Here is a 144,179-nt window from a genome sequence, read left to right on the forward strand (position 1 = left end):
GTGGGCAAAGGCTAAGGCAACTAGGAAGAATGATGATAGAACCACAGTCGCATTCTTGTATGAGAATGTATTCTCACAAGATATGGACTTCCAATAGAAATTTTTAGTGATAGGGGAAATCATTTCCTCAATGAGGTAATTGAGTATCTACTGATTGAATTTATGGTCATCCATAACAAATCTGCTCCATATCATCCACAAGAAAATGGAAAAGCTAAGCACACGAATAAAATTCTTAGCTTAGTATTGACTAAAATGGTTAGTTCAGAACGACTGGATTGGGAAATGAATCTACATGCTGCTCTATGGGCTTATAGAGTTTCATTCAAGACAGCTTTAAATGCTACACCCTTTAACTTTGTTTATGGTCTTGATACCATACTACCGATGGAATTTCTATTGCCAGCACTAAGGGTAGCTAAAGATCTTGAGTGGACAAGACATGAATTTTTAGAAAGGCTTGAAGCTTTAGAAAAGCTTGATGAACAAAGGCTAACAGCCATAGCTCACATCTATGCACAAAAACGAAAGCAAAAATAGTTTTTTGATTCACATTTAGTCACCAAAATCTTCAAAAAAGGGGGCCTAGTTTTAGTTTATTACCTTAAGCAACACATTCCCGAATTCAAGAAAAATGGAAATGGATTGTTTGTCATTGAAGATGTATCTCCAAGTGGAGCAGTTAAATTGTCCACTTTATATGGTGAACCAATGGCTAATTGGATTAGTGGATGTCGCTTAAAGAAGTACCATGTTCCTGTCATAAAATGTAATATCTAACCAATCCAAATGATTTTCTCATATTAAACTGATCATTTAATGTGGGAGAATAAATGCAAACAAGGGTTAGAATATAGACATGTGCTTAAGGATCTGTTTTAACAAGGGGCCAAGGTTAAGGGGTCCAAATGAGAGATGGTATGTTAAAGAGCAATGTTACCTAATGGAGCTTAAAGACCTTAGGGTTAGCTTCATTAAAAACTTTATAAAGTTTATTCACTTCACTATTCAATTTCTAAAGATAACCAAGTTGGTTGTTCATAATCTATATCGATTAGATAGATTACTCCGTAATATTGAAAATATTAGTGGCCCATCTTTACCAATCATTTTTGGAGGGCCATCTGTAAACGATTAGGGAGAAACATTTCAATATCAATGCTACTACTCATCCAAACATAAATAGATAGCTTGTAAATATTAATTTAGTGCTAGAGAATATGCTAAGAGAGTATATCAACAAGAAGCAATCTAATTGGAAAGATTACCTATAATTTCAAATTTTGATTACTATAATGCAAAGCATGTTGCCACTACATGTCCCCCCAAAAGGGGAAAAAATGGAGTCATATAGACAGAGTATGGCCTTGCCTCATATGGGGGCCGAAGGCCGAAGATACAGACGTGAGATAGTCTTGAATCTCCCAATTCGTCCTCTTACGGTAGCAGGAGCTACAAATGTGGGCTAGGGAGTGTTTACCGTTGGGCTAGTAGTTCTGAACGCCCAAGGGGTGGGAAATTGGAGACCTTTTGGGCCGGCCGGGCAGAAAGGTCCGGAAGGGTCGAGAGAAGTCCAAAAGGTGCTGCGATTCGGCTTTAAAATGCGAACCAGCCCCGTCATAAACCCCAGTCAATCTGTGAACACGTCCTTTTCGCTGCTGCTATCTTCCATCGCCGACCTCGACCGCAAGCTACACCTCACACTGCAATGGCGATCTCCCTCTTCGGTGGCCGCAGGAGCGATGATCCCTTCGAGTCTTTGCTTTTCGACACCTTCTCCTTCCCTTTCTCCTCCTCGCTCATGCGCTTCCCTGAGCACCCTTCCTTCGCCCGTGATGTTACCGCCGTTGCCAACACGAAGGTAGACTGGAAGGAGACTTCCGACTCCCACATTTTCAAGGCCAATTTGCCAGGTACGACTTCCTTTTGCCCTTGCCCACCTGCATCTTCTTCGTGGCAGAAACTGCATGCATTTAAGGCTGAGAGTTTGCACGAGCTCAGGGTGTTAGTTGTGCATTTCTTGCGCTGCGGGGTTCCTATGGCCCTTGTCCTCAAGGCAGTATTCAGGCATTGGCGTGCTTTGTGAATCTTGCTGAGGAGAAATCACATCCCAACCATGCGCGCGGTTTAATTCCCCCTGAACGATTCGTGGCGCTAAGCTATGTCAAATCTGTGTAATGTTGTGCAGGGTTGGCCAAGGAGGATGTGAAGGTGCAGGTGGAAGATGGTCGAGTACCACAGATCAGCGGTGAGCGCAAGAAGGAAGAGAGTTCGTCCGACGACGGCTGGCACCGCGTGGAGCGGGCACAAGGCAGCTTTCTGCGGCGCTTCCGCCTGCCTGACAATGCCAAAGTGGAGCAGGTGAAAGCTGCCATGGAGAATGGCGTGCTTACCGTGACGGTGCCCAAGATGGCCCTGCCTGAGCCCAAGTCTGCTGTCAAGTCCGTCGACATATCTGGCTGAATGAATGATGAGGGCACACTCCAGCTGCTGCAGATTTTGTATCCCATCTACTAGAACAACAAAAGAATACAACCTAAAGAGTGACCAAATGTAATCGGCTGCTCATGAATTTCCAAAATGCCCTTCATTTTCCAAGAATACCCCTGCTTGTGAGATTGATGAAAAAAATGTAGCTTTTCATAAGAAACCTGATTGTGTATCAATACAAAATGTTAAAATTAGAATTTGAGTTGTAGGCTTCGAAGATGAATTGCTTCATTATCTTTAGATATGTTTGCCTTTTTTGGGAGGTAATAAACATTGAGAAATCTTGAACAATCCAACCAAAATAAATACAAGGGTATTCTGGTAATTTTTGAAATTTGAGGAGTATTTTGCTAATGTCCACAATTTAGGAGTGTTTTTTTGGTAATTTTTCCTTGTAACAAACATATAATAAAAGGCCCTTTAAGAGATTCAAAGAGGAGGGTTTTTTGGGTAATTTTTCCTTGTAAAAACATATAAAATTCCCTTTAAGAAATTCAAAGAGTAAAGCTTGCAAAAGCATCGACACTTTTTGCAATTTAACTCTATTTTATTAAAATTTTTCCAAACCGGTTGATTCGGTTTTTCAACTGGATCAAGGCTAAGTTGAGGCACACTTTTCTCGAACATTCCAACGGGGCATGCGAAGAAACAAAGGGGCATGCGGAGACACAAAGACAACTCGAGACATACCCTGTAGAGAAACTCCCAGCTGAACTCAAAATCAAACTCCTATGCATTCACATCGATTAAAGTACATTGATCTAAACCACTCCTTCACATAGGCTTCCTTCAGCGCTACGAGACCTCTCCCATATTTTTAAATAAGAATACATCTCCGGTCATCGAGCCCCTCTCCCTTTTCCTCCAATGATGCTTGCTATCACTTATTGTAAGTGCCAGCAATTCGACTCAATGCTTGACACTCACCCCGTGCTCCATCAGTCGCTGACATGTCTTGCCATTGTGCGGCCCTCACTTGACCTTGCATGCTTCTTCATCTTTTAATTTCCTTTTTACTTTTCCCATAGGCATCTTAACTAATTCTTGTTAATACTAATGAAAAAACATTGGGACCACCTACGATTGAATGACATAAATAAATGACCCCCCATTATAACCTATCCTTTGTCCCAAATCCAATTTTTGGCATGGTATAACATCTTTTCCAATAAATTTATAATCGATGTGTTGGCATGCTATACCACCTTTGAAACATGTTTTCTTTAAAGCGCCCTTGTAAAGTGGAGGGAACAATCTTGCACCGTCCATTCTCTCAACATGTGACTATAGTCAACCAGTGCTAGCTCAGTTGGTAGAGTCATAGCCTATGTGCCTAACATCTTCGGTTCAATCTCCCCTTGGCAACCTCTAGACATGGTCTAAGTCCTTAGGGACTTTTCCCATTTGCGGATGTGTGTGTGTTATGGGATGCCTCTTTCCCTACCTGTGAGGCCGTTGTACATAGGGTGTGTGTGTGTGTTTCAAAGTTCTTGTACTCTCTAAAAAATCAAATAAAATAACATGTGACCATATGACCATTTTGATTGCTGATGTGATAAAGTGTACGCTAATGCAAATTGCAAGTGCACGACCAACAACTCGAGTTCTCGATATGTTTGTGCAAACATATCATTTGACAATTACATTGGGCTCAGTACCATGATGTTCTCAATGCAAATGTATCACATATCCAAGGAATTGCTTACCGTGATATTGTAAAATATATAGTACATGCAGTATTGGCATGCTTAGCACCTCGACCTCTAACTGTGAAGTCTCTTATAACTTCCACCTACATTGCACTCTATCTACCCCTCGAGTATACACATAACATTCCCCCTTGAAATGTTCTTATTCAAAGATCGATCATCTAACTAAAACACTCAAATCCATTTTTTCTTTACTTTTGTTTAAAAATGCTCAAGGGAGAGCCATTCATGCCACATCTTGAAAGAAATGCCTTGTTTAGAGCTATGCAATATGATAGTATTTGCAAGCACACAATGGTTGGAGCATTGCAGGAAGTTGCTAAGTGGTCCACCAGCCTCGAAAATTATATTGAAAATGACCATGTTGCCACGGTGGGGGAAGTTCTTAAGTTGAACATGTTGGGACGACAATCTCTAATGTGGTCAAAAATTAATCACTCTACGCATATAAAGGCCATTGTCAGTGGGACTCCTTACCACTTTCCCAACTCCCTATCTTGCATCGTAGCGAATGAGAATTGAGTTCCTTTGGAATCTAGTGTGGCATCATGAAGTAGTCGTGGAATGAATCCAATGTTTCAAACCTCTTCTTGATGTTGTACATCCACCTTAAACTTACAGCTAGCCTTTTCTTTAAGAAAAAATTTGATATTGGTGTGGGAAGAAGTGAAGGAGTGGATGAGCTTGCTTCTCTATCAAGTTGTAATGTAAGGGTTTGGAAATAGCCACGTGCTCTTCTCCATCCAACCGTACTATATATGGGTCCTTCAGCCTAGCTATATAGAGACCTCTATACCACCTGTTTGTCATGGCTCTACACTTGACCTAACATTACTCCTCCCTTGGAGAAGCGTTTTTTACCTCGAAAACAAAAGTAGTCATATCTTCTTAATAACACTAGTGTTTTTCATTTCTCATGGTTCTAACTGTCTATTTGACCAATACACAATTCAATAGGAGGTTAAATGAAATTAAAAAAAACAATTTGATTTTCTATATTTTGTCCCTTATGCTAAACATTTCTGTAACCAGCTTATATCCAAAATAGTGTGTACACTCTATTATTAACTCACTTAAGTACTTTGAATGAGTTCCCAAATTAGCTATATGAATGACTAGTTTTCTGACTTTTTGAAGGTGTTGGAACATGTAAGAATACTTCTCTTCAGCTTTTTATGGAAGTGACTAATATATTTCAGCATCACAAATGAAATCCTTGACTTTGTATCATTTCTCATCACAATAGTCAATCCCAACACAAATGCTGATCGAGATGAAAAACCTGACATAATCATGAAGGAACTAAACCTAGACACAAGCTCTAATATTGCAAAACATGTCCTTAGTGCATAGTGGATGATTAACCGGATTTTATCACTACAGATCCATCAAGCACATTCCTCTCTAACATATGAGCAAAATTCACATTGTTGCTACACGATCTACTCAATTTAAAGGATTTTTGGAACAACTGTGAAATGTGGCTGAGGACAGGCTCCCCCGCTCCCTCTATAAGGGTTTGTAAGAGTGTGTCCTATGCCCTTCTTTTCGTATGATTTTAACTGTTATGACCATCTTTCATCATAATACTTGTCATGAGAAAACTATGCTTTGGAGACAAATATTGCGCTACATAAAAAGCAACCTTTGCTTTGGTGCTTTTCCATGTTTCTTGAGAGCGACAGATAAAGAGATTTCATTATCGTTCTTGAAGGTCAAATATGACTTACTCGCTCTACTTTATTTTTATTAGCTTGAATCTAAACAGATTCCCTCCCCATCATCCCTCTTATCAAAAATAGTCAGTCTGGCAGCCCCCATTCCCGCTCAAATTGCCTTCGACCCCTCAGCTACTGCATTGCCTTAGCTTGCAAGTTTCCTCGCATACACACTACAATGCTTCCCTTGGCATCGGCACTGCAATGCTTGCCCTCAGCGATGAGAGGAGTTTGGCTTGGGAAAGAACGGAAGCAAGTTTCGTTGCTTCCTCTCTGCGGTGATGAGAGAAGATTTAGCTTTGCAGCTTGAGACTACAGCTCTCTTTGTGTAACCTTCCTTTCTTCCACCACTGATGTGCAAGAAAGTCATGAGCTTAACTAGTAGAAGCCTTGGCACGACGGCAATTAATATTTTTGCTTAATACCAAGCTTGATCAATCATCACACACAATTAATTAATCACCCATGTAACTTGCTACAGAATTGCCACCATGCTAGAGCAACCTGATATGTAGCTCGTGTCATGCTCCCTACAATGCTTCCCACCATGTAACAGACAAAGAGAGAGTAAGAGAGAGGAACTTCCTTGCTTGCTCTAGCGGTCTCCCCTGCGCTACCCAAAGCACATAAATAGGCAAACACCCTCCACATGCTCTGACAAAAACTAGAGAGATTTTTTGCCTCGAAAAAGAGTCACCTATGACGAGTCACCATTTCTTGACATTCTAAAATCATAGCCACATGCTATTTAGTTTTTAATTGATTTGTTGTCCAAACCAAACTTGCAGTGCAAGCAAAACTTTCCTTGCAAACTCAAAAGGCTACCTTTAATTTGATATCAAAGTAAAAACTTTCCTTCTAAACTCAAAACTCTACCTTCTCCTTTTCCTTTTGTGGTGCCCCAAGGATCTTCTCAAATTCCCTCTGAACCCAAGATCGTTGCTACCTACAAGATGAAAAACATATCATGTGGGATGTGTGAAGGTGATAAGTGAATACCGATGCTCAAGAATTGTGGAAATGGGAGTCACACTTGAGAGCCCACAGCATGGAATGGAGAGGGATGTGTGTAGGGAGATCTCTAGACTGGACACATTATTAGGAAAGCAATATTTAATGTGATCAAAAGTTAAGCACTCAGGAAGGGCATGATATCTTGCCTCAAAAATTACGAGCATAAAGTGCAGTCGATGAGAATCTTTGTCGCTCCCCAACGTCCTATCTTCCATAAAAGAGATTGAGAGCTGAGACAAATTAAGGTGACAATGTGGATCCCACTCAAGGGAATGGGTTCGAGCATTGAAGGGTAGGTATGTTGTCGTGTTGTGACATGTACATAGTGGAATGCTACAAGATCTATCTTGTATCTTTTTGTATATATAAATATATTTTCTATAATTTACATATACATATCTAAGTATAATAATAAGCTTTCTATCTCATCATATTATTTATCTCAAGGGTAGCATATTCTTACTTTACCGTTAGAAAGTACTATGGAAAAAAGTGTCAATAACTTCGCCTCTTTAACCTGGAGCAAAAAGCATTGTTTCTTTCTTTCTACTATCTCATTATCATCTTACACCCTAGCTATCCTATATCTACGATAACTTTCAATATATATATATATATATATATATAATATATTTTTCATTTATTTCTTTTTAGTAGCTACTAGGAAGGAATCAAATCCTAGTGGGACGCTACCTTGCATGATTTTCGAAGATGCACTCATTTTTATGTATTATTAAAAGGATGCTTACAAACCTTTGTCAAGGAGCAATGTCATGCTTTCATATTGCATGAGGTGTCCATTGGAATTAAGTGGAAGTTTAAGCTGAGGGGACCACAAAAAGACTTTGCTACCAAAAAGATACCCTATTTTAGTGAATTTTTTACACAAGGTTCTAATCCAAATTGGAAATATTACATAAAATGAGAGTCGTACCTCATGAGTTGATTTTTTTGCCCCTATTTTTTTTTCTTTATTTGGACCCACGGTTGAGGAGATGTGATCAAAATGGTGGACCTCAGTCCGCCCACATCATGCAGGGACAACTCATTTCAAACTTTGTCAGTTCCTGTTCACACTGGCTCTTCTCTTTCTTGTGTAACCATTGCGGGTTCCTTTCACCTATAAAAGAGGACCTCTTCTTCCTTGAAAACCATTCAAGAGGGAGTGATAGAATTCATGCCAAATTAGTCTTTAGCCCTACACTTGCCTTTGAGGAAGGCTAGCTAAACTTAAAAGCATTCTTGCAAACATCAACTCTATTCAATCAAGGCGGAAGTCTTCTGTCTCTTGTCATCTTCATCAAATTGGCCTCCTATCTCTATCTCTCTTGTGTCCTAATTGTTTCTCTTGAAGGCATTCAAACAACAACACTCTATCAACATTCTTCTTGTGAGGAAATAGCACAAGGTACATCTCTCCCCGCTACAAGTACATCTCTCCCCGAAGTGTCCTTATTACCTACGCGTAAGAATAGGGCTTGGGAGGGAAACTTCTCTTCTCTTCACTTCTCTCATATCTACATTTTGCATATACTAGAGTTATCCTACATGAATAATCCACATGATGTGAATTTCTATCACTTCCACTCTATGGGATCTATTGCAATTAATGTATGGATTAACCGTAAAATACACTTTCAACAATGTATAGTGTTTCTCTTTGGCTCAGAAAGGCAGTCATTGTATGGCTGACAAACCCTACTACAAATGCTCCCGTTGTAGATGCTAAGTTAGGCCTCAATACTAGTAGGTCATAAATGAGATTCCGAAACACTGATGAAATCTATGTAAACTTGGTTGTACTAGCATCAGTTTTATCTACATACACCACATCATCAAGCTACTCATCACATATGGATGTATCTTTACAAACACTGGGATGGCTATGTTATTCTCATTGATAGGAAAAACTATGTGTCATGCAATCAACTCATCAGCCTCTAGCATGAGTATATCAAAAGAGCTCCATGTCGTCCATATGTGTATGTATCTCTAGCAAGGAGACATGCTCTACCTCTATCGGATGACACATGTCATCTCTCACTAGATCACTAACTCTCTATCTCTTTCTCAGCAAAGCTACTAACATGTCCTACATAGCTAAAAGCTCTATCTCATGAGCATGGTGGAGCTCACTAGCAAAGGGAACACGTCTCATCTCTCACTCATCACATGCAAGCAAAAAAACCAAGACTATTACATCTCGTACCTCAGATACATGCATAAGATATACCAAGCCACTCCAGGCTCCCCTAGCAATCACTAGTGATCTGCAATGCATCTGAAAAGATTTCTCTCTATATAGTATCTCACGTCCACAATCTACTAGTTGTCTCATTGAGGTTAAACTCTATCTCAGCTAAAGAACATAGTGACATATCTCAAAGTGCATATGATGCACCATTAGTAGGAAACGACAAGAATACATGCTCCTGCAATGTCAAACGCCAAACGACCGGCCAAGTGCACACCACCAAAGCTCCCACTACAAAAAGTGCTAAATAACTCTCGATGTGGTGTGATGTGGAAAACTGCATCCTCATCTAGCAACCAATGGGAAGTAGTGCCCCCTCTCAAAGACATCTAAGTAACAAGAATGCTAGAGGTAAACATGACATCATTGTCATTGGCATATTGAGCCACCTCTCTAGTATCTGTCAAAACCATCTTTGCATCTTGTATACATCGTTGCCGCTGCCTCATACGTCAAAAGCAACAATGTCTAGTATACCTTGCTTGACCACATTGCCAACAATGCAAGTATCGGCAAGAACGAGATCTCCGTCTCTCATGAGTCATGTCTGCAGACTAAAACATCGCACATATTTGCCAAATGGATGTCAAGAAATCAAAACTATGGCGAAAAATCTTGAGAGAAATATGAGCAAAGTCGCAACCATAAACCATGCCAAAATGGCGACCACTATCTCAATCCAATGCTCACAAATGCAAAAATGTAGCTCTTCCAAAGCAATGTACACTAGCAGTGCCAAAGACTTGACGCATATTTGTGGGATAAACAACTTTGAAAAGAGCTTAAAACGCATAATCATATGCATGAATAGAGAGCAAACACGATGCTCAATACTCATTCCATAGAACTACATACACAATCTGACAACTCCAAGGAACTTGTACCTGTAACCTGTAGAACTTGTGACTATCTATAACAACGAGCATACTCAAATATCCCTACTACAAGAGTGGGTACAAAAACACCAATCTCTATCCGAAACTGACAAAACCTATCAAAGTGAGAGTCAAAACTTGATCATTGTCAAAGTGGAATTAAATATCGACTGCTAAAGCATCGGAGAGTAAGTTGTAGATACGTAAAAAGCATGGCAAGAATCTGGGGAAAAACGACACAGTTTCTCTTGAAAATTTAAAAAAATCACACTAAAATTGTATAGAGTATAAAGAGACACTCAGTGTCTTAGTAGCAAATCCACATATGGAATACCTAAACTGCTAGAATCATGTCAATGTAACTCACTCTTGAACGAACGGTTCTATGGATAATTGTACCTGTCAAAAATCCATGTAAACCTATGAATCTATCACTTGTGAGTTGTATCTAGTTCACTCTATATCCACATATGCATACATAGCAAAAATTGAAAAAAACCATGCTAGAAATACTATTTGAACTAAGATCACAAGCCGGAGCCACTCTGGAAAAATTATGAAAGCCATATGTGTCGTGGATGTGTTATGTCAAAGGAGGAAATCTAGTCGATGTTGAGGGGGTCACTGAGCAGATTATGTCGGAGCCAAGCCGCTCCAAATCTGTGATAGAGGAGAGACAATGCCACTCCCTCTCGATCCAAGTTCGTGGTAAGCCGAGATGCAAGGCGATGCCATTGATGGCAAGGCTATGCGTCCTGAGGAAAGCCGAACTGCTCTCTTTTGCATTCATTATGTAGAAGCTGAGAAGAAGATATCAATGGCCGTTTTTCACCGCCAGACAGAAGCTTGCCAAGAATCCAAACATCCAAACATCCAACGTTACGAAACTTGAGGGATATCCTATCAACACCAATAGGCCACTCTCCCTAAGGTCCGTGACCAAAAAAACCTACCCAATACCCTCCGTGCAGAAAACGCGTAGGATGTCTGGCCAGTTTTTGTAGGTCGACGTTTCCGAAAACTAAAGTGCCTAATGTGTAGCTCTACTCGCTCTGATCGCGTGGATATGTTGAAATGAAAAAACGGACAACAGTTACTCACCGAATTTCTAAAAGTAGCTCACGTGTGAATCTGCCAAAACACAAACGAACGCGCGTGATGTAAGCATCAACGCGTAGCTCTCCTCGTAGGCAACACACTGCTGCTCTCCGTTTGAGATTCCGACCACCGTAGCTCCTGTAGCACACACACACACACACTCTCTCACTCTCTCGCAGTCTCCCAACGACACAGAAGATTAGATTATTAGAAGTCTCCTTACAAAGATTTAGGTATTGGCTTAAATGCTAAGCCTTAGAAAACCTAATGTTCGATCAAAATGACCTGATTTGTCCCTAGGCTTCTATAGAGCTTAATTACAACACTCTGAGCTGGATTTGCTCATCCAACAAGCATCTGTGGCCAAAATACAATTGCCGACTTAAAATATGAAGTTCCCGTAAACATTACAAAAGTGGCCGTAATGGCTCAAGATAATAATAACGGGATATTCGATGATGTCCATGGGCTTGTATCTTCACATTACAACATCCATCTTCGTCTTCATCACTTCATCAGCATCTTTATTTGGAATCTTTAGAGAATCTTTGAGGAATGTTCATGGAATCTTTGTGGAAGCGTTGTTGAAAGGTTGACATGTCAACACTCTCCCTCTAAGCTTAACCACTAGTGGGGCGCCACCAGTTTGGCCACACCCCTCCATTATCCCCAGAAGACAGACTCTCTCTTTCCTACTGCTCGGCTCCACCAATATTCTCTCTCTCTGCTACTCTGCCAGTGCATCACCCGGCCCGGTGGGCGCATAAGACATTGGTGCCTTTGTCACACCCTCCGACGGGCCGCCACAGTTATTGTATATTCTCCCTCTCTCTCTTTCAAATATTCTTTATGTCTCTCCCTCTGCTCGTCCACACCCTCCCTTGGGAGCGGTCCCACAAGCCTTAGGGGGATCCACTCTCTCTCTCCTTCCATCCACACTCTCTCTCTCTCTCTCTCTCTCTCTCTCTCCATTTCTCTCTCCCACCCCTATCCTCTCACCCCCCCTCACCACCTCACACTTCCCCTCTCACTCTCCTTACCCCATGGTGGGAACCTGCCTTAGGGGGAGTCTCTCTTTTTTTGTTTTATATAATCCCTCTCCCCCCCTCTCTCGTTGACTAAGCTCACCCCCCCCGGTTCTCGGCTTCTGTTGGCCCGCCGCTCACGCTCGCCCTCGCGCAGTCTGGACCCAGGCCATGGTGAGCGCCGATTGAAGCCCCATCACCGACCCCCTATCCTCCCCCTCCCCCCCCCCCCCCCCCCCCCCCCCCCCCCCCCCCTCCCCCCTTTCCCACACCCTCTCCCTCTCACCCACGCTGTGCGCACTCTGCAGGTAGCCCCACTCGCGTTCTCTCTCTCTCTCTCTCTCTCTCTCTCTCTCTCTCTCTCTCTCTCTCTCTCTCTCTCTCTCTCTCTCTCTCTCTCCGCAGCCAGCACACCTGCTTACACGCACACACGCAGGCGTCGCTTATCCGCTTTCACAACACTCACACAAACACACACGCGCACACACTCTCACTCACACACACACACACACACACACCCTCTCTCCCCTCCGCCTCTGCGTTGAAATAGTTTCGAAAAAAACAAAAAATATATATATACATAGTGGAATGCTACAAGATCTATCTTGTATCTTTTTGTATATATAAATATATTTTCTATAATTTACATATACATATCTAAGTATAATAATAAGCTTTCTATCTCATCATATTATTTATCTCAAGGGTAGCATATTCTTACTTTACCGTTAGAAAGTACTATGGAAAAAAGTGTCAATAACTTCGCCTCTTTAACCTGGAGCAAAAAGCATTGTTTCTTTCTTTCTACTATCTCATTATCATCTTACACCCTAGCTATCCTATATCTACGATAACTTTCAATATATATATATATATATATATATAATATTTTTCATTTATTTCTTTTTAGTAGCTACTAGGAAGGAATCAAATCCTAGTGGGACGCTACCTTGCATGATTTTCGAAGATGCACTCATTTTTATGTATTATTAAAAGGATGCTTACAAACCTTTGTCAAGGAGCAATGTCATGCTTTCATATTGCATGAGGTGTCCATTGGAATTAAGTGGAAGTTTAAGCTGAGGGGACCACAAAAAGACTTTGCTACCAAAAAGATACCTTATTTTAGTGAATTTTTTACACAAGGTTCTAATCCAAATTGGAAATATTACATAAAATGAGAGTCGTACCTCATGAGTTGATTTTTTTGCCCCTATTTTTTTTTCTTTATTTGGACCCACGGTTGAGGAGATGTGATCAAAATGGTGGACCTCAGTCCGCCCACATCATGCAGGGACAACTCATTTCAAACTTTGTCAGTTCCTGTTCACACTGGCTCTTCTCTTTCTTGTGTAACCTTTGCGGGTTCCTTTCACCTATAAAAGAGGACCTCTTCTTCCTTGAAAACCATTCAAGAGGGAGTGATAGAATTCATGCCAAATTAGTCTTTAGCCCTACACTTGCCTTTGAGGAAGGCTAGCTAAACTTAAAAGCATTCTTGCAAACATCAACTCTATTCAATCAAGGCGGAAGTCTTCTGTCTCTTGTCATCTTCATCAAATTGGCCTCCTATCTCTATCTCTCTTGTGTCCTAATTGTTTCTCTTGAAGGCATTCAAACAACAACGCTCTATCAACATTCTTCTTGTGAAGAAATAGCACAAGGTACATCTCTCCCCGCTACAAGTACATCTCTCCCCGAAGTGTCCTTATTACCTACGCGTAAGAATAGGGCTTGGGAGGGAAACTTCTCTTCTCTTCACTTCTCTCATATCTACATTTTGCATATACTAGAGTTATCCTACATGAATAATCCACATGATGTGAATTTCTATCACTTCCACTCTATGGGATCTATTGCAATTAATGTATGGATTAACTGTAAAATACACTTTCAACAATGTATAGTGTTTCTCTTTGGCTCAGAAAGGCAGTCATTGTATGGCTGACAAACCCTACTACAAATGCTCCCGTTGTAGATGCTAAGTTAGGCCTCAATACTAGTAGGTCATAGATGAGATTCCGAAACACTGATGAAATCTATGTAAACTTGGTTGTACTAGCATCAGTTTTATCTACATACACCACATCATCAAGCTACTCATCACATATGGATGTATCTTTACAAACACTGGGATGGCTATGTTATTCTCATTGATAGGAAAAACTACGTGTCATGCAATCAACTCATCAACCTCTAGCATGAGTATATCAAAAGAGCTCCATGTCGTCCATCTGTGTATGTATCTCTAGCAAGGAGACATGCTCTACCTCTATCTGATGACACATGTCATCTCTCACTAGATCACTAACTCTCTATCTCTTTCTCAGCAAAGATACTAACATGTCCTACATAGCTAAAAGCTCTATCTCATGAGCATGGTGGAGCTCACTAGCAAAGGGAACACATCTCATCTCTCACTCATCACATGCAAGCAAAAAAACCAAGACTATTACATCTCGTACCTCAGATACATGCATAAGATATACCAAGCCACTCCAGGCTCCCCTAGCAATCACTAGTGATCTGCAATGCATCTGAAAAGATTTCTCTCTATATAGTATCTCACGTCCACAATCTACTAGTTGTCTCATTGAGGTTAAACTCTATCTCAGCTAAAGAACATAGTGACATATCTCAAAGTGCATATGATGCACCATTAGTAGGAAACGACAAGAATACATGCTCCTGCAATGTCAAACGCCAAACCACCGGCCAAGTGCACACCACCAAAGCTCCCACTACAAAAAGTGCTAAATAACTCACGATGTGGTGTGATGTGGAAAACTGCATCCTCATCTAGCAACCAATGGGAAGTAGTGCCCCCTCTCAAAGACATCTAAGTAACAAGAATGCTAGAGGTAAACATGACATCATTGTCATTGGCATATTGAGCCACCTCTCTAGTATCTGTCAAAACCATCTTTGCATCTTGTATACATCGTTGCCGCTGCCTCATACGTCAAAAGCAACAATGTCTAGTATACCTTGCATGACCACATTGCCAACAATGCAAGTATCGGCAAGAACGAGATCTCCGTCTCTCATGAGTCATGTCTGCAGACTAAAACATCGCACATATTTGCTAAATGGATGTCAAGAAATCAAAACTATGGCGAAAAATCTTGAGAGAAATATGAGCAAAGTCGCAACCATAAACCATGCCAAAATGGCGACCACTATCTCAATCCAATGCTCACAAATGCAAAAATGTAGCTCTTCCAAAGCAATGTACACTAGCAGTGCCAAAGACTTGACGCATATTTGTGGGATAAACAACTTTGAAAAGAGCTTAAAACGCATAACCATATGCATGAATAGAGAGCAAACACGATGCTCAATACTCATTCCATAGAACTACATACACAATCTGACAACTCCAAGGAACTTGTACCTGTAACCTGTAGAACTTGTGACTATCTATAACAACGAGCATACTCAAATATCCCTACTACAAGAGTGGGTACAAAAACACCAATCTCTATCCGAAACTGACAAAACCTATCAAAGTGAGAGTCAAAACTTGATCATTGTCAAAGTGGAATTAAATATCGACTGTTAAAGCATCGGAGAGTAAGTTGTAGATACGTAAAAAGCATGGCAAGAATCTGGGGAAAAACGACACAGTTTCTCTTGAAAATTTAAAAAAATCTCACTAAAATTGTATAGAGTATAAAGAGACACTCAGTGTCTTAGTAGCAAATCCACATATGGAATACCTAAACTGCTAGAATCATGTCAATGTAACTCACTCTTGAACGAACGGTTCTATGGATAATTGTACCTGTCAAAAATCCATGTAAACCTATGAATCTATCACTTGTGAGTTGTATCTAGTTCACTCTATATCCACATATGCATACATAGCAAAAATTGAAAAAAACCATGCTAGAAATACTATTTGAACTAACCACACTGTCATACATGAACACATAACATATGCATCATAATCCGCACTAGAAAAAAATGCATCCTATGAGCAGAAAACCTTAGCCAGAATGTCCATCATCGATTGAAAAAGCGCACACACTAAGATCACAAGCCGGAGCCACTCTGGAAAAATCATCAAAGCCATATGTGTCATGGATGTGTTATGTCAAAGGAGGAAATCTAGTCGATGTTGAGGGGGTCACTGAGCAGATTATGTCGGAGCCAAGCCGCTCCGAATCTGTGATAGAGGAGAGACAATGCCACTCCCTCTTGATCCAAGTTCGTGGTAAGCCGAGATGCAAGGCGATGCCATTGATGGCAAGGCTATGCGTCCTGAGGAAAGCCGAACTGCTCTCTTTTGCATTCATTATGTAGAAGCTGAGAAGAAGATATCAATGGCCGTTTTTCACCGCCAGACAGAAGCTTGCCAAGAATCCAAACATCCAATGCCGATGTCAAAGGTATCTAGGGAGGTTGAGGCCGAGATGGTGCCAAAAAAATGAGGCTATGCCAAAGGAGATCCAAGTTGCTCGCTCTCGCTCTTACTATGTCAAAAACATTTCAACTGCAAAAATTCAGCTTGAGGTCGATGTCGCTGCCAAGGTCCATGTTGTCGTTGAGGTCTATGTCAAAATCAAAGAAGCCGATGTCGAAGCTCAAAACTTGGTCGTGTGTGTGTGTGTGTGTGTGTGTGTGTGTGTGTGTGTGTGTGTGTGTGTGTGTGTGTGTGTGTGTGTGTGTGTGTGTGTGTGTGTGTGTGTTTGTGTGTGTGTGTGCATGCTACAAACTATACACTCATCTTGCCACACCTCCTTGCAAATTCTAAACCCAACACACAAGAAATTGTGTGTGTGTGTGTGTGTGTGTGCGCGCGCATGCGCGTGCATGTGTGTGTGTTATACACACACTTGTAAGAAAAAGGTGCTTCTAGCATGTGCTCATGAAACTGATAATAAATGATCACAGCATACCTTAATTCTGTTGGAAATGAGGCTACCCAAGCTATAAAGGCATACACTTGTGCTGGTCCTGATGAAAATTGAAAGAACTTTGGTAAATTTTGGAATACGTACCACAAAAATTGTTCAAACCAAATGATAGAAGAGGAACATTTGGAATTTGCATCAACCCTTTTGCATTGACATTTGAGGAAGGGTCTATAAGAATTCCAATAGTTTCTCAGAAATCATTTTTGATCCTTTGCCCTGTCCATAAGAGAAAGTCCCTTGGTGTGACCAATGATTGAGGAATTTGAACATTTTTTACCATCCACATCGGATAATTTGACCTGCTTCAGCTCAAAGAGAACATCTTGTGATAAAAGATGTTTGGAATGTAATGCAAGGGTTTTACATTATTCTACAATGTTAGTGGGTATGCTACAAAGCAATCCTAGAGAGGAAATTGTAAAAGGTGCTCGATGGTTCAATATTTCATAATCCCAGAGCTTGTGTTCAAGTCAAATAGCATCCAACTCCACTTGCCTGGGTGGTAGTAATGGGACTACTTCTGAAAAGAGTTTAGAAACTGCTCTTTCTGGGGATAAATTGTTTGCATCTGCGAAAAAGTTGAGAGCTTCTTTCTCTTCTTCTTCAAGAAGGTCTAGATTTAAAAGGGGATTGATGACCTTTTCTAAGTGCTTAATTTCTATAGGGACCGCAGGGAGGTTATTGATAAAATACAACTTGTTCACCATAGTGGGTAGAGAAGTGAAATAAAAATCAATATTTGAGCTATCTTGTGCATCAATACTGGGTAATTTAGCTAGGAAGGTACTGAAAGCTTCCAAAAGCTTATCCTTCTCTTTTCTGGAGAGAATAAGTGAGGAGAGGCAATCATTGATAGAAGTTGTATTTAAAACAGATATAGAGTGGGTGATAAGAGCTTGTTTCTTAAAATCAAGCAACTTTTTGTGGAATTCCACTCCTTTGAAACAAGAAATTATACATTGGGTACCAATTGGTGGAACCAAAATGTCTTCTTTTATACCATATCCCAAACAAGTGAGAGATCACGGAATCCAAAAAGCCTGAATCAATCACCATATAGGTATTAAACCAACCATTTAAATTATAATCATACCAGTATTAAGTTTTCTCAGTATATGATGGATACCCGACGAAAGGTATCCCGAGAAATTTTGTGTGTTTGAAATTAAAATCCCATCATTCAGAATCATGTATTGAGAGACTTAAATACTGTTTGCAAAAGCATATTGTGTAAAGAACAAAACAAAGAAGAATTTCTTGATATAAAATTCATTATAAAATACTCTAATACATGACAAAGTAGGAGCTTAAGCCGGAACTTCTACCAGATGAGAAGGATCTTCAACCACAAGGACAATTTAGTTAGAACTAATTTGTACTAAATGGGTGATAGGTATCCAAGCAATCCCCACTGCTTGTTATTGCTGTCACATCCCAGACCCCAACCATACTCCTAAGTATATATTATGTTTTCTTTAGCCTGCCTATGCAAATATGGTCTATTACGGTCTTTGAAAAATTTAATGGGTTTACATGGTTTGGAGATATGGTCTCTAACTGCTATTGGCTTGGTTTTCTTTGGCCTACTATGTGCAACCATGAGCTTGTCTCGATTTTGTTGTCGCTTAAATGTGTCCTGAGTGATGCACATCCTAACCGTTTGCCTGTAACCCTGCTTATCAGCAAATAATTATACATATGTGGTTAGTATCTTTTTGTAGTAGACCTAATTGTTGCTTCATTTATTGATTCATCTATTGGAATCCCTCTATTACATGACATATACAGCTACTTTTTAACATACAAAGTTACCCAATTTTTTTAATTTGTAAAAATTTCTACGACATCTTGTTTGTACTATCAATCTTTTTTCAAAAAAAAACCAAAAGTAAACATTGCCTTTTCCCTCACATGAGGTTGTCATAACACATGCTTGCATAATCTATATTCATGCTTGCTCTCAACCAAAATATGGAGGTTTTTCTTAAAAAAACAACTCGTAATGTAATTGCCTTGATAAAGTACATAAAAATAAAAGAAACTAAGTGAAAGTAGAACTTCATGTACTATATTACCTGTTTATTATTTGTCGTCATCATCTGTGTTACTCTTCTTGTATGTGTCTATTTGTCCAATGTTCTACAATCTTGTCATTGCTACACCCTTCAATCGATATTTTTAGATACTAATTATTATATTTTATCTCCATGTTTCACTTTTAATGCCACACCATGTGTATCTATCGATGTATGTGTACATGTGAATAAAAATCTGTGTGTAGTTTGTATATATGCTTGTGCGCATGTATATGTGTGTGTAGTCCAAAAAAGTAAAACGTTTTTTTATTAAAGCACGCCTGTATATGTGGGTTTTATAACTAATCCCTTCTTATGTATGTAGCTTTTCATGTATTTCCAACCATGTGTCTAAAAAACCTTTTCTCATGCATCTCTATCTGTGTGTGTGGTACTTTAGAGACAACAATCAATTACTTTTATGTGTATACGTATTGGAAAAAACTCACTGCACTTGTACCAAGGTATGAAAAAACATATTTAACTGTGTATGGGGTATAAAAAACCGTTTACCTTTCCGTTTGTATGAGAAAAACCTGAGGAGCTTGTGGTAGAAACCAATAAAGAGAAATCCAAAGTGGTGGTAGAACCCCACCTTGAAACTAAAGAGCTAGAACTCATAGTGCCTGACAGTGAAAATGCTTTAGATGGAATTCCGATCGTGAAAGAAAACTGGCCAGGACATTTATGGGAAAAAGTGAGAGAGATTAATGATGGGCGGGAGCATAACTTTGAAATCAACTCCTATAGAGGAAGCTTGGTTAGACAATTCACCTCCTAATATGGACATGGATATACGATCCTTATATGGGGATTGCCGTTCTGAAGCATAAGGAATGTCTAAGCCATTGATTGTAAAAACACTACCCTCATACTTAGGAGACAACAAAGATGAGTCCATAGTGTGCAAAACCACTCAGGTAAAAAGAGCGGAACAAACCCTAGAGGTAGAGAACATCCATTCAATAATATCAACACCCATTCAATGTACTCTTACCTTGGGATAACTATTAAAAATTAAACCATATTTATGGAATGATTTATATAAAACTCTAGAGAAAGTGGGGATAACGGGGCTAATTGCAAAAAAATTGGGTAAATTGAAACATGAATTGAATAACAAGGAGATTAGAGCCGTCCCTATGAACAAAGTCAGAGAATACTAAGAGGGTGAAGAAGGAAACACAACCCTTTTGGTGAGATATCATGATGTAGAAACCATGGCAATACTGGACAGCGGGGAAGGCATAGCCATAGCCATAAAAGCAGTATGGGAATCATGGGGAAAACCAGCCATTAGACACACTCGAATGAAATTACAATTGGCAGATGGACACATAGAAAAACCCCTGGGTCTGCTTGAAAAAGTGATAGTTAGTTCCTGTGGAATTGATTATCAACATACTTTTGTGATAGTGGACTTTGAAAAGAAACTTAATTATGAAATCATCTTGGGAAGGCCATTCATGCGGCAAGTACATCTCATTCAAGATTGGAGAAACAATTACCTGTACTTGAAGCAAGTGGGATCAATCACAAGGGTTAATTTGAAAGATCACACTTATAGAGATGTAATAAAAACACCCATTCAAGAATTTGACTTAGTCTCTTCAGTTGAATCAAAGCTTCCATCTTGGTTAAACAAAGACACACCTATTTGGATGTGTGGAGCTTCAAAAATGGGAGTTCAAAACGAGAAGAATGTATCTTAGAAAGGGATTGCACGGATGATACATATATACGTGAACCCTTTCCGGAGCATTTTGTTTGATCCATTTGAATGGAATCAAATTTTGGCAACATTGGATGTGTGTATGAATACATTTATGCCTACTCAATTTTGCAATGAGGATGGCTACAACATAATTTCCATACAAATGGTCTCAACCATTCAAATTGAAGATGAAGTTGAAGAACCCAGGGACTTATTGAAAGCTCAACACCATAGATTTCACGACCTATTAGAACTAACAAGGGAATCGGGGGAAAAGTAGTTTGGAAAGTCCGAGTATAGATATCTTAGGTAGCCCAAAATCACCTCATTTCTACTAGTCACTCTTGGAGAAGAGAGCTCTCCACCTACTTCATTTCTACTAGTCACTCTTGGAGAAGAGAGCTCTCCGCCTACTTCATGCACGATTTCTAAAGTCTAGAGTCACCCATTTTTTGTGTCATTTCACATGAGACATGAGGGGTAAGTTCTAAACTCATCAAAGAACATTTCTATGCAGTCAAGTAGCAGGTATAGGTCCCAGGAAAAACCCTAGAATCCTAGTTGTGTACAGACTCCTAGGACACAAAAACTATCATAGCGACCTGTCAGCTCAACCGAATTGGACAAGATTTGAATTGTAGCATGCCCCTAAATAGTAAAACACTTCCATACCATCATATCACCATTTGGCAGGGGTCAAAGGGGTCCCCATGTAAATAATCTAGGTTTTTTCCACATGCCAAAATTGAATTCTGACTTCACGGGCAGCATATAGACAAGGTCTATAAACAATGTACCTAGATGGTTTCAAGAAAACGGCAAAGGAAAGCACCTCGGGGGGTGCACTATGTAATCGTGTTAGTGTATAACGTGAGTTCAAAAGGAGGGGTTTTAAAATGCAAAAAAATTACGCAATTTAACAGAATCCCGCCCACCTATACCACCAGCACTTCCACTTCCTCGCCAAGAAGCCACCAAGGTACATGACCCCAAATCATGTTGTTACAACCACATTCATGCAAGTATTGAAGTCATCTGGTAGAGAGACCATAGATCATGCTCAGTATGTGCTTACAACACTCAAGAGCACAAAGAAGGAAGGAAAAATCACATACTTAGGAGCTCCAAAAGTCTTAACCCAAATTGCATACACGCCATTGGGATGGTCAAGAACTTGTCACCAATCCCAGATTAGAACACATGGATAATCGCTGAGAAATCTCAACCCTCTCCACGAGCCACAAGATCAAAAAAGAAAGGGATTTATAAGTTGGATGAAGGGTCAACTAAAAGATCACCTGAAGCCCATAGCAGTGAAGAAAGTTTTGATAATGAAGAGAAAAGGGCAAGAATGGAAGAGATGATGAGAAAGGCAGTGGCTGCTCATCAAGAAGAACCTCCACAGAAGAAGGTGAGGTTTGAAAGGAAAAATGAATCTTATGAACGAAGTCGAGACAAGCTGCATGATAGACTTCAGATCTGTGGAATCCAAGGGAAGTCAAGGGTCCTAGGACCAAAAACCCTGAGAAGAAGCTCCAAGAAGATCCAATAGAAATGCTGGAAAGGATGTATGCGGAAGCTGAAGCCCTGAAAATACAAGAGGCATTGGCAGAAGCTCAAAGAAAAGCCAGAGAAGAATCACTGCTCAACAACACAGCAACAGAAGCTAAGACACCAACTGAAACACAGCAAGAAAAGGAGGTGATGTCTCCAGCTCTTAGCCGCAGTGCTAAAGCTTGAGAACTTGAACAGGTAATTGATGCGCTCCAAGGCGAGCTTGAAGACAGAATGAATATCACTGAAAATCTTCAAAGCCAAATCAAAAAGCTCTTCGAGCACTTAAAGACCACCTCACTAGTCGTCAACCCAAAGACTACTTCAATCCATGAAACTATGTCAAGGGACGACACAGTCGAGGAGGGGGGGAATGTTAGCAGCAAGCTAACTCTTGTAACATTTTTCGAGAGCTTCATTGTAAAAACACTTATTCTTTTGATAAATCGGGAATATTGTAACTCCTATTTGACGAGTGGATATTGTAATCAATGAGCCGGAGCTATAAGCTTCTAGATTGTATCAGCTAATCCTTGGTTATAGCTCCCAGATGGTTAGTTTTTTACCTAAGAAACCTTGGCTAGCCAACTTTGTAAGTTTTATTACATTTTGGATAATGAAATACAGAGTGTGAGCTTACGACGCTCTCCTCTATCCTTCTCCTGCTTCTATCTCCCTTGTTGGTTGTCACATTGTAGTGTCGTCTGTTGCAGTGCAACCACAGAGGTAAGAGCTCTACGCATTGACGTAAACATATCATGATAAATCGTAGCATTTGACATTGCCATCCCATAGCATAAATTTCATCATAAGTAGGAATTTAAGCTAGGAAATCACAAAGTAAGTATATGCAGGGTATTGGACATCATTGCTAAGCATTTAGATGCATTCGGGGTCAAAAACGACTAGGTCAAAATCTCACTACTGTTAATAATTGTATTTTTTTTCACTCATTGAAAGTGAAAGTTGAGACTATAAGCATGTGTGCTAAGGTCTTATATACTTTTCCTAGAAGTTTTATAGCATTTGGATGCCGTTTGATGCTGTAACGATCATGGTTTGCTTGTCAATTAATGACTAGCTTTTGATGACTTGGGTCATTTGAGTGTAGCTTGAGTTAGATGCGAGTCGTCTCCTGTTTTCCAAGAGATTGACACCCTCTAGTGGCCTCCATGCACTAGTCGAGCCAACTTTGTCCCATGCATTGACAATTATGTTTGTTGTTCTCACTATGTCTACAAAAAGATAAGAGTGAGGTTAGGAAGCCCACCCACAATTTTTTGAAGCCATTAGGAATACCTTTTAATACAATTGGAAAAGTTAATGTGGAAGTGGCTTGTTTGGGCATGTGTTTCTTGCTATCCTTTCGTCTCTGTAAAGATCTCTATTTTCTTCTTTTGTTATGTGTGTATACACATTTGTTGATTATTAGTTAAGCAAGTAGTAGGCCACTCCCACCATTCAATACAAGCACTTCTGAGTGTCTGGCCATCCAATATTGGCACTTCTAATTTGCTAAAGCGAATTTCAAAAAAATGACAGCATGGTTCCAGTTTTGTCCTGGCTTTGGTTCTAGTTCATTGTAATGCCACCGTGATCCACATTTACGTAATGATGACCTAGTTTGAGCATGATTCGAGTTTATGTGTGCGCACCATGTTTCAGGTTTACCCAGCGATATCTTTTTTTAGGGTTCCAATTTTACTAGTGAGTGCTCATCATGGTCCAGGTTTACCTAGCAATGTCCCTGTTTGGGCATGGTTCAAGTTTACATGTACACGCCATGGTCCAAGTTTAGGGTACGTTGTCCTAGTTTGGGTTGCAATCCATGTGTGTCACCATTATTTGGGTTTAGCTAAAGGAGCATCTAATCATCTGATACAGGCACTTCTAATGTGTCATAGAGAGTTTAAAAGAACGGGCTATCTTTGTGACAACATGGTTCTAGCTCATTGTAGTGCCACCATGGTCACTGTTTGTGTCATAGAGAGTTTAAAAGAACGAGCTATCTTTGTGACAACATGGTTCTAGTTCATTGTAGTGCCACCATGGTCATTGTTTACCTCGCGTTGTCATAGTGATGGCATGGTTCCAATTTATGAGTGTGCACCATGGTCCAAGTTTAGCCAACGATGTCCTAGTTTAGGGTTCTAGTTTTATCGGCGCTCGCACACTCACCATGGTCCAAGTTTACCTAGCGATGTCCTTGTTTGGGCATGATTCAAGTTTATGTGTATGTGCCATGGTCTAGGTTTAGCCAACGATGTCCTGATTTAGGGTTCTAGTTTTACTAGCACTCGAGCGCTCACCATGGTCCAAGTTTACCTAGTGATGTCCTTGTTTGGGCATGGTTCAAGTTTATGTGTATGCGCCATGATCCAAGTTTAGGGTACGTTGTCCTAGTTTGGTTTGCAATCCATGTGTGTCACCATTGTCTGGGTTTATCTGAAGGAGCATTTGATCATCCGATATGGGAACATCTAGTGTGTCACAACGAGTTTTAAAAAATCGGCCATCTTTGTGACAGCATGGTTCTAGTTCATTGTAGTGCCACCATGGTCCGGGTTTACCTAGCGATGTCCCAGTGGATGACATGGTTCGAGTTTGCATGTGCGCACCACATGGTCCAGGTTTACCCAGCAATGTCCAGCTTAGGGTTCTAATTTTACTAGCAAGCACTTACCATGGTCCATGTTTACCTAGTGATGTCCTTGTTTGGGTATGGTTTGAGATTACGTGTACACACCATGGTCCAAGGTACATCGTCCTTGTTTGGGCATAGTTTGAGTTTACGTGTACACACCATGGTCCAAGGTACATTATCCTAGTTTGGGTTGCAGTCTATGTGTGTCAACATTGTTTGGGTTTACCTGAAGGAGTGTATGATCATTCAACACGGGCACTTCTAATGTGTCACAATGAGTTTAAAAAAATGGGCCACCTTTGTGACAACATGCTTCTAGTTCATTGTAGTGCCACCATGGTCCAAATTTACCTTGCATTGTCCTAATGAGGATATGGTTTTAGTTTACATGTGCACCCGGTCCAAGTTTACCCAACGATGTCATGGTTTAGGTTCTAGTTTTATTGGTGCTTGAGTGCTCCCCATGGTCCAGGTTTACCTAGCAATGTCTTTGTTTGGCCATGGTTTGAGTTTACGTGTATACACCATGGTCCAGGTTTAGGGTATGTTGTCCTGATTTGGGTTGTAGTCCATGTGTGTCACCATTGTCTAGGTTTACCTGAAGGAGCATATGATCATCTGATACGGACATGTCTAATGTGTCACAGTGAGTTTAAAAAAATGGACCATCTTTGTGACAGCATGGTTCTAGCTCATTGTAGCGCCACCATGGTCCTAGTTTACCTAGCGATGTCCCAGTGACAACATGGTTTGAGTTTGTGTGTGTGCACCATATGATCCAGGTTTACCCAGTGATGTCCTAGTTTATGGTTCCAATTTTACTAGCAAGTGCTCACCAAGGCCCAGCTAGGTTTACGTAGCGATGGCTATGGTTGGGCATGGTTTGAGTTTCTGTGTACCCACCATGGTCGAGGTTTAGGGTACATTGTCCTAGTTAGGTTGCAATCCATGTGTACCACCATTGTCTCGGTTTACTTGAAGTAACATCTGATCATCCGATATGGGCACTTCTAATGTGCCATAGCGAGTTTTAAAAAATGGTCCATCTTTGTGACAACATGGTTCCAGCTCATTGTAGTGCCACCATGGTGTGGGTACCCAACAATGTCCCAGTGATGACATGTTTTGACTTTGCATGTTGCACCATATGGTCCAAGTTTGCCTAGCGATGTCCTAGTTTAGGGTTTCAATTTTACTAGCAAGCTCTCAGCATGGTCCATGAGTGTGCACCATGGTCCAAGTTTAGCCAATGATGTCCTGGTTTAGGGTTCTAGTTTTACTGGCGCTCGAGCACTCACCATGGTCCAAGTTTACCTAGCGATGTCCTTGTTTGGGCATGATTCAAGTTTATGTGTATTTGCCATGGTCTAGGTTTAGCCAACGATGTCTTGATTTAGAGTTCTACTTTTACTGGCGCTTGCACTCACCATGGTCCAAGTTTACCTAGCGATGTCCTTGTTTGGGCATGGTTCAAGTTTGTGTGTATGCGCCATGGTCCAAGTTTAGGGTACGTTGTCCTAGTTTGTTTGCAATACATGTGTCACCATTGTCTAGGTTTACCTAAAGGAGCCTCTGATCATCCGATATGGGAACGTCTATGTGTCACAATGAGTTTTTTAAAATTGGCCATCTTTGTGACAACATGGTTCTAGTTCATTGTAGTGCCACCATGGTCCGGGTCTATTTAGCAATGTCCCAGTGGATGACATGGTTCGAGTTTGCATGTGCGCACCACATGGTCCAGGTTTACCCAGCAATGTCTTGATTAGGGTTCTAATTTTACTAGCAAGCACTTACCATGGTCCATGTTTACCTAGTGATGTCCTTGTTTGGGCATGGTTTGAGTTTACATGTACACACCATGGTCCAAGGTACATTGTCCTAGTTTGGGTTGGAATCCATGTGTGTCAGCATTGTCTGGATTTACCTAAAGGAGTGTATGATCATTCAATACGCGCACTTATGATGTGTCACAACAAGTTTTAAAAAACGGGCCACCTTTGTGACAACATGATTCTAGTTCATTGTAGTGCCACCATGGTCCGAGTTTACCCTGTGTTGTCCTAATGATGACATGGTTCCAGTTTACGTGTGCACCCGGTCCAAGTTTACTCAACGATGTTGTGGTTTAGGTTCTAGTTTTACTGGTGCTCACCATGGTCCAGGTTTACCTAGCAATGTCCTTGTTTGGGCATGGTTTGAGTTTACGTGTATACACCATGGTCCAGGTTTAGGGTACGTTGTCCAAATTTGGGTTGTAGTCCATGTGTGTCACCATTGTCTAGATTTACCTGAAGGAGCATATGATCATCTGATATATGATCATCTGATATAAACATGTCTAGACTTACCTGAAGGAGCATATGATCATCTGATATAGACATGTCTAATGTGTCACAATGAGTTTAAAGAAATGGACCATCTTTGTGACAGCATGGTTCTAGCTCATTGTAATGCCACCATGGTCCTAGTTTACCTAGCAATGTCCCAGTGAAAACATGGTTTGAGTTTATGTGTGTGCACCATATGGTTTACGTTTACCCAGTGATGTCCTAGTTTATGGTTCCAATTTTACTAGCAAGTGCTTACCAAGGCCCAGCTGGGTTAACGTAGTGATATCCTTGGTTGGACATGGTTTGAGTTTCTGTGTACCCACCATGGTCCATGTTAGCAGCAAGCTAACTTGGACACCATTTTTTGGAGCTCTCATTGTAAAAACACTTATTATTTTGATAATCGGGAATATTGTAACTCCTATTTTACGGATAAACCTTGTAATTGATGAGCCAGGGCTCTAAGCTTCCAAATTGTATCAACCTGTCATTACCCATCTTTAGTTAGAGCTCCCATATTATTAGTTTTGACCACCAAAACCCTTTGCTAAGGTATAAAATCCAATTTTTGTAAGTTAATTTCAAGTTTTGGATAATGAAATACACAGCATGAGCTAATGGTGCTCACTTCTTTCATTCTCGTGCTTCCTACTCCCTTCCCGGTTGTCACATTGCAGTCGTTTTTGTTGCATTGCAACCGTAGGTAAGAGCTCTACGCATTGACGTAAGCAGTTCACAGTATTTTGTAGCTTTTGGCATCGCCGAACATGGCCTAATTTCATCATACGTAAGAATTTACACTTCAAAATCAAAAATTAAGCACAGACGGGGTATTGGGACATCATTGTTAAAGCATTTAGATGCATTCTAGGTCGAAAATGACTAGGTCAAAAATCCATTGTTGTTAATAATCGCGATTTTTGCACTTGACCTAAAGTGGAATATGAGACCATAAGCATGTGTGCTTAGGTCTTATAAACTTGTTCTAGAAGTTTCGTTACATTTGGATGTCATTTGATGTTGTAACGGATGTGATTTGTTTGCCAATGAGCGATTGGCTTTTGGTGATTTCAATCACTTGAGTGTAGCTTGAGTTAGATGCGAGTTGTTTGTTGTTTTCCGAGAGATTAACAACCTCTTGTAGCCTCTATGCACTAGTCGAGTCAGCTTTGTCCCATGGATTGACAATTTAATCGTGATTCTCGCTAAATCTGCAATAAGATAGGAGTGAGGTTAGACACTCGTCCCACATTTGGCGCCGTTACCGGGGATCGAAGAGACTTAAAGTAGGGAAAAACATGAGCGTCTTGTGAAGTTATCCTTTAAATTCCTCTAGGATCTCCTAGAGTCAAAACTTTCATTTTAGAACCGCATAGCTTAAGATTGTCGTCTTTTGCTGTGTAGAGGTAGCATGGAGGTAAGTTGTACTTGTTGAGTGCCTTTAGGATTGTAGGATTGTAGAACTAGATTAGGATTTTGAGAATGATTGATGGACTAGACAAGTCTTAAGATCAATGCTCAGGAAACCATAAAAAACAACAAAATGAGTGTTTGTGGACACTTTCCACAACCCCATTGCATGAGAACCTAGGAGTAGGGTAAGTAGGATCCGAGGTGGATTTTAGAACATTGCTCTCTCTGAGAGAATCATTGTGAGTTGTTATTTGAAGTTGCAGAATTTCAGGTCTACGATTAGAAACAGCACGAAAAGACTCCAAAATCACTCAATCCGACTGGAGAGTATGCTTAAAAGTTGTATGAACCAATGGGTAAGCTCAAGGACACATTGAGGTAAAAATTTCAAGAGTTTGCAAAAACTCAAATTATTTACTTTTTCTTGACATTTTAGGACAAATTAAGTTTTGACTTGATTCATAAGCTTAAAATAGCTGCTAAAAAGACTGTCCATTGAAAAAGAGCAAAAATGTTCATTTTGGGCGTAAAGTAAATAATCATGATTATTTACTTTCAGCTCAAATTTGACCAAGGTTGATACCAATGACTCATTGCATGTGTACAAACAACTTTTGTAAAGGTACATAGGATTTGGATCACCAAACTGGCAAAAAACTGGGTAAAAACTAAAGTTTGTACTCACTTTTGGAAACTTGAGTGTAAGCTGGCAAAACAACTGTCCAAATTTGATGAAATTCGATTCATAGGCTTATATTGATGTGACAGACATGTGTACATGCTCACTTGACTAAAAAGATGCTAAAACTTACCAAAAGTAAATAATCGCGATTATTTATATCTACCCCATTTTTCAACTTTTTTGACTAAGTTAGCATACCACTAGTTTTACCATGTTGTCATAAGCTCACAAACCAAATTTGATAAGATTTGGATCATTGGATTGAAAATTGTGATCAAAATTGCAAAGTCAGTCTACGGACAGAAAACTGATGACCATTTGACAAAAAATTATCCAAACTTGATGAAACTTGGCTAGAGACCTTAAGTTGAAGTGCTTAACAAATCTGTATCAAGGTTGGGACAAAAACTTGCAAAAAATTAGCTAGAGTAAATAATCGTGATTATTTACATCTGCTTCAAAAATTGACAATCTTGCACATTTGAGTATACCACGAGGTCAAGCATATCAAGTAGACCACACAAATCAATTTTGGTGAAATTTGGATCACAAAAGTGAGACTTAACGCAGATTCTTGAAAACTGAGTCTGCGAACACGAAACAGTTGATAAACTTGAACAAATTTTGTCCAAACTTAGTGAAACTTGTCCAGGAACCTTAACAGGTTGTATACTTGGCAAATCAAGCCAAAAAGTGCAAAAGATTGAGAAAAGTAAATAATCACAATTATTTACTACTGCTACACAGAGACAACAATTTTGACTTTGAACTTGTACAGTGTTAGACCAACATAATACAAGGCCATCGAGAAATTTTGGGTTCAATCGGATCCAAACTGGTACATGTTTGCTCAGTTTTTAGGTTGCAGATTAATCCTTTGATTTTGTGCCAAAGTCGAATCTAAAAGTCTCAATTGCTGACTCCCATAGCTTGATTTGAAGTGATACACACAGACCATTTAAAATAGTTAGCAAAAACTATAAAATCTTTGCAAAAGAATACCTAACTTGATCAAAATTGATACAGGAATCAGATTGCAGACAAGGAATTGGCAGTTTGACAGAAGTTGCGATCAAGTCAAGCGGAAGAAATTGACAACAAGTCAATTCAAAGGTAAGTACTCTATCCAGGGCTTCACAAGCCTTTATAAACCTTAGATTTGGTCGTGTACTAGGAAATCAAGGCATACTTGGAGAAACCTCCAATAGAGTATCCACTGAAGAGAGTGTGAACCAAGGCAATTCCTTGCACAGTATCTTTGAAGAAGTCTCAGACACTTTCTCAGATTCAACATCTGAAATGTCATCCTACTCGACTCATTCAGAAACTGGAACGACAATGCGCTACAAGCATATACTCTCATTTTATAAGACTAATCGCCATGGAGCTTAGGTTTACCTGGATCCTAATAAAGAGTATGATATTCGCATTGATGACCATGGTATTGAGTTCAAAGAGGAGATCAGGGCAAACAAACAAGGAAAAATATACAAAGATAAAAACGAAACTCAGTATTTACAAGTCAAAAACCCTGACGTGATAGACAAATGGGGGTTAGAAGTAAACACCATAATTCCAGATATGGCAGCAAAAGAAGGACCACCAACTTTAGAATTTGAGGGATACAATCAAGTTGATTTGAAGCCTTTGAAACGGCTTAGTACAGACAATCCTAGGATCGAAGTCTATTGTTGGGAGGATAAAAATGTCAAGGATCTTTTGTGGACTTTGCATGCCAAATCAGGACAACTAACACCTATGAAGATCATCTATATCTTCAAGATCAAGGATAAGGGATCAGCAGATCTACCAACCTACCTGTTTAGGGATTGTTATAACAACAACTTTGTTATGATGACTCCTGAGGAGGTAGAACAAACCAAATGCCAAGGGTATTCCATAAGGGATTGGATATTGGGCCAAGGACCAGAAACTATTCCAAGAGATGAACACCGTGAGAGATCTGCTGAGAGTAATATTAAGAAACCAGAGACCACACCTCATCATGAAGAAAACCGGGTGACACTAAAGCCAGTCCAGGGCTACAATACGGTAGCTAAAATCTATAGCTTTAAATAGAAACAAGGTGAGTCTGTTAGTTATTGTGCAACTCGAATGAAACAATACCTTGCCAGATGCCCAGAGCTAGGGATACCTGCAGAAGAACGACTAGTATCATTGTTTCTAGATAGACTGCTGAACAAAAAACTTCATGCTATACTGTATAGCAAGAAGCATACAACCCTAGAAGAGTGTGTGTCAGATGATATTGACTAAGGGGACAATTAAATAAGATGTCCCTAAGGATAACCAAAGTGAGAAAACAACATCCACCAAACTAGCACAAGTGGGAACGGCTGCTGCAGCACCACTTTCATCCATAGAAGACATGCTCAAAAGGATGAATGGCATGATGAATAACATGCAAAAAGCACCTATGAGAGGACCAGGACAAGGGATACCTCAACAGGGACAATCAATTAGGCCGCAAAAATGGTGTGCAATCGAGGGTAAATGGACCAACCATGAGACAAATGATTACTATTACCAACCAAAGTATGATGGGAATGTTGCTTATGAGGCCACAAGGACAACCCATGTACAGATATTAGCCTAATATGGCCCCATCTCAAAGACCACCTATGGGTATGGAAAGACCTCAACCCGTGTTGGGTGAACAACCTCCATATCCGGGACATAATGTAGTACCTATAAAGTACATGCATCCAGAGGGAGTCATAGATGAACAAGCATTGGTGCCTGTTACACCCTATGCTCAGCCTAGTCCATCTATAGTAATGGTAGAAGGAGATTGGTATAATTCACATCCACCACCAATGGAAGAACCTATGACTTATGCTCCACCGAAGCTTGCACCAATGTACTATGTAGCTAATCAAGGTGTCAAACCTCCTATGGTAAGACCCCTGATTAAGCCAAGAACTCAAAATTTTCATAACTGCGGTGCAGATGATCATTGGAAAAATGAATGCCCAAAGCCTGACAAGAACCTCAAGCCAGTTGAAGCTTATTGCATACAATGTTATTAAAAGGGAGGACACTTTTCGAAAGATTGTCCTAATAATCCTTTAAACAAGGGTAAACATTCGTGAACGTAGTCCAAGTGATACCTAGTAGCTCATCTGAGAGTGAACCGATTGTTCCAATCAAGGTAATCACCAGAGCCCAGGCTAGGAAAAAGAAACATAACTCCTCTAATGATTCGGAGAATACAAAAATAGCCTCTCAAAAAACCAACAGAAGCAGAAGAAGGTACGAGATGAGAAAACAGAAACAAAGGGCTGAAATCGATGAGAAAGCAAAGAAGCTATTCCAGGACAAGGTGAAAGAAACTGGAAGCGAAATCAAGGAAACCATTGTGAAATCTGGAGGATCAATTTTGGTTGACAAAATTTTTGAACCTATTAATGCAGCCTTGGAAGCCTACCAAGCGGGACTTAGAGCATGCCAAAACATGAAAAACAAATGAAAAAACTATCCTTCGTCGAACATGGAAGCAGCTAAGCTTGAAGCTTATCAAAATTTGGTAAAAATCACGCAAGAGATGCTGGAAAAACAAAAACCCAATCTCGAAAGTATGGCAAAGCCTCAAGAGCTTGTGGCAAGAGACAATAAAGAAAAATCCAAATTGGTGGTAGAACCCCACCTTGAAACAAAAGAGCCAGAACTTATAGTGCCGGACAGCGAAGATGCCTTAGATGGAATTCTTTTTGTAGAAGAAGACTGGCCAGGACACTTATGGGAAAAAGTTAGAGAGATTACTGATGAGAGCCTAACTCTAAAGTCAGCTCCTATAGAGGAAGTTTGGTTAGAAAATCTACCTCCTGACATGGACATGGACATACAATCCTTGTACGGGAATTGCGGATCTGAAGCTTCAGGGATGTCTAAACCATTGACCTTGAAAACATTACCCTCTTGCTTGGGAGATAACGAAGATGAATCCATAGTGTGTAAGACCACTCAAGTAAAAAGAGCAGAAGTAGACAACATCCATTCAATCATGTTTACACCCATCCAATGCACTCTTACTTTGGGAGAACTATTAAAAATCAGACTATATCTATGGAGTGATCTACAGAAAACCCTAGAGAAGGTGGGAATAATGGGGCTAATCACAAAAAATTGGATAAAATTGTAACACGAAATGGACAATAAAGAGATTCGATATGTTCAAGTGAACAAAGTCAGAGAATACTATGAAGGGGAGGAAGGAAACACAACCCTTCCAGTGTAAACTTGGACATCTGGGGTATAAACTTAGACAAGCATAAGTAAGTGTAAACACACACCCATTTCAACGAAGTCAACATGCACGTTCGGTTAGCACATTGGGCTGCCACAACGTCCGTTTGGGTTTGAATCCGATGGGCATGCACTGTCGTTTTTTTTCGCCATCGGATCTCCTCAAGATCCCCGCCGTCCGCCGTCGAAAATGGTCACGTATTGAAAATTCCCGATTTATTTCAAGCCATTGTAATATTTTAATGTGTTACGGGCTCAATGGGAGTTCCAATATGTAAAGAACGGGTAAGTAGTGTGCCTAGGTAGCAGATTCAGTAAGTGGTGGAGCTTTAAAGGCCTTGGGTGCTCGGACATTGCATATTTTTACCCTAGGCGTATAAGGGAGTGTGAAAGAAATTAGAGTTCTCAAGCTCATTTGTTGAGAGCACTCTTTGGTGAGAGCTCTTGAGGTGTGTGGCTATGGAGTCCTTGAGCTTCTCCTTGCTCATGAGACTTGATTAACACTAATCAATGATTCATTCTCTCTCACTATGTCTCTCTCATACTTCTTATGATTGCCTATGATGCTTAGATTAGTTAGATCTTAACTAATTAGTGGTTAATCCCTCTCTAATCTTGTGTGATTGTCTTCTTTTGCTTGTGTGTGCATGTAGGTTTGATTGGAGTGTGGTGATCGATAGATCTATGTGTGTGTGCTTGCGATTAGTGTGTTGCATGATAGGATTAGTGTTGTGTGCATCTTGCAATCGTAGTGTGTGTGATTGGGTTGATTGGAGGTGAAGAGAAGTGGATGTGGAGATTGCCCTTCCAATGATCACAATTGAAAAATCATTAAGCACACATTGATTTCTAGGTGCACAAACATGGGCAAAATAGTGCACACACACCTAAAATTAGGCATACACACACTCAATTAGAATGCACACACACTTGATTTTAGTGCACACATACTTGCAATTGACCATCCAAGCATGCAATTAACTCAATTAGGCACCCAATTAGCAACGCACACGCACATTCACCAATTAACAATTGAAACTTATCAAATTTATGCGCCCAAATCTTAAAAGAATTGGCATTACGACGGCATGAAAATGAACAATAAAAAAAATTTCAATCCAACATAGCATCAGATTGCAGTGCATCAACATAGCATAGCATTACATTGCATCATCATGGTGGGATCTCTACACAATTTTACACATCTTTAGATTCTAGGGAGGTTGAGAATACCACCTTGATTACCTTTCCATTGAAGATCAATTGGATGGTCGAATCCTCCAATCCTTCATAGCAAATTAATAAGTTAGCAAAAATTAGTCAAAATTAGCAAGGGGTTAGTGTGAAATTAGAGTGTGTAAACACACAATTGGCAAGATGCGGTGACACATTAAGGAATTATGAACACATTGCTTCATGCACACACATTCAAAATCCACAAAAACATAAACACACAAGTGAAATTAGTGAGGGAACACATTCGATTATTCCATAATTACACTAGCGTAGGCCATCGTCCCTGGCAACGACGTCAAATGTTGGGTGTCCCATCGTTGCAATAGCTCCAATGACCAACAAAATTATCAATCCGGAGGGATGAGCTACCCGGCTAGGGTGTGGAAACAATCACACGGTTAGTGAGCTAATTATGGCAACACAAATGATTAACTCTACGAGGTGAGCTTCTTGGCCTATGACGGAGCTAGGCCACAAAATTTTCCATTCTGTGTGTGCACCTAAAGATTGGTAAAAACTGTCAATTTTATTAGTGTGTGTGCCTAAAAAAGTGTTTAATTTGCATAATTGATTCAATTTTTGATTGCATGATTGATGTGTGTAATGGTTAGTTGCTGCGTTTTTGTGCTCAAAACAGTGATTTACACACTCCAATTGCGTCAATTTTTGACATAATTTTGTCAGTAATTTTGTCGGTTTAATTGCCTAGTCTTGATTTTATTGATGAAATTGTTTGGCAATAGAATTGATGTGATTTTTGCAATTTTATTTGGCTGCACTATTCCCCTACATGTGGAGAATTTTTAGAATATTTTTGGGTATTTATAAGATAACTTTTGGTAATTTTTTGCTAATTTTTGCTTAATTCCATAAAAGTTTGATATTTGATCTTTTGTGTGTGCGTATTTACGGCATCATATTGTTCGCATTTGTGTCCTCCATGGTTGAGTTTTGAGCGTTTCGCTATTTTCGGGGGCCGGGTTGACGATTATGTCGTAAGTTATATTTTCGGTAAAATATGTTATTTTTGGTGTACTTTTGCGTGTCAAAAATGTTCCGTTTTGAATGTCGGTGATTTTCTAAGGTTTCTAGAATTTTTCGGATTTTTCTGACGATTTTTTGGAGTTTCGGCTAATTTTCGACCTATTTTTGGCATTTTTGGAAATAAAAAAATAAAAATAAAACAATAATAGAAAGCCAGGTTCGGCTCCCACCTGTGCCTTGCAATGCATAAATTTTCCACCTCTTCGGATAAATTTTTACGTCTTTCACGATAGTTACTTGTTTACATCAAAATACTCTTCTTCTTTTTTCTCGCTCCGTGTGAACCCTCCCGCTCTCACTCCCTCTCTCTCTCTCTCTCCTCTTACTCTCTCTCCTACCCACCCCTCCCCTGTCGTGTAGCCCCTAGGCCCTCGCCATGCTTGTTGCACTCCCTTTCTCTCTCCCTTATTCTCTCTCGCACACTGCCAGCCAGACTTCGCCTTCTTTCTCTCTCGCTGACTGCAGCCAACGCAAGCGCATTCACACACACACACACACACACACACACACACCTTCTACTGCATGTTGCCAAGTCACGCTGCCTGCCCGCTTGTCTCGTTCTGCACATGCTACCACGTCAGCAGATGCGCGCTTCCCTTCCTCTAACAGCGCGACAGACTACGCCCGGATTGCACGCTTCCATGCCTTTGCCAGCCTCGAACTAAGTGCCATCGTCGTCAAGCGGGTCAGCTGTCTGCCAGGTAAGCCCGAGTTAGGGTAGTTAGTTAGGTTAGTTTAAGTAAATTTAAATAAACATAAAAACAATTTAAAAAAATAAAATCCATAAAAACAATTAAAATTTTTAAAAAGGGGGTTTAAAAGGCACAAAAATTCGAAAATCCATGAAACAATCTTTTAAAAAAAAACAAAAGTTCAATAAAAAATCACCAAAAAAAGAATAAAAAATCAAAAAAGAGCTTTTTTATAAAAAGAAAAAAACTAGAAAATTCACATTAAAAAAAAACTTCTTAGAAAATTCTATAAAAATAAAAAATCCAAAGAAAAAAAAATAAAATAGAAAACACATAGAAAATCATTTAGAAAAATCAAAAATAAAAAATCCCACAAACAATTCACAAAATTCTAAAAATTCATAAAAAGTCACAGAAAATTAATAAAAAATCCAAAATTGATTAAAAAACTTGTAAAAAACATAAAACCTTCAAAGAAATCACAAAAATTTTAGAAAACTACCAAAAAATTTGTTAAAAATCAAAATTTTCCCAAAAAAATCATAAAAAGACTAAAAATTTTAGAAAATTCAAAATTTCACAAATAACTAGGAAAAATAAAAAGGAAGTCACAAAAAGTGCCAGAAACAGTCAGAATGAGCCCGAAAAGCAAAAAACAACGCCGAGAAAAATGGTAACGTCAGGGAAGCCAGGAAGTAGTGTATCGTACACCAAACAAACCACGAAAAAAGCCAGAAAAGGCGTAAACCAAGCAAACCGTGCAAAGTGAACCAATGATCAGCCGTAAAAAAGCAAGAAATCGACCAACCCAAAGCCGTTTGAGGGGCAGATAAAATTCAAAAATTGACAAGTGCAAGCAATTGCATTGTAAATTGAGCTTCTAATTGGTCAAACGGACACAAATCGCAGTGGATAGCAGATTAGGCTATTCAGGGCCCAAATCAATTTTGAAACTTTCGAGCTAGAGTTAATCAATTCTTGTGAGTCTAACAGCAGTCAACTGCAAAAGTGTTTTGACTAAAGCAATCTAATCAAAATCGAGTAGCAAAAATTTTGTTAATTGATACCAGAATCTGCTAGGAGACAGTTTTTACAGAACCAGCCGACATGGACTCAAATCGAGCCGAAATTTCAAGTACAACCAAGCAAGCTAGTAACACTGGCAGCACAAGTACAACTGCAATAGAGCAGATTTTACAACTATATGGCTATAATGGAGATAAAGTCTTACATGCAGATTCAGAAGGCCATAAATACTTGATGAGCAGCAAAAGCAGCACAGGAGCCAAGATCCTATTGATCAGAGTAAAGCAAGATTCAGAAAACTCCTAGATGTTCACAGATTTCAGTGGAGCCAGGTATTGCAAGCTCAAAGATGAAGTGCAGATAGAAGTTCAAAAAGTCAACCCAAGTGTTTATCTGGAAATATGCACAAGTCCGCAAAACATACAATTGGTGCATATGCAATCATGATCATTGTACATGGATTACAGTGGTCAGATCTATAATCGAGAACCAGAAATGCAAGATCCAATAGATCAACCAATACAAGCAAATCTAATTGGAGAAAAGAATCAAAGACGGTACATAGGTCAAGATGGAGCAGTCTACAGCTTGATGCTCATTGTTCTAAAAGAAGATGCCGATAACTTGACAAGCACACAAGCAGAAACTTCTCAGCTAGAGCTTGACATGATAGAACCAGTTGAAATACCACCAGTCATGGCGTATTGCTCAAATTGTGGACGAAAAGGTGGACATTTTGCTGAAGATTGTCCAAGAAATTCAAACAACAGGGACATATCAGCTGTCAAGCAAGGTACAAAGAAAATTGGAAATGCGAGTCTCGATGTAAGTGCATCTACCTTGTCACTTTTAATGCAATCATACGATTCTGCATTACCATTAGAAGCACCAGTAAAAGCATTGCAAGTTCAAAATGAGCATAAAGATGCACAGGCACCTGAAAAGCTTAAAATTGATTCTTTGAACAACAAATTCTTGCATGAATTTAGTAAAGATATCCAGATATCACCGAAGGTTGAAAAAACTGTTAGGTTTGCAAATGATTTTGCATCCACTGCCACAAGTGTGCAATCATTCACAAGTCTAAGGGACACATCAGACAAAATGATGTTAGCTTTGTATGGTACACATAATTCATATGCACACTATGTAGACCAAAAAGGGAAACTGTACAAAAAAGATCAACCAGTGTTTAAACAACCCACATACCAGCTCATAGAAGTGCGTCAAGTGATAGATCAAAAAGGATGGTTCATTTCAGAGGAAAGAATCTATTATAGCCCATCCGCTCTAGAGCTGAAGGATATTACCCGAGTGAACCCATAAATTTGTTCAGAGCCAAACTCTCCTCCATCGGAAATCAAGCTTCGATGTTGTGACCAAACGAGCACATACTTTGACCAAAACAATCGTAGATATAGACGAGAGTCTAGCATCTATGATGCCTTGGATCCTGAAACCACAGAAGCTCACATCATAGGAGACCCATGGGATAGACAATATCAGGGCAAAGATAATGCTATCTACAGCTTGACTTGGGGAATAATTTGTCATGTTTCACGGAGATATATAAGAAACTATGTAATGGAAATGGCCTATGAACTTTGAGAGTAGCGGAATTAGGAAATTAGGTGAAGCACTTTTGAGAGATTACTTTGTGAGCATAGCGGGTGAACTTAATCGATGGTAGCAACATAAACATGGTACTTAGTTAACTTGGCATGAACAATTATTTTTGCAAGAGAGAGAGAGAGAGTTTAGAGAACATGACAATAGTTGAGGACCGGATTCATATGGAGCCGGTCTCCCCTCCAATAGGCATTTGTATTATAGTTTCTCCCATTAAGAGAGACTTGGTACAATACAATCTTCGTGTTCCTTGTAACCTAGGTGATGCAATGAAGATAGAAATCTTCATGCATCACAAGCATAACATAAACTTGAAGGAAGCATTAACTATCCCAAGCCTCAGTCCCAAGGCCTCAAACACCTTCGAAGGTGGAGAGAGCTAGCAGGGAATGAGGATAGGGAAGAGGAAGAAAAAACATTCCATAGGAGAAAGAAATAGTTCCTCACTTATCATTACTCTTCTTGCTAGCATACATAATAGCATAGTAATGAAGATGGAGAAGATGGCAAGCTTAAGCATTGAAGCATGACTCTTGGTTTCCATAGCCAAGAGTATTGGTGTAGGCTTTCACTCTCACAAGCTTGGAGAAGGAGGTGGTGTTCCTCCACTTTCACCAAGTGAGAATGGCATTGCAAATGAGTGTGTGTGTGGAGTATATCCCCCTAGTACCCCCCTTCCTTGCTTTGGGCGAAATCTTTACATGCTACAAGCTCATTGGACCCCTCTCCCCCTAGCCAATCACATGAAGCCTGCAATCAAGCACATGGGTAGTCTTTTGACATGTGTCCTCCTTACCCCTTAGAGAGAGAGAGCTTGAAAATATCTAGATATTTGTTAGATGGAAGTAGAATCTCATTGGACCTCTCTTTAGCCCAACCAATAGCATTCAAGCACACCATGTGGTTAAGCTTAGTGAGAGTTTGACATGTGTCCCATGTGATCTTTTAGAATTCCCCTAACTTTGAGATTGTTATGCATAGGAAGTTTCTCAAGCAACTTCCTCATTAAGTGTGTAGGTTCTCTTTTTGACTCAAGCATCTTACCCCCCATGCATAGGAAGCTTCTCAAGCAACTTTCTCATTAAATGTGACAAGTACCTCAAGTACCTTAGTCATCAAGCATGACGAGCACCTTAGGTGGAATTCCCACCTCAAGCACAGCCCTAGCTTGCTTAAGGTTCCCACCTCAAGCACAACCCTAGCTTGCTTAAGTTTAGGTCAGGTTCTCACCTCAAGCTCAGTCCTAGCTTGCTTAAGGTCAAAGGACTTTTGACACTAACCATTGGAGGTCTTTAATGAAGCAAACCCTAAGGTTTTAAGCTTCATTAGTTAACCTTGCTCTTTGATAGACCATCTCTCATTTGGGACCCCTTTACCATTGGCCCCGTGTTGAGATAGAGCCGTAAGCACATGTCTATATTCTAACCCTTGTTCTCGTTTATTATCCCATATTAAATGATCAGTTTAATATGAGAAAATAATTTGGGATGGCTAGATACTAGATATTTAATGACATTACTGCTTAGAGAAGGAGGTGGTGTTCCTCCACTTTCACTAAGTGAGAATGGCCTTGCAAATGAGTGTGTGTGTGTGTGTGTGGAGTATATCCCCCTAGTACCCCCCTTCCTTGCTTTGGGCGAAATTTTTACATGCTACAAGCTCATTGGACCCCTCTCCCCCTAGCCAATCACATGCAGCCTACAGTGACGCACATGGGTAGTCTTTTGACAAGTGTCCTCCTTACCCCTTAGAGATAGAGAGAGAGAGAGCTTGAAAATATCTAGATATTTGTTAGATGGAAGTAGAATCTCATTGGACCTCTCTTTAGCCCAACCAATAGCATTCAAGCACACCATGTGGTTAAGCTTAGTGAGAGTCTAACATGTGTCCCATGTGCTCTTTTAGAATTCCCCTAACTTTGAGATTTTTATGCATAGGAAGTTTCTCAAGCAACTTCCTCATTAAGTGTGTAGGTTCTCTTTTTGACTCAAGCATCTTACCCCCCATGCATAGGAAGCTTCTCAAGCAACTTCCTCATTAAATGTGGCAAGTACCTCAAGTACCTTAGTCATCAAACATGACGAGCACCTTAGGTGGAGTTCCCACCTCAAGCACAACCCTAGCTTGCTTAAGTTTAGGTCGGGTTCCCACTTGAAGCTCAGCCCTAGCTTGCTTAAGGTCAAAGGACTTTTAACACTAACACTTTAATGAAGCTAACCCTAAGGTTTTTTAAGCTTCATTAGTTAACCTTGCTCTTTGATAGACCCCCTTTACCATTGGCCCCGTGTTGAGATAGATCCGTAAGCACATGTCTATATTCTAACCCTTGTTCCCATTTATTATCCCATATTAAATGATCAGTTTAATATGAGAAAATCATTTGGGATGGTTAGATATTAGATATTTAATGACATTATCGCTTAGAGAAGGAGGTGGTGTTCCTCCACTTTCACCAAGTGAGAATGGCCTTGCAAATGAGTGTGTGTGTGTATGGAGTATATCCCCCTAGTACCCCCCTTCCTTGCTTTGGGCGAAATTTTTACATTGTACAAGCTCATTGGACCCCTCTCCCCCTAGCCAATCACATGCAGTCTACAATCAAACACATTGGTAGTCTTTTGACATGTGTCCTCCTTACCCCTTAGAGAGAGAGAGCTTGAAAATATCTAGATATTTGTTAGATGGAAGTAGAATCTCATTGGACCTCTCTTTAGCCCAACCAATAGCATTCAAGCACACCATGTGGTTAAGCTTAGTGAGAGTCTAACATGTGTCCCATGTGCTCTTTTAGAATTCCCATAACTTTGAGATTGTTATGCATAGGAAGTTTCTCAAGCAACTTCCTCATTAAGTGTGTAGGTTCTCTTTTTGACTCAAGCATCTTACCCCCCATGCATAGGAAGCTTCTCAAGCAACTTCCTCATTAAATGTGACAAGTACCTCAAGTACCTTAGTCATCAAACATGACGAGCACCTTAGGTGGAGTTCCCACCTCAAGCACAGCCCTAGCTTGCTTAAGTTTAGGTCGGGTTCCCACCTCAAGCACATCCCTAGCTTGCTTAAGTTTAAGTCGGGTTCCTACCTCAAGCTCAGCCCTAACTTGCTTAAGGTCAAAGGACTTTTAACACTAACCATTGGAGGTCTTTAATGAAGCTAACCCTAAGGTCTTTTAAGCTTCATTAGTTAACCTTGCTGTTTGACAGACCATCTCTCATTTGGGCCCCTTTACCATTGGCCCCGTGTTGAGATAGATCTGTAAGCACATGTCTATATTCTAACCCTTGTTCCCGTTTATTATCCCATATTAAATGATCATTTTAATATGAGAAAATCATTTGGGATGGTTAGATATTAGATATTTAATGACAAAATATGCAAAAAGTTCAGAGATGCCAAACATCAACAGTGCTATCCAAAGTCTGCCTTCACAGTCCCAAAAGGTGAGACTAAATCAAAGCCAAACACTTTTGAACTCTTACAATGAAGGAGGCTATAGTGATCACCCTAGGAAGGGGGGAGCTGCAAATCCATCCAAATCAGCTTATGTACCAGGAAAGGCTACACTAGTTAGAAGCCCTAGAGCTTCTAGCCAACCGACCCCTTCAAGGCAGAAACCATTGAAAGATCATATGGTTGTTAGAAGTTTCCAATTGACCCAGATTCCATCAAAATCTATAGATAAATGCTTATATGAAGATCAACAGGAACAAAAGTTTCAATTGATCTCCACAAGTCAAAGTCAAAAGCCGCCAAATCCAATAGTGTTCAAATAGTTACATGTGATCAAGCTCACATATGCATATCAAGATGCACAGGGTAATGAATATCAGCAAGATCACGACCTTGTACAAACCCTTATGGATGGTCTGACTGAAGTCAAAGACTATCTAAAGATGATGCAAAGCCTCAAGTTGCCAGAACAGGTGACAAAAAAGTCAAAATCAATGAAAGCTAAAGTCTAAAAGGATACACAAAGGTCACCACCAAAATCTCCTCCGAAGAGACAAATTTTGCCAAAAAGTATAGTGGATCTATTAAGATCAAAGGTTACTCAGACAATGCTCAACAATTGCAAGTAAAAAGTGCAATATTACAGCCAATGGAGTCAACATCAACGGAAATAGGTGGTCAAAGCAAAGAAGATGCAGATAAAGCTCAACCAAAGGACACTGCCACAACAAAAGCAGTAAATAAAAAAAGAAATCCTGAGACAATCAAGTGCAACATTGTTGGTGAAAACGAAGAAAAGCCGTCAAGTGAAGTAAAGCTAGATTTTCAATTAGACAAGAACCTCATGTCTTTTCGCACTTGGAAAAGATGTGGCCAACCACAACTGGAAGATGATCCTAAACTTGCGAGCATATCAAGAGACAAACAAGCAGAATGCTGGGGAATAATCTCCACCACCATTGAAGTAAGTTCACAGATCATCATAGCTCAATTCCATATGATCACAGCAAAGGATATGCCAGACAACATCATAATGGGAATGCCAATGGCCAGAAGATGTTAAGAGATATAGAATTCAATGAAGATGGAGTCTTCAAAGACAACAAAGAATGGAGACCAAGACTGGTCACCTGCAGACGACATCACAAATTCCTCAAACACAGTTAAAATGGAGACCGATATCAAAGCAGATCTTATTGAAGATGATACATCTTCATCAATCAAAACTTCAAAAGAGCTTGAAGAAAATCAGGCAATAGCAAGTGCAGATCAAACAAAGCAAAGAGCAACCACGATAGCTATTGAGCAAAGAATGCCACCAAAGCAAGAAGTTAAGAAGTTCGAGGTTGCAGACAACAGGGAAGCAATAAGAAATCCAAAGATCAATTATTGCTAACTGAATGAACTGATGCAAGTCAGATTGGAAAACAAAGTCTCAAGCTATGCTCCATAGAGACACAGCTAGATCAAGATGAGACCATGCAAAAATCAGGACAAAGACCTTCAATAGAATCTCCAATGAGAATAGTTATAGTTCTTAGCAGTACAAAAGGAGCAAGTGTCAAATGTAATGCTCTATTAGATAAAGAAGCAAATTGCAATATGATTGCAGACAACATTCATAGTATTCTAGAGATTACTTAGGGCAAGCCATATAATAGAGAAATCATGTGTAAGGCTACAAGTCAAAAAGAAATGGTTGCTACTCTTAGCATCCAACAACATGAAGAGCAGGTAAAGTTTCAAGTGAAGCCTTCAAAGGAAATGCTTGCAGATGTCATCCTTGGACATTAGTGGTTAGATAAACACAAGGCCTACAAAGAAGGTACAATGCTAATACTCTCTTCTCCAAAGTAGCCAGTAGAGAAGATACAAGAACCGTTAATGCAAAATTTAGAGTTGCAAAAGTCACTAGAATCAAAGATAAATCTTACAGACAAAGGTAAAGCTAAAGTGGAACTTCCACCGATTAGCAAAGAAGGTGTGACATCATATGCCTCTACATCAAAGAACCCTCATGGATCAGCTTCTTCAAGCAAATCAGGCTTACAAAACTTCAAGTCAACTGCTGACCCAACTAAAACTTCTAAGGAGACACCCAAAAAAGCAAAGATACCTCGACAATATTCCAGGATATCTAACAAGCATGTATACAACAGAACCACATCGAAAGATGCTAAAGTCTACCACAACTCTCAAGAGGATACAAAACAAAGACGGATCTCAAAGAATGTTTCTCTTCGACAAGGATTTTACACAGGGTATACAAAGATTTGGCTACCAGTCAACCACAAGCCAATTGCAGCTACACCAGACGTGCATGAAGATCTCAAGAACTCAAAAAGACCTAGAGCGAAGCAAACTCAACAAAGGAGATACAAAGGTCATCAAGAGATTTGGATTCCCAAATCTTCCAATGCTCCTAGTCAAAAGCCAAATGCCGACAGTCAACAGAGGCCTACAAAAACATCAAAGACTCCTATCAACAGGCCTAATTGGAGAATCAAACAGATAATGGAGTCTTCACAGTCAAAGAAGGACAACCCAACTAACGTGAATGCAGATTCAAAGAAGATAAAATAGGTATGGCAAAAGAAACCTTCAATGCCATCTTGGTCCTTCACTAATCTTCTTTTCGAGGATTCAAGCTTACTCTTACCTGAAAAAATGTTTGTAGTAAGCACAAGAATGTGAAAAGTCAAGTCGCTAGGGTGCAAAAAACACTCTTTGGCATAGTCAAAGTCGGGCTACTGAGCCATAAAATGAGCAAAACATTAATCCCAAAGCTTCGAGTCATATTAAACTTTGTGCTAAGAGTCGTAGTTATTAGGCTTACGCTCAAGTTGGAAGAGTTGAGCATATCTAGGTCGTGTTGCTCATGTTGGATGAGATGAGCATAAGAGTCAAAGTCTATTAACTTACAATTGGTGAAGTGTCGTAGAGTCCAACACTCATGCACAGTACACAGTAAGATGAAAGCACATATCCTCGACGACGAAACCATTCTTAAAGGGGTGCCAGCTTGCAAAGCCATGCCATATGCTTTTATAGCTACACCATCTTTCTGAATAACCGCTCAAAAACTTTCTTGCACAACATATTGTTTCCCATGCATTTTTGTGTATGCATAAATATGATGTCCCACCATTGGACATATGCATCAGACACTCTTTTTTGCTTCCATCTATGTACCTTGAGTGGACTACAACAGGCAAACCAATGTTCCATCATGCTACCCTTTTATATTTGTTGCCTTTTTAATTCTATATCTATCAACAAATGATCACTTGAGTACTTTATTAATATTTCCAATGCTAATAAGTACTCCAATAATGCGCGTATCCCAAAGGCACTTTTTTTCCATTGGGTTTGTTTTCTTTGGTCATTCAAGTATTAGATCCTAATTTAGAACCTCATCGTTTCACTTCCCTTGTACATACTTTTCATAAATAAACAGTAGTCTCATCATTATGCTATTACAATGGACAAATCCAACAATCATCTCTCACATCAGACTTATTCGAACCAACCAAGATGCGCAACAAATAGAACCTCATTAACAAATTCAATGACAAGTGAAGACGATTAGCCTATCAACAACCAATCAAAAACCTTCCATAGCCTCCACAGACACTTTTCAACAGTGCCCGAGGACGGGCACTAAAATCGGAAGGGGGGAATGTTAACTTAATCAACATCACTTTAACAGAAGCTGCTAAAGATCGAAAATGTACGGATGCACATCGAAGATGAATACAAAGAAACAGTGAAGATTGGAGTTACACATTTTTCACGTTTTTTTAAAATGGTCACGTATTACAAATTCTCGATTTATTTCAAACCATAGTAATATTAATGTGTTACGGGCTCAATGGGAGTTCCAAGATGTAAAGAACAGGTCAGCAGTGTGCCTAGGTAGCAGATTTAGTAAGTGGTGGAGCCTTAAAGGCCTTGGACGCCCGGAGATTACATATTCTAGGTATATAATGCAGCGTGTAAAAAAAATTAGGGTTCTCAAGCTCATTTGTTGAGAGCACTCTTTGGTGAGATCTTTTGAGGTGTGTGGCATCCACTTCAACAAAATGAACAACACGCATGATTAGCTCATTGAACTACCATAATGCCCGTCTTAGTTTGAATTTGTGGAGGTGACATGCCGTTGTTTTTTTTGCCGTCGAGATTTCCACGTTTGTCGTTAACCTTATGACGGGGTCTTCATTCAAGACCTCGTGCCATTTAATCACAAGGGTTGCCGGGTATGTGTCATTATTATTTGTGATGTGATGAGATAAAGTCGCACGAAATTTTGAGCACCGTGACAACTATCTCTTCGGTTGACTTAAAATGGCCCGAGACTATCCGCGTCATGTAGTCCTGAGGAATCAGGATCCAGGGGGGCCGTGAGAGAGAGAGAGAGAGAGAGAGAGAGAGGGGGGGAGGCAGGGAGGAGGCGGGGAGCGAGAGCGAGTGAGAGAGAGAGAGAGAGAGAGAGATATGGCGGAGATGCTGTATTGGATGAGGCGGCCTCTTTGGCAGGCGGCCTTCATTGTGTTGGGCCTCCTGATGTGGTCATTCTACTTGGCCTTCTCTTGGATTTTGGCCCTCCCTCCTCTCGCTCAAGCTCTCCTTGGTGCGGCTCTTGGCTTCACTTCCATGGCGTCATACTCCAATATTCAGACACAGCGGTCGCAATTCCGGAGGCGTACCGTATGTGCTCTCCCCCATTTTCACTGTTGCACATGCATTTTTGAGAGAGAGAGAGAGAGAGAGAGAGAGAGAGAGAGAGTCATTTTCCTGTATTGTGGCCAACCGTTAATGACCCTGGGAGGAGCTCATTTGAACACCTGTTAGACGAGTCGGCCATCTGTTTTCACAAATTTCAGACTTTTGTGTTTTTGCATTGCACGAAGACTTAATCTTGAGCTATTTTCTGAAAGCCCTGGAATTTTTGATGACTGGCTTACACTTATCTGTTTCACCTTTGGAGTTTTAAGGAATGTGGAGAAGACCTTGGGGTTGTCTTTAGCAGACATCTTTTGGCTTTCATATTTTGCATGTTGGTGATGAGAGAGCATGTTTTGCAAAGTGGTAACCTTAATGTCATCTAAACCTAATTTTTGTTCGAGCTGAGTCCAGCTGAAAACCAAGAAATGTCCTGCGTGTGAACCATCGGCAATTCCTCCCCAACCCCAACCTGCCAGTGCAGTTCACTGTTGCCATGTGTGCCGTGTACAATTCTTATCAGCGTGCCACCTTTTTAAGACGTTGAGAGTGACTTATTTTTGTGACAAATGGAGCTTGTGAGTGGAAAATGTGGAAATCTTCTATGTACACATGAATTTATGCATATTGCAAATGTGACACTTACAAGCACCTCATAAGAAGTGTAGTACTATGCTTGAGTTGTCCCTTGCAGTTTGGGTTTTATGATGGTGGTCCAACTACTCGTTTTTGAACCTCAGACCTGACAAGGCCATCACAGGCTAGAATGTGAACCCAGCCTCCTCTTTGTACTGTCTCCTTTCATACCAAGTTGTGGTTGTGATTTTTTTCAAAAAAGGCAGAGAAGTGGAGGGCGACAACTCGGCAAAATTTGCCAGGTTTGGCTCCTTGCTGATGGCACCGAGACAATGTGTGAGAGTGGGAGGGAAAAGGGTCTTTTTATAGGGGTAAGTCACTACGAGCTCAGGTGATCATCTCCCATCCAGTAAATGAAGTTCTATCTAGTAAGTGCAATGTGCACACATAGGGTTTCTGGCATTGTTCTTGGCGTATCTCACAAATTGGTGGTGCATTTGAGCTTAGACTTGAACCGAAACGTTCCCCTAGACCTGATCTACACGTCCGTCTTGCCAGATTGCCACTAAAGTGTAATAAAATCTGCTAAAATGTGTGTTCAAACCATTTATGCAAGAGTGTTCTAAAATTGAAAACTTAATCCAATGAGCTTTTTGGGCATCCAGGTTTTGCGACCGATGCTAAATCCCCTAGGCTCTAAGACATTGCTCACCACATTGCCGGTGCTAAATCCCCTGGGCTCTAAGACCTGTTGTGTACACGATTGGCTCTAGGATTAAATGTAGCATGTCTATGTGGGACACAGAGCCATGTGCACATGACATCTCACTTGCTAAGGTGAGGTACAGGGGCCGGTCTGCATGGCCTCCTTGTTGTATGAGGCTAGCAAATCTGAATAGTTGATGAAAAATTCCTTGTCCACCCAAGCAGCATCCTGTGGTCCTTGGATCCTTGAACATCAAGAAGTATTTTGCTTGCTTCTTCGTACCGTGCTCAAATTGATGCAAGAGAATTTGTTCGGGCTCCATAACTTCAGCTTCTTCAACTATCTCTGGTTGCTCCTCGTTGGAAATGCTCCAAGGAGGTTCACCCTAAACAATAGAAGCCAAGAGACATGAAAAGCATTATGAATTGTCCACGGAGATGGAAAACATAATGGCATAGACACACGAGTTGCCTTCTTGATGATCAAAACTAGATTATATGTATAAAAAGAGAGTTTATGACATTTCTTACCGAATTGCTCGAGACATTTTGCTTCATTATCCTCAAATACGCCCAATTACCCTCTTTGAAAGAGACATCTTGACGATGCTTGTTAGCATGCCTAGAGTATGACTTTTAAGCCTTGCTAAGCTGAAGCTTAACACTCTCAAGGACCTGTTGATAGGTTTGACTAACGAGATTAGCATCAGGCAATTTTGATATCGACTTAGTCAAGAGAGATTGAAAAGCTGCCTCGAAGGGGGTACGACCAATTGCACTAGAGTATGCATCATTCTAAACAACCTAGACTAATGGCAAATATTGTTTCCACTTAAGATTGTTGAAAATGAGCATAAGCTTTAGAATATCGCATGTCAATTGATTGTAAATTTGAGTTTTTGTCAAATTATAGATGAAATACCGATGAGAAGTTTAACTATGTGCTAAATTTTTTGAAAGTGTATGCGTAAAAGTGATGTGAACTAAGTATCGCGATCAAGCACTATCGACTTGGGTAGATCATATAGCAAATACAAATGCTTTATGAACAACTGTGCAACATCTCGTGCAATCACATATTAGCCTTGCAAGGGATCAATATGAAAACTATACTTAAGCGATCGACTATTGTCAAAGAGTGCGTGTTCTGCGGAGAAGAAGGTGGTAAATTATAATTTATTTACAAAATCCATAGTATGTCCTTAAAACGACCCCTTAGGGATAAACAAAAGCATAAGCAGACCTTGTTGCTTACCATGTGGGACTTTAACATTTTGACATACAATACATTTCATCACATATCTATATACATCCTTACGCATCTTTTGCCAATAAAAGAATTGTTCAATCTTTTACAATGTGGCATTTATACCCGTTTGACTACCTGTTAATGCATCACGTGCATCATGCAGAATTTGTGCTATGTGAGAAGGTAAGACACGTAATCAGTTTCTAAAAAAAAAGTCAACCGTTCCGAAGAAAATAATTTCACAAACCTTGTGTATGTAGTGCTTGTAATCAATGCTTTTCAAATTTCGAACTAATATAGTTATTTTTAAGATATCAAAACCAACACTTTGTGAAGCTCTAGAAGGACGTGCGAGAGTAGTAAGGCTACCAAGTAACTCACTGTAGTACCTACATCCGCAATATTTGTAATTATGGAGAAGTTTTCATCGGTTTGCATCCACAAGCATCAAAAGCATTCAATATCAAAAGTATAGAAAGCATCCACAGGAAGAAGTTTGGCAAATGCGGTTCACCTTTAACAGGGGGGGATGCCACATGTAAGGTGCCGTGGAAGAGAGTGTTGAACTTTGCTCAAGATGAGTGCTCCGAACTGTGCTCAAGGTTCCTTTTACTTACGGAAGGGAGAGCCTTCCGTGCCTTTAATGAGAGAGTGCAAGTGATCACAAACAAAGTGGATAAACACTGTGAATGAAGGTGCTGAGACTGAGAGATAAACTATACAAGTTGTCAAACCCTCCTCCGAAGGCCCTTCTCTTGATGGCGAGAGAAGTCTATGATATTGATTGCACAATCTGGTACAAGATGCTGATGCAAACTCATGAAGCTATGATGCAAAATGCGGGGACGACTGTGACGATGACGACTGCGGAATTTGCTGTCTGCTGCGGGTATGCTGCTAATAAAACGCTGAATTTGCTGTCTTAAAAACGCTGGATCTGCTGCCCTTTTAATTGCTGGTTTGCTGCTGTTTTGTTGCTGAAGGAAACGCTGCTTTGGAAGGCTGAAAACGCTGATCTGCAAGGGCTGTAAACGCTGATATGTAGGGGCTAAAAACGCTGTTCTGCAGGGGCTGTAATCGCTGATGCTTAGTGTTGAAAACGCCAGGCCATCAAAGCTGAAAACGCGAGGGTATAGGGAGTCCTTGCTTGAGAGAGAGAGGGAGACGCCTGCTGCGATTCGATTGCCTGTGCACTTTCCTGCTCTTCTGCGAGATAAGCCTAGCGCTAGGTTTGCTTATATATTACCTTAGCAAAATTGCCGTACCCAGTTCCCAACAAAAGTCACTTAAAAATAATAAGTGAAAAATGTCAAAAATAGGGAAAATAGGTCTTATGCTCTGGAAAATGCTCCTGATGGATTTTGATGGTAATGCTGATGATCATGCTGTGTGCAACCAGAGGATATGCATCTACTCTAAGTTCCTGGGCATGCACGGTCTGCGAACACTCACAAAAGTGCCTGAACACTTCCTAAGCTAGACTGACTGGACTGATTGAACCCTTGTCATGAAGTAGCTTGTACACGTATACATAGGGTTAGATCTGTCACGTGACATCCCCTCCTTTTCAAAGTGAGGTACTGGTACCGAGCTGCATGGCTTCCTTGTAGTCTGCCAACAACTCTGGTAAACTTTGAAAAACTCTTCATCTACCCACACGGCTCCGTGGGTTCCGCGATCTTTGAACTTCAAAAAGTATTGTCTCATTTGCTTCTTCGAACCATGTCGAAACCGATGCAACAACACTTGCTCCGGCTCCATGTCTTCAGCTTCATCGATGATCTCCGGTTCTTATTCTTCCGAAATGTCCTTTGAAGATGTTCACTGAAACACTTTCAACCAAGAAACATGGAAAATGTTGTGCATTGACCATGAGTTAGGCAATTGTAATTTCATTGAAACCTTATTTATCTTCTTAATGACAGGAAATGGACCATACATTCGAAAAGACAACTTTGGACACTTCTTTCCCACTTGCTTAAGACGTTGCTTCATGATTCTTAAATACACGATCGAAACATCCCGAGGATGCTTATTAGCCTGTCGTGAATAAGATTCATGAGCCTTGCTTAGCCGAAGCTTCACACTCTCAGAAATCTAATCCAATGATTGACTTTCAGCATTGGCATCAAACATTTGACTGACCAAGCGAGTCAAAAGTGACTGGAACGGACGGCCAAAAGCTGCCTCATACGGAGTTCGACCAATGGCATAGGAAAAAGAGTCATTCAAAATAGTCTGAACCAATGGGAGATAGAGCTCCCAATGAGACTGCTGATCATGCTCATATGACTTCGAAACATAAAAAGCCAACTGATTGTAAACCTCTGTCTGACCATCTAACTGTGGATGAAAAGCCGATGAAAAATTCAACTTAGTGCCAAAATTTTCAAAGAGTGCGCGCCAAAAATTGGACGTGAACTTAACATCCTTATCTGAAACAATCGATTTTGGCAAATCACAGAGGGATTACCAATGCTTTATGAACAACCGTACCTCATCTTGTGCAGCGACTGTGGCCTTACAAGGAATCAACATGCAAAACTTGCTGAAACGATCCACAATTGTCAAACATTGAGTGTTCCTTGAATGCAAACCATGTGGAAGGTTAGTCCCAAAATCCATGGAAATATCTTGAAAAGGCACACCAGGAATAGGCAGCGGAAGCAAGAGGCCGTGCTGCTTACCTCGAGGAGCTTTTACCTTTTGACATATAGTGCACTGTGTGACATAACGAAACACATCTTTTCGCATTTTAGGCCAGTAAAAGAATCTTTCTATTTTTTCCAAAGTGGTGTTCTTTCCTTGTCCCCACTCGTGAGAGAATCATGTGCATCATGCAATATGGTCGGCTTGAGAGAGGGCAACACACAAATACAACAAACCATCACGAATGAGATAGTTGCTTGGCCCTTGGGAAGCAAGAGCCTGCAACCACTGCTTACCAAACTCGGAATCCGCATACTGGTTCTTCATGCTGTCGAAAGACACCCCTTGTATAGAAACTGTGGATCTTGACTCGAGCCAAAATCTGTCCTTTGCAACTCAACGCATCTGCAACAGGGTTAGCTTTTCCAGGCACATAATCAATCAAACCTCCAAATTGCTCAAAAAATTGTGACCACCGTGCTTGGCGATCACTCCAATGTGCACTAGGCATAGACTGGAGCCACTTGAGGGCTTGGTGATCTGTGCGAACTGTAAACTCTCTACCATAAAGAAAATGCTTTCAATGCTTAAGAGAGTGAACGGCAGACAAAAGTTCTTTATCATAAACTGAATAGTTCTTTTTTGCACTATTGATGTAAGGTGCAGCGGAATGAATGTTGTATTTTCTCAAGATTTGTAATCTATATTTGCTCAAGGTTCCTTTTAGTTCTTAGGGAAGGAGAGAGCGTTCCGTCTTTATGGAGAGTGCTATGATTACGAACAAAGTGAGTGGATATTGTGCGTGCAAGTGAATGAGACTGAGAGAAGGAGAGAGAAGAGATACGACACCCGAGAGGTTGAAAAACCCTCCTCCGAAGGCCCCACTCTCGTCGGCGAGAGTGGTCTACTTTTTGATTGCACGAAGTGGTACAATGCGTATGCAATGGACTGATGCAACTTGGACTATGCCGACGACGACTTGGTGGCTGAAATCTGAGATCTTCTAATCGTTGAATTTCGGGACTGTTTCGGTGGCTGAAAATGATTGTTTTGGCTGCGTTTTCTTGGGCTAAAGATGGGGGAACTTCTGCAACCAATCTGGGATGTATCTGCTACCTTGCTAAAGGTTGAAACCTACGTTTTTGACTGTTGAATTGCTGATCCAAAAACGTTGAGATGGCTGATGTTTGCTTGCGTTTTTGGTTGAAATCGCTTCTGCTCTGCTGAGGTTGAAAAACGCTAGCATCTGGTCTTCTGGCGATGGGGAAAACTGCAATGGCTATGGCTGTCGATGATGTTGTCGATCATGCAAGACGGGGAAAAACGCCAGGAAGGGGAGATTGGCCTAGCGCTAGAAAACGCTAGGGGTGCTGAGGGGGGGTACTACTGAGAAGTTGCTTGTTGAGCGCGAAGCTTCTGCTGCCTCTTCTGCCAGAAAGTGCTTACTTGGGTTTGCTTATATATTAACTTAGCAAAATTGCCCTACCTACTTTTGTTGGAAAGTCACTTAAAAATAATAAGTGAAAATACCAAAAATAGGGAAAATAGGCTAAATGCACTGGAAAATTCCCCTGACTCAATCTGATGGATTCTGAAGGGAATACTGATGAACATGCTGTGTGCAATCGGAGGATATGCATCTACACTAAGTGTCTGGGCATGCACGGTCTACGAATAGACTCACAAAAGTGCCCGATCACTTCTAATCTAGACTTGACTGGATTGACTGAACCCTGCTGTGGTGTAGCTTGTCCACGGACAAATAGGGTTGGATGTGTCACGTGACATCCCCTCCTTTTCAAAGTGAGGTACTGGTACCGAACTGTATGGCATTGATGGAGATCGCCAACAGCATCCGGAATTCTGGAAGGGACTCTTCGCTGGCCCACTCTGATGTGTGGGTCGTGCGATACTTGAACTTCATAAAGGTCTGCAACGCTTGCTTCTTTGGGCCGTGCCGAAAGCGACACAAAGTCTTCTGTGGATCCTTCGATGCTTCAACTTCGTATAGAGTCGTGCTTCTTTCATCTTCAAGAATCTCCATGGCTGAAAATTCCTGAAACCATTTCCAACACAAAACCATGAACATACTCATTCCATGTAAAGTGAAGGAAAAAAATCTTGTCTTCTCTAAAGATTGTGTATGCAATGTAGATGAACATAGAGACGGAGTGACAACCCGTTCATCAAACACATGCAAACAATGAGATCGAATCTTTTCTGTTTGATCGAAATCAATCAACTGTGGCAAATCACAATGGAAATGCCCATGCTTGGTGCTCATACTATCATGTGCTCGTTCGGGAACTGTGTCATGCCAAGGAAGAGACATGGAATGTAACTTCCTTGCATACAAACTTTTCAGCTTTTCACGAAAAATCCACATATATTCGTGCTCATCCATGAGAGAAACGTGTTCAACGTACAAGATGTGATGCCTATGAAAAGGGATCACATAACGATGTTGACTAAAATACAGGAAATCTTCATGAATGAAACACTCGAACAATGCGTGCGTATCAATCATGCGAACACATAATACTTCGTGTGAGGGTTCTGTGGACCAAGGCTCGAGAGCTAAGATCGGTTCTTCTTGAATGATCGATTCATCCTGTGGGGGTTCTTTGGACCTCGACTCGAAAGCCAAGATCGGTTCTTCGTGATTGATCGAATCTACAACGAGGTTAGCTTCGCTAGAAAAAGCATCCACTAACACATCATCCTTGTGAACAATCACAAGGAACAATCACATCATCTTCATGCAAATCATCATGCTTGTGAGAAATCACATCTTGATCATGCAAATCATCATGTTTGTCTTTATCATCCAAATCATCATGCAAATCATTATGCTTCAAGTCATCATGCTTCTCATAATCATGCAAGTTTTGTGTGTCATGCTGTGGAGAAAAAGAGACTGAGAGAGTCTTCTCCTCCTGAATCCTTTCAATCTTGTCTTGCAGATTAGCAATGAGAGATGGAGAACGAGCAATGTCTTCTCCATGAAAGACAATAGGAGAATCACTGTCGGCATTGAGAGTTATAGTGTTAATCGCAAATTTCATGAGAGTGTCATTATCATGAAACCATCGAATGCCCAAAATCATATCACATCCTGAGAGAGGAGAAACAACAAATCTTCTAGTGAAGGCAGTCTGTTGAATTGCAAACAACACATCAAGGCCTTCCTCTGTGATGAGAGCGTCCATACCGGGACGAAAGCCAGAGACCTCGATAGGAGATCTCTGACTAACTTCGAGATGGGCTCTCTCAACAAGAGAGGAACTGATCACATCATGTATACTACCTGGGTCAAACAATATGACAAAATGGTGCCCCGACGTACGACCATAACATTTAATGAGAGAATCATCAATGGGAGGGTCCTGAGAAACTGTGGGCACAATCGTGTTATCATTCATTGTATTGACAGATGTAGTGATTCATTCGATTTAAGCTTAGGACATGTTCGTTTTATGTGACCCTTAATGCGACAATGAAAACAACGACCTTCCTTAGAATAAGTGCTTTGTTCTTCCGACGTGATGTATCCTCCTACAATTCCTTGTGCTACCTTTTCATCTGGAGTAAGCTTAGGTTTAGCAATTGTGTTAGCCTTACCCTTAGATTCATTGGAAGAATTCTTTGATGAGAGACTGTTGGAAGATTGGTTAAAGAGTTATCATTCTTACCATTCTTACCGTTCTTACCGTTCTGAGGGTTCTGAGAAGTCTGTGAGGTACTTGTGGAAGTCTTGTTCTCCTTACGCTTTCCCTTGTTGTGCTTCATCTCTTGGGCGAGAGCAATCGCTACCGCCTTGTTGAGATCGATTGGATCGAGTACCTCCACATCGTACTTGATATACTCGTCCACTCCAAAGAGAAAAGCCTCTTTGCGTTGATCATCCGATTTTTGTAATTGAGTGCCTAGCTGCCAAACACGATTAGAAAAAGACATAATCGGCATACCATTTTACTTGAGAGAGCGCCAATCGTCCTTCAATCGTGCGAGGTACTGAGGTGGCATAAACCGCGCCTTGAGCTTGTCTTGGAAATCAGCCCAACTAAAAGAGAGGCGTGAAATTGTCGGCTGCCTCTAGGTGCGCGGCTAGTTGTGCCTCTTGCTATGCGTGGTACCGATTAATGGCATCACTGGCAAGGTACATAGCTGCCGTCAAAACTTTGCTATTTCCTGTTTTCTTAGTTGTCGCAAAATAAGCATTAAATTGATGCAACCAAGAATGAATAACCGTATCCATCTTATCGTCATACTTACTGAAAGTCAACTTTTCTGTGACTGGATGGTTGGAATCCGCATCGTGGCTTGCGCCACTTGACGAACTTCCACGATGTTTGGGTGGTTCGGTCTTTGAGGCTAGTGCTTGTCAAAGCAATTCTTGAGTGCGTAGCTCTCGTTGAGCTTCACGCTCGGTCTCCATGTCACAAAACGGGAGCGTATACGAGCACTTAGAAATCTGAAAAATAAAATACTTTGCAAAAGGGAGAGAAGGGAGAAGATCGACACAGTATTGGGGACCAGAAGATGGGCTGGTCCCCCCCTCGTTAAGAGTATTCTTTATTCAGGGAGAATTCTTATACAAGCACGAGAACCCGAGAAAACCCCTCCGTTCTGTAATCTTAGACCCGAAGGTCGTGCTTTTCCGTAAAGGGCTTGGGCACAAGGCCGTTCCTTCCCGTAAGGGACTTAGGCGCGAAGCCGTACTTTCCCGTAAGGGACTTAGGCGTAAAGCCGTACTTCCCGTGAAGGGCTTTCCCGTAAGACGGGAGGTTCCTGCAAAACAAACCACACAAAGCAATAATGCTCAATGCGTATCAACACCTTATACTTGTCGCTCCTTGCTCGGAAAAGCGGCCTCCGTACTCGGTCGTCACACGAACACTTGCCGTTTCCGTCGTCAGCCTCTACTCCAGAATCCCAGCGCTAGCACTTTTTGCTGCTTCCGGCATGTCAAAACTGGAACGCTGGCTACCCTTTTATAGGCCCTTGCACCCGGCGGGAATAGGGGCCGAAAAGGCAGAACCTGGCGCTCCTAGAGAGAGGAGAGAGAAGAATCGTTGATTCTGGCGCTTTCTAGAGAGAGGAGAGAGAGATCGCTGATTTTCAGCCTGCGTAGCCTATTAGCGCTGGCTTTTTAGAAGGACTTGCTTTATTCTATTAATAAAGGGTTGGTCACTTAAAAGTGACTGGCCACTTTATAAAATAAAGTGTGAACCTGTTCAAACTTTAAAAACTCACTCAGTTAGTAAAAACAATGCTACACGAACACATTCCAGGCGTCCCTGGGTGCAGGACACGACAGATGCAATGCAGACACAGACTCCTCGCGGGAAAACATATGCCCTCCCGCGACTGTTCCTGCTTTTCATAAAAAGCTTCATTGAACCCATCTTTATTCTTGTGCTTGCGTTCTTACGCGTATTTTTCTTACTCAGTTCGGATTTCCTCCTTAGCCTACGGGATGTCCCCTTACTGATGCACCCGTCACCCGTCATGTGACGCATCAGGGGCACTCGTAACCCGGCCCTTTCCACCGAACTTACGGAAACTCCTTCGCGATGTTTACCATCACCCATCAAATGACACATCGGAGTTGTCCGTTCTTGATGGTAGTTCCTGTAGCTACAATCTTTTAACAGTTCTTAGTGCACACAATAAAATATCCTAAAAAAGAGATTAATCATTAAAAAATAGTCCAATTAGCAACATCCCTCTGGCTTCTAAACTGTTGACCTCAACTGTAGTGCTTGGACATATACCTCCAGTATCTCGGGATAAGCTGCTAATTCCTCCGGTGTCATCCACTGAGCATCTAGATTCGAATAGTTCTTAAACTTAACCAAATACTTCCGTGTTATCTTTCCGGATTGGAGAGGCCGCTCCTGATGACTTACTATGTGCTCCGGTTGGAGTATTTCTTCTGGTTCCTCAACCTCAAGAGGTTCCTTAGCACTAGGCTGGCTCGGAGGCGGTCCCACATACGGCCGGAGTAAACTGACATGGAAAGCATTATGGATCTTCCAATTAGGCGGTAGCTCTAATCGGAAAGTGACATCATTCACTCGCTCAGTGATCTTAAACGGCCCATAATAACGGGTAGAAAGTTTTACCACTTTCCCCTTATGAGACGCTTGTTTTTTAAGTCTTGCCTTCTCAAACTTGAGTAAGACTAACTGTCCGACTGTTAAGTCTAGATTCCTTCCGTGCTTGTCTGCAGCTTTCTTATGCTTTTCCTGAGAGCGTAGAATAGCTCTCCTAACTTGCCCGTAGGCTGTGTCCAAATCCCAGACAAATTCATCTGCTGCAAAGATCTTATCCTTATTTAAAAGGATCGGTGGAAGCAAAGGCTTACCATAGAGAATGTCAAAAGGTGCTTTCCCCATCGATGAGTGTATGGTATTGTTATACGCATATTCGACAAGAGGCAAATATTTCTCCCAGTCAGATTGCCGGTTTGACACATAAGCTTTTAAAATATCCAATACTGTGGAATTGGCTATCTCACTTTGCCCGTCCGTTTGAGGATGGTAGGCAGATGAGAAATTTAGCTTCGTACCAAGATTATCCATCAAGGCACGCCAAAAATTTCCTTTCATGCGAGGATCTCGATCACTCACAATAGACTTAGGCATTCCATGATGCTTAAAGATCTGTGCCAGAAAGACCCTAGCCATATGATCTGCTTTGATCGTTTTCTTGACTGGTATAAAGTGTGCTTGCTTGCTAAACCTGTCCACAATGGTCCAGATCGCGTCATTTCTAGTCTGAGTTCTAGGAAGGTCCATGATAAAGTCCATGGCAATACTTTCCCAAGGTTCATTAGGCACAGGCAATGGTTGTAGCAACCCAGGCGTCTTATGCTGATCATACTTCACTTTTTGGCAAACCAAGCATTCCCTGACATACTTATCAATGTCTGCTTTAAGGCTAGGCCAAAAGAAATATCTTTCCATTGCTAAGGTCGTAGGGAGAATACCCCGATGACCCGCGTAAGGTGAAGCGTGTGCTTCATCCATGATCTTCTTTCTTAATGGTTCCGCCACACATATGGCCTGATGGTGGTAGAGATAACCGTCCCGGATGGAATAGGGAAACTCATTCTCTCCACAATGTAGCTTTCCCCAAATGGTGGAGAAGTCTGGGTCATTCGGATACAAATCCGGTAGTGCTTCTAATTCTTGGTGATACACCGAAGTGATAGCGTTCACCCTTGGCCGTCTAGACAATGCGTCTGCGACCACATTCTTACTCCCAGCCGTATAAAGGATCTGAAAGTGAAACATAGACAAAAAGTTGGCCCATCTCATCTGCTTCTCAGATAGTTTCCTTTGCGTAAGAAAATACCGCAAACTCTGGTGATCAGTCTTGATCACAAAATCCACTCCTAGAAGATAGTGCTTCCAGTTGGATAAGGCGTGAATCACAGCCGTGAGTTCCTTTTCGTAGATTGATGCATGCAACTCTGCATCCTTAAGCCGTCTGCTTTGGTAGGCCACTGCATGGCCTTCTTGGTTTAACACTGCTCCGATGCAATCGCCTGAAGCATCGCAGTGAACCTCAAATGGTTTCCTTAAGTCAGGCACTATCAAAATAGGTCCATGGCTTAGCAAGTACTTGAGCCGATCAAAAGCTCCTTGTTGTCTCGATCCCCATTTGAAAGGTATCTTCTTCTTTGTCAAATCATGAAGGGGTCCTGCTACATGAGCAAATCCTCGGACAAACCTTCAATAATACGAACATAATCCCAAGAAGCTACGTACATCATGTACCGTAGTGGGAATAGGCCAGTCTTCTAACACTCGGATCTTGGCAGGATCCATACTCACTTGATTGTGAGAGACTATATGGCCGAGATAGTGTATCTTTGAGAGAAAGAACTCGCTCTTCTTTGCATTCACATGCAACTCATGCTTTCGCAATTCTTGAAACACTAAGTCCAAGTGCTTCCGATGTTCCTCTTCTGACTTAGAGAAGATGAGTATGTCGTCAAAGAACACTCCCGTAAAAGCTCGATACGGGCTGAAAATGCGGTCCATCATGCGATTGAACGTCGCAGGAGCATTGGTCAAGCCGAAAGGCATTACCAAGAATTCATATAGTCCAAAAGTTGTGCGGAAAGCAGTCTTATGGACATCCTCAGGGGCGATCCGGATCTGATGATACCCACTCTTTAAGTCTATGTGACTAAAGACACTTGCACCCTGCAACTTATCAAGTATATCATCAATCCGAGGGATCGGAAAGCGATTCTTGATTGTGATCTTGTTTAAAGACCTATAGTCTATGCACATTCGAAACGTGCCATCTTTCTTCTGCACCAGTAGAACTGGAGAGCAGTAGGGTGAAGCACTTGGCCGTACTAACCCTTTCTCTAGAAGCTCGTTGACTTGCTTCAAAATTTTCTCTTGGTGAGCAAGACTTACCCGATAAGGGGGTTGATTGGGAGGCGAGCTACCCGGTATGAGATCTATGCGGTGATCTTCCGGGCGTACCGGAGGGAGTTCATCAGAAAGTGTTCCCGTGAAACAATCTTTGTACTTTTCAATAAATTGAAGACGCTTAATTTCCAGACTAGAGAGAGAGTCCCTACTAGTTTTATCCTTCTCACGTGCAAAAATCAAGTAAGCAGAAACACACTTCTTCATTTCTTTCTTAATGGAGATATGGCTTACAATTGGGAACTGCCAATCTCCTGCATCATCATGAATCTTTATTTTCTTACCCCCATGATCAAAAGTGAGGGTCTTTTCCACATAATCGGGAATAGGTGTCATGTGGAAGTGCCATGGCATACCCAAGATGATATCACATCCCTCGATGGGTGCCATCAAAAATGATTCGCGGTCCTTGTACTCGCCAATCCGAAGATTGAGCTGTCCTTGCACGGGAGTTGCATTGGTTGTCAACCCCTCGAATGCCGATCCGGATGTAACCGGTGTGCCAAGCTGAGCCGGCGTGAGGCACAAACGTTCCGCAGTATCCAGGGAGATGAAGTTATCCGTGGATCCTGGATCATAAAGAATCAGTAAAGGCTGGTTGTTCAAAGACCCCCAGCCCTTCAGAAGTTGACGCTTCCCTTTCTTCAGTTTTGTGTTTCCTTGAACATTTGGAATTGAGTTCGAGCTTGGCGGTGCGGGTTCCTTCCTTGCTTTCTCTTGCCTCGTAGAGGCTTGTTCTTGACGTTGCTGCTTTAGCGGGCAATCCGGTTTCATATGTCCTTTCTCGCCACAGTAGAAGCATCTTCCTTCCTCTCTGAAAGTTTGAAGTTGAGTAGGAGAAAGATACTTAGTTCGCTTGCCATTGCCCTTTGGCTTCTTAGAGTGGTCATCGTCCCTAGATGGAGGACGTTTTCTTCCTTGGCTCCCTTGGTCATCGTAGACCTCCTCTTTGTCTTGCACGGTAAGTGCTATGCTCCATTTTTCTGGGCGTCCCAGTTGAGTGCAAATCCTCAGCAATGGTTGCTGACTCCATCATCCTCTGAAGAGTATCATGCGGATATACCTTCATACTCTTTCGAAGCTGCGGTTGGAGACCCGCTTCGAATTTTCGTTTCTTTTCCTTGTCGGCAATCTTCATGAAGGGAGTGACCTTCAGAAGAACCGACCAATACTTGTCCACATAAGTCGTTACTCTTTTATGTTCCTTCTGGGCAAGCCAGTCCCATTCCTTTCGTATGTCCTGCTCGAAGTCAGGTGGAAGAAATTGTTCATAAAATTCAGATTTGAAGCTCTCCCAAGTTTTGGCCTGAGAACCTTCCAGAATCTTGGCTAACCACCAATTACTTGCCGTTTCCTTGAGGTGCATCCCCACATGGCGTAATTTGGATCTTTCTGTGAAGTGCCCATTGGTAAAGGCGACTTCAAACTGTCTGATGAAGGACAGTGCTTTGGAGATGTCTCTCCGTCCGTTGTAGGTTTCGAACTTGATGTCCTTGTCGCCCGATTTGAAGACTCTCATGCGATGTTGAGACTTGCGACCATGCTTCTTGAATCGAGGCTTATCTTTAGGTTGATGTAGGGTAGTAGCAGTAGCGGCTTCCTTCTTCTGACGAGATGATCGAGAAGTAGAAGTATAATCAAGAGAGTAGGATGGAGATGAGATAGAGATGTCCTTGCTCTCGTCTAGCAAAGAGAGCGCTTTTTCCTGGCCTTTCCTTGGAGTAGGCCGTTCATTTCGATCCGAAGATCCTTTGTGCACCTCGGCACGTTCTTCTTCTCTTTCCTCCTGTGGTCTCACGCCAACAGTGTTGTCTGGATGCTTGGCTGCATCAGTTCCATTCGTTTTCTTCATTCCGCCCAAGAGCTTTTGGACGTTTGGCAACAGTAAGATTTGTTGCAAATCCGCAAGCTGAGCTTGCACTTGTTGAAGCTCCTCTTCAACGCTTCTCCCTTGGCCCGACATGGTTCTTCCCGTTCTTCCCGGAATCGTCCTTCTTTGCAGAGAAAGAGAGGAGTCCTAGCTCTGATACCACTGTCACAAAACGGGAGCGTATACGAGCACTTAGAAATCTGAAAAATAAAATACTTTGCAAAAGGGAGAGAAGGGAGAAGATCGACACAGTATTGGGGACCAGAAGATGGGCTGGTCCCCCCCTCGTTAAGAGTATTCTTTATTCAGGGAGAATTCTTATACAAGCACGAGAACCCGAGAAAACCCCTCCGTTCTGTAATCTTAGACCCGAAGGTCGTGCTTTTCCGTAAAGGGCTTGGGCACAAGGCCGTTCCTTCCCGTAAGGGACTTAGGCGCGAAGCCGTACTTTCCCGTAAGGGACTTAGGCGTAAAGCCGTACTTCCCGTGAAGGGCTTTCCCGTAAGACGGGAGGTTCCTGCAAAACAAACCACACAAAGCAATAATGCTCAATGCGTATCAACACCTTATACCTGTCGCTCCTTGCTCGGAAAAGCGGCCTCCGTACTCGGTCGTCACACGAACACTTGCCGTTTCCGTCGTCAGCCTCTACTCCAGAATCCCAGCGCTAGCACTTTTTGCTGCTTCCGGCATGTCAAAACTGGAACGCTGGCTACCCTTTTATAGGCCCTTGCACCCAGCGGGAATAGGGGCCGAAAAGGCAGAACCTGGCGCTCCTAGAGAGAGGAGAGAGAAGAATCGCTGATTCTGGCGCTTTCTAGAGAGAGGAGAGAGAGATCGCTGATTTTCAGCCTGCGTAGCCTATTAGCGCTGGCTTTTTAGAAGGACTTGCTTTATTCTATTAATAAAGGGCTGGTCACTTAAAAGTGACTGGCCACTTTATAAAATAAAGTGTGAACCTGTTCAAACTTTAAAAACTCACTTAGTTAGTAAAAACAATGCTACACGAACACATTCCAGGCGTCCCTGGGTGCAGGACACGACACAGATGCAATGCAGACACAGACTCCTCGCAGGAAAACATCTGCCCTCCCGCGACTGTTCCTGCTTTTCATAAAAAGCTTCATTGAACCCATCTTTATTCTTGTGCTTGCGTTCTTACGCGTATTTTTCTTACTCAGTTCGGATTTCCTCCTTAGCCTACGGGATGCCCCCTTACTGATGCACCCGTCACCCGTCATGTGACGCATCAGGGGCACTCGTAACCCGGCCCTTTCCACCGAACTTACGGAAACTCCTTCGCGATGTTTACCGTCACCCATCAAATGACACATCGGAGTTGTCCGTTCTTGATGGTAGTTCCTGTAGCTACAATCTTTTAACAGTTCTTAGTGCACACAATAAAATATCCTAAAAAAGAGATTAATCATTAAAAATAAGAAAATAGTCCAATTAGCAACACTCCAAAGCCAATCTAAGAGCGGTACGCTAGGCCTCCAAGGCCGTGTTTCTTGCCGCCTCTTCCGCCTTTCTTAGTTGTTTCCGTTCTTTTTGTTCATTGCGCTCGCGTTCTAAAGCAAGTCGATTGTCTTCTTGTTTTGCGGCATGTTTTGCGTTTTTTTCGTCGCGCTCGCGGTTCTTAGCAAGGCGATTTGCTTCTTGTCTATACATCATGGCCATCATCTGCTTGACCATTGCCTCCATAGGGTTTGGTGCACTTGGTGGCGTAGATGGCGAAGGGGGAGGGTTGAAGAAATCATCTCCGGGTGGGGAAGAGTCTTCGTCGTCTCTCTCATGCTCATCACCTGTATGCGAAGTATCCATTCCGCTTTGGGTGACGACCATCTTGGGTTCTTAAGTTCGCGAGGAACTTGGGTTCTTGAGGGTCTTGAGGTTCTTGATTCGTGAGGGTCTTGGGTTCTTGAGGTTCTTGAGTCTTTGAGGGTCTTGGGTTCTTGAGGTTTTCTTTCGCTTGCAAATCACATTGGAGAAGGATCTTCTCTTCACCCGAGTTCTTCTCCTTTCTGCGGGTGCACCCCTTGGCGGCCTTGCGCTCACACCAAGGTTGCTTTTTCCCACCTCACGTTGAGTGGCCGGCCGCTAAGTGCACGGTCCGCTCTCAATGAGTGAAAAGAGACACAAGGGGAGGCTGGACAAGCCCTTCTTTCTTGGGATTCCTGTCACTCTTCAACAAAACACGATTAGGAATGGACACGCCCAAGCGAACTTGGGTTCATGCGATCGCAACAAGCAAAAAAAATTCTTGTCGTTCTTGTGGTTCTTCCCTTGAGTAGTACAAAACACTTCCAAAGCTCTGATACCAATGTAAGGTGGAGCGGAATGAATGTTGTATTTTCTCAAGATTAGTGATCCATATTTGCTCAAGGTTCCTTTTAGTTCTTAGGGAAGGAGAGAGCTGTCCGTCTTTATGGAGAGTGCTGTGATCACGAACAAAGTGAGTGGATATTGTGCATGCAAGTGAATGAGACTGAGAGAAGGAGAGAGAAGAGATATGACACCCGAGAGGTTGAAAAACCCTCCTCCGAAGGCCCCACTCTCGTCGGCGAGAGTGGTCTACTTTTTGATTGCACGAAGTGGTACAATGCGTATGCAATGGACTGATGACGACGACGACTTGGTGGTTGAAATCTGAGATCTTCTAATCGCTGAATTTCGGGACTGTTTCGGTGGCTGAAAATGACTGTTTTGGCTGCGTTTTCTTGGGCTAAAGATGGGGGAACTTCTGCAATCAATCTGGGATGTATCTGCTACCTTGCTAAAGGCTGAAACCTGCGGTTTTGACTGCTGAATTGCTGATACAAAAACGCTGAGATGGCTGATCCAAAAAACGCTGAGATGGCTGATGTTTGCTGGCGTTTTTGGCTGAAATCGCTTCTGCTCTGCTGAGGTTGAAAAACGCTAGCATTTGGTCTTCTGGCGATGGGGAAAACTGCAATGGCTATGGCTGTCGATGATGTTGTCGATCATGCAAGACGGGGAAAAAACGCCAGGAAGGGGAGGTTGTCCTAGTGCTAGAAAACGCTAGGGGTGCTGAGGGAGGGTACTGCTGAGAAGTTGCCTGTTGAGCGGGAAGCTCCTGTTGCCTCTTCTGCCAGAAAGTGCTAACTTGGGTTTGCTTATATATTAACTTAGCAAAATTGCCCTACCTACTTTTGTTAGAAAGTCACTTAAAAATAATAAGTAAAAATACCAAAAATAGGGAAAATAGGCTAAATGCATTGGAAAATTCCCTTGACTGAATTTGATGGATTCTGAAGGGAATACTGATGATCATGTTGTGTGAAACCAGAGGATATGCATCTACACTAAGTGTCTGGGCATGCACGGTCTACGAATAGACTCACAAAAGTGCCAGATCACTTCTAATCTAGACTTGGCTGGACTGACTGAACCCTGCTGTGGTGTAGCTTGTCCACGGACACATAGGGTTGGATGTGTCACGTGACAATTGAGCTGCCGACTAAGGAAAGCTATTGGACGACCATGCTGCTGAAGCACAGCGCCTATGGCGACATTGCTCCCATCCGTCCATACCTCAAAGGGGTATCCACGGCACCTGTCAATCCAAAAGGCATAACAACATACTCCCATTGCCCTCGCTGTGTGCGAAAAGCGGTCTTGAAGATGTCGCCTTTGAATACCCGTACTTGATGGTATCTACTCTTGAGATCGACCTTACTGAAAACCTTTGCCCGATTGAGCCTATCAAGGATATACTCAATGCGCGGCATCAGAAATTTGTTCTTGACGGTCATCTTGTTCAAAGCCCTGTAATCAACACACAAACAAGACGAACCATCCTTCTTGCGGACAAACAAAATAGGAGCAGCAAAAGGACTTACACTAGGAGGTATGAATCCTCTAGCCACCAACTCCGTGAGTCGTTGCTCTAACTCTTCCTCCTGTGTCTTGTTTAAACGGTAGGGAGCCTTACTGACAGGCTGTGCCCTCTCCATAAGCTCGATATGATGGTCCTCCGGCTGCTCGGGTGGGAGACAGGGTGGAAGATCATGCTGCAAAAAGAGATGCTTAAACTTGGTAAACAAGTCTGAATACTTGTCTGGAGCCTGAATGCTCTGGGAAACTGGAGCAGCATAGATGAATGCCGCTTGTGCTCCTCGTCGTAATTCCCGCTTTACTTGCACATGAGAATGAGAGGCAAAGAATGCAGACCCTCCTCATCACGAATGATGATGGGGGAGTCAGTCTTGGCATTTAATGTGAGAGTGTTGCCCTCCCAATCAATGAGAGGGTTATGCTCACGAAACCATCTAATGCCCAAAAGCATATCACATCCTGAAAGAGGAGACACGAGAAATTTCCTACGGAAAGTAGCTTGTTGAACTGTAAACAACACATCAAAGCACTCTTTCGTGATGAGAGAGTCCATACTGGGAGCGAAGCCAGAGACCTCGAGAGGAGATTTCTGACTAACCTCTAGGCGGGCTCTCTCAACAAGAGAGACACTAATCACATCATGCATATTGCCTGGATCAAACAATATGATAAAACACTGACCCTTTATATGACCATAACACTTCATGAGAGACTCATCAATGTGTGTTTCATAGACACGAGAAGATTCAGCTTGGTTCATTAAAGTGCTTGTGGTTGCTGTGGGTGCCTTTCCTTCTTTAGGTGGGGCTATCTTAGGACAAGCCTTCTTAATGTGACCCTTGACGTGGCATTGATAACATCTACCTTCCTTAGCATAAATCACTTGTTCTTCAGCCGTGATGTATCCTTCTATAATTCCTTGTGCAGCTTTCTCATCCGGGGTGAGCTTAGGTTTTGCAAGTGCTTTAGCTTTACCCTTAGATTCATTTTGAGAGTTCTTTTCTGAAGAATTAGAGGAAGAAGAGTTACCATTCTTATCATTCTTACCGTTCTTACCATTTTGCGGGTTCTGAGAAGTCTGAGAGGTTCCTTGAGAAATCTTCTTCTCCTTAGGCTTTCCCTTATTGTGCTTCATCTCCTGTGCGAGAGCAATGGCTACCGCCTTGTTGAGATTGATTGGATCAAGTACCTCCACATCAAATTTGATATACTCGTCCAATCCATAAAGGACTGCGTCTTTGTGCTCCGCATCCGATTTGCGTAATTGCGTGCCGAGCTGCAAGACACATTAGAGAAAGACATAACTGACATACCATTTGCTCGATAGCACGCCAATCGTCCTTCAATCGTGTGAGGTATCGGGGTGGCAGAAACCGCGCGGTGAGCTTGTCTTGGAAGTCGGCCCAATTGAAGGAAAGGGGCGCGTCTTCGTCGGCTTCCTCTAGGTGCGCGGCCAACTGTGCCTCTTGCCATGTGTGGTACCAATTAATGGCATCACCGGCAACGTACATGGCTGCCGTCAAAACCTTGCTATTGCGTGTCTTCTTAGTTGTCGCAAAATAAGCATTAAATTGATGCAACCAAGAATGAATAACAGTAGCATCCATCTAACCATCATACTTACTCAAAGTCAACTTGTTTGTGACTGGGTTGTTGGAGTCCGAATCTCGGCTTGCGCCACTCGATGAACTACCAGCATCTTTGGTTGGCTCGAACTTCGAGGCGAGAACCCGTCGACCCAATTCTTGCATGCGTAAATCTCCTCGTGCCTCACAATCTTTCTTCGGCCGCCAAGCGTGCATCATCGCGTTCATGCTCCAAAGCTGCCTTTCTTTCTTTTCGTTCCTTGTGTCACCAGGAGCTGTATTTTTCCTGTTGCCTTTCGTAAATAAGTACTAGATATTTTTATTTATTTTATTTTTACTTGTTTTCCCCGGAACCCTTGAAAGGGTGCAAGTGGACATTGCATGGCCAGTGTGAAATGGCTGCAGCCAAATGGGTTTCTCACATCGGGGATCTAGGTCGGTCAGACAGGGACTGCCGGGCCAGTTAGCACTGAATTCTGATGAGTATGGAAGCTCGTGTGCGCCAAACTGGAATTTGGGCCACTCGTCAAGTCACTCCAACTTTATAAGTTGAAAGGGGCCAGTAAATTAACCCACATTGTAGATGTTGGTCAAATGGTAGTCTTCAATGATGGTCAGGAGACCGATAGGGACGCCATGGAAGCATCTCCTAAAATTTAGGGAACTGCTATTTTTGACCGGAAAATGTGTTCGCGTCATTAGCTCTGGAATGACAAGGGGAACATTCTATTGCTCTGTTGCCAAGTCAACTGACGCACCAGTTGAGATATTTTTAGTAGGGAAAGCCCAAACTCGGAAACTGGGCGACGTGTCAGCCTGTGAGCGATTCTGCCACTCTGGGAGGCAAAAACGAGCTGCATATCAACAAAGGGGGCGCCATTTTCAGCCTCAGGTGGATTGTAGCAGGTATAGAAGCTATGGAATGCTTACCTTGCCCTCTATGCACAGTATGGTGACGGGAGTGATGCCCCGCACGCTACATATTGCTCTCTTTCTCCCCTACGTACAGTATGTTATGCCCCACTAGTGGGCTTCTCATTTGACCTATGTACAGTTCTGGGGGTTTATGTGCGTTTGCCAAGGCAAGAGCCTTCTGAACAGGAACCGGATTAGCTAATTGCTAATCCCCCACAGGTACGCACAGTTCCATCACGAAAGATTGCGAGTTTGGAGAGTTTTCTCGCGTGAAAACTCGTCCAATTCACAGGGGAACTGTCCCATTGCGTGCGGGAGCCCTTGGGACACGCGTAGGCGTGTTCACTCCGCTAAAAACGATCCGAAACAGGGAATTACAGCCTGCTGTGTTTTTCTGCAGGTTTAGGGTTTCGCACCTAAACTGCAAGGGAACATCGGGGGAGCCTCGTGAGAGCCTTGGGATGCGTGTACAGGCTTTTGGGCTCCCGGCAGTGAAAAACAGAGAATTACAGCCTGCTGAATTTCTGTGACAGCTCACCAGAAAGCTTCCAAATATCGAGGGAATCCGTCCTAGACAGGTGTTTTTGACCTACAGGGGTTTTTGCATCGTTATGTTGTCGAAATCCGGTCGAAAACCTGCGTTTTCAGCCCTCGCCAGGTTTGGACAGCTTTGTGAAAGCTTGTGCTAAGTGGTCGGATCGTCTACCTTAATTTGAATAAAGAAATACGGAAAGGGGCGCCAGTCTTTGGGGCCTACAGGGTGTCGGTCTTGTGTGCGCAATGACATTCTAGTCGCTGGACGCAACTGTGTTCTCTTCCCTTCTTAGTGCTCTGTGTAAAGTTAACAGGTAATTGAAATAGTACCGCCCTCTACGTTGTACGGGCCGGTTATATGGTTCCATCGACGGGATAGTCACTTTTTCTTCAAAAAGTGCAGCGTGGATTGTTGTGGGTGAAAGCAACACAGAGCTTGTCGATATGGCAGAGAAGAGAGACCAAGTACCTGAAGAGGGATCTTCCTCACATGGCACAGAGAAAATTCCTTCAACTCTTCAAGAAGAGGGGACAGGTTGTTTAGAACTGAACTGCGTTGTTGCACGGACATGTTTCAGCAGTTGGCTAACAACCCAAGGATGCAGGAATTCTTACAGGCTCCGACACAGGGTTTTCAGCCTCCTACACAGGGCATGACTGAGCGCTCCGTTGCAGGAAAAGGAGATTTCCAATGCGCAGAGGACTCATGATGCTCGAGGGAAAGCCCATGTGGTTGAGCAACTAGCGGTGTCCAATGATCCAAAGCAACTTGCTTTAGCTGGACAGGAACCATTTGTGAATGGTCAAGGGAGCAATGAACAGGCTATGCGTCAGACCCTTCCATTACCTAATACTTATCCTGGTTATTTTGGAGGTGGTTCAGTGTTTCAAGCTATGGCTGGACCTTCCACAGGTTATATGCCAGGGAATGTGTTCGGGACAATGCAAACAGGCATGGGTAACCCTATGTACGTGAACATGGGTGTCCAACCAGGTTTTCAGGGTGCCTATGGCCAGTTTCGAGTGCCTGGAACACAATTTGGTATGGCTGGTTTTTCGCAGCCATACGTACAAAATGCAGATATGACAAGGAAAACAGTTGATGCGAGTGCTGGAATGAACACTCATGGAGCACCACTGCTACAGGCACCTGTTTATGATAATGTGGCTCCTTTGAGTCAGCCTAAGGATTACAAGGAAGGTGGGCAGGGAGTGAAGTTTGAAACTTTCAGAGGAACTGAGGACCAATTAAAGGCTTTGACCTTTATATAGCAGTTCGATGCAGCTTATGCTGGAGGCAACTTCACGGAATCTTCAAAGATACGCAAGGCTGCCACTTTCTTGAAAGGGAATGCGCTTCAATGGTGGACCGCATTGTTGAACCAAGGTCAAGCCCCAACAACATGGGTCCAATTCAAACAACTTGTTGCGCCTGCATGGTTGACAAACACTTTTGAAGTGGATGTAATGACGGAATGGCACGAGTTGAATGCTAAACAGTGTGCGGATCTGGAAGAGTACAATAAACGGTTTTGGGCCGCACTGTTGCCAGTCACCTCTTAAAGGTTTATGCCTTTGTCAGAACAAATTGAGAAGTACTGTTGCGGATTTCCCAAGAAAATCAGGGACTACTGCACAAAGACTACTGTCATGAATATGTTTCAATTGATAGAGAATGCAAGAGTGGCCAACAATCTGTCGAAGGGAGATTCGGATGGATTTAATAGCCACAAGAAAGGGGCCCAGGGCAAACAGTTTTCAGCCAAGGGCAATGTTGCAGCAAAGCCTTCTGAGTCTCCTGCAAAGAAGCCCTCCACTCAAGAAGCTGATACGTCCAAGAAGCAGTCTAAATCTTCTTCGGAACGAGGACAAGGACAAAAAAGGCATTTTTCTGGCAAAACTTTTCAAGAAAGGAAAGCTCTTAGGGAGGCCAAGAAATGCTACATTTGTGAACAGGAAGGACACTTTGCAAATGAGTACCCACAAAAGAAGTCACAGAATAAGGATGACAAGTCAGACCATAAAGGGAAGAAGCCAAAGCCGAGTGCAGGACTTGTTCCAGATTTGGTTGGAGATCAGCCAAACACAGATGCCACGGAGCTGTGCAGAGCTTGGGGCAAAGTTAGAGACCAGACGGTGCTGGTTTTCTTTGATCCAGGAGCCCGTGCAAATTTCATATCACTAGAATTGGCATCAAAGTTGGGCATTCGTGCAGAGGAGATGGGTATGACAGGCGAAGCAGGTTTGGCATGCCCAGGACATTCAGAGCCTGTTACTCCCATTCTGGGAAAGCTTCGTCTGCACATTCAGAGCTATGTGGATGCGGAAGAATTTCATATTATGCCGCTTGAAGGCTGTGATGTGTTATTAGGTATCCCATGGTGTTACAGGTTGCATGCTATGGTGGATACTTACAACAAAAAGATTACCCTTGTACATAGAGGAAAGATTCATGTCCTTGATGTAAAGCTTAAAGGCGAGTCTGTTCCGGTTGTTTCTGCTTCTGCTATTTCATTTGTAATAAAGAATCATCTTTCTGCGTACTTGATCTTTGCAAAAGAAGTACCTCAAGTATCTAATTTGTCTACCTTAGATAAAGACAGGTCAATTTTTTTGAGTGGTTTCAGTGATTGTTTTTCGGACTCTTTGCCAGGGGAGTTACCTCCTGAGAGACCTGAGGATCATACTATAGATCTTGTGCCAGGTTCTAGTCCACTGAATAGACCACCATACAGGGTTAGTGCAGCCCAGCAGAAAGAGATTATGGGTCAGGTCAACGAGCTTTTAGAGAAGGGGCTGATTCAGCCCAGTTCATCCCCTTTTTGTTCGCCTGTACTCTTTGTGCAGAAGAAGGATGGTTCATGGCGCATGTGCATTGACTATCGCGCCTTGAATAAGAATACTATCAAGAACAGGTTCCCCATACCGAGGATAGATGACATTCTTGATCGGCTTGAGGGAGCGTCATTGTTTACAAGAATAGACCTAAAGAGCGGGTATCATCAGATACGCATTAGACCAGAAGATGTCCATAAGACTGCGTTCAGGACAACATTTGGTCTCTATGAGTTTCTTGTCATGCCATTTGGTCTCACAAATGCTCCTGCCACATTTAATAGAATGATGGACAAAATTTTTAGACCACATAGAAACTTTGTGGGTACCTTCTTTGATGACATGATTGTCTACACAAAGTCTGAAGAGGAGCATAGGGATCACTTGACTGCAGTTTTCAATGAGCTACGTAAGAATAGGCTACTCATCAATGCGAAGAAAAGTGAGTTCTTTTTGCAAGAAATTCACTTCCTTGGGGCACATTGTTTCAAAGGATGGGGTACGCATGGATCCCGCTAAAGTGGAAGCAAGTAGGTCATGGCCAGACTTGAAGTCTGCACATGACATTCGAAGCTTTCTAGGCTTATGTTCCTATTACAGGAGGTTCATCTGAAATTTTGCTGAGATTGCTTCTCCACTCCATGCACTGCAAGGAAAAGGAGTTACTTTCAAGTGGACAGCCAAGGAAATTTTAGCGTTCAAACACTTGAAAGAGAAGCTGACTTCAGATCCGGTAATTATTTTGCCAGATCTTTCTAAACCTTTTGTGGTTCAATGTGATGCGTGTGGCCATAGTCTTGGTGCAGTTTTAATGCAGAATGGCCGAGTAGTCGCATATGAGAGCAGAATTCTTTTGAAGACTGAAAGGAACTTGCAAGTCTATGAGAAAGAATTGCTGGCAGTAATTCATGCTCTCACTAGTTGGAAACACTATTTGCTAGGGGTTGATTTTGTTGTCCAAACGGATCATCAAACCTTGCGATATTTTCTTACACAGACGAAGTTGTCTGAGAAGCACATGCGATGGGCAAACATCTTGTCAATGTTCCATTTTCAGATTGTGCATGTGCAAGGGAAAAAGAACGTGGTGGCTGATGCGTTGTCACGAAAGCCCCAAATTTCAGCAGTGTCAATTCCGTACCATTGTGAACTAGACGAAATGAAGACACAATATGCTGAAGATTCAGATTTTGCAAGGATCTATGACCAGCTTGTTGATGGGCAACATCATGAGCACTATATGCTTAAGAATGACTTTCTCATGATGCATGGAAAGTTATGCGTTACTAAACAGTTACGGCCAAAGATTTTGATGGAAAGTCATGCTCCACCTTATGCTGGGCATCGTGGAATTGATGCGACAGTGAAAGGGGTTGAGGCATTCCTCTATTGGCCAGCTTTGCGTCAAGATGTTGACACATTTGTAAGATCATGCTTAGTATGCCAAAAAGTCAAATTTGACAGACAAAAGCAACCGGGATTGTTGCAGCCATTGCCGATCCCTGATAGGCCATGGGAAAGTATAGCAATGGACTTTATCTTTGATTTTCCAAGGACGCAAACAGGAAATGATGGGATTTGGACTATCATTTGTAGGTTCAGTAAGCATGCCCATTTCATTCCTGTTAGGAAGAAGATAAAGGCAGGACACATGGTCAAGATATTCATGAGCAATATCTTTAAATATCATGGGATGCCTCAGTCAATTGTCAGTGACAGGGATCCACGTATGACGAGTCTTTTCTGGAAGGCATTGTTTGAGAACATGGGCACTACGCTCAAGTTCTCTTCTTCGTTTCATCCGCAAACTGATGGACAGTCAGAAGAGGCAAATTCTATTGTCCTGGACCTGCTCAAATGTTATGTGTCAGAGCACAAGGCAACTTGGGAACACCATCTCCCATTGGTTGAATATGCTTACAATAACACTGTGCATACATCAACAGGTAAGGCACCATTTGAGATAGTGGAAGGAGGAAAGAAAGTCCCACCCATTTTGCAGACTAAGGACAAGATATTTGAGGCAGACAAGTATGTGCAAGATATGGATGAAACATACAGGAAGATAAAGATTGCTCTTGAGAAGACTCAGGCTAAGCAAAAGAAAGCTGTTGATCGTCACCGTCGTGAACTTGTATTTTCACTTGGTGATTGGGTACTTTTGTGCTTTGAAAAGGCCAGGTTAAGGAAAAGGAAAGGCAAGGAACGCTTATTTCCTAAGCTCAGTATGTGATATTATGGTCCTTTTCAGATTTCAGAAAAGATCAGCGATGTAGCTTATAGGTTAAAGCTACCAGAAGGCTGGAAAATACATAATGCTTTTCATGTCAGCCTTCTAAGGCCCTTTGTTGGTGATGTGCCAGAGAATATGCTTGATGAGGAACAACCCGAAGTGGAAGAATTGGATGAAATCCTCGTTCCTGAACAGATATTGGCACATAAAGAAAGAAAGGTTAGAGGAAAAGTTGCAAGACGCTATTTGGTGAAGTTCAAGAACTATCCATCATTAGATGCCAAATGGATGGAAGAGTCTGAATTGCTTGATTCACCTCAGCTATTGCAATTGTATCTTGAAGCCTTTCAAATGGAACCCGCAGTGACTTGATGTAGCCTTTTTGGAGCAAGGCAAGAGCACGGTTCATGATGCTCAAGAGAGTAGTTAAGCAATTGTATCTACTCTTTCCATACAGAATTTAGGTAGAGAAGTTTGTGCTCAAGAGTACACTAGAAGACTTCTATGCTTGATATATGTGTCGTAGCCAGGTTGGTGGGATTGTTTAATCGTCCAACGCTACATTTCCGGAAGCATGTATATCTTGGATTCCCATCATAGAATATATGTGATATCAGGAGATACTGCATGTATTATTGGCATGCAAGCGAGGTCGCTTGCAGTATTTCAATGGTGGGGTGTGTCACCAGGAGGTGTATTTTTCCTGTTGCCTTTTGTAAATAAGTACTAGATATTTTTATTTATTTTATTTTTACTTGTTTTCCCCGGAACCCTTGAAAAGGTGCAAGTGGACATTGCATGGCCAGTGTGAAATGGCTGCAGCCAAATGGGTTTCTCACATCGGGGATCTAGGTCGGTCAGACAGGGACTGCCCGGGCCAGTTAGCACTGAATTCTGATTAGTATGGAAGCTCGTGTGCGCCAAACTGGAATTTGGGCCACTCGTCAAGTCACTCCAACTTTATAAGTTGAAAGGGGCCAGTAAATTAACCCACATTGTAGATGTTGGTCAAATGGTAGTCTTCAATGATGGTCAGGAGACCGATAGGGATGCCATGGAAACATCTCCTAAAATTTAGGGAACTGCTATTTTTGACCGGAAAATGTGTTCGCGTCATTAGCTCTGGAATGACAAGGGGAACATTCTATTGCTCTGCTGCCAAGTCAACTGACGCACCAGTTGAGATATTTTTAGCAGGGAAAGCCCAAACTCGGAAACTGGGCGACGTGTCAGCCTGTGAGCGATTCTGCCACTCTGGGAGGCAAAAACGAGCTGCATATCAACAAAGGGGGCGCCATTTTCAGCCTCAGGTGGATTGTAGCAGGTATAGAAGCTATGGAATGCTTACCTTGCCCTCTATGCACAGTATGGTGACGGGAGTGATGCCCCGCACGCTACATATTGCTCTCTTTCTCCCCTACGTACAGTATGTTATGCCCCACTAGTGGGCTTCTCATTTGACCTATGTACAGTTCTGGGGGTTTATGTGCGTTTGCCAAGGCAAGAGCCTTCTGAACAGGAACCGGATTAGCTAATTGCTAATCCCCCACAGGTACTCACAGTTCCATCACGAAAGATTGCGAGTTTGGAGAGTTTTCTCTTGTGAAAACTTGTCCAATTCACAGGGGAACTGTCCCATTGCGTGCGGGAGCCCTTGGGACACGCGTAGGCGTGTTCACTCCGCTAAAAACGATCCGAAACAGGGAATTACAGCCTGCTGTGTTTTTCTGCAGGTTTAGGGTTTTGCACCTAAACTGCAATGGAACATCGGGGGAGCCTCGTGAGAGCCTTGGGATGCGTGTACAGGCTTTTGGGCTCCCGGCAGTGAAAAACAGAGAATTACAGCCCGCTGAATTTCTGTGACAGCTCACCAGAAAGCTTCCAGATATCGAGGGAATCCGTCCTAGACAGGTGTTTTTGACCTACAGGGGTTTTTGCGTCGTTATGTTGTCGAAATCCGGTCGAAAACCTGCGTTTTCAGCCCTCGCCAGGTTTGGACAGCTTTGTGAAAGCTTGTGCTAAGTGGTCGGATCGTCTACCTTAATTTGAATAAAGAAATACCGAAAGGGGCGCCAGTCTTTGGGGCCTACAGGGTGTCGGTCTCGTGTGCGCAGTGACATTCTAGTCGCTGGACGCTACTGTGTTCTCTTCCCTTCTCAGTGCTCTGTGTAAAGTTAACAGGTAATTGAAATAGTACCGCCCTCTACGTTGTACGGGCCGGTTACCTTGTCCGCCAAGCGTGCTTGTTCACGCTCGCGAATCATCCGTTCCTCGGAGGATGCCTGTCGTTCTTAGCGCTCACGCTCCAAGGTAATGCGCTACGCTTCTTGTTGAGCCATCGCAATGCGATTCGCTGCTTGTTGTGCCATTGCAACGCGATTCGCTTCTTGTTTTTGTGCCATCATGTCCATCATCGACTTGACCAAAGCCTCCATAGGATTTGGTACAATCCGTGAGTGGCGTAGATGGGGAAGGGGGAGGGTCCGAAAAACCTCCTTGGTGGTGAGATTCTTCTTCGCTACTGTCATGCCCATCACCTCGATGCGAAGTATCCATTCCGCTTCGGGTGATGACGATACACTGTGATCTTTGGTTCTTAAGTTCACGAGGAACTTGGGTTCTTGTGGGTCTTGGGTTCTTGAGGGTCTTGAGGTTCTTGGGTTCTTGAGGTTCTTGTGTTCTTGAGGTTCTTCTTTCGCTTGCAATCTGTGGTAGAGAAGGATCTTTTCTTCACCCGAGTTCTGCTCTTTTCCATTGGCGCACCCCTTGGCGGCCTTGCGCTCACACCAAGGTTGCTTTTTCTCACCTCACGTTGATTGGCCGGCTGCTAAGTGCACGGTCCGCTCTCAATGAGTGAAAAGAGGCACAAGGGGAGGCTGGACAAGCCCTTCTTTCTTGGCTTTCCTGTCACTCTTCAAAAACACGATTAGGAATCGACACGCCCAAGACGCCTTGGTTTACGTGCAACCGCAACAAGCAAGAAAAAAAATAAAAAAATATGTGGTTCTTTCCTTGAGTGATATAGAACACTGGCAAAGCTCTGATACCAATGTAAGGTGCTGTGGAAGAGAATGTTGAACTTTGCTTAAGATGAGTGCTCCGAACTGTGCTCAAGGTTTCTTTTACTTACAGAAGGGAGAGCCTTCCGTGCCTTTAATGAGAGAGTGCAAGTGATCACAAACAAAGTGGATAAACATTGTGAATGAAGGTGCTGAGACTGAGAGATAGAGAGAGAAGAATACGACACCATACAAGTTGTCAAACCCTCCTCTGAAGGCCCTTCTCTTGATGGCGAGAGAAGTCTATGATATTGATTGCACAATCTGGTACAAGATGCTGATGTAAACTCGTGAAGCTATGATGCAAAATGCGGAGACTACGACGACTACGGAATCTGTTGTCTGCTGTGGGCATGCTGCTAATAAAACACTGAATTTACTATCTTAAAAACGTTGGATCTGCTGCCCTTTTAATCGGTGGTTTGCTGTTGTTTTGTTGCTGAAGAAAACGCTGCTTTAAAAGGCTGAAAACGCTCATCTGCCATCAAAGCTGAAAATGCCAGGGTATAGGGAGTCCTTGCTTGAGAGAGAGAGGGAGACGTTTGCTGCAATTCAATTGCCTATGCACTTTCATGCTCTTTTTCCAGATAAGCCTAGCGCTAGGTTTGCTTATATATTACCTTAGCAAAATTGCCCTACCCAGTTCCCAACAAAAGTCACTTAAAAATAATAAGTGAAAAATATCAAAGGATTCGAGGGTTCTTCTGCGGTGTTTAAAGGCTGAAAACTGCAAACGCTGGTGGTTCTTGAGGTTCCATCGCGGAGAATCTGCAAAACGCTAGGGTGTGATGCAGATGCAAAAACGCTAGGGCTGAAAATCTGCAAATCTGTCGCCAGTTGTTCTGCAAATGCAAAACGCTAGGCTCATCTGCTGTGTCGTGATGGCGCTGGGGCTGATCTGCTGGGCACCAAAACGCCAGGGCTGATCTGATCCAAAAATGCTAGCTTTATGCTGTGAAGCAAAAATGCTAGGGCTTGGGGTTCTGCTGAGAAGTTGCCTGTTGAGCGAGTGCTCCTGCTGCCTCTTTTGCCAATTAGTGCTGGTCTAGGTTTGCTTATATACAAACTTACTCAATTTGCCCTACCTACTTTCCAACAAAAGTCATTAAAAAATAATAAGTGAAAAATGTCAAAATAGGGAAAATAGGCTAAGTGCACTGGAAAATTCCCCTGAAGGATTTTGATGGGAATGCTTATGATCATGCTGTGTGTAACAAGAGGATACGCATCTACACTAAGTGTCTGGACATGCACGGTCTACGAACAGACTCACAAAAGTGTCAGATCACTTCTAATCTAGACTGACTGGATTGACTGAACCCTTGTCGTACTGTAGCTTGTCAACGGACACATAGGGCTGGATGTGTCACGTGACATCCCCTCCTTTTCAAAGTGAGGTACTGGTACCGAACTGTATGGTGTCGAGGGAGATCGCCAAAAACATCCAGAATCTTGGAAGGGACTCTTTGCCGGCCCACTCTGATATGTGGGTCGTGCGATACTTGAACTTCATAAAGGTCTGCAACGCTTGCTTCTTTGGGCCGCGCCAAAAGCGACAGTCTTGTGTGGCTCCTTTAATGCTTCAACTTTGTCGAGCATGCTTCTTTCTTCTTCAAGAATCTCCATGTTTGAAAATTCCTGAAACCATTTCCAACACAAAACCGTGAACATACCTATTCCATGTAAAGTGAGTGGAAAAAAATCTTGTCTCCCTAAAAGATTGTGTATGCAATGTAGATGAACAAAGAGACAGAGTGCGAAACCGTTCACCACACACTCGCAAACAATGAGATCGAATCTTTCTCTGCAGATCTAAAGCAATCAACTGTGGCAATTCACAACGGAAATGCCCATGCTTGGTGATCATACTTTCAAGTGCTTTGTCTACAACTATCGTGCCAAGGAAGAGACATGGAATGTGACTTTCTTGAATGCATACTTTTCAGCTTTTCATGAAAAATCCGCATACATCCATGCTCATTCATGAGTGAAACGTGCTCAACGTACAGTATGTCGTGCATAGTAAAAGGGATCACATAAAGACACTGACTAAAATTCAGGAAACGATTACGAATGAAACACTTGTATAATGCGTGCTGACTACTCATGCGAACACATAATACTTTCTGTGAGGGTTCTTTGGACCGAAGCTCGAGAGCCAAGATCAGTTCTTCGTGTTTGATCGAATCTTCTTGTAAGGGTTTTGTGGACCTCGACTCAAGAGCCAAGATCGGTTCTTCGTGATTGATCGAATCTGCAATGAGGTTAGCTTCAGTAGAGAAAGTATCAACTAACACATCATCCTTGTGAACAATCACATCATCTTCATGCAACTCATCATGCTTGTGAGAAATCACATCTTGATCATGCAAATCATCATGCTTTGCATTGCCAACCAAATCATCATGCAAATCATTGTCATTCAAATCATCATGCAAATCATTGTCATTCAAATCATCATGCTTATCATCATGCAAAAATCCTGTGTATCATGCTTTAGAGAGGAAGAGACGGAGAGTCTTCTTTTCCCGAATCTCTTGCATCTGTGCCTACACTTGAGAAAAGAGTCGCAAGAACTCTTTCACGTGTTGGTCGCTCTTCTCTTGTCTTGCTTTGTTCTCGCGGTCATATTCTGCTTGTCTTTCGTTGTTCTCGCGATCAAATTGTGCTTCTCTTTCTTTGTTCTCGCCATCCAATTTGGCTGGACTTTCTTTTTCTTCCAAGTTGTACTTACGCTCTATGACTGTCATGCGTTCTTCATAGTCACGATCTATGGCTTCCATTTCTTCTTCGTAGGCCTTTCTTTCTGCTTCTCTTTTTGCTTTTCGTGCTTCGTGTTCTAACTTCATGTCCATCACCATCTTGTTGAAAGCCTCCATAGGAGTTAGTGCAATCCTTGGCATAGATGGGGAAGTGGGAGGGTCGGAAAAACCTCCTGGTGGGGAAAATTCTTCTTCGCCTCTCTCATGCTCATCACCTCCAAGCGAAGTAACCATTCCGCTTCGAGTGATGACCATCGACTGAAGTCGTGGGTTCTTGTGGTCTTAGGTTCTTAAGTTCACGAAGAACTTGGGTTCTTGTGGGTCTTGGGTTCTTGAGGGTCTTCTTTTGCTTGCAATCTGTGTTTGAGAAGGATCGTCTCTTCACCCGAGTTCTGCTCTTTTCCGCGGGCGCACCCCTTGGCGGCCTTGCGCTCACACCAAGGTTGCTTTTTCCCACCTCACGTCGTTTGGCCGGCCGCTAAGTGCGCGGTCCGCTCTCAATGAGTGAAAAGAGGCACAAGGGGAGGCTGGACAAGCCCTTCTTTCCTGGGATTCTTGCCACTCTTCAAAAACATGATTAGGAATCGACACGCCCAAGCGAACTTGGGTTCGTGCGATCGCAACAAGCGAAAGAATTCTTGTGATTCTTGTGGTTCTTTCCTTGAGTGATACAGAACACTGCCAAAGCTCTAATACCAATGTAAGGTGCAGCGGAATGAATGTTTGAACTTTGCTCAAGATGAGTGCTCCGAACTGTGCTCAAGGTTCCTTTTTGTCCTTATGGAAGGAAGAGCCTTCCGTTCTAAATGAGAGAGTGCAATGATCACAAACAAAATGAATGGACACTAGTGTGCTAGTGTATGAGACTGAGAGATAAAGAGAGAAGAGAATACGACACCAAAGACGTCGTAAAACCCTCCTCCGAAGGCCCCACTCTCGTCGGCGAGAGTGGTCTACTATTGATTGCACAAATCTCTACAATGCTTGGACTCGCTGACGATGTCGACGACAATGAGGACGACGACAAGACGGGCTAAAATCTGAAAATGCTAATGGCTGAAATTTGCAAATCTTTATCTGCCGAATTCTGACTCCATGTCGGTGACGATGTCGATGACGACGATGCAACGATGACGCGCTGAAAACGCAGATGCTGAAATCTGCATTTTCCGGGCTGAAACTGTAAACCTTGCGGAAACTGACCGTGCGGCGAGGAACTGCTGCGGGAAGGTGAGATCTGCGAGGTTCGGGGGTTCTTTTGCGGTGTTTAAAGGCTGAAAACTGAAAACGCTGGTGGTTCTTGAGGTTCCGTTGTGGAGAATTTGCAAAACGCTAGGGTATGATGCAGATGCAAAAACGCTAGGGCTGAAAATTTGCAAATCTGTCGCCGGTTGTTCTGCAAATGCAAAACGCTAGGCTCGTCTGCTGTGTCGTGATGGCGCCGGGGTTGATCTGCTGTGCACCAAAACGCCAGGGCTGATCTGATCCAAAAACGCTAGCTTTATGCTGTGAAGCAAAAACGCTAGGGCTTGGGGTTGTGCTGAGAAGTTGCCTAATGAGCGAGTGCTCCTACTGCCTCTTTTGCCAATTAGTGCTAGTCTAGGTTTGCTTATATACAAACTTACTCAATTTGCCCTACCTACTTTCCAACAAAAGTCACTTAAAAATAATAAGTGAAAAATGTCAAAAATAGGGAAAATAGGCTAAGTGCACTAGAAAATTTCCCTGAAGGATTTTGATGGGAATGCTTATGATCATGCTGTGTGCAACCAGAGGATATGCATCTACATTAAGTGTCTGGACATGCACGGTCTGCGAACAGACTCACAAAAGTGCAAGATCACTTCTAATCTAGACTGACTGGATTGACTGAACCCTTGTCGTGCTGTAGCTTGTCCATAGACACATAGGGTTGGATGTGGCACGTGACAGGAAGCAAGAGAGAGAGAGAGAGAGAGAGAGAGAGAGAGAGAGAGAGAGAGAGAGAGAGAGAGAGAGAGAGAGAGAGAGAGAGAGAGAGAGAGAGAGAGAGAAATGAAATGAAATGATATATTAACGTCTACAAGAGGCCAAAATGACCTATGAGACCAACTGATTACAATGATGAGTCTAGTACCAAGTCTGGGTACAAACAAGAAAACTACAAACAAAGAACTGATAGGAGTGCTACCGACTCCTATGGGTGGCTGGTAGGCTGAGCAATGGTATCATGCCATAAAGGTACAAAGTGGGGATAAGTGTCACCATGATACAATATAGCAATAGCATGAAGCCTATCCCGATCGACATTCTGGGCGGCGTGCTAGAATCCTGTGGATCCTCTGCCGCAATCTCCGCCAGTGCTGCGTGGCTCCCCTTCTCAGTCGCGGTCGTCTCGATCTCCCTAACTCTATAGCTCGATCAATGAGAGTACCGCTGATGTGTGTATGGGTGGGAACCGAGCTCTCTGGTGGTGGTGTCCCCTCTGACTCTGTGGTACTCAGACTGAAGAAATTTGAGATGCGTCTCTGGGACTGTCTCTGTCTTTGCCCATTCAATAGAGCGTCTCTATGTCTCTGAATCTCAAGTAGGAATAATCCGAGACATCTTTGATCCTGATATCTCATGACTCTGTCTAACGAGTCAAAACCATCTATGAATAGACAATGAAAGCGTCCCCGTATCTCATAGTAGACTGTGCAGCGACATATGTAGTGAAACTCTGTCTCTGGCTCTGCATGGCATAACTGACATATCCTACTGTCTGCTGGTATGCCTCTGAATCTACCTGTCTCAATCCCAAGCTGGTGTGAAGATGTGCGAATCTGGCCAATAGCACATCGTAACCTATGAGATAGATGTGTGTCCATGTAACTGGGCCGTGTGACAAATCCGTCTGTCGTGAGTTGAAGAAGATGTTCTCTATAGAAAACCCTCTTCGTACCCAACTCCCGTGATGGTTCTATCCATGTCCTCTTGCTATCAAGCTGGATAAGATCCTGCCGAATGAGTCTAGTAGTCTCCATCCGTGTAAGAGCCAAGGATGGTGCATCAAGAGAATACTGGAAAGGGGGCAGCCTGTCCATGCTGAAACCATGCCTCTGAAACCATGAGTTCATCTGTGCATACCAACATGATGTATCTCCCTGTAATGCCAGCTGTCTGGATGACTCGAGAGCAAGCCTGGCATACGTGTCCCTGGTGGTGTCCCATAAGGTGTGTACAAATGATACTGATCTGGTGAGTGCCTCAACCTCCATAGGTGGGGCAGCCAGCTCCGCTCGAATGATGTCATGTGGGACTGAGGCCTTGGCTCTAATCAGCCTAGAAATCATAGATATTAGGGGTCTCTCCATATTAGTCCATCCAGCACTGTCAATAGACGGTCCCCAAACCTGAACCGCGTAGTGCATAACTGAAGCGACCAAAGTATCGAAAAGCCAGAGCTTTGTTCGAGGTTCCTGGAACTGAACTTGCGAGCAAATCCTCTCTAAACCACCTAGGGCTGCATAGGCACGAGTCAATCTAGTGTCTGCTGCTACTTTCAGTGTGAACCTCGGTCCACTAAAGACCACCCCAAGATATGTGTATGCATCAGTGTACTCCATACTGTCCTGTCCATATGTGAAAGTAGGTGCTGATCTCCTAACCCACTGTGGCGTGGTATTAAATACCATGACCTTGGTTTTACCAAGGTTGACAGACAATCCACTATCCTCTGCAAAACTATGCAATGCGTCCAAATGTCTCTGCATACCCTCTGGCGATTCTGATATCAACACGATATCGTCAGCATACAATAAAAGAGGGATCCATGTCCCTGCAAGCTGAGCACCTCTATCACCTCCTCTGTCAATATTATCAGAGACCCCATCAACATACATACCAAATAAAGTAGAGGACAGTGGGCATCCCTGTTTCACTCTGATGGTGGAGTGAACTATGTCGGATATCCCCTCTGATGTGCGTACATGACCCATCACTGAACTGTACAATGCCATGATCCCCCACATCAGCTCTGTGGGTACCCCCAATTCCATAAGCCGGTGCATCAATCTGGCCCTCGGCACTGTGTCAAAGGCTTTGCGAAAATCCACAAAGCTGCAGTATATCCGTCTACCATGTGCTCGACCCTCCTCAATGATAGCTCTGAGTGTAAAGACATGATCTAGTGTGGAGAAACCCCTTCTGAAACCAGCCTGCCCAGGTGCTCGTATGCCCATAATCTCTGCCCAACTGCTCAGCCTATGCTCGAGGATGGATGCATATAACCGTGCCAATGTGTGTCCTACCATGATAGTACGGTAATTCCCCGGCACTGTGGGGTCACCTGTCTTGAAGATAGGTACAATAGTAGATAATCTCCAAGACTCAGGGAGACCCTCACACATGACACGGTTGAATATCCGTGCAAGCATCTCTGCCAACAAATCCCCAGCATGTATAATGTGCTCTGCTACCAAACCCTCATGATCCTGTGCCCGTCTGGTCTTCATCCTGTCAATGGCCTCCTTTACCATCTCAGTGGTAAAGAAGGTGCTCGTAGCCGGACATGGTTGTGGTGGGTCTGGTAATGGTGGTTGTCCAGGTACAGTGTATAAAGATGTTGCATATTGCCCCCATATCTCTGTAGAAGTAATCACTGGTGGGGGAGACTTCTCATGGAATAGACGCCAAGCCTCTCCTGAATCTCTACTAAGGAAGAGCTGATATAAATCTTGCTCCATCTGGACCAAGAAAGCTCGCTTCTTTCGCCGCACTAGTCGTCGTGTAGCAATGCGAGACTGTCTATAGGTGATCACTCCCAATGTAAGGTCCCGCTGTATCTGAGCTCTCCTCTGTCGACACTCCTCATCATACCAGTTGTTCTGAGGCATGTGCCCAGAACGACGTCTCTGCCCAGGCTGAGTGTGTGGATATGCCTCTGTCGCTGCCCCATGTAATGTCACTGTCAGCATAGATGTGATCTCCTCCACTGTGTATACTGGCTCTGATGTGCATAAAAGCCTACGTATCTCCTCTACATAGACTGAGTCAGTCTCTGGTGTAAAAGTATAGCGTGTATGTCCACCATCCCGTGAGGCCTGAGATGTATTGTACTCAAAGGAGACTGATAATGTTAAAAGTGCATGATCTACTGCTATCCCAACTGGCCTGGGCCCCACTGTGAAATCCTGAATGTGAGAGATAAAGCTCGGATGTGTCAGAACATAGTCTACAGTGCTGGACCCATGTCTATGTGGAAAACAAGTAAAACCTGTAGATAATGGGAAAGTCGTTAAGCCATTCAGTATGGCTAAACTGTGAGTAGTCGTCATCTCTCTCAGGTATCTCCCATACTGTGTATGCTCTCTGTCGTGTGAGCATCTCTCAAGTCCCAACTCCTCTGGCTCTAGCTCTCTAAGCATCTCCTCTGATGTGTCATAGAAGACTGTCTGTGAGCTGCCTGTACGGGCATTGAAATCCCCCAGGAGTATGATGTCTCCATCTCTGGAGAACTCCCAGATATCATCATCAAGTATAGAGTAAGGAGACTGTCCTCTGGGTGAAGCATATACTGAAGTGCTGGGAGGAAAATAGCATATGGCGATGTACAAGAAACGTCCAGTCTCTGCCCTCAGCCTCACCCACAAGTATCTGGCCTGATCATCTCTCCGAACTATGTGCAATAGTGGTTGGAGCTCCTCTCTGAAAAGAACTGCTACACCTCCTGATCCTCTAGTCCCATGTGCAGTTCTGGTGCATGTCCTACAAGCTGTCTCCCATCTGTATCCTGATATGTGCGGCATCAACTGTCCTGGAGCCTGATGAGTCTCTGAGTAGAAAACAATGTCTCTGTCTCTGAAGCTATCCTCAAAGGCCCCCACATCAAGTCTATACGAACCATTACAGTTCCAAACTGCCATCCTGAGAGTGGTCCCATAGGTCTCGCACCGTCATGTAGAGCGGTGCTCTGTAATCACTACTCGTCCATTTCTGTAGAAAGCTAACTTCCCCTTCTCCCTTGCTGCTATAATCTCTGGCATGGCCTCTCTCATATGTGCAAGCTGTGAGAGCGTAAGATCATCTCCTAAAAAGATGCCTTTTTTCTTGAGGGTTGGCCTCTTCTTTAAAAAGTCTTTCTTTTCTTCCATGGAGGGAAAGCGCAAAATGAGAGCCCGTCCTTTTGAACTCTCCCCATTACCTTCACTCTTCTTGCCCACTCTCCAAGCTTGTGTGTGCGAGGGCTTCTCCACCCCCATCATGGACATGAGGCTCTTCACCTCTTGGTCCACCTTATCTGAATCTTTTAGGCCGGTCACTCTCACGTGTAGAGCGCGTACCCTTCTTCGTTGTTCCTCTTCTAGTGTTTTGTTGATGATGTCGGGTGTAGTCGGAATTTCTTTGCCCTTTCCCTTCTTGACAACTTCAATCCATTTTTCAGCCTCGTCCATTTTCTTTTGTGTTTTGGAGAGAACCTCCACCCATGAGGTCTTCGTTCCTCCTTCCTCCTTTATTTCTTTGACTTGTGCTCGTATACTATTCAGCTCGTCAATCATTGATGGCTGAATTTCCCCATCTTCAAGGTGTCTTCCCTCTTTGGTTTCGTCGAGTTCCTCCCGAAGGGCTGAGATGCTACTTTTTAAAGCTTGAATTTCATCCCGGAACTCCTTGCGTTCTAGTTCCCTCGCCTGTTCCTCCCTCTTTTTCCATTCGAGAATTAAATTCTTCTCTTTCTTCCACTCATCCATGTGGGCTTTGCATTCTTTCAAATCCTTTTCAATGGCTGTCATCCTCTTGCTTGTGACCATGTAGTGCGCCGCCATTTGTCTTGCCTTATTTGTTTCACTTTCTGAGAGAGAGGAGAGAGCAACCTATACGCACCGCATTATGCATACATATGTTTCCCCATTCAGCCTACATGGCATATGTTTGCTTTCTGTATGTGTCAATTTGCAATTTCTGTGAACTCTGCAGTTTCCAAATTCCTTGCAAATAAATCCCTGCAGGTAAGATACTCGCTGAAAGCTATACTGGGCTCAATACGCGCTGAATGAATGCTGATGCTGCTGGCAGATGCTACTGAACTGGTGTTGAAACTACTGGAAGGCTGAGTACTGAATGGGTATTGCAGGATGCTGACTCCAGGAGATGGCGATGAGGGAAGGGAGACCTCTGCGATGTCTGGTCTGTTGACACGCCGAAGCCCCTGCTGAAAACTCTTAACTCTGGAGCAGCAAACGCTGGTACAAGTTGAGCCTAACGCAGGCTGCCAGGTGCTGGGCGTAGGATAATGCAGGTGTTTGCTGGCTGACCCACGTAGATGGCTGCGTGATGGGGAGCGAGGAGGGGCTGCGTGAGAGAGAGAGAGAGAGAGAGAGAGAGAGAGAGAGAGAGAGAGAGAGAGAGAGAGAGAGAGAGAGAGAGAGAGAGAGAGAGAGAGAGAGAGAGAGAGAGAGAGAGAGAGAGAGAGAGAACATTGGAAGCACAAATACGCTAGAAGCAAGCTCTCAATAACACAATGTCTGTGATCTATGACTGTGAAGTGGGTACCCCCCTGACCCCATATATAGGGGGAGGTCGAGCAATGCAAGGGATGCTCCCACGACCCAGCATAAAAAAGTATGTGTAGGGCGCCTAGACAAAAAATAGGCGGTTGGCCCAGAGTGGGCAGTCTGACAATACAGTCTATATGCATATGCAAAGGGTGGCCAGCCGATAGGCACACTAGCCGTACATGCATGCCCTAGACCGGTGAAGTAGCAGAGTGGTGTAAATCTAACAATTAATCATTTCAAAGTACAACTCTGAGGGACCTCTGCTCTCAGACTTTACGTCAAGATGCTCTGCAGAGTGAGGCCCGGAGGGCTCTTATAAACAGTACAAGGGATGCCCAAGAGCAGAGTCCCAAAAGCATTCAATTCAAAAGCACTAAACCCAAAAGCATTTGCTCTCAAAAGCTTCCAACACGAATCGCGGAAATCTTTACAGCCTGCCACGTGGCACAGCTAGCGCAAGACACAGAATTTTCGTACAGCTTGCCACATCAGCATGTCAGCGTGATTTACGGAACCTCTTTCAGAGTGCAAGCTTTTGGCCTTTAGGGAACCTCTTCAATTATTTGTGTCCCCTGGGCCCCATTAGACAAGGACCCCATAAGTTGGAACACTTATGACATTTTATCTGGAATCTGTCTGGGTGGTCATGCCACGTCATCATTTTGTGACATACCCCTCTCTTGAAAGAATCGTAACCGCCCTCAATTATGCCTTCAAAATCAATCATCAGCTAGAAACTAGTTCAGTAGAAACTGACTCTAGACGAGCGACACAAATCCAACACTTGCACAAAAACGACAGTCACTGAACATCCACATCACATTCAAATCAAATCACATAAAGTCCATCAAGATCTTCTCTTGGCAACGTGTTTAGCAATCGCGTCTAGATCCACATTGGATCTCATTGATGTCGGATTGACTAATTCTTATTGCTATCATGTCCATCTCATATGAAAGCTCATGACTGAAATGCTGCAATCATTTTGTCTTTTAAACTTGCACTCAGACACGACTCACAAGAGAGTGCACACGTAAATCAAAATCATTTCGGGAAGTCCCATGTCGAAGTACTTCTTTCATAAATTCATATAGGAGAATACTGTCAGTCCATCATTATCCCTGAAATCCAAAGGAAAATTAGTGACTTTATTCCATCTGGGTAACGTGTGACAAAGGAGCGGAGTGACCCCCCTCTTGTGCAGTCCCGTCTACACGAGATTCTTGATCCATGAGATCTCTCGGAATAGACGAAGCTAGACAGAAAGCCTCAAGGTAAAGTTCCAATATCTGAGGAGTATCTGCTAGGTCCTCCTCCTCCATCCACTTCACATCCAATGCCGGATAGTTCTTGACTAAGAACCACCGTTCACTTTACCTTTCTCTTTCCTTTCCTGGTGAGCCAATATGTGTTCTAGAACGAGAATCTCCTCGCTCTCTTCCACTTCAGGTTGCTTCTTAGGCTCCCTGTGGATTGGCACCTCACCCTTGAAAGGTCTCAAAAGACTCACATGAAAAGCATTGTGAATCTTCTAAGTATCTGGCAACTTCAATCTGAAGGATACATCATTTATCTTCTCTTGAATCTGGAAAGGGCCATAGTACCGCATTCTTACCTTTGGAAAAAGCCGCTCCTTTCCCTTTCGTTTCCTTAGGCGTGCCTTCTCAAATTGTAAGAGTACCCAATCATCTCCCCTTTCGTTTCGTTGATTCTTGTCGGATTCCTTCTTATGCCGTGCTTGAGACTTCTCAAGAGCCTCGCGAGCCTTGGCCAAAAGCAGTATCTAGATCTAGATCTTTGTGATCTGCTTCAAAAATCTATGGGGAAGTCTTTGTTCTACCAGTTGATTCCTGTTTTCTTTTCTTTCCTTGTGCCTTGGGACCTGTGGGTAGCTTCGGTAGTTTCCCCAGTCCGTTGGCACGTCAGTCTCAATCATCGGAACCCTGAGACGCACTATCATCTGATCCCCTTTCTCCACAATCCTCTGATGAACTTGCATCTGGTTCCCTTTGCGCTTTCATCAGCCTCAAAACCTTAGCAACCTTGCGTTTTTCAGCCTATCGCTAGCGTTTGCAGATTTCAGCATAAGCACCCACAACCTCATCGTTTTCAGCTTCTTCCATCAATAGCGTTTTAAGTTCCAGCCTCATTGCCAAGAGTTCCCTTTGCGTTTTCAAATTCAGCCCACTAGCATTTTTGAAGCATACCAGCCCTTGCAGATTTCAGCCCATAGCCTCTTCGGATCAGCATCCTCATCCAAAGTTTGCAAGTCGGTATAAGATCCACTAGTGTTTTAAGATTTTAGCCCATAACAATGTCAGTACCGTCACATCCAAGCATCGAGTGCATGATCCCATCAACATCTTAGCATCTAGATCCATTGTATACACATTTGCGCAATCTAATAAATACCACTCTAGCAATAGAGTGGGGGCCTTAGGAGGGGGGTTTGGGACCCCATCTGGTGTTATTCTTCTCTCTCTCTCTCGCTCCCGCTCCCGTTGCCTTGTTGCCTCGTGCTCCCGCACCCATTGCCTTGCTCCCGCGCTCCTGCTGCCTTGCTCCTGCTGCCCTCGCGCTCCCGCTACCCTGCCCCGCCTCGCGCTCCTGCTACCCTGCCTCGCCTCGCGCTCCCACTGCCTCTCCCTCTCTCGTGCTCCCGTTGCCCTGTTGCCTCGCGCTCTCCCCCTCTGCAACCCCCCCCCCCCCCCCCCCCCCCCTCCCTTTTGCGTAGAGAGAGAAAGTTGAGAGTATTCAAGCGTAGAGAGAGAAAGCTGCTAGTGCGTAGAGAGAGAAAGCTGAGAATTTTCAAGCGTAGAGAGAGAAAAAGTAGAAAGAGAAAACTTGCACGCGTAGAGAGAGAAAGGGAAAAGAATAAAAAAATAAAAAAATCCCCCTCTTCCACTTCCCCACTTTATCCTCTTCTTCACTTCATTCTATCTCTCTCTCTCTTCTTTTGTGGCCTTCAATCATGAGGAAACAAAATGGCAAGGATGACCCTATGGTGGAGGATGCCATTCAAAAATGCAAAGAAGAAATGAACGAGTCCATCAACAAGATTAATCGCCACCTCCTAGGTACTATTAAGGCACTCGACGAGCGCGTGTCAGCACAAGAAAGCACGATACATACACTTGAGGATTGTGTGAAGGCCCAAGATGAGGAAATCGCACTACTCAAGAAAGAGCTTGCAGAGGTGCGATCGCAGAATGTCCTCGAAGAGGGAGAGCTTCAGCCCTCAGTAATCGAAGAGCTTAACACGATTAAAGAACAAGTGCGGGCCATCAAAGAAGGTGAGGAGCAACAAAAAGAAATGACAACCTCGTGGGTAGATGTCATCACAAAGACTCAACAAAAGGCAGAAGAGGCCGAGAAATGGATCGAGATTGTCAAGAAAGGAAAGGGCAATGAAATAATTACCACCCCCACACCAACCATCATTAACCTTACACTAGAAGAGGAGCAAAGGAGACGTGTGCGGGCCTTACACGTAAGGATATGTGGCCTTAGAGACCGTGATAATGTGGATGAAGAGGTGAAAGAACTCATGACTGTGGTGGGGGTTAACGAGCATACGCATACAAGGGCTTGGAGAGTGGGCAATAAGAAAAGTGGGAGCAATGGGGAAACCTCGAAGGAAAGGGCACTCATCCTCCGTTTCCCCTCCATGGAAGTGAAAAAGAACTTCTTGAAGAAGAGACCGACTCTAAAAAAGACAAGCATCTTTCTTGGATATGACCTCACCCTCTCGCAGATTGATCATATGCAAGAGGTAATGCCGGAAATTAGAGCAGCAAGGGAGAAAGGGAAGATCGCTTTTTATAGGGATGGAAGGGTGGTGATACTAGAGCGACGCTTTGCATGATGGTGCGAGATCTATGGGACCACAATAAAGATGGCAGCTTGGAATTGTAATGGGTCACTCTGTCTTGATGTAGGTGCCTTGAGGATAGTTTCAGTGGGAGAGACATCATTTTCTATTCTGAGACGCATCAAGCCCCTCGGCAATCCATGCCACAGGTGAGCGGATATAGATGGGAGACAACCTGTAGATAGGAGACCAGATCGGAGCATTGAGGACGGGGCTCAAGGGGAGTGGCAGTTTTATTCTGGGAGGAGTTGCAGCCATTGATACACATAGCGCGTAAGGATGAGCAGGCTAGGTACATGTGGGTGAGGCTAAAGGCAGAGATAGGCAGATACCTCTACATTGCTATTTGTTACTTTCCTCCTAATACGTCAGTATCTGCATCACCCAGAGGACAATCGCCCTTCGCTATTTTGGATAATGACATATGGGAGTTTTCCAAGGATGGTGACATTGTCATACTAGGGGACTTCAATGCTAGGACTGCCCATCACCAGACAATATTTTATGATACTTCCGAGGAGATGCTTAGAGAGCTGGACGTTACAGAGATGGGCCTATCCAGACTATCACAAGATGAGTACACTGAGTATGGCAGATACTTGATAGATATGGGAACTGCACATAGATTGGCCTTTTTGAATGGCTACAAAGATTTTAGACAGCTGGAGGTTTTACATGCTTTCCACATCGACATGGCACTAGGCCAGTTGGAGTAGCAGTTGATCATGCTATCTTGTCTTTCACTCTACGTTTCAGTCCAGCACAACTCCATTAGGAGAGGCCCCCACGCACACTACCTTCATGAGGGAGACGGATTCTGTGTATATGGATGAGATCTACAGGCAGCTATGCACTCAGGAGCCGGGACGACCACAAGATGAACTCACTCAAATATTGACAGAGACGCTCCATGATGCAGCATCATAGGCATACCCCCACAGCCAGCCTACACGGAGACGATATGGGAGCATGCCCCAGAACAGTTGGTATGATGAGGAGTTTAGAGAGACGAGGATCAAATTACAAAGGGGAGTGCTCATGGGTAATACCACACATAGAAAGTCACGGATTATTTTTCGCCGCCTAGTGCGACGAAAGAAAAGGACTTATCTATCTCAGCTAGAGCGGGATCTGTATCAGCTATTTATGAGTCAAGACTCGTGCGAAGCATGGAGGCTATTCCACGAGCATTCACCACCACCAGCGATCACCTCCACAAAGAGATGGGGAGAATATGCCACATCTCTATACACAGCATCAAGGCAACCACCTTTGCCGGACCCACTAGAGACATGCCCTGAGACACGTACTTTCTTTACTGCCGAGAGGGTAAAGAAAGTCATTGACAGGATGAAGACAAGGAGAGCACATGATCATGATGGTCTGGTAGCAGTGCACTTCATCCATGCGAGAGATATGCTTGCAGAGCTTCTTGCCATCATGTTTAATCGAGCCATGTATGAAGGCTTTCCTGAGCTTGGAGTATGTCTACAATTGTGCCTATTTTCAAGTCAGGAGATTTCATGATCCCTAGAAATTATCGCACCATCATGGTTGGTCACACATTGGCTAGGCTGTATGCATTCGTTCTTGAGCAGGAGCTGAGTAGATGGGCAGAGCGAGTAGGCATACGAGCACCAGGGTAAGCATGATTCAGAAGAGGTTTCTCCACTCTTGACCAAATTCTGACACTCAGAGCTATTATTGAGGAGGGTAGACACCATGGCAAGAGGATCTAATGTAGTTTTGTGGATTTCCGCAAAGGTTTTGACATAGTGCCGAGAGCCAGACTTATACGCAGACTAGAGGACATGGGTGTGCCTATAGAGCTGATATGGGGTATTCTGGCTTTATACAGGACAGTGATGGGGCAGGTACGCACTATTGAGGGAATGTCTGACATGGTCCACTCCACTGCTGGAGTGAAGCAGAAATGTCTCCCTATCTTCGACTCTTTTTGGGATGTATGTAGTCGAGTTTTCAGACTATGTAGAACGTCAGGGAGATAGAGGGGCTCAGCTAGCAGGAACATGGATTCTGTTGTTGCTATATGTTGATAATATTGTGTTGATGTCTGACTCTCCAGAGGGAATGCAACGTCATTTAGATGCTTTGCATACATTTGCTAGCGACAGTGGATTGTCTGTCAACCTTGGGAAAACCAAGGTTATGGTGTTCAACACCACACCACAGTGGGTCGGGAGGTCAGCAGCCACATTTACGTGTGGCCAGGAGAATGTGGAGTACACAGATGCATATACTTATCTTGGGGTAGTTTTCGGTGGACCGGTGTTTTCAATGAGGAGAGCATCGGAAACTAGACTGACGAGAGCATATGCAGCCTTGGGAGGACTGGAGAGGATGTGTTCGCAGGTTCAATTCCAGGAACCGCGAACAAAGCTCTCGCTTTTTGACACTCTAGTGACTTCAGCTATGCTCTACGGAGTTGAGGTATGGGGACCCTCCGTAGACGATCATGGGAGATCTGGCAACACAGATGGATGGAGATATATGGAGAGGCCTTTGGTCTCTATGATCGCTCGGATGATTCGGGCTAAGGCCTTAGTGCCGCATGAGATTACTTGAGCTGAGCTAGTCCCTCCCCCCCCCCCCCCCGTGGTTGAGGTGTTGACTAGATCAATATCCTTTATACACAGTTCATGGGACCTCCCTAGGGACATAATTGCTTGGCTTGCCTTGGAGTCATCTCGACAACTAGCGCTACAAGGCGATACAACATTTTGGTATGGACAGATGACAACATGGTTTCAATCACATGGTTTTAGCATGGATAGATTGCCTCCGTTTCAATACTCCTTGGATGCACCCTCCATGTCTCTCACACAGACATAGATCACCAGACTCATACGCAAGGATCTTATTCAGCTAGATACCAGGAGCACATGGATACAGCCGACACAAGAGTTGGGCACGAAGATGGCCTTCTACAGAGAGCATCTTCTCCAACTCACGGAGGACGGTTTTTGTGACTATCCCTGCATACATGGATACGCACTTATCTCATGGGATACATGCGCTATTGGGTAGATACGCTCATCCTCATATCAGCTTCAGATCGAGACTGGCCGATTTCGAGGGGTACCAGCAGAGGCCAGGATATGTCACCTATGTCACTTAGAACCAGAGACAGAGTTGTACTATACATGTCACTACCCAGCGTACTATGAGATACGCGGCCGCTTCCACTGTCTGTTCAGAGAGGGTTTCGGACCATTTTCTAGAGTCATGAGATACGAGGATCAGAGATGTCTCGAATTGTTCCTGCTAGAGCTGCACAGACTTAGGGAGAGCTTGCTAAGGATATCGGGGGAGGGACAGTCTCAGAGACGAATCACAGATTTCTTTACACCGAATCGGGGAGAGCCAGAGGGGTAGTCATCACAGCAGATCTCAGAGCCCACCTTCACTAGAGGTACGTTGATTGACCGAGCCATTGAGCTAGGCGGATCAAGACGCCCACGACCTCGAGGGGTCTCCCACCATCGACGAGGCTACAACAGAAGATACAGATCACCCTCGCTCGACATGCAAGACGTCCAACCAGAGTACATTGATGAGATTCGACAGCGACCAATGAGAGATTTCATTTGAACCCACCAAACCCCCCCTCGCCCTCCTCCCCTCTATCCCGTTTCAATTCCAACTCAGCTTCAGATTCACCCCCTGAGTGTTTTAGTGTTAGTTAGTTAGTTCTTTGTACTTTTTGTACTCAGACATGGTATCAGATTCACCAATTGTAACTTTTTGGTCTCATAGGTCATTTTGGCCTTTTGAAGACATTTATATAACATTTCATTTCATTTCATCTTTCTCTCTCTCTCTCTCTCTCTCTCTCTCTACACCATCACAATGAAGACTCATTACTTCTACCCTCTCTCTCTCTCTCTCTCTCTCTCTCTCTCTCTCTCTCTCTCTCTCTCTCTCTCTCTCTCTCTCTCTCATAACTGTCATAAATTCTCAGGATGTGGCTGTATGGCGCGTTGACGTATTTCTAAGTATCTTTAACACCTCCCCCTGCGCCATTCGGACAATTGGCAACAATGCAACTATACTTCTCTCTCTCTCTCTCTCTACACATTCACTGAGATAGACACTCCATGCCTATAAATGCTTGAATCTGGTTTTTCTTGAAAAATTACACTATGATATGGGCACATGATGAAATTAGAACTAATTGTTAGTCAAGTTAGTTCTGCTAGTTAGGCTAACTTGAGTAATTGATTAAGTTAGTGGGCTAACTACTACCACCTTGCTGAGACTACTTGGACGAGACCTCGTTAACTCATAGCCTAACTAGATCATCACAAAGGAAACCTAATTAGGTTAGGCTAAGGCTATACCCTAAACATGGAATGAACTAGAAAATTTTAATGTCTTTTGACTTGGGGACTTGGGGTGTAATAAACCCAAGGGCCTATACCGTGGGCCGACTTGATAGAATACTTTTGCAGGCGTGGTGATCGGGGCAGTTAAAGATAGGCTTGATGGCGCAGTTATAACTTCTTTAATATGGTTAAAATCGATGACAGACACCTCGAAAATTGTGTGGTTTGAAAAAACAATCCACCTTCGTAGCATGGTGCGCATACCTGATCTACGACACCTTTTGATGCAGAGCAGAGTAAGATCCTATGAGCAAGAGGACTAGTACTTAAGGGTGAGCTCATTAGTTTGAGCTCACTTTGTTTCCATTTCAATATTTCCTAACAACAACTGCTTAATATGTGAGCATAGCAAGGGCTTCCTTTGTGATGGAGCATTGCTAAGTATGATATCAAGTAAGAGTAAATCTTTAGCTTTACACCTACTTCTTCTCTGAGTGAGTGGGTAAGTAGGATATACTAGCACTGAACATGGAATTTTGAAGTTTCAAACTACTCTGCCATGGCGTTGAACAAAGCAACTGGACCATCTGAGGTACCAAAACAATTAGTTTATGCTTAAACTTCTTCTCTAAGGTATGGAGTAATGAGGAAATGGGCATGCATGGTAACTATTAGTACAAGGGTACCATGTTAGATGCATAGTTTAGCTAGGATGAATGTAGTTATCAAGGAAATGTAGCGAAGATTAACCTGTCTCAAGAAGGATTAATAGACTCATCCTTGTCAGATTCTTCCACCTTTTACAACATTCTCCTCTTTTAGTATAGGTTAGGGTGACATGGATGACCACTAGAGTCACCTCAATTACCTGTAATGCTGTTTGGAAACCAATCTATTGATTGTGTTCTTACTGTTGTGGATGTAGATAAGGGTGCTCTCTCTCTGTGGCTTTGCTAAAGGAAGGACGTGCTGTCACTTTTCCCTTTTCTCTAGCAGGACCCTAGAGAAACAAAGATCTGGCTTGCTGTAACAAAATGATGACGTGTCAAAGCCTAAAGAATGAGCCAACTTACAGATGTGGCCGAGGGGCCTAAACCCTAAGAAGAACAAGTAATAGAAGAAGTGTCACAAAGTGATGACGTGGTTGCCCAAGAGCAAAAACCCTAACCCTAAAACTGCAGAAACCCTAACCCTAACCCTAAGGGTAGCAGGGAGATTTTTGAAAATTGCGATGGTTGATGACGTGGCAGACTGTACGGATTTCCGTGATTTACGTTGACAGCTTTTTGGCTTTGCTTTTGGACCAGAAGCTTTTGAGTTTTAAAGGCTTTTTACTGTAACTGCTTTTCAGGCCAAGGGTCTTGAAATATGAGGTTAGGGCTCATTCTCTGGCATGCCTCCTGGAGAAGATGCAGAGTCTGGAGTACCGGCTTGTACTGGGTTGATGCAATATAAAGAAATACCGAAAGGGGCGCCAAGGTTTGGGGCTAATACTCTCTGGGGTGGAATTCCGCCACTCCGTGTCGCTTGGTCTCTCTCTATTTCAGTTCAGTTGGTTGTTATTGAAGTGCTAAAAGTCTGTTCAGTCTGTTCTTTTCTATTGGCACGTGGTGCCAGTCTTTGTGATAGTGGTATCAGAGCATCAGGCGTGTGCTTTTCTGAAAGCATACCGGTCCTACAAAAGAGCAGACAGAGCTTTTGGAATTTTATTTGAGGTATCTTCGTCCTCCAACCCGGACTTATTAGCCACTCCCACCCTTACTTCATCGTGCATCGAGTGCGCTCCCGTCTTCATCGCAGTGTCTTACAGGGCATAAGCCAATTAAGATCACTTGCAAGAGAAGGATTCAGATTTATTTCAAGTCACTATTTTTTTTCTCAGAAGTAGTGCCATGCAGATGTTGATGTCTACAGCTACCAAGCAGCATACTCCAAGGACTTGGCAAGCTCTCAAGAAAATTTTTGCCCGAAGTTATATGGTTTTTGACATCTTCCTTCTGAGTGCAATTCTGGCAGAGTGGGGTATCCTGAAATGCTTGCCATGGAAACCCTAGCAGATTATAACTTGAAATTTTCTCGACATCTCTCAGTAGATGTCTCTTCACGAGCAGACGACCTTGGAGGTTTGGTACGATTGTTATGTCTTGGGACTACCATCGCCGCCAGACGAACACTGTCTATCCAATAGTTGATGGACCATGCTGTGGTTGTCTACGACCTTATGAAAGAAACCTAACCCTACTTTTTGGTTCATGTTTCAGGATGGAAAAGTCAGTCGACTTTTCGAGCTCGACTGATGTTGAGATTGCTTTTTAAGTTTGAAATCTGTTTGAAAACTTGTTTGGTGATCCTGTTTGGAATTTGTTTGAAATAGACGGTATTTGTTTTGAACTTGTTTTGATGCCGATTTGAATTGTTTGACTCTGGTTTTAATACTAGTTTCAATGATTGGTGATTTTACTCCCGGGTGGAGTAGTGAGAAAAGATGTTTGAGAATGCTTGTTCATACTCATGGCCCGGACCCTTGAGGTTATTTGCGGGGGGAGTATTGAATGATTGAAAAGTGTTGTTTTTACTCATGGCTCGAACCCTTGTGGTTATTTACGGGGGGAGTATTGTTGTTGTTACTCATGGCCCGGACCTGCATGGTTATTTACGGGGGGAATATTAAGTAGTCTGAGCAGTGGTTACTCTCAGCACCTCCAAACGACGCAGGTTGCGTTCGTGGGGGCGTTTGGTTGTAAAAGGCCTCTATATCTCATGGCCTAGACCTTTTTAGGTTATTTGCAAGAGGAGTGATGAGGGAGTCGTTGAACAGCTCATGGCCCGGACTTGGATGGTTATTTGCGGGGGGAGTGTTCATCGGTGGCTTTATGTTTCTATGTCTTGTAACATGCATATGTGATCATTTGTGCTGCATTGTGATGTGCCAATTACTGAATATTCCTAATTGGATGAGATTGCTTGGGTATGTAATTTTTTAGTGCATCAAGACACCCGTGGAAGATGAGTACGGTCTGGGTGTGATGGCTAATTTTACTACGCCGGAATATCAAGAGTGCCGATCTGGACGAAAGGAGAAGCTAACTCCTTGATCAAAATAGCAGAAAGGAGAAGCTAACTCCTTGATCAAAACAGCCGAAAGGAGAAGCTAACTCCTTAATAAAAAGAGCAAATTGATTGTCTCTCGGAATGACCCTCATTTTTTTTTTTTTGAGCTAACTTGAGTTGTTTTGCAGATATGCTGTAATCGAGGACGATTACTCTCTTTCAAGAAGGGGAGATGTAACAAACTGCTGACGTGTCAAAGTCTAAAGAATGGAGCCAACTTGCAGATGTGGCCGAGGGGCCTAAACCCTAAGAAGAACAAGTAACAGAAGAAGTGTCACAAAGTGATGTCGTGGTTGCTCGAGAGCAAAAACCCTAACCCTAAAACTGCAAAAACCCTAACCCTAACCCTAAGGGTAGCAGGGAGATTTCCGAAAATTGCAATGGCTGATGACGTGGCAGGATGTACGGATTTCCGTGATTTACGCTGTCAGCTTTTTGGCTTTGCTTTTGGACCAGAAGCTTTTGAGTTTTAAAGGCTTTTTACTGTAACTGCTTTTCAGGCCAAGGGTCTTTAAATATGAGGCTAGGGCTTATTCTCTGGCATGCTTCCTGGAGAAGGTGCAGAGTCTGGAGTACCGGCTTGTACTGGGTTGATGCAATATAAAGAAATACCGAAAGGGGCGCCAAGGTTTGGGGCCAATACTCTCTGGGGTGGAATTCCGCCACTTCGTGTCGCGTGCCGTCTCTCTCTATTTTAGTTCAGTTGTTATTAAAGTGCTAAAAGTTTGTTCAGTCTGTTCTTTTCTATTGGCACGTGGTGCCCGTCTTTGTGACACCTGCACATTAGAAAGATGTATCTTTTAGTATGAATGACTGAATATATGTGTCTACTTGAGATGGATGGTTCTTGAATTTTTGATGAAGTCTCATATGCTACTCTAGCCTATATAAATAAATTTCATGATGTGGTTGTATGGCGCGGGGGCGCATCTTTGAGTCTCTATAAGACTTCTCTGTGCGCCATTCGGACAATTGGCAATGATGCAACTAATGTGGTTGTATGGCGCAGTGGCGTATTTGTGAGCTCCTTTAAGGCTTCCCTGCGTGCCATTCGGACAATTGGCAATGATGTAATTATACTTCTCTCTCTCTCTCTCTCTCTCTCTCTCTCTCTCTCTCTCTCTCTCTCTCTCTCTCTCTCTCTCTCTCTCTCGCGCGCGCGCACGCGCTCCTTGCAGCCCCAGCTCCTTCTCCCTCCCGCGCCCTGCAGCCCCAGCTTCCTCGCAACAGCAGCTCACTCTCTCTCGTGCTCGCGCTCCCGCTCTGCTCCCTCACGCTCCCTGCAGCCCCTGCTCCCGCGGTTTCAGGCGCATGGGTTTAGCATAGACAGACTGCCACCCTTCCAGTACTAACTGGATGCACCATCTCTCACTCTTACATAGTCCAAGATCACCGGGTTTATCCGCCAGGACTTGACTCAGCTAGACACCAAGAGAACATGGATACAGCCAGCACATGAGCTAGGCATGAAGATGGCTTTCTACAGAGAGTACCTCCTCCAGCTTACGGAGGACGGTTTTGTGACGAGATCCAGATACATGGACACCCACCTATCTCATGGGATACGATGCGCTATTGGCCAAATATACACGTCTTCACACCAGCTGTGGATTGAGACTAGGAGATACAGCGGAGTACCGCCAGAGGCTAGGACATGCCCCTTGTGTCATGGAGCCTGAGACAGAGTTGCACTACACATGCCGTTGCCCCGTCTACTATGAGATACGAGGCCGCTTCCATTGATTGTTTAGAGAGGGTTTTGGACCACTCTCCAGAGTCATGGGGTACGAAGATCAAAGATGCTTTGGTTTTTTTTGCTCGAGCTGCGCAGACACAGGGAGAGCCTGATGAGATGAGAGGCTAGCTAGTCTCAGAGACAGATCACAAATTTCTTTAGAATAGACATTGGACAATCGGAGGATTTACCACCACAACAGAGCTCACATTTGTCTCACACCAGAGGCATACTGATTGACCGAGCGATTGAGCTGGGGAGATCCAGACGCCCACGACGGCGGAGGACTACACATCATCGACGGAGGCTACATCAGAAGATTCGAGTCACTTTGGCGAGGCATGCACACCGCCCGGTTAGACTACTGACCATGGAGGATATTGAAGAGATCCGCCAGCGACCGATGCTAGATCTACTGTGATTTAGCTATTTAGCTATCCCACCCAGCTGCGTAGTTCACATCGAGCGGCTTACGATTCCATAGTATATTTATTTTGTTATGTTATGTTGTTAATGTTGTTATTTTTCTTACTTTGACTTTGTATCAGATCCACCACATTGTAACTTTCTGGTCTCATAGGTCACTTTGGCCTTTTGAAGACGTTAATATAACATAACATTTCATTTCTCTCTCTCTCTCTTCCCTTTTCTCTGATGTGGCTGTATGGCGTGGTGGCGTATTTCTGAGTTCCTTTAAGGCTTCCCCGCGCGCCATTCAGACAATTGGCAATGATGCAACTATGCTTCTCTCTCTCTCTCTCTCTCTCTCTCTCTCTCTCTCTCTCTCTCTCCCCTTTTCTTGAGTTTAACTCTCCTTGTTGGATAGATCTTTAAGGTCTCTTGGGATAGTTTCCTACGACGTTTAAATTCTCTTCTTCTTCTTCTTCTTCTAGCAAGACCCCAAAGAAACTAAGATCTGGCCTGCACATTAGACAGATGTATCTTTTAGTGTGAATGACTTAATAAATATATCTACTTGAAATGGATGTTGTGGTCTATGGGTCTCATGAGCTAGTTGGGCTTCTCAGATGACTATGCATAGTCTTGTGGGTTTTATGTGCATTTGCCAAGGCAAGAGTTTTCTGAACAGGAACCGGATTAGCTAATTGCTAATCCCCCAGGTATGCACAGTTCCATCGTGCCATATTGCAAAACAAGAGGGTTTTCTCGCTTGAAAACTTGTCCAAATCAAAGGGGAAGTGTCCCATTGCGTGTGGGAGCTCCTGAGACACGCATAGACATGTTTGTTCCGCTCAAAACGATCCAAAACAGAGATTAACAACTTGCTGCGTTTATTTGCAGGTTTAGGGTTTCGCACCTAAATTGCAATATAACACCAGGGAAGCCTCTGGGAAGCCTTGGGGTGGTTATACAGGAGTCTGAACACCTGTCAGTGACCAAACAGAAACACAATTGCAATCTTTGGGGACATGGGGAAAGGGCATCCTAGTTGGGAGTGTGACTAACTGAGTCCCCTTTCTGATCTCCTCAATCCATCGGTGAGCTGTCTATGAGTCAATGTGTGTGCATGTGCCTGGTGTGCTCCCTGTTGAGTTCTTACCTTTTATGTGCATGTTGAGATATATTATGTTGGTAGGTTTTGCATGTATCTCATCTGTGTCTCAGCTGATTCAGAAAAGGAGGCTATGTACTTTTCTCACAGTAGGGTGAAGAGCCAGCTAGGGAAACACTTGAAGACTAAAGCATCATACTTAAGTGAAGAACATACACAAACCAGCCAGGCTTACATTTTCTGACAATTGATCAAACAGACAGCATGCGATGTTTAGGCGTTGTTCTATTAGCACTCTTGCTTGCCTCTACATCCATCTATATTTTGTTGGGAGGATACAATTCTTGATATGTTTTCCTCATTTAGCGTGCCGGTGACTCGTGGAGGGACATTTTTGAATGGACTGAAGGTAATGGGATAATTGAAGGTTTATTTATGATGTTTTCCTTTACCTTGTTGTAGGCATGGAAATAGGCTTGAAACTTACATTTTATTATGCTGAACAGAGTATCTAGTTAGTAGCATGGTTTGGCTGTCTGACAGTATAACATCTTGTTTGCGTTGATGCAGAGTGTCAATCTTGCACAACTATCACTGGCAGACATGCTTGCCCTGCAAAGGCTTCTGCCAAATCATGAAAAGGCTTTAAGCTGGTTGCCAGGGTCCTTGGATGTAGAGTGGGTAGGTTGACATATCTATCAAAGCTTCAAAAATCGATGTAAACCTTAATTGAGCTTTTGTTCTTTAGGTGAGATGGATCAATGGTGGGCTTGAGAAGGCCTGGCCTTTCTTCAAAGAGGCATGTTTGTTACTGCTGCATTTTCCTCTTGCGTTGAGTTTTTCTGCTGCCAACCAATTTCTGAACTATTGTGTGATTAGTGTTTGGTCTTTTTTGTATTATCTTCTTCAGGCATCTTCTGGCTTGATCAAGGTCAAGTTGGAGACAGTATACAACATGTATAGGGTTGGAGCTATCAAAGAAATCTCAATAGGGAACATTAACTTGGGAAAGTTTTGTCCTTTTGTACAGGGTATGACTAAAAATCTAAAAACTGTTCTCTCTCAAATCCTTCTTAGTCTAGATTCATGTTTTCAAAAACCTAGCTGTGACTTACGTGGTTCTGTTCTTAAGTTTTGTATTGGACTCGTAACTGTTGTTTGAATATATGCATTGATAGGGATTAAGGCTCTCCCCAACAATGAGGACAACCAGTGCTGTCTGGAGATTCAACTAGATTGGAGGCAAAACGAAGATCAGGATATGTTGCTACATGTGTCAACTACAGGACCTGAATTTGTTGTTCAGGTAGTGCTAACATTTGGGCTAATTGGTCGTCAGGGTTAAAAATATGACAGGGGACTGTTTAGAGAAATTACTCAATCATATGGTTGTTTTGCGCAGGTCAAGAATTTTGTGATTTATTGCGTTATACGGTTGACTTTCACGCCTTTGATGCAGGAGCTTCCATGTTTTGGAGCTGTAGTGCTCTCCATTATAGAACCTGTGAGGATTTCTCTCTCAAGGTCAAATTTGCATATCCATTGGTCCACTCTTTTTTTGTGCAAAGTATGGATATGAACAGGTAAAATTTTGGTGGAGCTGATGAGCAGCCATTGGTAGATTTTCAAACAAAGTTTATCAGTGGTGATGTGAAGAAAATGCCAGGAATGGTCAAGGCAGTGGATGTGAGTTCAGCATATTATCATTATCATCACCTGTCACTTCATTTTATAATTGCTTTTGAATGTCAGTGGATATGTGCAGAATATCTTGCTATCAGCTCTCATGGACCTTTTCGTTTGGCCAGGCCGTGTGGTTATGCCAGTCTTGCCAGGTGACTACAGGTACAGCCGTCATGTGTGCCCTTTTTCTTTGGTGAGGGTATTTTCTTGGGGTCAGATGTTGCTCGTTAAAATTACGTGGCCTTCTATGGCAGTGGTAAAAGTAAGCTTTTGACATTATTTGAAGGTGCCAACAGGAGTTCTGCTTGAACTGTCAGCCAGAAAATGTAGCTGTACAATAGTCATGGCAGAGGTGATTATGCAGTAGTTTGTTTGACATGCTGAAGTCTAGTTAAGCTACTCAATCATTCATCTATCCGTGTCTCTTTCTCTGCTTAAGGTTTTCCTTGCAGTTTTTTTGGGGTTTGGTAGTCTAAATTAATCATACAGGGGGCTGTGTGTCAAATGACCTCAGAATTTCAGGAATTTGCGAATCACTAAGAGTGTTGTTTTTGGATAAAAGGAACTTGTTATTTGTATGTGTAGACTAATACACCTGCAAACTACACCTTTAAAATGTGTTGTGTGTTCAGTGACCTTCAAACAAGCAGTGTTGGTCACCTCCATGTCCAGCTCATTGAAGCGAGAGATTTGGCAAACAAAGACATCACTGGAAGTTCTGATCCTTATGTGGTGTTATTTGTGCGGAGAAGGGCTGATCTGATTAAACAGAGTACAAAAATGCACGACACGGTTGATCCTGTCTGGAATGAGCAGTTCCTGTTCAGTGTATGCATGATGAGAATTACTCAAAACCTTTTATTGCGCTGTACAATTTTTAGTTTGAATATGAGTGATGACCTTTCTATTCATAGATACTCCAACTGTGCAGATAGAAGATTTGAAAGTGCAGAGATTGACCATCAAACTGATGAATTTGGATGAGTATAACTTAGACGTTTTCGTGGGTATTGCCGAGTTAGAAATTCATCAGGTACATGAAGTGAAAATCTTTCTTTCTATAATTGTGATTTACACAGTGCGCAGCTGGAAATTTATCGCTCTTTTTTACTGATTTGGTTTCTGTTTCTAGCTCAAAGCAAACATTGTAGAGGATTTGTGGATTGATCTGGTGGGTGATCCTGCAAAATTGAATGAAAGGGTTGCTGGTAAAATACATCTGATGGTAGAGTTCAAGCCTAAAACTCACACTTGGGACGAGAACGATACCGGCAATTTGTCTTTTAGAATGGGTACACCTTCAGCTGCTACATCCATGCAGATCGATGGAAGGTTAAACTCATATGAAGGAAATGGTCAATCTGTAATGAACCGGACAAGTGAGGATGGGGCCATTAGTCGTGGCTTGGGAGTTCTTCTAGCGGGAAATAGCACAGTCAGTGAAGACAAGGATTTCAGGGTGATTACACGCAATGATGCTGTCACTTCTCTAAAACACTTCTCCAACATTGAAACTCAGCGTCTTCTTACAACGATTGCTGATGTAAAGGTTCGACCTCAGGAACTTGTAGGACACAATAAGAACTCAACTTATTCAGAAGAAAGTACACTGTATGTCAAGGATGGTGGTAACTTACAGAATGCAAGCATAGATGGAGTAGCGGTAGCTGAATGTCTGGAGTCTTTTGAGTCTGAAAGACAACAATGTCCGCTCCTTATAATAGAGGGAACTGGTTCTCAAGAGGGCATAAACCAAATGGACGAAGAAACTTGCACTGCTGCTCCTACTGAAAAGAGTCGTAAAGCTTGCATTGCAGAGAATGACTCATGTGGCGACGTTGATATCGATGAAGAGACTACTGACCAGTACAATGTCAATATGGGTAAAGACACAGTGAACCAGCCCAATGATGGTATGGGTGAAGAAGCTCTGAACCAGCCCAATCTTCTTGTTGTAGGTGACCCAGCATGGGGCTTGAATGGATTACCTTTGAAGCATTGCAACACCTTGGCGATTCATGAAGACATGTTTTCATCAGAGATATTTGAAGTTGATTAATTTTACAACATGGAGACCACACAAGGGATGGTTTTTCCTGTAAAGTATCTTCAAAGAGATGATTTTTGACTTGCACAAAGCTGACTTGGTCACAATCATGCAGACTAGCAGGGTAAGCCTGTCATCTCTTTCCAGCCTATATGGTTGTGGGCGGGAAGGATATCCTGTAAGCACTAAGCAAGCCCTAGATCTCTTCTGCGCAAGGTTTTGTATCTGATGTCCGCTTCCTTTGTCATCTCTTTACCGACACAGCAGCACTTCGAGTGTCATTGCAGGTGATTTTTTGAATGGAAGATGCTGGATGCTCTCCTTGTTGAGAGCAATCTTTCTTATCGTGCTCTCTGCCCTATGACTGGGGACTGAGCTTCCAGGCCAAGCAAGGTGGATGATGTATATACGCCCGATGGCAATGTTGTAGATGAAATGGGAAGATGTGCAGACAAGGAAGTTTTAGGTTCTCAGGCTTATGGCTTCTCTGAGTGTAAGGTGGCACATCTCCAAGGTAACTAAACCAGAGATGATGGAAGTACGCGTCCTGCTGTGTGTAATGTGTCTAGAAGATTTGGAATAGCTCTCTGAAGGTGACACCTGATTTCAGTCCTCCATATTGGCCTGTTCAAGAGGGGGACTGCTATATATACTAAGCCTTCTACATTGAACATCTCCTCTTGTCTAGATTGTTGGTAATAAAGTCAGGTTGTATTTCTGCCTTTGAGCTTTTAAAAATGGATGAAAGTTTAATTTGTGTTCTAGGTCCAAATGTATGGCACTGAGTCTTATTTTCTCTTGGCCTGTTTCTCTTTTAAGTCTTGGATGGCTGAATGCACTGCGGAGTATTTAAAGACGGCTCGCCATGTAATTTTGAGTGGAGTCTTGTGAGGTTCCTCCGTATTATTCTAAGAAAAGAAAACATACCAAATGCATGTCACAGGGGACTTGGTTATACCTGCCAGATTATTTTTTGGCACATGTCAAGACAAGGAAGATGGGGTGGGCTTACCACTTAGTGATCATTTCAGGTTTGCCCTCAAGGTCTTATAACAGTGTGATGGAAGCTTGTGTAGAATTATCAATGTACAAACTAGTCTAAAATGTGTAGGATAAGGAGATGCGATAATATGCTATAAAAAATCTTTGCATCTTGTAGTACTCTTTTATCTACCTTCTGACCTAATTCCTATGTGTAAAAAATCTTCTCAAATTTTTTCATAGCATGTTGAGGTTCCCCATCTTTTCTATCCAGACAAAATCATGATTCTTCGACAGTAGCCTTCCTAGGGAAGCTCACTATGGTGTATGGTTAAAGTTGGTTGCTCCCTTGTTTCACCTTGGCCTTTTGTTGATTGAACCTTCAGAAAATGTTCATAAAGGTTGTGCTTCCATTTTTAAGTTCTCTTGCTATCAATTTATCAAAGATTTAGGATTGTTGATTTATGCGCGAAAACACTATGTGGATGCACAATCCTAAACATCATACAATCACCTAATCTTTAACAGCATAATGCTAAACATCAATTACCAAATCTTATCATAATAATTTCCAAATGTCTCAATGCACAATTCTTAACAGCATACATTTACCAAATCTTTAACATTTGCTGTATTGAGGGTCAATAAGGGAATCTTGACAATTACTTTCTACACTCTTTTTTAATTTAAGTGAACCATACCTGCAATGCTACTTGGTCGCTTCTAGTTGGATTTCTCTTGCTACAAACTTGCTGGTTCAAGCTAACATGGAGAAAAAGGGGGTTTACTTAAAAAGAATTTAGCAGAAAATTCATTGATTGGTTTGAAGGAAAAAGAGGTTTACTTAAAAGAATTTTGTAGAGAATTCATTGATTGGTTTGATTGGAAAAAGGTGCCTAGTCAAGATTTCTTTAGTCAAAATTAAGGGTGTTTTTTTAAGGGGGAATTTATATGGAAACCTCTTGGCATGTGATCGAGCCAAATACCTTGAACAATAGGAATCCTCTTGGATACCCTCTAATGTGGAGCTTTTGGAAGAAGAGGTTTCTCAAAGCGAGAAACCTACAAGTGTGCTTTCTCTAATGATGTAATGTTTAAACTCCGCCTTGATTAGAGATCTTTGATGAGGAAAGATGCATCTTTGAGGTGTTATTTTTGTAATAAGAGGATGGGGTAAAGCTCGTGATGTAGCCATTTGGAGGCATTTTAAAAAATGTAGCCTTGATATGAGGAGATGTGATGGCCTACACGAATGGGCTTGTGTAATTTGGGGAGGAATTGAAAAGGGCATGAAGGGTTTGAGAATGCAGGTGCTCTCTTATGTGAGGAGAATGTATTTGTGGGTGATGGAGTAAAGTATAGAGGCAAGATATTTATGGGGTGGTGGGTTGGTAGGTGGATTGATCATTGAGTTGCCTAAGGGTCTCTTGCTCATACCATAGATCAAGGGACATTGTAGTGTGATAAAATTTTCTGAAGATTGAGGTGATTTTGAGATGTGATGCCTTCAAGGGTAGGATCCAATGAAGGAGGCATCCATAAGGGGTTTGGGGTTTGTAGAGGGGGGGTAAGTTGGATAAAGGTGTTTAGAAACAAATTCGAAGTTGTAGGCTCCTTACCAAGGAGTCTTAGGATTTCTCAATGAGTTGGGAAGAGAGTTTGGTGGTGGAGCAATGCATTTGAGACCTAGGTTCAAGCATTTCCTTTTGTTGAGAGAGAGGGGGGAAAATTATGGACAAAATTGTTGGTCATGTTATTAACAAAGTGTGAGGGAAGCCAACCAAGGAGAAAAAGGTTCATATGCATGTGGCTTGATGAGTGGAAGCCAAAACTTACTCCTTCTTCTTCTTGGTTCGTCGAAAGAGGAGGGGGCATCATCCATAAAAGATGGTAGGGTGAAAGGAGAAGAAGAGAGGGAGTAACCGGTCCAAAGATTAGAGAGGAGGGGGGCTTGCTAAAAGGAAAATGTATCCAAGAGGTTGGATGTGAAGGTCTTAATCCCTCTGTCCTAACCATGACATCAAGCAAGTCTCCTTCACATCCAACCTCTTGGATACATTGGTTAGGGAAGCCAAGGAGAGTTCCCACCATGGTTCAAGCCAAGAGAGGTCAAATACCACAAGAAGGCTGATGAGGGATGGTTTCCACAATGGTCTTATGTTTAGTCAAGCCAAGGTTCTCTTAAATTTATGAGAGCATAGCACAATGGTAAGGTAAATGCTTTACAAGGTGAAGCCCAAGTTTGTTGGGCAGTTTATCAAAGGCAATGAACTCCATCTATAGTTCAAATAAATTTGAAGTGTTAGTCCTATGCGAAGGCAAGTTTAGACAAAGGGTTTGAGCATGTAAAGATGGATACTACTAAAGATAGAAAGTAGTATCCTCCTATGACCGAGTGAAGCCAAGGGTCCACAAAAAACCAAATCAAGGGTCCTTTTTTTGACACGATTTTGAACCAATTTGACAAGTAATATGTCCAAAGGCCGAAGCGAACTCCCGCAAGAGCCATGCAACCCTAGTTTGAAAAAAAGCTAGGTTAGGAATAGGGTTTTTGCAAGAAGGTGGGTATCAACTCGAGTACATTGTGTGTGTGTGTGTGTGTGTGTGTGTAATTGGTAGATGTAAAAAAAATTGTGGAGGATGGCTTGCACTGTTGAATTCTACTTATTTGCATGTTTTGCCATGAGCTTCATTTGTAGATAGTTAAAAAGCATTGCTAATGTATAAGTTTGAAAAGCGGAGTTGGTATGTAACTTTGTGATTGAGAAATCCATACGTGCCAACCGCTATGCAAGTTGCACAATCCTCTATATTGTTCGTGTGTGTCTCGCCATCACAAAACTTACAATCTAGACTAGTTTTGACCTTTTTTTCTAATGTAATGCCTATTTGCCTTTGCAGAATGTCTCCAAAGAATAGGAGGGCTATGCCCACAAAATTTGTGAGATGTTCCCCTCCAAATGATGATTGACTGCAAAGTGTGCAACAAAATCTAGTCCAACATGACAATTCACTAGCAAGCCCGCCTTGTAGCATCCTTTTAGGAGAGCTATACCTCCAAAATATCCATTTTCCAAATCCCTAGATATCTTTCTAGAGAAGGAGGCTCATGGCTTGCATGACAGGGTTGTAAACTCTTGGGAAATCATAATGGAGGACATTTCAAACAAGGGCTGGTTGGTTGTTTTCTCTTTTCCAAATCAAGAACCTAGAACAAAGATCAAGTGCTACTAGGTACAACAAGACCTCTATGTCTAGCTCATGGAGCTGCACCTCAAGAGTGTACCAAGAGATACCATTCAATAAGGAGCTCACAAACTAGTTTGTATAAGGGTTTATGCATGGGAGTATGGCACATCAGCCATGGAAAATGGGCATGACAAGGTGAACTAGGCTCAAGAGGCTACCCTCATTATGTGTGCTTGTGAGGTTGAGGGTGAGATGAAGCTAAGAGAGGAGGTTTATTGAGTGCCTTCTCTAAGATTGAATCCACCGTACAATGTAGCGCAACAAAACAAGCATCCTCCTCTAGGGTGGTCTCTACTTGCCTGGAATTTGGGGAGCTCAAAAAGTCATTCTATAATTTACATGAAAGAGAAAGGGAATACTTGAAGTAGGTGAACTTGTCTTGAAGGTTAATAGTGAGAGGTGAATGAAATTCCACAAAAAATAAAGAGACGAGGGTAGATTTGAGCTTCGTAGTTTTGCAAAAACCTTCCAAGAGCTTATTTCAACCATGGAGTTAGATGAACCTAGGACTCTAAAGTTTCAACAAGAGCTTGCAAAGGTCGATATCAAAGGATATGGCATTGTGGCACTACAAAGTTCTTTGCATGTGGAGTGAGAGGGAGAAGAAGAGCAGACCCTGAGTGTCAGTGGAGCTCAGGGTGAGGATTGGAATACCTCACTACTCTTTATTGTTTTATATGATCAAAATAATAGATAAGGTTATTATTGTCAGTGTGATGGATGTCCCACCAGTTGGAATGAACCCTAACAATGCATGAACCCTAACAATCGCCCACTTGAAGGAAAACGGGGCCCAAGTGGCCTATGCATGTAGTACAATTGTGCAGCATCCAAGTGGCTTACCCTACACCCATCATTTCCATGCAATGTGAAAACGGCTTTAAGGGTAGGCTCTTTGTGAGAGTATTTGCGTGGTTTTCATTCGTATGAACCTTGATCAACTCAATGCGCTTGCTAGCCAATATGTTGCGTATCACATGATAACGGACTTCTATGTGTTTCGACTTGGAGTGAAACACGGGGTTCTTTGCTGACACAATCGCACTTTGACTATCACAACGCAACAATGGATTCTGAGTAATGCCAAGCTCTCCCACCAGGCAAGCTAACCAAACAACTTCCTTGCTAGCATTAGAAACTACCACATACTTTGCATCTATGGTGGAAGATGACATACAGTCCTTGAGACATGATCTCCATGACACGGATACTCCAACAAATAGCAAAACATATCTAGATGTGGATCTTCGACTATCCACACAACTCACATAATTTGCATTTGTGTAACCCACAAAGTATGCATCACTATTCCAAAGCATAAGCACTTGTCTGCCGTACCTTTTAGATATCTCAAGATGTGCTTCACTGTTTCCCAATGTTTCCATGATTTTCCATAAATATGCTAACCACTCCCACTGCAGAAGCAATGTCTGGTCTTGTGGCTACCATGGCATACATAAGCCTGTCGAGGACTGCTGAAGAATATGGCACCTTGGCCATTTTCACTTTCTCAATATCAGACTTGGAAGCATCATTCTTTCTAATTTTTTCATATGTCTGCATTGGGGTAGGCAATTTAGCCTTCCCCCTTGGATATTAAAACACTGCAAGACCTTGTGGATATACATTTCTTGAGACAACTCTAGTATTCCACATTTTCTATCCTTCTTGATACACATACCAAGAAAGTGAATTACATCTTTCAAACCCTTCATAGCAAACTATGTGCTAAGGGACTTCTTCAAGATGAAAATCTCATCTATAGACTTCTTGACAATGAGTATATCATCAACATATAGTATGAGGATGATGAGGTTGACCTCGCGGTATATAATCAGTTATCTTCCTGGATCCTTTCATACCCTTGGGATTACATGTACTTGTCAAACTTCATGTACCACTTCCTTGGAACCTTGTTTTAGGCCATATAATGCCTTACACAATCTACACACCAGTTCTGTCCTCGTAGGCTTCTCACGTTTGACTTCAAAATCTTCGGGTTCTTTCATGTGGACATCCTCATCAAGATCCCCATGAAGGAAAGCCGTCTTCATGTCTATCTGGACAAGTTCCATGTCCTTAGTGGCTACATGTCCAAGCACAAGACGCAATGTAGTCATGTTGAATGTTGTAGAAAAAATCTCATCAAAATCCATGTCTTTCTTTTGCTTGAATCCCTTAGCAACAACCAATCTAGTCTTATACTTAGGCTCGTAATCTTTTGCAATGTACTTTTTCTTATGCACCCATTTGCAAGGGAAGTTTGTTTGCACTCGCAAAACTTTGTCAATTCCCAAGTTTCATTTTCCATAATTGACTTATAATCAGATTGCATTGCCTTCTCCCACTTCACAATATCTTCCATCTCAATAGGCTCTTGGTAGTAGGTAGGCTGTTCGTAGGCAGTGACCAATAGATAGACTAATCCTGGCTAAAATTGCTCAAGGGTATGAGATACATGTGTAGATTTCATTCACTGTCTAAATGCCGGACTCTACTCTCTCAGGAGCATCACTATCTCTTTGTGGTGTTAAGTATGGAGCATGATTTACCCTTGTAATTTTCTGTGGTAAAAGCGCACATTTGTAAGGCCCCCATTATGAGGAGAAGCCATCGTGCGTGAAGGAAAATCACTCGCCGGAAACCAAAATTTTCACGGCTAAAAATCAGGGGCAACTTTAGGGGCCTCGACTTTTTTCCCTCGCCGGAATATTCATTTTCGCCGGAATATTATGGCCGGCCGGGGGCCGGAAAGTGGTCGGAAAACAACCATCAGTTGGCCGGTGGCCGGTAGTCAATGGCCAGTAGCCGGTGGCCGAATTCAAAAGCGGACTTGTCTTCTCAAGGGCGGCCACACATGGGCGGATTGGAGGGTCCGATTTGGACTTATCTACACAAGGGCGGCTACACATGGCTGCCTCTCATGAGAGAGGGCAGCCCTTTTGGCCTATAAAAGAAGGCCATTTCTTCACACATTTCATATAGTATGAAGTTGATGCAACAAGGTGAGTGTGAGGTGGTGAGAGTGAAGCAAGGCGGGAGCTCCATTAAGGGTATAATCCCTTTGTAAACTACTTCTTGTTTTGAAGTACTAAAGCCATTGAGTGGCTACTTTCTCGTGGATGTAGCCCACATTGGGTGAACCACGTATATCGTGTGTACTCTCTCTCTCTCTCTCTCTACTCTATAATCTCGTGTATGTAGATTTGTCTCTCTCCATTAAGTAATCTACTCAATTATCTATTTAGCTACGTCTTATTTCCTAACAATTGGTATCAGAGCAAGGTTTTCTCGTAGCTAAATTATCCCAAGGAAAGGATTCCTTGAATTGAGTGGGAGTTATGGCGGAGGAAGGGAAGCTCAAGATTGAGAAGTTCAATGGCAAAAACTACCAACGTTGGAAGATGCAGATTGAAGACTATCTCTACCAGAAGGACCTCTATTTGCCACTCGGCGGTCTTGCAAGGAAGCCCGCAACGATGGCAGATGAAGTATGGATTGTCCTTGATCGAAAGACACTGGGAACAATCCGGTTAAGCTTAGCGTCAATAGTGGCCTTCAATGTTTCGGAGATGAAGACCACGGAGGACTTGATGAAGTCACTTGACGACTTCTACGAGAAACCATCGGCATCCAATAAGGTATTTCTTATGAAGCGCTTGTTCAATCTAAAGATGGCAGAGAATGGTTCAGTTGCAGAACACCTAAATGACTTTAACACAAAAATAAGTCAACTTCGATCGGTGAAAATCAATTTCGATGATGAAATGCGAGCTCTCCTCATACTATCATCTCTACCGGATAGTTGGGACAGCCTTGTGATGGCTGTAAGTAATTCTATTTCTGGCACAAATACTCTTAAGTTTGATGATGTTGTGGGTGTTCTCCTAAGCAAGGAAATACGAAGGAGAAGCACAGGAGAATCATCAAGTGCTGCACTGTCAGTGGAAACAAGAGGAAGGCGTAAGGAGAGGTTCAAAATCCAAAAGGGTTGTGATCGCTCAAGACGGAGCAAGTCACGCACAAAGTCAGTTCTTGAATGTTGGAACTGCGACAAGAAGGGCCACGTCAAGAAGGATTGCTGGTCCAAGAAGAAGAAGGAGACTAAGTCTCAAGACAACAAGCCAGCATCGGAGGCCAATGTGGCAGGTAAAGTAGAGCAAGATGCTCTAATTCTCTCATTAGACAATGTGTCTAATTCCTGGATAGTAGATTCCGGGGCTTCATTCCATGCTGTCGACACCACACAAGCAACATTTCCAAGACTACACCAAAGGTAATTTTGGGTATGTATACTTGGGAGATGATGAAGCTTGTGAGATTGTCGGCAAAGGTACAGTTTCTGTCAAAACTGCTAACGGAAATGAATGGAAGCTTAAAGATGTTAGGCATGTTCCTTATCTTCGCAAAAATTTGATCTCTACAGGACAATTGGACGATGAAGGTCACAACATTGCATTCGGAAACAAACGGTGGAAGATCTCAAAGGGATCTTTGGTGGTTGCTAAGGGAGAAAAAGTCGGTACACTTTACTTGTGTACTGTTAGCACACAACCTTCAGCTTGTGCAACAACTACAGAAGTTGACAGTGCGGTGTGGCACTACCGACTTGGGCATATGAGTGCCAAAGGAATGCAAACCCTTCAAACAAAGAAGCTTCTACCAGGTTTGAAAGAAGCGGACTTAGAGTTCTGTGAAGATTGTGTTTATGGTAAACAAAAGAGGATAAAATTTTAAAAATCAGGAAATGAAAGAAAAAATGAAAAACTTGAGTTGGTTCATTCTGATGTTTGGGGTCTTGCAAGTACACCATCACTTGGTGGCTCATTGTACTATGTAACATTCATAGACGATGCGACTAGAAAAACACGGGTTTATGTCATGAAGAATAAATCCGATGTATTTTCCATATTTGAAAGGTGGAAAGCCTTTGTGGAGAATGAAACAGGTACCAAGGTTAAATGCCTCAGATCCGACAATGGAGGCGAATATTGCAGCCAAGCTTTTGAAAGATTTTGTTATAGCAATGGAATTCGGAGGCAAAGGACAACCCCAAGGACACCTCAACAAAATGGAATTTCGAAAAGGATAATCATGGAGCGAGCACGAAGCATGCGGCTACATGCAAGCCTACCGCTTGAGCTTTGGGCGGAAGCTGTAAGTACGTCTGTGTACTTAATCAATCGGTCACCCTTAACGGCATTGGATGGGGGAGTTCCAGAAGAGGCATGGACAGGTAAACCGGTGAATTATGCATTTCTCAAAGTGTTTGGGTGTGAGGCTTTCATGCACATAGATAGAAGCCTAAGATCAAAGCTAGATGCAAAATCCAAAAAGTGTTTCTTCATTGGCTATGGAGAAGGTGACTTTGGGTATCGCCTATGGAATCCTGAAGATGGTAAAATCTTAAGGAGTAGGGATGTAATTTTTAATGAAAAAAATATGTACAAATATTACTTGGAAAGAAAACAAACAAAAGAAACAGGTGATGAGTACATGGAGCTTGAGGACAGTGAAGACTCAAGGACTGCAAACGGTGACAATGTGCAACAACGTCAACCAAATGAGGAGCCTCAACCTATTCCCCGAAGATCTACAAGAGCAAGTACACCTCCATAAAGTTTTGTTCCTTCCTTCAACCATCTCTTGATCTCAGATTCTGGAGAGCCGGAATCATACGAAGAAGCTATGCAACATGAATCCAAAGAAGAATGGACGAAGAGCATGCAAGTGGAGATGGACTCACTACATCGCAACCAAACATGGGAGTTGGTTGAGTTGCCTAAAGGTAAGCGAGCTCTTCAAAACAAATGGGTGTACAAGGTGAAGGAAGAAGAAGGTGGGAAGAAAAGGTACAAGTCTAGGATTGTGGTAAAAGGGTTTTCTCAGAAGAAAGGTATTGACTTCAATGAAATATTTTCTCCTGTTGTAAAAATGAACTCAATTAGGCTTGTCTTAATCCTTGTGGCTTCTCATGATCTAAATCTCGAGCAAATGGATGTAAATACGGCATTCCCTCACGGTGACTTAGAGGAGGAAATCTACATGCTTCAACCAAAGGGGTATGAAGTAAAAGGTAAGGAGAAAATGGTTTGCAGATTAAAGAAGAGCTTGTATGGTTTAAAGCAAGCATCAAGACAATGGTACTTGAAGTTTGATCGATGGATGTTGGATCATGGATTCACAAGATGCAACTCGGATCACTGCATCTACACGAAGAATTTGGGAGATGGGAAATTCATCATCCTAATGTTGTATGTTGATGACATGTTGATTGCAAGTGCTCACATGCAGGACATCAAAGACCTAAAAGAGGAGCTGTCTAAATCTTTTTCAATGAAAGATTTAGGTGCTGCAAAGAGGATACTTGGTATGAAAATATCAAGGGACAGGACGAAGAAGACAATAAAGCTATCTCAAGAAGATTACATCAAGAAGGTACTAGAAAGGTTTGCAATGCAAAATGCAAAACCAGTTTCTACACCTTTGGCTGGTCATTTTAAACTAACGAAGGATATGTGTCCAAAGACACAAGAGGAGATAGCCTATATGTCTAAAGTTCCATATGCTACAGCAGTAGGTTCTCTAATGTATACTATGGTCTGGACAAGGCCAGACATTGCACATGCAGTGGGAGTTGTGAGTAGGTCAACCCAGGTAAAGAGAATTGGCAAGCTGTGAAGTGGATACTTAGGTATCTAAAAGGGACAACAACAAATGCTTTGTATTTTGGAGGAACTGATATTTTTCTAGAAGGGTATGCTGATGCAGATATGGCACGTGACAAAGATACTCGAAGGAGCACTACTGGCTATGTCTTCACGGTTGGAGGCACAACAGTAAGCTGGGATTCAAAGCTGCAAAAAGTGGTCTCACTTTCTACCACGGAAGCAGAGTATGTAGCAATGACGGAGGCAAGCAAAGAAATTATGTGGCTTCACAGATTCTTAAAAGAGCTTGGATTCAAACAAGACAATTGTGTCTTGTACAGTGATAGACAAAGTGCTATCCATCTTGCGAAGAACTCAGCCTTTCATTCAAGGACAAAGCACATTGAGGTGAGATATCACTTCATACACACTCTTTTGGAAGACGGACAACTGAAGCTAGGAAAGGTGCATACAAGTGAAAATCCTGCAGACATGTTTACAAAGGTGGTCAACAAGGAGAAGTTGAGCTTTTGCTCATCCTCAATCGGCATTCAAGGATACGAAGCCAAGATGAGAAGCAGTCACAGGTTTGGTTTTGAGATCAGTCTCCAAGTGGGAGATTGTTAAGTATGGAGCCTGATTTACCTTGTAATCTTCTGTGGTAAAAGCGCACATTTGTAAGGCCCCCATTATGAGGAGAATCCATCGTGCGTGAATGAAAATCACTCGCCGAAAACCAAAATTTTCACGGCCAAGAATCAAGGGCAACTTTAGGGGCCTCGGGGGCGGAAGCCCCCGAGATTTTTTTTCCCCTCGGCGGAATATTCCTTTTTGCCGGAATGTTATGGTTGGATGGCGGCCGGAAAGTGGTCGGAAAACAACCGTCGGTTGGCCGGTGGCCGGTAGTCAATGGCCGGTGGTCGAAAGTCAATGGCAGGTGGCCGGTGGCCGAATTCAAAAGCAGACTTATCTTCTCAAGAGCGTCCACACATGGGTGGATTGGAGGGTCCGATTTGGACTTATCTACACAAGGGCGGCTACACATGGCTGCCTCTCATGAGAGAGGGCAGTCCTTTTGGCCTATAAAAGGAGGCCATTTCTTCACACATTTCATATAGTGTGAAGTTGATGCAACAAGGTGAGTGTGAGGTGGTGAGAGTGAAGCAAGGCGGGAGCTCCATTAAGGGTATAATCCCTTTGTAAACTACTTCTTGTTTTGAAGTACTAAAGCCATTGAGTGGCTGCTTTCCCGTCGACGTAGCCCACATTGGGTGAACCACGTATATCGTGTGTACTCTCTCTCTCTCTCTCTACTCTATAATCTCGTGTATGTAGATTTGTCTCTCTCCATTAAGTAATCTACTCAATTATCTATTTAGCTACGTCTTATTTTTTAGCATGTGGAGCATTATGAGTCTTACCAAATGGCAAGAAAACAATTTTGAGAAAGGTAAAAACCGTGCAACTTGCTCCCTGAGCCATGTGTGTGTGTGTGTATGAGAGAGAGAGAGAGAGAGAGAGAGAGAGAGAGAGAGAGATGCTCCTAATTGGATGAATCAATAAGACTACTTTATGCATGCTTGAGTATTTGGGTAGGGGGATTAAACCAAGAGGGATTAGGGAACAATTTGAGGTGAGGCATTAATAAAGAGGAAGGGACGGGGTGCCTCATTCCATAAACATGTTGAGTCACTTCATCCAAATCCATAGTAGAGTTACATGTACACAACTTGCTTGAATTAGAGAAGTGATATCTTAGAATCAAACCCTATGTACATATCCATAAATGTCACATATGCTGGTAACATTTCAATGAGTGTCCCATAGTAAAATCATGTCTACAAGATTCACATGCATCACAATGTAGATTAACATCTATATTCAAGTTCACTTCCTCTTTCATACCCAAAGAGGTGAAAACCTCTTGTTTAGTCTATTTTCTTCAATGATTAGACAATAGATGCACATAGGAGTAGTCAATCACACATTATTATCATGCAAGTAATGTATCATCTAATGGAGGACCTCCCTTCCTCTTTATAAGCTATCAACGTGCTATAGAAAAAATCTAGCCTTCTTCTTGTAGGATCAAAGGAACATGGCAATAGCTATCCAGAAAAAAGAGGGAATCAAAAGTTCAAAGGGTAGAATCGTAGGCAATGTCAGTTGCACCTCTTAACAAACATGAATTAGAAAAAAAAATAAAGTTCCTTATATAGAAAGAGTTGACCATGAAAATTATCAAGCACATGGTTTGATTTCATGAATACTCCATACTAGATGCACAAGTCAAACAAAGCATTTTCCAACACAAAATTTTGTTTGAAGATCCCTTGGCAACAATCTTGTAGTGGATCTATCTACCCATGCCAACTCCTTACATAATGCCACATGCCCTTAAGATCATAGCATAGGTGATTGCATATGGAGAGAGGTCCTTCCTCAAGACTGCCTGCCTCTCTCATTTGAAACTAGCATAGCCTAGCTACCTAATTGAACCACAATCCATTGTAATAAAGCCCATGTTGACATTTGGTGTACCCACATGTCAACCAAAGTATTTTGATTGTCTTCTCGCTCTCAACCTTTGCTACCCCTTGTTTGTATGAGGCACGTGCGGGTGGTCATATAGTGCCTAGTTATTAGTTATCCCGACACATAGTTGTGCAGGTGTTGTGGTCACACAATCACATGCAAGGAGACTTGGGCTTAGTAGAACGGAGCCTAGGAGTTTGTAATTATGCTTGTTTTGGCATAATTGCAAAACTATGTCGATAAGCATTTTGATTAAAAGCCTTATAGTGGGCAATTCTTGCAGATAAGGGGTGATGTGGATGCAGCTTGGAGCTTCAAGCCTGTCATAGGGATAGGAGGTACTCTCTCTCTCTCTCTCTCTCTCTCTCTCTCTCTCCCTCCGGCTTTCCACACACTTGCCCACTACCAAGGCCTCTTGTGCCTGCACATGACCACACCAATTGGGTGACCATGCGTTTGAGGGTGGAGGTGTGTCGTTGGGCATAATTAATGGATAACTATCCGATGTGTGACCATGCCCTATGTTGTCACCGCTTTGGTCCCCCTTCCACATTTAGCTCACAACCCATTTTTCAAATTACTGGCCTCAACTCCGGGCCACCTCCGCTCTCATAAGTCCCCTTACACATGGGTCTTTTGCGGCCAAAGTACCCCCACCCTTGATCGTTGAGCCTTGAGGTCTCTTCCATTCTCGTAACGGCCAGTCTGCCTCCATCAATCTCAGTTAAATGCTCCCTCTTGGTTTTCATTGAATTTCGGCTAGCTAGCCCTCGTGGAAAAGCACATGAAGCTGGTTGAAAACAACCTACTAGCATGGTTTGACCAAAAGGTCAATGCAGATTGCACACGGCTAGCTGAGTGCACTTGGGAGTGTGTAGACACCTGCAGGCCCTCGGGACTAAGTAACACCTATATTTAAGAGGGGGAGGCAATGGGATCAAAGGCAAAGAAGTTCACATGCAAAAGCCGAGAAGATCGCAACCCCAAAAATCAAATAAAAAACTAAATCTGGACATGCACTAAACCTGGACAACCTAGGAAATGCATTTCATTTTATAAACTCAGACGGCCAGGTCTTGGATTCAAATCGCCCCGCCCGCGCCTCGTTTTTCCCGCTGGCCAGGTTTAGTGCACCTCGAGATCCCGCCCCGTAGCCCTGACCGTCGATCCCATTACTCCACCCCGCATTTAATATGGGTGTCACTTAGTCCCAAGGCTTGCCAGCTGCACTTGATATTTTCAAAGCTTGTGGTGCCCCCCCCCCCCCCCCCCCCCCCCCCCCCAAAAAAAAAAAAAAGCTCCATTATCGGCTGTGTTCACCTACACGCATACAAGCTAGACAAAATTTATTTAAGCCCTCTCTCTTGCAGTAGCCCCCCTTGTGCATGGAGTCCCACGACGTGCTCCCAACTGCATGGCTCCTTTGCTCTGTTCACTGCCTCTCTCTCTCTCTCTCTCTCTCTCTCTCTCTCTCTCACACACACACACACACACACACACACACACACACACACACACACACACACACACACACGATCGAATGCCATTGGGGCTCCTTTGCTCTGTTCACTGCCTCTCTCTCTCTCTCTCTCACACACACACACACACACACACACACACACACACACACACACACACACACACACACACACACACACACACACACACACACACACACACACACACACACACACACACACACACACACACACACATGATCGAATGCCATTGGGGCTGCGCATTTGCCTCAAGCTAGGAGATGAGGCACGAGGGCAACTCTCTCTCTCTCTCTCTCTCTCTCTCTCTCTCTCTCTCTCTCTCTCTCTCTCTCTCTCTCAGGAAGAGAGAACAAAGCCCACTTCCAACATTACCTGTGGCCAAGAGAGGAGGAGAGTCATTGCTATCAATTTGGGTCTTTAACTATAGTTAGGGTTGTGCAGGTCCTCGTAATTCGCCGTGTAATGCAACTATTTGCATGTTAAGTTCAACTACGTGGAAGCATTAAAATTTGTAAAACAGCAAGCTAGATGTAGATTGGACATTCTTTGCCTGGAAAATTATTTGTAGCCATCTGTGCCGGCGTGGATGACTAGAGATAGATTTTAAGAACAATTTTTATTTCCTGGAGATTACATGTTGAGTTCATCCACATGGAAGCCTTAATCTTTACAAAACCCCACAAAAAAAAGTTTGTAGCCATCTGTGCGCATGGATGGTTAGAGATAGTTTTTAAGAACGATTTTCCTCAGGTTATGTGCTATGAAGCAGAGTCCAAAAAATACTAATTATTTTGCCATCTTTTTTAAAGTCGAACAATTAGATAATTGTGCTTGCTAAAAAAACAAAGGTAATTACTAGGATTTTTAACTAAAATGTCAAATTTTGACCTTGAAAATCAAAGTCCCACAAAATCAATCTTGAGATTTTTCATTTCAAACTAGGAAATCTCCACTTCAAATCAGGACATGTGAACACTTCTACTATGGAGTCTAATAGAAATGGAGTTTGATTTGCAAACATGTGGCATCACCAATAAACCCCTCCAATGACAAAAACCAAGTCACCCTTTGTGTTTGTCATCTACCTTTAGCCACCCACGTTGGCACGGATGGCTACACATAGGTGCCAAAAGTAAGGGATGAGAGCATTACAAAGGCACAAATCTAAATCGCAAGGCCTAAAGCAATGCGTTGTCTTGGAGGGGCACTCATATCTACTGGCTCAAATGGTTTTATGGTTATCATTTTCCATGAAAACCTTGAAACAAGCCCACCATAGATAGAACTTGATCTTTGCGGCAAAGAGATTATGGCCCTAACTCACTAGAGATTGGAATAGGAATCATTAAGCATTATATCACTTCTTCATGGGAAAGGTATCAAGAAGAAGGTCTAACCTTTATAGATGTTGATACTGTGTTGGGAGGAGAGCCAATAATTAGAGTTTTCTATGTGGTCACATCATTGGTGGATAGGGGTGAGATCAATGGACAAGTAGTTGACAAAGGTGGTGAGAGGTGGACAACCAGTTATTAGAGTTTTCTTTGTGGTCACATCATTGTTGGGTAAGGGTGAGATCAATGGACAAGTAGTTGATGACGGTGGTGAGAGGGGGGTGAGAATAGCTGCTAGAAATCATAATGCTTCTAGGCACATTTTATATAAGAAAGGAAAAATTAACTCTATGTACATGTGTATGGTCCAATTGAATATATTGTTTTGTATTGTTGATGACCATTTCTATTCATTGTAAAGAAAATTTCAAAATTATTCATAAATAGAAAACTTTGAAATTCTTTTATGCTAGGATTATGCTTTCAACTAGACTACAACCCTCTATAGACTATCTTGAGGTGCTTAGGTAGAGAGCATGGTGAGCAAATAATGATTGTGCCTATTTTTCCTTGTCTCATATAGTTGAGGTGAAAAAATAGTAGTCAATTATGCATCATTTACCTCTATTGCTCCTTTAGTGCGGATATACTATGTCTTCATCATCATCTATATTCTTTCAAAATTTTTTGAATTTGTCTTATACATATAAAACTTTTTACGATTCACATAGGCTTGAATTCTTCTCATGCATTGCCCTACCACTCTCTGTGGCTTACTTTAGGTTGAGATGCTTAGCCAAATTTTGCTTGGTTTTACGTAAGCTCAAAAAAGTGTGCTCAGAGTGTGGATTTCCTCGAGCATTACTAGCGGTAGGTACATTGCTAGTAGACTGAGATGTTTGCATAACTAGACTTGAGGCTACGTGCTCAAATCATACTTTGTGATATTCAACCTCTTTCATATGTTGTGTATGCTTGTAAAAATATAAAATCAGACGTGCGATCCTTTCCAAAAGAGAGATAAAAATGTAAAATAAGGCAAGAGAGATTGTAATAGGGCCAACGCGTTTCGACCTTTGAGGTCTCATCAGGGCAAGTTTTAAAATCTCTTGGTTGAGCATGGTAACTAAAGTTTGTGAGGTAAACCTCGGTTACTTCTTTAGGGGCTCAAGAAATGTTCATTTAAGAACTAGGAGATGTACAAGAAGGGATTCCATCAATAAGGTGGTTGAAGTTAGGAGTCAAAATATAAGGAAAAAGGGATAAGTTTATGACATTTGAAAAGAGATACAAATGGACTATTTATTCTTTATGAATTTAAATAAGTCTTATAACACTTGAAAAGTGGCGCCATTAGACTAGCTATACTTTGTTTGATTCAACTTTCATTTGAAAAGAGCACGATAGCCAGTTTATTAGGATAGTAGCCTTTGAGTGCTTCGGCTTCCATTTTGAGAGTGTAGGATCGTAGTTTTATTGAGGTAGTAACTAACAATTAGGATAGGTTTTGGGTGTGGCTTCATAGGTGAATAGAGCCTAGGTGAAGAAAGAGTGGATTAAAACATTGAATGAGGACTACATTTGGGATGGAGAAAGGTTAAATACAAGATCTGGATTTTTTTAGAGGGAGGGTTAGGCAACAAGGTTCATCAAGGAATGTCATTTCGGGGTTGCATTGAATGGGTAGAAGGGTTTCCCAAGGAGGAGTTGAGAAGGGAATAATGGTGGTTCAGGTGAAAAAAGAGTTGATTAGTAGGTAGTCCCAATGTTAAAGATAAATCTTATTTAAAAACATCGAGGTCCCTAAGATTTGGGTTTGTGTCAATAAGAAGCATAAACGTAGTCGAGAACAATAGGAAAATAATGGGGCTATTTGAAGGGTGAGGAGCTAGAAATTTTTATTGGGGTTTGTGTCAATAAGAAGCATAAGCGTAGTCGAGAACAATATGGAAATAATGGGGCTATTTGGAGGGTGAGGGGCTAGGAAGCTATATCTAACCTATAATTTGGGGTGGTTACAATGATAAGGGTACGTCCATCATTTATGAACCAAGTGTAAGGTACATAAAGAGCACAAACTCCAGGCATATATTTGAACCAAGAAATCATGGGGTTAACTTTGATGTTAGATTGGAGCATATTGACTTGCTTGGACTTAGGCTAAGTTTTCAAAAGAAATTTATTGTGCATGAGGAGCAAGCCAATTTAATTTTGCAAGGAAGCAATTTGAGGAGTTTTGTTACTTATGCTCTTGATAAGATTTCTAACTAGGCGGGGGTTAGTGTCTGACAAAATCGGTATCTAACCATCCTTCTTACAAGGAGTTTTTGGTTTGCCATTCTAAACAATTTTGAAAAAGGAGTTTTTATGTCTCAGTAGAGCGAGGACCAATCTCGGAGCCATCCATATATACTTACTTTAGTGTTGAAGAGAAAAAAAAGGAGGATGACTCAAGAAAAATGTAGAATTTTTGTAGGGCGTTGAAGCACTAGTTCAAGTCTACGAATCCATTCCGAAAGGACAACACACCAATCTGTAACAGGTCCTAAAGAAGTAACTACGGGCGATAGCTTTTCCTCCATATAATCCGGAGTCGATTTTTTGTCGATTCTAGTGAGAGGAATACTTTGCCAACCCCGCACTTTTAGGTAGAGAATCCGACTTGGAAAAACAAACACCATAGGAAGGGATCAAATAGATAAAGGGTGTGAAAATTTGGCTAAAAAGGATTATAAAAGGGGATACAAGGCTATGAGTTTGGGTAGGGATTCGTCAAGGACCACGAAGCGTAGAGAGAAGCGAGATAGAGAGGAGGGAAGGGTGCGAAGAGAAGATAGATAGACAAATGAGGGGGAAGGGGGAAGCTCAAGGAATTTAGACTGATTTGGCCAACCAAGGTTCTTTGGGTGAAAGTCAAAAAAAGGAAATTGTTACTTTGATTACCTAAGAGCGATTTTGGAAACCCTGCAAGAAGAGGCACTCCACCTGGCTGGTTTTCATTGGACAAAAAAGTTGGAAAAGGGATGGTGCAGAAATAGAGTGAGAAAACGTATGGAAGCTATTTTTTTGAAAATAAAGAGGGTGGGTAAGCACTCAAGAAAGGTCAAAAGTAGGGGCTGAATTAGCTTAGTGAAGCATATAGGTTTGTCATTGGTCAACTGCGCATACATTGTGTGTGTGTTTGAGAGAGAGAGAGAGAGAGAGAGAGAGAGAGAGAGAGAGAAGGTAGAAAGCTCTATACTGTCTTCGTTGTTTTCAGCCTACGTTGGGCAGAGAGAGAGAGAGAGAGAGAGAGAGAGAGAGAGAGAGAGAGAGAGAGAGAGAGAGAGGGTAGAAAGCTCTGCGCTATTTTCAGCCTGCATTGGGCAAGAAGCTCTGTGTTGTTTGCACCATTTTCAAGCTGCACTGGGTAGAGATGCTTTCATCCTTGAAAAGGTAAAGGTCAAAATTATCTATAAGATCAAAACTAATACAATATTTGTAGATGTAATCCAATGTTTGAGTGTAGAAAAGAAAACAAGTAAAATAAAAGACTAAAGTAAAAGACAAAAATTGTCAGACTGAAATCATCTTCATCCTCCGATGGAGCCTCCGTTGATGTTGTGGTTGCATATTCTCAGCAACACTAGATCGACGGATAGCTTGAGCAAATGTTCCCAAGTCACCTAAGTGAGTAGGCATCGTGGGTGAAGGTGCTCTAGAGACTACATGTGGAGTAGGTATTGGCATTGGGCTTCGCGCATAGGAAGCCCTTGGGTTCCACGTTTGGTACGGTGTTGTGCCATGTGGTGGCCCAAAGTTCATATGTGTGGCCCTAGGCATAGCAGACATCGAATGTGACATGCTAATGCTAGCCGGTATGGTCCCATGGAAATAAGAGCTTGGGTGTTGTGGTTGTGGAGCATAGATTGTTGAAACAATGGGAGGGGTAGGAACTACATGAATACGAGGACCTATAGGTGTATATGATTGGTACACACTTGTAGGTACTATTGTAGGCATTGAGCTACCATGTAGTGGTGCTTTACTAACAAATGCGCATGTGTTTGTGGTGTGGAGAGAGAGAGAGAGAGAGAGAGAGAGAGAGAGAGAGAGAGAGAGAGGTGCACTAATTGCAAGAGATCTCTAAGTATTGCATCGGTTGTTGAAGAGCTTTGCCAATGCCCCCCTTTGTAAATAGCCGTATTGGGTGTCTCCCACATTGTGCTAGAGTAGTCCTCATACTACGCATGCATCTTGAAGGCATGTGATGCTATGCAAGATGTTGATATGGGCTTAAAAATTCATTTTGATATTGTTAGTCTAGGGCTGTTGTCATGCTTCGCAATGCATTGGTTGATATGTATGCCAAATGTGGTGCACTTCAAAAAGCACGAAAAGTTCTTAAGGAGCTTTTTTTCTGGAATGTCATCTCTTGGAGTGCATTGATTATGGGATATGCACAACAGAAGAAGGGCTAGAGAGCTCCAGGCTGATTTTAGCAGCAGATGCAAAGTGAGGACTTCTCTCAAGGTGCAATCATATATGCATGCAGCTTAAAGGCACGTACAACCCTCTCTCTTGCAGTAGCCCCCCTCCTGCATGGAATTCCATGGCGTGCTCCAAATGGCATGGCTCCTTTTCTCTACCCGCTGCCTCTCGATCTCTCTCTCTCATTTCTCTCTCTCTCTCTCTCTCTCTCTCACACACACACACACACACACACACACACACACACACACACACACACACACACACACACACACACACACACACACACACACACTTATCTAGCTGACAATTTTTTGACTAACCCTTGGCTGACTGCTTCCCTCTGTGGTGATCTGCTCTCGCTATCTGGACGACAATGACTTTGTTAAACATCGGCAGTTCTCCTCAGGGATGGGCGTGCCCCCCCCCCCCCCCCCCCCCCCCCCCCCCCCCCCCCACACACACACACACTTTTAAATGTGATGGTTTGATTATTATCTCGCTTTATCAAAATTGTTCTATAACATTGGCTGGGCTCGCAACCATCTTTGCTATTTACTGTCATGATAGGCTCGGGAACGGATATTGTTTCCCCTTCTCTTGCATGACTCGCTCTTGCTATCTCGCATTGGGAAGAAAAAATATATACAGATAAGCCTTCCAAGGTGGTGGTTCCTTGAAATTAGGGCCCATACTTAGAAGATGGGTAGCTGGCTTTTGCGGTGTATCCAGTCCTACGATTTTTTGAGCACTACTTCAACATTAAAATCTTTCAGTTGATCACACACTTACTTTGACTCCAGCATTTACTGATACCCACCCAGTCACTCCGTGCCTTTTGGTGCATGCATTATACACCTTAAAAATAGTATCATCCTCATGGATAGTCATTAGGAAATTTCGGAGGTCATTTGGAGGGCCATATGAAGGAGAGAGAAAATAGAGCGCGTCCAATGAGCAGGAGGGCTACGTAACGTATTTTCCTACGTTACGTAGGAAAATACGTGGAAAGACTCAAAAAATAGGAAAATATCCCAAAAACTTTCACGAATCTAAGATTTTGGCATCGTAACTTCTTTGCTTTTATCGAGCTGTTAGGTGCATGTGTCGTCCCACTGCTGATATTCTCTTATGGTCATTAACATACTGGAGGGTGACCATTAAGCCCGCACAAGATATTGGAATTCTAAAACACTTTCCCTCCATTAGGATGCTTTCAAAGTGAATCTCCCTCCACTAAAGCTTTTCACTCAGAGCTATGGCTTCCACGTCTTCTCGCCCAAGAAGCTCTAGGTGTTTATGGTCTCTCACACCAACTACCAACACCTGCACTTTGCCTAGAAGGCCAAGTAGTAGCATTTCCTCAATTACAATATCTAACTTCAATAAGTGCAGAGAACCAATGGGTTGGACAAAGGATAAACAAAGGTTCATGGGCCCTCATGCAACCAAGAAGAGCCAAGAGGTCTAGTGCTATCAATGTTTACCGCTCGCATGGAAGGCCAGAGTGTTGGATTTCAAAGTTGAAATCGGCAAAAGATCTGTAAAGGAAGTTCTTGTTCAGCATGTGTTTACCCATCCAGACGTGATAGCAAACGATGGAAATGTGTCAGATATACATCAACCACGTTGCAATTGTAAGTATCCTTGACATCTCAACTGCATTTGATTTGTCATTTCACTTATTGATACTCTCATTATAACTTTTCTTATATATTTTGCAACGTTTATCCCTCTTCTTATGAGCAATGGATCCATTTTTCACATCTCAACTACATTAGATTTGTCATTTTGACTTATTGATACTCTTGGTTTAACTCTTGTTATATATTCTGCAGATGTTTATCCCTCTTCTTATGAGCAATGGGAGCCTGTGGAGTGCATAATAGGCCTCTTCCTTGTCGTTCATGCCCACATTGGTTCTCTAAAGTATTCAGGGAGAAGAAGCAAAAGCCTGGCTGATGAAGGAATATTTTTCTATGACCACTTCTACCAACTCTTCCCAGGGAATAAGAATGGCATGTTGGTGAAAGTGCCTCTACCAACCGACTGGAACACTCTGGACTGGCCAGTTCCTGAGGAAACAATGGTGGAGGAAATGCAAAGTAAGCTCTACAAGGATATACAGAGGTCTCTACGTAGCTCTATTCCCACCAAACTGGTTAGAATTGCAAACTTTTGTCCTGCTGTTGCAGTGTTCATAGAGTTGTTTCATAACTACAATATATGTGTTACGAAAACTATGTTCATGTGCAAGTCATTTCAGCAGTCATCCTGTGACAAACTTCTTGACAGAGGATGGTATGTAAAGGAAGAGATTGGCATATGGTGCGAGGTCGCGCTTGACACTCTAGTTGTCAAGTACATGATTGCAAGCCAATCACTGTTAGTCTCCTTTTGGTATATGCGATCACAAATGCTCAGAGGTAAGTACATTCCTATGGACCAGGTTTCTGCAGGTTTGGAAGATAATCTTGCTGTGGATGTGGAAGTGATTGATAAAGAGCAAGGCCTACTGATGGTGGTTACAATAAGGGAGCTATGCAGTCTTCTACAGTTGCGGCACAACATAATTGAAGAGTCAATGGATAGGGACCTTTCAGATTTTTCCTTTTTCCTAGTTGGCCGTAAGCTGATGCGGCGTAGGGAAAAATATATTTTGTGCAAAGAGTTGGATGGTTGGGTTGAAATAGTGTCAATGTAACAGAGATTCTTGTGAACATAAGTGTATACGAATGACTTTCAATACATGAAGTTTTCTTGAGCTCGTTTGTCAATTGTGCTCTGTGAATATAAGTGTTCTTGAAATACATTTCTTTAGCCATTGCCACATCTCTCTCTCTCTCTCTCTCTCTCTCTCTCTCTCTCTCTCTCTCTCTCTCTCAATGTTAGGCAAGACAAAGACATGATAGAAGAGTCATCTTAATTCATTAGAAAGTACAAACTCGTCCGTGAACAATGGACCGAGATAAAATTTCTGTAAGTATGGATTCAAAATGTCTTCAAGGTAAAAATCAAAGGTATGCCCCTCAAAAGAGGGTGGTGAGATAGTTGTTCCTGGTGGATTTAGTTCTCCCTTTTCAGGAGTATCATCAATCAGTAGTGTATTATTTGCATCAAAGGGTACATCGATTTGGCTAAACGGTTTGTACAAAAGAGGTAAGTGTGGTTTTTTAGGGTGGTAGTGGCCCTCGACGGTAACGCATTTTCTTTGATCATACAAAAAGGCAAAATCTGACGTGTGAGCGCTGCATACACCGCAAACTATTGTAACTAGTGGCGACAAGTTTTGCCTTTGCATTGAAGACCATATGGAAGAAGAAACTGAATAAATTCTTTGGTTCCTGGACGAACCACGACTCGACAAGTTCCCATCCGAAATGTTTGCAAATCCTCGAAGGGGTTTGCTATACCCTAAGGCACGCGTATCAGCAGCAATCCATCGATGTCCAAGATAATCAACCTCTGTAAAAGTTGACAAGTTCATATAAGTAGTTAGAAGATGAACATATTTTTCCATACTTGAATAGACATTACCAGAACAACCGTATCTACAGGTATCAAGGGTCCATACTGGGTCTCTATAGTGTTGTTGTCGTTGTTGCTATCCTCTGCTTTAGCTTCATCGTTGTAGTCATCATTCTCATCTTCATCAAGGGTCTCCCCCATGGCTCTTTCTGCCTCATTCAAGGTTTCCTCCAAGGTCTTTTCCTCTACCTTTGTTGGCCGGCTTGCATCATCCATATCCTTTTGCTCATCCGTAGGCCTACTTTCCTCATCCATCCTTGCCTCATCCATATCCTTTTGCTCATCGTAGGCCTGCTTTCCTCATCCAGGGTTTCATCCATGGGCTCTTTTGGCTCCTCCACTGGCCTACTTGGCTCTTTCCTTGTCTCCTCCATAAGCCCCTCTGCTTGTACACTAGCACCTTGCATATGCTCATTTGACCTTTCTTCATCCTCGGCTCTTTCATCTTCGGCTGATATGACCCCCTCGGCCCGTTGTGATTCCACTGTATCTGATGAAGGGGTTTGTTGTGGTGGCTCGTCATGTATTGTCATATCAATTGGGCGGTCGTCCAAGCCGCTATCTTCAGGTTCTCTGGGGTTCGACATAGTGAGCAGGTGTTGTATTAGACTTACCCAATATCTTTGCAAATAATTATATGTGTAGTTTTGCACAACACTCTACAAAATTGAAAGACCACATGGTGAGAAGTCTTGTATAAAGAAAACCAAAACTGACTGAATGCATTGCCAAATGGTTACCTTAGTCATGAAAGGTTTTAATGCAAAGTAGCTTTGCAGGACATATTTTGCATGGAGAAGACATCTCCACCGCAAGAATTTCCATCGGTTTGATTTGGTACAGGTACATCTTTGATTGGGGCCTTGTATAGTTCATACCTTCCACATAGCTTGCCATAAGCAAGCAACAACCTCTTTATACAACTGCACAAAGGAGTATCAAGATGTTAGCTTGAGGCTTTCAAATTTACATGGATATCTATAAGAAACACTTTCTGATACATAACACTTACAACCTAATTTCAGGGTGGGTTCCTTTTATTGAATTGAACACCCACACTGCTGGCTGCTCAACATCAATGCATATGAGACTCCAGTGATGGTTGTTCTCATATGGAAAGATGATGACAGTTACTTCTAGCATAGTACAATGGAGAAACCAACTCTCAAATGTGCCAGATGGACTGTTCTTCTGTCTAATAATCACTGACATTTGTGAATCAAGAAGAAACACCTTCGTGCGGGTGTGCGGTGGAAGTTGACTTTTGATCAAACTACAGGGAGTGTACCTGAGTTAGTACACCTATCATTTGAGTTTTCAAAGTTAGCAAGATATTAACACTTACTTAAGACAAGCATAGATAATTGTATATGAGATCTGAGCCTCTGGATTTAGCAATATTTTAATGTCTACTTTTTCCAGAGCTAGCTTTCTAGCTCCATCTATAAATGGTATCTCTGCAAGCAAACCATCCTTCATTTAAAGTAGAGTTTCTTTGTTGCTTGCATCTATGGACAGGGTCACATTGCATTCTGTTTGCCTCTGGGACTCCACTGCTACTTTTGCCTTCTCCTTAAGCTCTGCTTCCGTCATGTCTTCTGTTTGGCGAGCAACCGTCTCTGCCCTTGCCCTTGTATTCACATCATGTGTGACATCCACAACTGTGACTTGTGGCAATAGCTCAGGGGGGTATAGAAAAATTTCCCTCATTTTCTTATCCCTGCAGACATTGGGGACCAGAAGTTTGTCATACCTCCACCTTACCTTTTTTAGTGTCTCACTATCTTTGTCCATTACAGTCACCCTGTGGGCATGGGCTGCTACAATGGTCATGTCACTGAAGTACTCAAGCAGGAAGTCCTCTGCTGCTTCCTGTAGAGCCATCAATGCAACCACTTTCCACCTTTTAGTGGCCCAGGTAGCTTCTTCACAAATGGACCTCACCATCCTCTGAAAGGACAGCTTTGGTATGCACAAATCAACACATTTTTGTGCCTTCCTGATTTCTCTGAAAATTCCCATGCAGATCTGTAACGTCTTCACCCTTGGACCTTTCAAAATTTTATTTGGTTTTCCATGTCTCTTCTTTGGGGTTGCAGATCTGCTACTTGCCTTAGCTGCTAACCCTGGTCCCTTGCCTGCCTTCCTTGCAGTGGCCTTTGTTCTAGCCATTCCATTGTATAAAAATAGAAGAGTCTCTCTCTCTCTCTCTCTCTCTCTCTCTCTCTCTCTCACACACACACACACACACACACACACACACACACACACACACACACACACACACACACACACACACACCAAAACTTATCCCATCACTAACGACGTGCGTGAAAGATATTTTTGACCCCAAAATACACCTTCGCGCGCCGTTAGTGAAAAGGAAATAGAAAGACTCTCTCTCTCTCTCTCTCTCTCTCTCTCTCTCTCTCTCTCTCTCTCCCCCCTCCCCTTCCCCAGTGTCTCCACTATTCCTTTCTCTCTCTATAACACAAACACAAACACATACACACACACACAAACTCTCTCTCTCTCTCTCTCTCAAAGTAGACCAAAACACACACACACACACACACACACACACACACACACACACACACACACACACACACACACACCGAGATACACTCCCTCTCTCTCACTCGTTCTACTTGCGTTTCCACAGTACTAAAGACGCGCAAACAGACATCCAAATCGGAGGTGGCTGTCTCCGCGCGCCTTTAGTACACACACACACACACACAGAGGGAGAGAGAGAGAGAGAGAGAGAGAGAGAGAGAGAGAGAGAGAGAGAGAGAGAGAGAGAGAGAGAGAGAGAGAGAGAGAGAGAGAGAGGTTCTGTGTGTGAGTGAGTGAATGTTTGTGTGTGTGTGTTGTATTTGTGTCTATGGGTGTGTGTGTGTGTGTTTGTAAGAGAGAGAGATATGAAATTTACTGTAAGAGAAAGAGAGAGAAAAAGAAACACACAGAGAGAGAGAGAGAGAGAGAGAGAGAGAGAGAGAGAGAGAGAGAGACCTTTGAGAAACAGAGATGGTGATAGAGAAAAAGAGAGAGAGGCACAGTGCGACCTTTTGGAAAGAGAGAGAGAGAGAGAGAGAGAGAGAGAGAGAGAGAGAGAGAGAGAGAGAGAGAGAGAGAGAGAGAGAGAGGGCCAAACCTTCTTAGGACGCAGACGTGCTTTCTGTCGAAGACGGGCCTACTATATTTTGCTCGTGCTTTCTGTCACATACGTAGACGGAGGCTCGAATTCTCTTTCTCTCACTCTTTTTGACTCTCGCAGTGTCTCACTTTCTCTCTCATACCTTTTATATGTCACGTACTAAAGTATCCGGGCCCATTAAATGACCGCACGTGTGGCATCATGCAACTACATTCTATTTTTTAATAACCATGTGGGGCGCCGCCGGGGGTAACCGTTATAAGTGTAGATAGAGATAGAGATAGAGATAGATAGAGATAGATAGAGAGATAGAGAGAGAGAGAGAGAGAGAGGGACAAAGAGAAAGCGAAGAGAGAGCAATGGAAAAGACGGCTCCCATGGAGTTTCTGCAAACTCCACCAACAAAAGGTGATCTCTCACTCACTCTCTCTCTCTCTCTCTCTCTCTCTCTATTTCTAACAATAGCTAGCAGAGAGTGTATGTGTGTGTGTGTGTGTGTGTGTGTGGAAACAAAGAAAATCCCTTACTGTTCAACACACACACACACATACACACACAGACAGATACAGATACACACACACACACTCATAGGGTCGCAAACAGACACACACGCTCTCTCTCTCTCTCAGTGTCTGTCTCTGTCTGTGTACTAAAGGCGTGCAGAGACAACCAAATACCCTCTGCAACTCTCTCCGCACACCTTTAGTACAGTGATGAGACCTCGCTCTCTCTCTCTCTCTCTCTCTCTCTCTCTCTCTCTCTCTCTCTCTCTCTCTCTCTCTCTCTGTCTCTCTCTCTCGAACAAAGACTTGACATGTTTCCTGATGAATAGGATTAAGGTCCAGTAGGTAGAAAAGTCTAAAACCGGACCCAGAGCTTGTGCCAGGATTCCAGCCTTTGCAGGCTCAGTTGCTTAGCGTTTCTGCCAAAAGAACTGTTGACTTTTGTTAGGACATTGATCAAGAAGAGTCAATTTGTGAAGATGAGTCAGAGAGGTCAGCAGGCCAAGAGGATCCCTCACCCTACAAGGGTCCCTCACCATCTACAGTACTGGTCAAGAAAAATACAAGAAAGTGGAATATAGACTTCTCAGATGATGCAGATCTCCCAACAAGCAGTCCTTGTGCAAGTAAAGGTAAAGCCAAAGAGGATGTGTCTTCTCTGGAAGATCCAGCTGTAACTGATGAGAGGCTGTTCGATTTTGCAGCATCATGTGGTGATGGAGACAAATATGATCTAGTGCATTCTATGTTTAACCTAAAATTTGATATTGAAGACGTTTTAGCTCAGCACAGTGAATTCTTGCAGCCCTACAGAGATCAATTTGAACTGATTGCAGGTAGGGAGGGTTTTTCTGCCCAGTATGACTGTCATTCATTTAAATGACTACGGAGGAAAAGGACAGGGACTGAAGAAGTATAGGGAATTACCACTTGCTTGCCGACATTCAGCCTGCCCTTTGCACCAAAAAGAGTGCAAACTTATTCAGGAATCCTTTGGCTTTATGATTTACCTAAACAGCCTGTTTGGATTCCTCATGCAGAATCCTAATGAGGTGTTAGAGGAGCAGGATGCAGCACTAGACGAAGAATGCGAGGAGACAACACATATACAAGAAGTAAAGGAGGTTGAAGATACAGTCGACCTTGAGGTTGAGGCAATTGAAGTACAAAGAAGTAAGATGCTCTCTGTGAAAACAATAGAAATCAAACTACCCTTGGATGTCAGTAACTTCACTAAGAAGCATGCTCAGATGATGCTGCCTGCTGTGCCTGACTTCAGGATTGGAGACAGGACCTATATCTTTTTACATGATGTGCAAAGCATCTTTTATTTAAGGGAGGACTTCTCCCTGGCTATCATTTCTAGAGTCCAAGAGGAGAGGAGTGGATTTGTTTCAGAGGATAGTAGTGATGATGAGGCAATGCCTCCGAAGATGCTTTGAGAAAGCTGAAAAATACAAGGAGACACTACCGGATGAAGCCACCTTCCAAGCAATAAGACAAAGCCTAAGACCATCAACAAGTCACAAAGAAGTGGAGGATTGGTTTAACCATTCAGGTCAGGGGTCAACTACATCTGTGGACCTGTGGCAGGAAAACCTCTTTTCTGCAGGATGAGAGCTTCATGGTAACTCTCTCTCTCTCTTTCTCTCTCTCTCTCTGTAACTCACCCAGTTTGAGCACAAAATGTAATACCCCTTGTGACTCTTCAAATGTGATGTTATAAAACTCCACCATTCTCTTTTATAACATCTACAGGTCCATAAAAATATTATTGAACTCATCATATGTCATGTTTGCTCCATGGCCACTGTAAGTTGCTTTAATATGAAAGGGCTATCCAAGATATTCTCCCTGTGTGTCATTACGCTGAAGCCTCTCTTTCCAAACACTTGAGGCTGATGGTAAAAGTTTGGATTTTATACCCTTCTTAACGAAGATGGATGAGACAGATTTTTGTATAGCCAAATATCCTCTTTTGCTTACACCAAGTGAATCAAGTGTGCCTTGTATCTCTTTTGCAGGCACTGAGTTCTCTGAAATAAAGCTGTCCACTACATTTCGCTGTAGGACCTTAAACTTCTTGTCATGTACTATATCTGCTGCAAGGCTTCTACTTATAAGTGGCTTCAATCTCTTTCCTATATTGGCTTTGGGGTCAATGTTTTCCTTGTCACGATAGATTGAATCTCTACATGAAGACAATGCATAAGTAATAACAGAAAATTTACTTCACTAACACTATTTAGGCACATGAAAACAATGCATAACAAGAAAAAACAAAAAAATTACTTAACTAAGACAATTTAGTCAACCAAGAAGCATCACCTTAATGCTCGGATTCTTTTCTTGAGACCTCTGGATGCAACCTGCAATGTTTCAAGATTGCGCAATTTCTTCTTTCGGATACGACCACCCAAGATGGTGTCCTTCATTTGACAACTTCATACCTTTCCTTTCAGTTCTTGTACCTCTGTTTTGTGTTGCAAAATGGTAACCTGATCTGTAGAATGTAAATGTGAAAGACGAACAATCTCACATTGTTGAGCTTGGAGAATGCCCTTATAAGTTTCAGCTTCCCTTGTAAAATATTTACAATAACCCATAAGGCCCTTTTCTCCATCACCATCAAAGGTCAATAAGCTTGTAGGATTGAAAAACGGTGGAGATGCATTAGTTGGATTCTTAGGATAGAGAGAGCCTCTAGTCCAGATATCTATGTGTTTAGCTCCCTGAGCTCTGAGCGTGTCTATGGATGCGAGAGGTATATGTGTGTTTGCTTCACTACACTTAATCAATGGTTGGTGCTCATTGTCCAAATCAATGTGAAGGTGCTATTTGGCTCGTTTCTGTGTAACATTTGTGCCATTTGAGGAGTGCACCATTAGCGAAATGTGCAGGTTTAATGGAAAGTGAATAGGCAGCTGCGCCTTCGTCCCTCCATGTTAGCCTCATTCCCTCCATGTTGACGAGGTTCATTCAATGCAACTGAAAAGAAGATTATCCCTCAATCATTATGAACGAATGTTCAGAAGAGTAAAGAATCTACTTAAAGTACACTTTTTGAACTTTTACCATGAAAGACACACCTCTATTATTCGCCATATTTTCTAGAGAGAGAGTGCGAAAAATACATTTTCTTAGAAGGAGCTCCAAATGACCTCTGAAATTTCCTAATGTCTCCTGCGGCTTATATCTTGCCATCAAATCTCTGTGCACCTTACTTGCCTTGCATAGTAGGTTAACACACACACACACACACACACACACACACACACACACACACACACACACACACACACACACACACACACACACACAATAGAATGAGGTCTTTCATGTGACTCTTCTATTACATGGGACAAAAAGAAGCAGGGCTGATAAGTATTTTGGGAGCCCCTCATCTACATCTCTATTAAACCGCCCATTACATGATCACACAAACAGCTATCGGAGTAAAAGTAGGTGTTTGGACGCTCTGCTAAAGGCAAGATATGAGTCGCCAAGACTAACCCATACTCCCGGGTGCGTGGAGTACATTTAAAATACCCTCTTAATTGATGACCATAACTACAATACAAAAAGATCTTATGAGGTGGAAGCAATTGGGCTAGCAGGTATAACCGCTCTGAAAAACCTGGCTTCAATGAATGTTCTATGTAATAATATTGTGGCCCTAGGCCCAGAGCCTCAGTAACCATCGCCAATATGATATTGTTCCTAAAATGCTCGCGACCCCAAAGGGTTACACAAGTCACTCGATTTTGATATGACCGCCATTTAGTCTAGGAAATAGAGGTTCCTAATTGCGGGAATAGATGTAGTTCATAACGGAGTAAAGTAGCTCTCCGAGTAGAGTCACCTGATTGATAAAGGTGTGCTGTTGCTATGGAAAAAACCATCTCTCGATTGTAGGCCATTTTTTTATTAACACACCTGAGGAGCAAATATACGGATATGTATATTACTTGAGTATAGTTACTCCTTACTGTTACCTTGGACGAGTTTATGTATAAGTGTCATCTGGCTTTTATAGACCCACATTTTGACTTTGAGTCGGAATTGGAAGTAATAATTAATCACAAAAAAGTGTTGTATCGTACACCGTTAAGATCCTTGATGGTATATTGTACCCTAGTGGATGGCTGCATGACTTAAGCCGAGTATAAGGATCAGTTGAATTTGTAACAGGATGTGTGGGATCAACATGAGCCAGGTTCAAAAAGCTCGTAAGTTGATTCGAACCGGGTATCGACTGCATTGTTTTTTTTAGTTGGTATACATAATGTGACTTGGTATTTTTGGAATTGACCTTGCTTTAAGGTAAATAATATATCTCTCTCTCTATACACTCAGTAGCGTATTTTTTAAAGCTTCTCTGTTGTGTCGGGCTACCTGCAACACGCCACTGCCTGCGCTAGGGTTGAGGGGGCAGGTGAGTGTAGTAGCAAATGCTGGGGCGAGTTGATCAAGATCAAACCGGATCTTCAGCTGGGATAATCCCGGAGTATCTGGCCCGTATGGGCACCGTCTAATGTTGTAGCTGGTCCAAGTCAGTGGAGGATCTGCTCCCGATTTGCTTCAGCAAAGTATAAATGCCCCTTAAAAAAGTGAGTACTCTTACTCACTTAGCATCGTGCTGTATTCACTTGTGTGCATTCTATACTGTGTGGGTTAGAAGATATTTTCTACTGTGTGCTCAATCATGCCGAAAAAGAATGGGAAGGAGATTGTGGAAGCTTCGTCGTCTCCTAATCTACAGGTTAAACAAATTTTCTGTCTTGCTCTAGGGAATTTCTATAAATACTGTGTAGCTTTGCTGAGACTGTTTTGAGAAAGCTTAAAAAAAAACCAGTTAATTCAGTCCCGGATACTGGCCTTTCTTGTGTAAAAGGTGTAAGAGGAGATGTAAGATTGGTCTGCGTCTCCTAATCTACAGGTCAAACAGAAAATATCTCTTACTCTATACAGAGACTGGCAATTGTTATTTTGAAGCTATGCTGAATAAAGTTTTGAAAGGCCTTAAAAAACTAGTAATATAGATTTTGGTAAAATGGAAAATTGTTCCAGAAACTGTTCGTACAGGTTTATGGGAGTAATGTTAGTGGGAGTACATGTCTGCTCTGGGACAGTTAGGAAATTGTAACCCTCTGTGACTAATGGTGTTTGTTTTTGTAAAATAAACAAAAAAATAGATATATAACCTGGTTCTAGAAACTGACTCTTATTGTTAAGGGAAGAAGTGTGAATGGCTCAGTTAAACTAAGAACTACCTAGTTTTTGTTTTTGAATGATGGTAGTAATATGTTTGGTTGCCGTAAAAAGTGATGTAAAACTGGTTTTCTGAGGAAAAATCTGTAATTGAAAAAAAAATAAAAAAATGGGGGGACTGCCAGGTATGAGGGAGTTTGGCTGCTGAGGAAAGAGTATTGTATGGTACTTAAAGGAAAGGAATTGTATATATGGGTGATGATGTTATGTTCTGTTAAAAAACTACTCTATAGATGTAATGTACTCTTGAAAGGGATACTGCGAAAAAAAAACCAGAAATTCACAAAAAATGAGCTGTAATGATCTTATAAGGTTGAAAATATATTTTGGTTTATTGTAAAACTACATTGCGGATGTCCTTTGAGTAAGAGGACAGTCCCTTGAATGATTCACTTTCTAGTTCTGGTACCTATTCTATTGAATCAGCTGTAGATTATTCTGAGGGCACTTTATACAGGTTTCGGAAATGGTCTCCTGTCGTCTGATATTTGGTTGGTAGTAAGTATTATCTCATAACCACGTGTAGGAGTAAATTTTGGTTTTGCAAATTGACTTAACCGTTTTTACCATATTACATCACCTACTAGTAATATCGAATTGTTTTTTAGAGCAAATGCCTATCTCACTAAATCGGCTAAAAGCTATTTTGTATTTACTTAGTACTAGCTTCTGATATGTTGCTCTTTCTCTTATTCTTTATAAAGCTAAGAGTGGCAACACATACCGGATTGTCTATAGAGCTAAAGAGTGGCAACACATACCGGATTGTCTATAGAGCTAAAGAGTGGCAACACATACCGGATTGATTAAGCTGGTTTCAAAGTTACTTGATCTTTTTACATCACATGCTATGATGTTTAGTGATAGTGTTCGGTGACTTACCATTACTTCAACATAGTGACTGAGTTCTGAAGGTCTTGGTTGGTTTGAACCTCGGCTATTCAATAGAATTTGCTTGTCATCATCTGTTGGCTTCCTAATTTCACTCAAGTATATATGAACTGATTCGTACCTAACATCTTGCAGTATATACAAAAAATCTTCTAGAAGTTGGTTTTAAAGGCCTTGGTATTATAAGGAAAGTCATATAATTCCCTTTAACTGATCTTTGCTGGTTAATCTTTTGTCGTATCTTTCTCGGACAAGGACTGACTCATCTAGGGCTTTTTGATATTTAAAAAAAAAGTTTATATCTGGCTTGGGTTACAGTATGTCAGACATGACATGATAAGCATAGATATTTCTTGAGAAATAAAGTTTTTTTTAAAATAAAAATAAAAAAAGGGGAGTGAGCTCAGGTTTATAAATTTGTAAATTCTTAGAAGATTTTTTTGAAGATATCTCAGGGTGCTTATAAAAAGGATTCTTGAAGTAGGATCTGTTCTAAAAGATTGTTTTTGTACTTCAAACCACAAGGATGAGGTGGTCCTTAATGGAGCTGTGTTCTGGCTTGAGATTAACTATGCCTACCGATATAGAGTGAAATTCTCTCCAATCAGATTAAAAAAGAAGTTTTTCTTTTTCCTAAAAACTTAAGTGTAGCAAAGAAAGTTTTAAAAAAAAAAGATATATATATATATAATTGAGGAATAAACAGATACATAGCTGCTTTATGGGTGTTCACTTTCCTTTATCAGATTGGCAAAAATGCCAAAGAAAGGTTTTTTCAAAAATGAACAATATACTAGTTAAGAACTATGTGTTTTTTTAAGGTGACATGGATAACAATTGGGATGCCCTGCATCACCTGCGTACAGTCACGTGCTAACGAATAGTTTTTTTGTGGCTATGGGTGCAGGTGAGGGCTACCTTCCTTGATTAAAATGTCCAGTTCTTAACAAATGGTGGATCTCTTAGTATGACGCAAATTTTCCCAGACTTTGGGTTTATGGATTCTTGAGCTGTATCTTGTTATCTTCATTACCTTGTACAAAATTTATTTTCAAATGCAAATAAATTATTGTGCAAAGCCATTGTACTTTTCTAGTATTGTTAGTATGTGAACAGTTAATGTTCGTTTGCGTATATATATATATATATATATATATATATATATATATATATATATATATATATATATAGATTTAAAACTGCTACACACACACATTCTCAATCTAGCTGGGGAAACGGGCCTTGTACTAGGCATGATGGACATATCATTCTTATACCCATACTTGCATTCGTGTTCACCGGCATCTGCCACTCAAAAGCTAACAATGACTCCTTGGACTACTCATGACAATACATTTCATTACTATCCAATCAACTGCTATATCGACAAGAACGGTACAGATAGGTGCCGTTGCACCTACTCAGTCAAACCTTGGCTAAATTTGTAATGGAATTGGCCTATTTAGCTTGAGAGTAGCGGAAATTAATGAGAGTACTTTTGAGAAATGACTTTGTGAGTATAGCGCGTGAATATAATTGAAGATAGCAACATAATCATAGCAATTAGTTAACTTGGCATGAACAATACTTTTACAAGAGAGAGAATTTAGAGAACATGACAACAATTGAGGACCAGATTTATGTGGAGCCGGTCCCCCCCTCCAATAGGCATTTGTATTATGATTTCTCCCATTAAGAGAGACTTATTACAATACCATCTTTGTGTTTCTTGTGACCTAGGTGATGCAATGAATATGGAAAGCTTCATGCATCACAAGCAATACATAAATTTGAAGAAAGATTTAACTATCCCAAGCCTTAGTCCCAAGACCTCAAACACCTTCGAAGGTGGAGAGAGCTAGCAGGGAATGAGGGTAGGGAAGAGGAAGAAGAAACATTCATAGGAGAAAGAATTAGTTCCTCACTTATCATAACTCTTCTTGCTAGCATACATAATAGCATACTAATGAAGAAGAAGGAGATGGCAAGGTTAAGCATTGAAGCATGGCTCTTGGTTGGATTTGCACTCCATAGCCAAGAGTGTTGGTGTAGGCTCTCAATCTCTACTTGCTTGGAGAAGGAGAGGGAGATCTTGCACTTTGCATAGCACACAATGAGAGTGTTTGTGAGTGTGTGTGGGTGATTATACCCCCTAAGCAACCCCCTATCTTGCTTGGGTCGACCCCCCCCCCCCTTGTAGCTCATGCTTGAAGCTCATTGGACCCCTCCAGGCCTAGCCAATCACAAGACGGAGGCATTAGAAGCAGCAAGGGTAGCCTTGGGACAAGTGTCCCCCTTTTCCCTTTGACAGAGAGGACTTGATAAATGAAAAATCAATTACTTAAATCTCCTAAATTATCATTGGATCCCTTGGGTGTCCAACCAATAGGCTTCGAGCACACCATGAGGGCAATATGAGGAGAAACTTGACAAGTGTCCCTTCTACTTTCTTTGTACTATGCATGCCTAGTGTGAGTGTGTGGGTGTTCTCTCTCATCCCCCCTCATGTAGGGCTTGCCCCCTCTTGGTAGGGATTGAATATTTGACTTTTTGACACCTCAAGCTCCTCATGCATAGGCCCAGTTCCCACCACAAGCTTGGCCCTTAAGCACTTTAAGCTTGGGCTGGGTTCTCACCTCAAGTACAACCCTAGCATCTCAAGCATGTCAAGCACCTAGATCATCAAGCACCTCAAGCATCTCAAGCACCTCAATCATCAAGCACCTCAAGCACCTTAGTCATCAAGCATGACAAGCAAGACAAGCACCTCGAGCTGGGTCGGGTTCCCACCTCAAGCTCAGCCCTAGCTTACCTAAGGTCAAAGGACTTTTACACACATTCAGTGGAGGTATTCAATGAAGCTAACCCTAAGGTCTTATGCTCCATTGGTTAGCCTTGCTCTTTGATAGACCATCTCTCATTTGGGCCCCTTTTCTATTGGCCCCGTGTTGAGATAGATTTATAAGCACACCTCAATATCTTAACCCTTGTTCCCATTTATTCTCCCACATTAAGTGATCAGTTTAATTTGAGAAAATCATTTGGGTTGGTTAGATATTATTTTTTATGATATTACCTCTCTCTTGAAATCATAGTCGTCCTCGACTATGAGGTAGTAGAGACAAAGCCTTAGTCATTAGTCAATTTTACTTAGCTCATAGAGGATCCCTTTTTACCCTACGACATCTTTCCAAGATGGATGACTAATCCATTTGGTGCTTGGGAGACATAGTTTCCGCAAGCATGTTTGCTCTTTGGTCCATTTCATTCTCCCAAAGTAGAGTGACAAATTCCACTTGGTGTTTGAGTGACGTCGTCATCACAAACATGATTCTAAGCATGTATACTAGTTAAATTTTTGCACAATTAAAAAGAGGACTAGTCTTTTAAGACAAAAACTTGAGCCAATGGTTGGG

The 144,179-nt window shown here is 42.5% G+C and overlaps 2 protein-coding genes across 3 annotated transcripts; both read left to right on the plus strand.

The window, feature by feature from the left end:
* Positions 1-1,616: 1,616 nt before the first annotated feature.
* LOC147433697 (18.1 kDa class I heat shock protein-like) lies at positions 1,617-2,702 on the plus strand. The gene is made up of 2 exons (XM_086490334.1): positions 1,617-1,913; positions 2,189-2,702. Exons 1-2 carry the CDS (start codon positions 1,709-1,711, stop codon positions 2,461-2,463), a joined length of 480 nt encoding a protein of 159 aa, XP_086346460.1. The 5' UTR covers positions 1,617-1,708; the 3' UTR covers positions 2,464-2,702.
* A 44,515-nt stretch (positions 2,703-47,217) lies between these two features.
* Positions 47,218-107,451, plus strand: LOC147433698 (synaptotagmin-5-like). Of its 2 annotated transcripts, none has more exons than XM_086490331.1 (11): positions 47,218-47,567; positions 103,533-103,643; positions 103,711-103,761; positions 103,873-103,993; positions 104,141-104,268; positions 104,365-104,466; positions 104,574-104,648; positions 104,728-104,807; positions 105,278-105,473; positions 105,577-105,678; positions 105,778-107,451. In XM_086490331.1, the coding sequence occupies exons 1-11, from the start codon at positions 47,355-47,357 to the stop codon at positions 106,702-106,704; spliced, it is 2,106 nt and encodes a 701-aa protein (XP_086346457.1). In that variant the 5' UTR covers positions 47,218-47,354; the 3' UTR covers positions 106,705-107,451. The 2 variants fall into 2 exon arrangements, with proteins under 2 accessions (XP_086346457.1, XP_086346458.1); XM_086490332.1 differs by lacking the exon at positions 47,218-47,567 and adding an exon at positions 103,219-103,371.
* Positions 107,452-144,179: the final 36,728 nt, after the last annotated feature.

The sequence above is a fragment of the Adiantum capillus-veneris genome, chromosome 19 (genome assembly GCF_014529385.1).
Source record: "Adiantum capillus-veneris isolate H3 chromosome 19, ASM1452938v2, whole genome shotgun sequence".
NCBI lineage: Eukaryota > Viridiplantae > Streptophyta > Polypodiopsida > Polypodiales > Pteridaceae > Adiantum > Adiantum capillus-veneris.

Bases quoted from the DNA above. Each gene is read 5' to 3' on its own strand.
- LOC147433697 (XM_086490334.1), top strand. From the start codon at position 1,709: ATGGCGATCTCCCTCTTCGGTGGCCGCAGGAGCGATGATCCCTTCGAG. The intron at 1,914-2,188 runs GTACGACTTCCT...AATGTTGTGCAG, and splicing joins TTTCAAGGCCAATTTGCCAG to GGTTGGCCAAGGAGGATGTG.
- LOC147433698 (XM_086490331.1), top strand. From the start codon at position 47,355: ATGGCGGAGATGCTGTATTGGATGAGGCGGCCTCTTTGGCAGGCGGCC. The intron at 103,644-103,710 runs GTAGGTTGACAT...TTTGTTCTTTAG, and splicing joins GGTCCTTGGATGTAGAGTGG to GTGAGATGGATCAATGGTGG. The intron at 104,649-104,727 runs GTGAGTTCAGCA...GGATATGTGCAG, and splicing joins GAATGGTCAAGGCAGTGGAT to AATATCTTGCTATCAGCTCT.